Here is a 144,179-nt window from a genome sequence, read left to right as displayed (position 1 = left end):
GTGATTTTCTGATGCAAATCGGGAAGGATCAGATCAAAGCCGCATGACAGCCAATCAATCAACCGTCAAATCAGACATGGCAACTGTCGATTATGGCTCCTTCCAGCCCACGAAACCCCATTGTCTGCTCTCAAATTGTTTATCTTATCACAAGAAAAGAGAAAAGCTCACAGCTAGGGCTTTTTTTCACCCCGCTTGTGCAAAGAAGTTATGCGCTCAGATCAAATGCGCACAAAGCCCTAATGTCCCCCTTATGGCACGCCTCGGGCACTCACCATCAAGAAAGCACTGCTTATTTCAAGAGGGCTTACTCTTACAGATCTGATTTTAGATTTTTGGGATCGGTAAACTATCAGGGATTCAGGTTGAGAACAATAGGAAGCGAAAGTTTACAGCAGTCGACTCATCCGACGGGACCACAGTAGGTGCACAGCGTGGAGAGCGAAACCGCAGAATCACAGATTGTAGTCTACAAACTGTACATCCGTTTTAAAGAGGTAACAGTTTCTATGAGGTCTCACAAGAGTAGCCAAGTGTGACAAAACGCAGCAGAAAACACACAAAGTGGAAACGGAAATGCAGTGACTGTAAAGTGAGCTTTACAAAACAAAGGTAACATCCGCAGTTGTGTGATAGTAAACCCTATGTTACGCACATTATAGTTGGATACACGTACCTGCTGCGCGCTTGGGCGCTTCTTGTTTCCTCCGTGGCATTTTTTATTTGTGGGGATTTCCGTGAAACTCTTCTTTTTAATTTAATATACCCCCTCGCCGTATCCGGGAAGATCCACCTCTACTCAAAAAAAAAAAAAAGATTCACGCCTTCGTGTAGTAGACTGCACAACATCGGGGAGTCCGATGGAAGGAAAAACTAAAAATCATCGTTACGGAATAGCAGCCTGCGGGGAAAGTCAGCGGAAAAAATAAATAAACGAGGCGGGGATGGGGGGTGGGGGTGGGAATCAAATGTTTTTGGTGTGATCGCGTTGAGAATGTCAGCGGTGATAGCCAGCGTCCACCTCGGCTGCCTGGTCTGGCAACAGGCAAAGTTGAGGGATAAGAGAGATGATCGCGTCACTCACAGCAGGAGAATGGGCAAACCCACCGCTCCGTTAACTCTTTACGTCTCAAAGAGGGGCGGACACCACGCGCGAGTGTCCTCCTACCTCTGCTTTTCATATGAATCACGGGTCATGAGCTATTAGTTGATTGTTACACACAGTAGGACGATAATTGCCGGCCACAAAACCACAAACAGTCCGAGTAATATTCCAGGAATGTCACCAGATATGTGTCAGCTGGAGTTTAACATTCCTCACGTTTTAGTTTTCATATGTCACTGTAATAGGCTATTTCTAAATGTATGACTTTGCTGTGTTTATTTGAAATAATAATCATTGGCCTCTTAAAGTTATTTTTTTTTTAATTGATTTTAATTGTCATTCTAGTGACAAAACACATTTGTTACAGGCTTTGTCTTAGTATGCTAAACACACTCAGCCACTAATAATATTTTATTAAATCCTACTTCGTGATAATAATTAGATTTGACTTGTTTTGTACAATGAAAACCCCGAAAATGTCAACATAGAAAATTATTTATTAGAGGTTTTTATGTAGTAGGATGTTACAAATGTATAACATTTTTGATCATCAAAAGCACTTCATATTTGATTTCTACACTAGATTACAACATTGTTGTCATTGCACATTGTTGTCATTGCACAATGACTGCAGTTTAGCATCTAATCAGGCCATGCAAACTGTAGCAAATACTTTTTTTTTAAGATAAACAAATGCACTGAATGAAAAATAAACCAGTGGGGTTTGATATACAAAATCAAAATATATCCAAAATGTGATATGCCAAGCCATGATATGTCAGTTATGTAACTATTAAAGTATGGACAGGAACCAGTAAATGGTATGGTATACAGTAGAATGAGTCTGGTTATGTTATTATGAACAGCAAACATGTGCAGAGTTAAATTAAATTGTGTTAAATTAAAATGTTAAATATACTGCATAACGGGAAGTGCTTAAACAGGAGGAATGGCCTTTATATATGTTGCTTAAGTAATTTTCATAATTGTATTTATTGGGAAAAAAATATGCTTACATCGTATAACTGTTGCAAAAATGTGTTAAGCAACCTCTCCACCACTGTCCCAAAATGCAAACATGCCTGAGGCCTTCTCTTTGCTAATTTAATGTGAGAAGTTAAATGTTAGCTTTCATCACAGTAAAAGCATCAGTTCTCCCATATATCCACATTAGGTAGAGATCAAAGCCAGTTCAAGAAGGGAACGTTAAGTCTTAGTGCCAAGGTAATGAGTTTTTTTTTTTCTCCGCTTGTCTCGCTCTTTTCTCGAGCCAGCAGTATCTCTGCGGAATGGGATGGTCCCGGGTATCCCCGCCGTGCCTCTGATGTGTGCTGACCCCTGCCAGCAAAAACATACAAATACCAAAACATGCTGCTCAGTGCTGCATGCATGTTATAGTCAGGGATCTGCTACTTCTCTCAAACATTATGTAGACACAAATGGCAACATACACACCTTCTTTCCCATCCTGTCTCTCACATACACACACACACACACACACACACACACACACACACACACACACACACACACACACACACATACTTGCACACACTCATGCATCCTCACTCAGAGAACAAGAATTAAAGGCCTCTCAGATCAAGACTCACCCTTGCCTCCACGTCTCTAAGAGCAGAGAGGCTGGGTCCATGTCAGTTTAACAACATGAAATTACAACCCAAATGGGATGTCAGGGGTTAGCAGTGTCTCTAAGAGAACTATGTGAATATATTTCCTCCTATGGGCTTGCCCCCCTCATGACCTCCCCCAGGAACAAGAAGTAACCCAGTGATTGGCGTTTTTACAGCCAAATTAAACCGTCTTGCAGGCTGCTGAAGGCAGGAGGAGAAAGCAGCCGGTCCAAAATTAGTGAGCCATCATCGTGACAGAAAGTAGCAGGGACATGGTGTCATCCAGCTACTGTATTGATTAACCCATAAATAGTATATGGCCTCTACACTGTGGCTCTCCCAGGCTTACACTGTAAATGGAAGTTATCTCAGCTGTGCATCTGTCTTGCTTTGCTCTGTGCATTAAAACCCTTATATCTACAGACTGCAACCTGGTTGGTTTTCTCATGAAAAAGAGGACATTATGCATATAATTAGTGAAATGCAAATTGTGTCTTGGATGCTTTTAGTGTTTTAACATTAAAATACTAATGAAAGTCTGAAACAGAAAGTTTTTTAATTATATTATATTATAGAAAAAATTAAAGCACAGACCTACAGTTCCTTCAGAGTGGAGTACTCCAGTGTTTTAGGAAATCCAATTTGATACAGGAAGTGTGCATATTTATAGAAAAAAAATCTGATTCTTTTTATTTTAAATGATTATGTGTGATTCTCTCTTATGTCAGGTAGACCTGCTGCATTATTCCTGTCTTCTTGTTCCTGACACCAGGATTATCATTAAAGAGGAAAGTCTGTCAAGCCTGCATTGATTTGCACAGAAGTTCGCCCGATCAATCTCAAAGTTGTGATTAAAAAGCACGAGCTGCTTCTATTTTTCTATTGAAATCTTTTGGCAAAAAAATGGGAGGCCTTTCAATTTCATAGCCTCCAGAACACTCAAGTATTCATTGCGCTCTACTTTTCGCTTTCAAACGCTCTGCGGGAGGCAGGACTCATGACATCTATGTATGCTGCTCCTATTCAGATGCTATTCAGCCTTCAGATGTGTGCTGCAAGCGATCTCTCAATACCATCAGATCATCAGATTATTGGCGTGCACTCAGGTAAGGGCCTGTCCAGAAAGGCAGCGCAGTTCAATGTCAGAGTGCAAAATGACAGTTCTGATCTCATGAGGAGTCCCATTTGGCACCACTTTGTCCGAACTTGGACCAATCCTCTATAATGTGGCAAAGCTATTCTTGAAAATGCTTTTGAATAAAACTGAAAAGGCAGCAAAATGACATTGAATAGGGTTTCCATTTATTTCCTGCAAACATATAAACATCTGTCTGTGTGTATGCTTTTGTTGGCTTATCTGTGTATTCATGTGGGTAAGTTCATGTGTGGGTGTGGGTGCGTAATGCATGGCCCTGTTGAGAAGAGTGATTGCTTTATTCCTGCCTTGTAGGTGCATTGGGGGCCACAGCCGTGTCTTTGGGCAGCTGTATGGATGGCTTGAGGAGGTCTCCATCATTCATAAAGTGCACTCCTACATGTAGAATTGATCTTACAAAGAAACAGGGTGGCAATAGCAGTTCATCAGTCTTCCCCGACCACAAATCACTCGGAGGTGTCCCCCCGGGGGAGAGGTGACACCATTGTCAACGCAACGGTCCCCTCGGACAACAGAAGGGGCAGGGCAGTAACCCTCGCTCATACAGTGGCTCCAAGTGTCCAGTGAAATGTGAACAGTATTTGTGTAAACATGCTGTATCCATAGTAGAGCTCAAAGAATATCTGCACTATAAATAATATGAAGGAAAGACTATTACAAGTACTTTGGCTGACAATGCAGCTAAATCAAGTCATAAAAATAAGTAACTGTCTGACTCTTTTTCTATTATCTGTTTGAATACACATTTTCTTAATTTATTGTCAGTGTTTAAAGTACATTGAATAGATATATTAGAAGTGACATATGATTCAAAAGGAGAAGGAGGCACAATTACTATATTAACTCTCCTTTTTCAAGAATCTGATTAATTTTGAAAACGCACTGACACGCCAGGTGCTGAAGTCAAACAGGTTTTATAAAGGATGCATAATTAAAGCTACCTTTACTCATAGTGTTTAATATATGCATCTCTGCCTATTAATAACCCAGGTCATTAATTTGTATAAATCAGCTATGTATGGCATCGAGTAATTTCCACTCCTGTAAAGAGAATTGGTGAGATGAAGCTCTTGCCTTTGGCCTTGGGTTGCGTGTTACACTCATCTTACATTAGGGCACATGCTTCTCCTGTTCCTCCTCCTCCTGCTGCTCCTCCTCATACCGTTTGGACTTTGTCATTGATCTTCATTCTAAAATAATCTCTTATCATTTCTCATAGTAAGCCTGCAGAGAAACCTTTTCCAGATTCTAATTCATTAGCTTCACACTGAAAATAGAAAAGCTCAGGGAAAGGTGGACATGTGATGAAGGCTCAGAGTAAGCACCTTTAAAATATGTCCACCAATCCACCTTGAACACTCATGATCTTTCTTTAAGCATCTGACATGCTACATATTTCTCTTTTGGGCCAATTGGGCTCTAAAGCACGATTTACGCACCATAAAAAAATACATATCAGCTATAACGTTGTCACTCTCCTCTTGGTTTCAATCCTTTCCCCTGTTATCAAGCTGTTTAGTTCAGTTTTCTGCTCATGTCTTCATTAAAAAACATTAACATTCACGGACTGAATGGGTCAGACAATGAAAAGGTCTCCTTAACATTTCTCACTGCTTCTCCCCAGACAGCCAAACAAGCAACCCTTTCTCAATCATTGTCCAGGCAGGAGAGGAGAGGCATGTGTGAGACTAAAGAGGATTTTATAATTCCGTGGTAAATTATTATGAAAAATCTGATGAGGTTCATCCTTTAGGGCTGGTAGATGACTCCACACCGTTTCAATTAGCGCACTTCTGATTGTAGAGGCAGAACTCAGACAATTGATCAAGTCTCTCTCTCGTCTTCTCTTTCCCTGCCTCATTGCCCAAAAGACCCTTTTAAAATATTCAGGTAGATTATGAATGGTTACACCCCTATCTATTTATATCTCCTTTATTGACAGTATTACATTTATATGGAGTCAAGGTGAGGGATTTAATTTAAGACTCTTGCAGAACTGCTCAGAATATTTAGAAAAAGACTGATGATGGAACAATGATTTATATGATTAACACTTTTCTAAGAAAAAAACGAGTTCAACTCAGGATCAGCTGTAACTATTATGGATTTGCAAGGTTTTGCTGGTATTCACAGTTCTCAGCAAATTCAGGAATATTTCAATACATTTTAGGAACTATGGTCTCACTGAGTGACTAATAATTGTGGTGTTACCTTGTTATGGAAATTCAAAGCTACGTCTGGCACATCGCTCCTCTGATGTCACGTCAGTCTGCTTAGTGCTGTCAGCTTGTGTTTGAGAGAGGGCTGATTCCTCTCTTTCCCCTTCCTTCTCAGGCGGAGAACATAAAAGGGAGGATGTTTATGATGGACGGGCAGCTTTTTAAAGAGAAGCATCACAGGGTGTTGGATGGGAGGGATCCGAATCAGGACGGCTGTGATGTGACGAGACAGACAGGAACATCCTTCTCCTCGTGTCGAGATGTCAAGCAGGGGGAGTCTTAGCAGAGTAGACAGTATCATCACTCTCCTGAGTAAAGCAAGAATTCGCAGGGGAGGAGAGAAGTGGAGGGACAGTGGTGCAGAGCGGGTGTCGTCTTAGCTGTGTTGGCCTGACTTTTGCATCAGGTTGGGCTTCTTTCTTTGTTATCTTGCACTTTTGCTTGTTCTTCGTTACCTTGCTCATTTGTAGTTCTGGAACTATGTGTGTTTGCATGGGAATATTAGTGCTCATTTGTAATGGCAATTCCACATGTAATCTCACAAGTAAAATAGATACTGATGCACATGTAGGAAGTAGTTGCTCTTGAAGGAATAGTTAAGCATTTTGGAAAGAAAAGGTTTAACCGCTTTCTTGCCGGGAAACAACTAGCATTGCTCCATCCAAAGGTAACAAAATTTGTCTACAAGCACATCTTAAAGCCCCCCTCCAGTGTATTTTGACATTTCTATGATATTTCATATTTTTCTGAGTCATTTCCTTACAATGTTGACAAATAGCTTAATTTTGTGCTCAAAGTTGCAAAAGATGCTTAGTTGTTAAAACGGGGCGGTGACGTATGTCTATAGTAATTCCATAAGTTATACGTCATTCTCCAAGTTTGCACAGGCGCACTGTCATGCCTCGTTAAGTCAGAGCATCAAACCGATAAACATCGTTGTGAGCTAGCTAACCAATTTATCATGTAATGTACTTAGAACTTACAGTAGGTATGTCTCTCTGTGTCTGATTGTTGGTTTGTCTTTCTAGTTTGTAGTTAGCCAGGTGTAGTTAGCTAGCATAGTTATTGCAGAAAGTAGGCTAACAGAGGGTCTTCATTTTATTTTTTGTTTTCCTCCTCTTGGTTTAGTATGCTGTTCATTTTCATTATGGCATTTGTGCGTGCGGTGTTGGGTAACAGATGACAGAAAACGCCTAGCACTTTCACCTGCCAGCGTCTTATATAAAGTCTGCAACACGCATTTTACTGACGGCTGTTTTACCAATGCATCGGCGGGGGCACACCCCCAAGGTAAAGTAAGTGCACCATAAAACGTAGTGGGAGTTATCGTGTGCAGTGCGTGACAAGACCATCGACTGTATGATTGATAACAGCTGATACTCGCACATTAGTTTCTATCATGGGTAAGTAATAGCTACTCCTGCCAGACAGTAAAGTGTACTAAACTTTACAGTGTAGTGATGTTAACACAGCATATCGTTAGTGAACACTCCAGCCGGCCAGTGTTTGGTTGTCATGGTAATGTATTACGTCCGACTATTAACCACACCCCCATTCTCTGTTTGAGAAAGAACGTTAAAACTGGCTGGAGGGGGGCTTTAAGCCCTTTCATTTTATATTTCATTTTGTTCAACCTATACAAAGAAAGAAGAAATAGTCTGACACATTACTCATTCCAATCATTATGCTAGCAAAGCTAACGACTGTAGCCTTACATTTAACGTGCAAACATGGTAATGGTATCAGTCTTCTCATACAACTCTCGGCAAGAAACTGAACGAGCGTGTTTCCCAAATGTTTAAACTATTGCTTTAAGAATATATTATAACATCAGGTCAGGTGGTATGAAACAGTAATACTTTGCATATAATATGTCCCTTACACAAGATAAACCAAAGGTAAGCTCAGAAACAGACACATTGTTAAACTTTACATGTCTTATGTCTATGGGCGCATCTTCCTGTTGAATTACAGCTGAAAAGCATTCCCGTCTTAAAAATAATTTGCATAAATTTACACCTTTTAAAAATGTGAATGTTCTGTCTTTCTCCCCTTCCAGCTCTTATCCTGTTTGGTAATTAGCCTTTGACCCCCCTGGGCTCACGCCGGCGTAAAGACTGAAGGACAGAGATAGTTTAAGCGATGGATTTGTCATAGAAATTACTCATCAGTCTGAAATCTTGAGGGCAGAGCTCCCAATTTATTACATTATAGAGCACATCTTGTAGCACTATCACTTAGGAGGGAAGTGTCAAGCAGAATCTGGCTTTGACTGTCGTGCCAACTCCATTTACCTGGGTTTTATAGCGTGCCCCCTGACTTTGCCATGTGTGGAGAATCACTAGACACTGGTGATGGGCAGTAATTCTCTTGCCTATATGAGTGAGTGATCAGAATTCATATTAGCATCTTTACACACTGATGGCAGCCTGTCACTCCAGGTGCCAAGTGGTCTCCTTGGACTGCAGTCAGTCACTCACAAGGAGGAAGCAGCATCCCATTTTTATCCTGCTGGACAGAGAAACGTAGTAACTTCCATTAGTTCCACCGGCAACACAGAAAATGATATTTAGTTAAGTTGTACAAGATTTTAGCACAGAAGAAAACGTTCTGCTTTGATGTAAGAATGATTATTTTATGGTCGTATGTCTCCATTCATGTGATGCACATGTTGGCAGCATGGGCATCCTTTTGTATTAATTTTCAAAGGATTTCAATACAGCAAAAAGCAGGTCTTTCTATGTACATTTTCTGTTAGCAGCCTCTGATTCTGTTATATTGGTTTCTCTGTCTGTAATTTCACGAGATTAATGACACTGTCACACACTTGTGAAGCGTCCTTAACTAAGATTCAGCGGCATAATGTCCACTCCATCTTTGTTTCATTTTTCCCATTCAAAAGGCATTCCAATCAGCATTAGGCCATCTTGAATCCCTCCTCGTTCTGGCTACTGCGCAGCGATGGTGCCAGTGTTGGAGGGGGAATGTTTTTGCCAAACAGATGGAAAAGCAGCACTGTGTTGCACACACACAGACACACATACTTCCCTCTTGGTGATTTCACGGCCTGCGCTGACATTCAGTCATTCATTACAAAGTGAATTAATGTGCCAGAGTTGCAGTTTCCCCTTAAAAACAGATGTCGCCGGAACATCTAATTAAGCAACACACCAAATCATTGCCTCTCGGTCATCTCCAGCCATTTTGCTTCTGTATGAGAAAGTCCCCCTCAGAAGCATCTCAACATACAGTAAGGCTGTATCTCCTCCGGATCAGGCTAGGTAGGTGTTGTGGCTGTGACCTCAGTGCCCAATAACCTAAATCACTATTTAAATTATTCACACAATAACGACACCAGAGCACTCCATTATGAACATTATTGCAGAGAAATGGGCTCGGCTGAGGTGAAGGATGAGTCTTATCTTTCGCTGTCAGTCGGAGCATTAGTCATGGTAACGGGTCCCTCAGACCTGTGTTCAGGGTTTTCATTGAGCTTTACATAGCAGATTTATCACAGATCACTAGCTGATGTCAGCATCCTAACAATGAGATGAGATGACCATCTAAAGCTGCTTGACTTCAGTGTTGTAATTTAAGGTCTAAATGACGCAGTATGTGGATATAAGCAGGTGAAATGTGAGATGGTGTCAGATTAATGTAAACTATAGGGTGTTAAAATGGTGTCAAAATTGCATGTCATGGGTTTTACCGATCGCAACCATAGCGAATTCACCACTCCACTACTTTGACATTAACATCTACATTTACTGTGGCACAGGAGTAAATGAAACTTCACAGACAGAAAAAACTTTCCATTTGAACCAAACAAGACAGAAGAACGGAAAGTGTTTTCTCTGTCATTGCTCTTTTTCCCCCGTCAAGAAGCCAAACTCAATTTATGTCAAACAAGGTTTAAAGGACCTTGGGATTAAAGCCATAAACTGGCTCCTGTCAGACCTGAAGCCCTGCTAACAATTTAGTGCCAAACCGGCGTTGTTCAATATCATTTCATATTATATCATGTCACGACACAGTGACAGCTACACATCAGCCCAGTCACAGCTGGTTTGCCCTGAAGAACTCCTCCGATGTCGGCTCCAATCGAAGCTGACTCCACTTTGCTCTGATCTAAAATGGGAAATCTATCTGAAGTAGTCTGTGGGGAGCGTCTAGAGCTTTTGGTAACGAATGCTAACAGGTCGATCAGGTAATGAGAAGAGATATTTGGGTGGGTGGGTGAGTGGTTGTGGAGTTGGGGGGACTGGTGCTATAATGGGCCTGCCAAAAGCCTTCACTGGCTCCATTATAACGGCTAGAGACAGCGCTAATGGAGTACTCACCTATACAGAGATACAAAACAGCTACAGTGAAATCAACAGCATACGACTGGAATGTTTCTCCTTTTTTGCTGCAAATATGTTTTCATTGCCAGTTAAGTGTAGTCCTGTCTAAAGGCATCGAAGGCCACATCCATGCTGATGAGTATGCATTTCAATATTGGTCAAAAGGTTTCTGTACACACCTGCATATCATATTGCTATCTAGAATTCAGCTATCCACATTGAAATACCAACACATCAGACAAATGTTTAGATCTCTTCTGTTGGGCACACACTGGGGGGTTTCTGCCAAGCAGCTTTTGTAACATGTTGTGTAACAAGCATGGGGAAGAGTGTGCCAGCAAGATATTCAACAACAGATCATATGACAGTTTTAGATCACGTGACAACCATACCTAAGCCCTTTGAAAACCACAGGTTTCCTCATCCACAAGACCGTTTTAAAATGATCCATATGAGACTAAAAAGAAAGAATGACCACATTCACAGCAGAATACTACATGTGGGTTTACATATGTTATTAAAATAATCTTATCTTAATAGATTGTTCACAATTCACATAAAAAACGTGTATATACTGTATATGCCAACACAAGGGTAACATACAGTGATTGTGAATTCAGCTTTGTGACAATGCATTTCTCAGCCAATCAGTGGTGGATTATTATTATTATGAAGTAATTGTTTAAATACTAGTTCTGCATTCAAGTAAAAGTATATAAGTAATATATATATAAGTAATGTCAATATTTTATTATATACTATTAGATATATATTATGTATTATATATTTTTATATTATTGGATATAACAGATGCATGGTCACTGTTCATGTTGTAGTTTCTGGAGGTAAAACTACAATTTCCTATATAAATTTTGGGTAGTTTATTCTGTAACAGTTCCTCAATTCACAGTGTGATGGACTGGCAACCTGTCCAGGGTGTACCAGCTCTTGCCAGTGTCAGCTGTGATAGGCTCCAGGACAGTTTGTGAGCAAATGTACTTAGTTACAGTCCACTGCAGCCAAACCACTTGGTCTTATCTGAAAAATCCCAGATGAGATGCATGGTTTTCTTTGGACAGCGTCAATATGCTTTAAATATGAATGCATTGAATTATCATATTTTAAAATCTTTCTTATTACTTACATTATGAGTCATGTAGAGTATGTGCTTGAACCTAGGCAATCGTAAATGTAGTTTATATGAAGTAACGTAATTTCTCTGTTGCTGTATATCTTTATATGATGAACATTAATATAACAGGAAAACATTTATTCATAAGTATAATAATATCCATCCATCCATCCATCGTCAACTGCTTATCCTGCGTACAGGGTCGCGGGGGTATTGTAATATATGTACACATAATGACTTTATAAAGGTTTTGCATATGTCAGCACATTTGAACTCATAATGCAACACATGTACAGTTATTATTATTACAATATGTATACATGTATCTATAAGAGGTTACTGTACTTTATGTACTTGTTTTCAAAAGAGGTGAACGTAAATAGGATGATATTCTGCAGCTATGTTGACCCTGCGGGTCAGTGGTTAGTCTGTGTCTCCTCCTCATAATAAAGAGGCCCTGGTTTGAATATGATCATTTCTGTGTGAAATGTGTTCACCTGGGTTTCAAGTCCAAAGACCTGTGAATTCGACTGTACAAATGATTATGCCTGTATCACATAGTGCATATGTTCAGCCATCGTGGTCTAAATAGTCTCATTATACTTCTTTCAAGTCATATCCTCACGTTTCCCATATCCACAGGCCTCTCAATACAGGCATCTTAGATGTACAGTGGTCAATGGGCCCAGAACTCATTTTAAACTCATTCCTCACACTGTTCGTCACTGTTTCTGTGTGTCTGTTGCTATCTATGAGTCCCTTTAAGTCCTCTTGAGCAGACAGCGACAGAAGAGATGCGAGAGTGCAGGAGCAGAAGGACGATGGGACAATTTGTTCAATCGGAGGAGAAAGCAGAGAAGGAGAGTGACAGAGGGAGGGTGAAACCTCCACGTGTTTGATGGTGATTGGAGACATCACTTACACAAACAATGAGGCGGAGGATGACAACATCTTCTGCATGACGAGTGTGTTTGTGAAGGCTGTCCTCACACAACGAAATGGCACTTTGAATCATCCTCACGCCACAGACGTGTACGCACAATGACACGCACAAACACATCTAAACACATGCACGCCCAAAGAGATTTCACTTCACATTTTCCGGCCCGATATCATATAAAGTATGCAATTACAAGAGGTGAGGAGGAGACACAGGGTCACTTTGTAAGAGGGTGCAATACCTTGTTTGTCAATCAATTTACAAGAACTCTAAAGAGTGACACAAATGCAGGTGTTATAGTGTTAGAATTAAAAGATGAGCAGAGAAAAACACTACATTGTTTGAAAGTACTCCTCTCTCCATCTTCGCTTACCCCCTCTGTCTTTCTCGTCCAAACATAAATGGCTTTGACAACTCACTGGTCTATGGCCATTCCCCAGCACTATCCTTTGATTCGCCTTCCCCTTTAGGGTAATGTGATTTTACACAGTGGAAGTGGAGGCTCTCACACATCCAGGACTGGGGGGGATCAGTGAGCTGAGCAGACAGGCCAGCATGCTCCAGCGGTGGGGTCTAACCAGCTTCCTAAGATGTGGCTTGCACTTTGAAAGATGTTTAAAAAAAAAAAAGTGGTCCTCAAACAAAATTCACTGAGCCATTTTAGTCTAGGAAGAAGTTGAGAAAGTAATTAAGAAACTAACATTTCCAAATATTTTCTTGAAATTTCTTTGAAATTTTACCAAAGCTCACCTGTTTTAATTTACAATGTCCAAAGCAAAGGAGATACAAATACTTATTTTCAGTGATCTGAATGTGCTGTGTTGTTACAAGTAGTTTCAAGTCCTACAAATGTCTCAGACATTGCTGCAGCCTGAAAGCCCCTGAAAATGTTGGTTCATCAATTCCTCTTCAGTATTTCTCTGTAAAATGAAATATTTACACCTAGACAAGCAACAAGTGTTGGTGTAGTTTGATCAGATTTGTTTGACGGTGTCTGTGCAACATCAGCAAACAACCCACCAACAGTTAAATTGATATCGTTTCATATGTAACCCACTTTAAACCAGTGAAAAGAGCAGAAAGATAAAAACACAAATACAGAAATCTCTCCAAAACTGTGTTCATGTAGGACCCCATTGCTCATTAAAAGAGGCTGATTGAGAATAAACTTTTATATAATGCGTGTCACATAAAAAGTGGTACACAAATGGTGGTACAAGTTATAACAATACAGGAAGTAATCTATACATATTTTCAAATACAGTATCTAGTTAGTTGTTTCAAATGTTATAAATAATAACTTGGTGGGTTATTTCTTTTCATATCTTTTTATATTTCAATATAAAGATTTTGATGAAAAACATTTAGAGTAAGTAAATAAAATATGATGTGATCAGGACAAATTTAATTAATCTTAATCAAGTGGCATTTGCTCAGGCTTTAGGAAGCTCCATATGTGGACTTCAGGTGGAATTATTAAGTGTCACTAATTAAAACATTATTTCTTTCATACTTCTAATGAAACCCATTATAACTACTTGCTTGTTGAATGCTTGTTTCTGAGTACTGACTTTTATTTTACTTGTAAAGTTATTGTTATTTGTAATCATTTCTTTCTCCACATCTTTCACACATGACAAAAGAGCATCCAAATGTGTGTAATCCCTGGAGAAAAAAGTCTGCTGCTTTTTCTTGCCCTTTCCACAGGGAGGTCAAAGTGCAGAGTCACGCACACAATAGCACCACTGGAGGTGATAATCCTTCAGTGCTCAGTGGAGCAGATGATACAAACATGGGGCTTGAACACACTCCTTTATGTCAGGCTACAGTGCATTGTGATGACTGGTTATATGGATTATGTTGTAGATCTAAAATGGTATGTTATTAAATGTCACATGCAGTGTTGTTATTACAGTATACTGCACACTTTTAGTCATTACCACACAGTCCAGTGCTACCACACACGCTGTTCGCTACTAAACGCGTCTCCTCCTCAGGTGTAGCTCTCCCAGATACAGACCATCAGCTGTGCAATCCACCATATTCTGCTGCCAGGCTAATAAATGGCTTGTGTCAGAGGCAGTGTCAGTCTATTGGTTGCTCATTTTGAGTTTGTCTAGGGGTTGAAGAGGAGCTTTGCATTCTCCGCCGCTCTGCTCAGTGACTGGCAAAGTCCTGACTTTATTGATTTCTTTCTTCACTGCTCTTTGTCAAAATATCCAACTGCAGACCTTAAAGACCTCCGCCATTGCTCGACATCTGCAGCCACACACAGCTCCTCTTATAATGGTCGACTCCTGCACTTTGTTTTTTGAAGGGGGAGGAAGGGATGATAGGCTGTGTGAGTGGAAGATGATTGGAGAACACAATCTAAAGCCTCAGCAGCTCTCTCTCTCTCTCTCTCTCTGTGCTTTTCTCTCTATCTCACTCTCTCTCTTTCCATTCTGACACAGAGAAAATATTGTACACTGACTGGCTCCCATTGAATCCACGTTGTGATTCATCGCCCAATTTCAAACTGCCAAGCAGCTAAATTGCACCAGGTCTGCCAAAATTCATCCCAGGAACACGCAGGAGATGTGAAAAATTAAATGTCATCGTGGCACAGTGGAAAACTTTCACCTCTCATCGAGCAGAATATGCTCGCTTCATTCTGTACTGATGGATGATGGCTTGGGGCTATACTTAACCTACTTAGTAATGTCATGTACCGCAGAATGTGTTTACTTTTGAAAAATAGTGAGAAAACATAAACTCTATCAGAGCTTGACATCTACGCATTCTTCCTCCAAATAAAGTGGCTTTTTATGTTGATGCAGGAATGAATTTTCCCCCTCATCAGACTTGTTTGCTGTATATCATGTACTAACGCTGGGGGTGTAAAATAATGTAGGCGAGATGAAAAGACAGATGCTGTTTCAAAATATTACTGTAAGGGATATCTGTTAGACTTCACTGCTTAAATATCTGGACACACTGGGAGTGATTAACATTTTTTCACATGGCTACACTTTAGGTGCCAATTTGAAGTTTTATCAGGGGAAGTTATGCCATCCAGACATTTTGAAGGGATAAAGGTACATTATTGAGCGTCAATGGGAGAGGGTGAGAGACAATGGGCTGAAAAGCCGAGAAAGGATGAGGTTGGGAGGCAGGGAGAGGGTAGGAGGGCTGAGCGATGACTGGCTACTTTAGCAATTAAAATGTGGGGCAAAGACACAGAGGCTTGGTTTGACCGAGAGACTGCACCATTCATCATCCCAGCTGCCATAAAGCAGCAGTAGATGGAATCTTTGATTTGAGCTTCACAGGAACATAAATCAAAATCCAAACCATGGCCTGTCAGGGCCATCGCCAGAATAACCCATTTGAGAGAGGGAGAAAGAGGAAGAGAGGGGAGGTAAGGTTGGAGAGAGTAAAGGTAGTTACTTTTCTGGCTTTGCACTCTATCCCACGCCTACACACACACACACACACACACACACACACACACACAAACACACACTTACAGTTTAAAGACACACACCTTTGTCCCTCCATATGTATTTGAAGTTCAGACGCAGCTGCCTCACACCCAGGCACAATATCGAATCCAGGGATCATTGATCAAGTGGCTGGGTCCTGTCAGTGGCCAGTGGTGTGCCTGACCTGCCCCGCCCTGCCAACATTGCCCTGTCCACCCCCCTCTTCTCTTAATACCCTCGAATACAAGGCAGAGAACAAGGAAGTGAGGTCATGCCGCGTGTACACCCATCCATCTAAATAGCATGACAACGACAGCTAATAAATCATTCATTCATTGTTTAATCTATTGTCTGCCCGGGCAAAAGTCATGTGGCTGATATGAAGACAGATTTACCCCATGCAGGTGGGGCCCATTTGAGAGTTTTTTTTTTATTACTGTTACTGGTTTCCTTATCAATTAGTAATGTGTTCATTATACCTTGGAGCAATTAAAACCACTAATGATTGAAATAACATGGAGGGTCTTCTATCAAGTCAGTGCCAAAGTAATTTAAGCCAATTTAGTCATACATTTTATTTTCGCTGGAGGCTTCAGGATTTCAAACATTGTGATTTACTGGTGCATAGTGGAAGATGACTGAAAGATGAATGATTGCTCATCTGCAAGTTATTTCAACATCACATTCACCTGCACATATGCAGGAGTGACTCTGATAATATATTCATTTGGGAAAGAAGGGACGGTTGGGGGACGGTGGTGAGGCTCTTGGCTCACTAGCAAGGTCAGGAAAGGTTCACTTTAAATGCAACACACAATCCCTGAAGGATGAATATTTAGGTTAATTTTCTCCACTGTGAGCCATGTTTAATTTATTATAATTACAGAATGTCTGAGTGAAGGCAGCACGTTATGAGCAGAGGTAACAACCCTAACATAACCCTATTACAGAGGGGTTACGTTTCCCAGTGTTGAATCAATGTAAAACACGTGACCTGAAACAGCTCAGGACAGGTTAATGAGGCTACATTTGGGATATGCATCTCATTATGACAGCCAGAGGGAAGGTCACCAAACACCACTGTTTTCCTCAGCCTGCCGCTTAACAGACTCATCTTTGAAAAGCAGGGCGAAATATACCAAAACACCAGCCGATCATCACATTGTTATGGTATGACTCGGCTACAAAAAGCACAAAAGCTCACGTTGCATTTCGGGAAAGTTCATGTGCGTAGGTCCCATGGTCAACACCGGCTGCCATGTATGACCTGTTGTTAAAGCGACGATAGCAATTGTTTTACGCCAGATGAGTCTGATACACAATATGATTTAGAAGCCATAAAAAGCGATGAGGTAGTGTTGATCTCTCAGACAGCTATCACCGCTGATGAATGATTGAGCTCGGGATGGGCTTGAAGCCGACGATGGGAGGCCATGGGATGGTGCGTGTTCATTTATGTGGCGGCGTATAGCAGCCAAAAGTGGTGTGTGGCACTCCTGTCTGTGCCCGCATGCGGAGCGTGGCATTAGTCAGAGTGTGTAAAGCCCTACCAGTCAGACGGGAGATGGGTTGAGGGAGATGAATGGGAGGCAGGTTCACTTTATTACTGTCACTCTGCTCTCTCCCAGTCTGCCTCAACCTCCCCACTACCACCCATCCATTAATCACATGTTACTGCCTCCTCCCTCCCTCTCTCACTGTCTATTTCTCCTCCCTCCACCTTTCTACTCCACCTCCGTTGCTTCAACTATCCATCTATCCCTCTATCGTCCACAATTGCATCACTTTTTTCCCTAAACCCTCACTTACTTTCTCTTCTTCACACACCCTTTCTGTCATCCCATTAAGTCCTGTCTGTCTTTAGATTGCCACCCTCTTCCTAATCCTGAGGCCAACACATTCTTTAACATCAAATTGCAGCATTATGTAAGAAAAAATTACATCTAACATATATCAACATAAATAAGAGAATCATTGTCTGTTGGATAAAGTTGCATCAGCTTTTTGTAAATTCATTACTAAGTTTACTTTCAAACTAGTGATTTAATAAAAAGTAAATCAAAATCTTTATAAATTGGTTGCTATGAAATGTGTTTAGTAGCTACCATCAAATCAAAACATACCAGACATGTAAATAGAAAGCACTATATTAAACTTATTAGTCATGGTATTGCTTTGTTTTCTTATATTTCTTATATATGCATATATGGAGTAATGTGTTAATAGTTAATAGTATGCAGTTTGGAATGAGCGGAAAGTACATGATTATGCTAATCTAATCTACCCTGACGTTACTAGCTTGAAGTTTGTAGGTATATTGTGTTAATTTTAATATCTTTTGACCTGACACTATATTTCATATTTCTGCTTTACTCTTCTATCCAAACAGGTCAGATATTAGCTAAGGCTAGCTTTGTCAGGTAGCTAGTTCAGTTAGCTACAGAACAGTTACCCCTGGCAGTTACCCCTGGCAGTTACTGAGAGTAAATATTTACTAACAACTAATCTCTAAGAATTACTTTGTGTGGTGCAACCAATTTTAAAGCATGCTTGCATGTTAAAGATGTATCGCCCAGTCTCTTTATGTCTACAGCTGCTTTTATCTGGATCAAACAGACATAACATGCAAATAAACATCACTTCATGTCTGTGGTAATAGCAAAGGTATGTCTTTGTGATACTTTAATGTTTCTTTTAACAGAATAATCACAAATGTGGCCAAATAAGTGTTTGCAGTTTATAGCGTAACCAGGCATGACATTTACATGATTATAGGCAATAATAGAAGCCTGTTGTTGGATTATGTGTTTGGTAGGCCTATGTCTAATATCCTTGTATATTTGGAAAATGGTATGTAGCATATAATTAACACGACTTACTGCTGAGTTATATATAAAATAAAGATATTATCTCTTTTGCAATTATCCTTATGACTCTGCATTATAACTTGCTTTTTACCAACCAATCCAGTCCTTTTTTTCCTGTTGAAATACAACCAATACAACCCATGTAATGCAGTATTCCACTTGCCAGAAAGTGATTGAAGCCTCTACAGATTGACTGAAAGGTTATTTCTGCCCTGAAATGACTTGATTATATTCATGAGGGTTATATTTCACCGATTATAACTCACCTAGTACGTTTTACCTCTTAAAATACCGTTAAATGGCCAATACAACCCATAACATACAGTATTTCACTGCCAGAAAGTGATTGCAGCTTCTACTTATTGACTGAAAGGTAGATTTTGCCTCAAAATGACTTGATTTCTTTCAGAGGGAGTTATATTTGACAGATTATAAAACTGAAATTGTCCCCCTTTTTTTATTACTTATATAATAACATTATATTTTTTAATGACACTGACCACCAAACCAAAAATGTCCCCAGTTATCATTTCAGAAATCTGGTCACCTTATAATGGACTCCATTTTGTTAGCTGCGTTGTTGTCGCTGTAGTAGGCAGGAGGCTCAGGAGCGTGCATGCAGAGAACCCGACCCGATTCCTTCAGATAAGAAGCAGAATAGTGGCTGTTCCTAGCAACAGAGAAAACAGGTGTGTGGTTCATTTAAGTGAGGTTACAGCCTGTTGACAAATAGGTAGTAAAAAAGGTATTTATTGATAAGTTATTTCATTTAAAATCTACATATAGACCCTTTAATGTAGTGACGCATCCCCCCTGACTAAACACAACTAGGCTAAGTTTAAACTGAAGATTAGCTGGTGCAACTGGCTTCTGGTCCATAAACATACAGACTGATGGAGTTGAGAGACTACAGATCAGTGCGGAGCAGCAGCATTACCCCTGCAGTGATGCCACCAGCTCTCCCTCTGTCCCAGCAGCTATCAGGCTCTCTGCAGCTCCCAAGGGCCACACGTCAGACAGTAGTGCTGTGTTGATGCTTTTGCAACATACTGTATATATATATATATATATATATAGCAAGCTAGCTCTGCCTCTCTGGGGTACCTGGATGAGCTGTGTGCTACATGGATACCAGGGCTGAGGGGAGGGAGGGAGGGAGGGAGGCCCCCATAGGATAGCCATGCCGCCGCTCCCCCGGATCCTATCGGCTAATGGGTCGGCAGGGATTTGGGGAGAGGGGTGGAGGTGGACAGAGACGGATGGCTCCTGACAAACTCACACTGACAGCCAGTGAATACAGGGCAGCCTAGCAGAAAGGTCAGAGCAGGGATGGATAAAGGACCGCTTGACTTTCAAAGTTTCACCCTGCTTGGTGCCACCACACTGTCAGAGTGGAGAGAAAAGTGTTTACGGCTCGTCAGTTGGTTTTTCTGTCAAGTTAGCCAGGCGTCTTTGTTAAATGCCTCTTCTTTACACACTTTGAGATTCCTCCAAACATTTACATCCTATGCAGCACACAAACAGATCTATAGCTGAAAAAAAAAATGACAGTGGTTTTCAGGATGATGATGCCTTTAAAAAGTCCAGTTCCAGGTGCAGCACATATATGCAATAGCACTGACATTCTCATTAAGTCCTTGGTACACTGTGTACCTTCAAGGAGAAAGAATCAAACCCTCTCTAAATGAACTAATCTGGTGTTCACCCTAGAGGCTCAGTTACTGTGTGTATGTGTTTGTGCGTAGGTGATGTGTTTATTGACTCCAGTAGAGGAGTGGATAAGAGGAGAGCCTCTGACTGAAGAACACTGATCCAGTCAGATGTCACAGGCCCTCAGAACTGCCTCTAATGGGGCCCCAGGGACTCTCTATCTCTCTTTCACCCTCTTTCTCTTTCTCTCCCTGCCTTACTAGCTCTGTATAGCCAGTCTCTCTGTGTCTTTCTGCCCATGGCATTCTGCTCCTATTACACTTTGTAAATCTACTGTTACATGTGTAAATTGAAAAACTGATAAATCTGCTATGCATTTCAACATCCACCATCAAAGGTGCCACTGAGATAAGGCTGTTTTTTACCACACGTTTAAAGACACGCTGAAACGTAATGCAAAAACCAATACTACTTTTAAGTCTGTACGGTAAATAAATATTAGCTAGAGCCAGGAGACTGTTAGCTAAGCTTAGAAACAGGGGGAAACAGTAGGGTGACCATATATCGCTGTTTTTAACTGTGTATTATAAACAGACCATTAAGTGGAATGATATTTTATGTGGTCAGAAAGACCAGGCAGCAGAGTCTACCTGCTGACGTCTCTATCATGTTGTGCTTGTTTTGGCAAACAGAGGGAGCTGCTCGTTATAGCAGCTTCACATTACTCTTTTATTCTAACTGCTTGCTCCTGCTAGTTTTAGTGAAAACTGCTGTGGAAAACTTGGCCCGAAGCAACCAACACTCAAATGAATCCATAACATCACTACAAACATCTTTTTAAGCTATGTAGCGTGGAAGGGAAAGGAGGGAGACTGGATAGGAAGAAGAGTGAAGGAGATAGATGAGGAAAGGTAAAGAGTGAGGTGGAAAAGTAAAGAGAAGGAAAGGAAGAAAGAGAAGGAAAACAAACGAAGAAAAGAGCATGAGAAGAAAAGGTTAGGTGCGTAAAAAAGTGACACAAGACAAACGTGATTTAGCTGTGCAGAAGAGTGACTTTGCATACCACACTATGCAACATAATCACAGACGTATCCACTACAATGCACAGCAGCAGGCAAATACTGTGGTAACATAGGACCTAGACCAAGTTGAAAAGGTGTCCCTGTTTATTGATGTGTTCATTCATGGACATGTAAAACTTTACAGCAGCTTAAGCCCAGCATAAGTGGTCAGATATTGATGACAGCACATACAACACTTCTTGATTTTGCTGAATTGAAAGGAGGAACAGCAGAGAAATTTCAAGCTGAGGTTATAGTAGTCATTGAAATATTTTACCTTGAATATAAAGTCACGGTATTCTCTGCCGACAACACAAACTCTGGAGGACTGAATTGGCTGCTAGTACCCAATTTTATTATTTGGCCTGCACCATAGTTTACTACAGTACAACAGTTACCATGGTCACAATACATGAAGCCGGAATTGTTCCCATTTTAGATTTCATAAATAATAACATTTAATATTTTAATGACATATTGACCACCAAACTGGAAATGTCGTTTAGGAAATCTGGTCACCTAAGGAAACAGCTAGCCTTGCTCTGCCAGTATGTTAACAAAATTACCTGTAACATTTCAACGTGATGTTTTTACCCTTCAGTTTTTGTGTTAGTGCCCTTGAGAGTGGTTCATAGGCTGATTTTGCTACCTTTGGACAGAGCCAGGCATGCTGTTTCAACTTTCAAGTGTTTGTGCTAAGCTAAACTAACCAGCTGCTGACTTCATATTTAGCAGGCAGATATGAGAGTGGTATCAATCTTCTCTTCTCACTCTCAGCAAGAAAGCAGATAACCATAATTTTCAAAATGTCAAACTACATCTAATACAACATCAATTTTATTCTTTCTTTTGCTGGATATATATATATATATATGTATGATATATTTAGTAATAACTCTTCAAACTTTCACATTTCATATAATTATTTGTCTTCTTATTGCCTTCTTCTTCTTTCTAACCAGGATAAGATTCTCTTTTTCAACTGAGAAGACAACATAGAACATGAACTACAATACAGACATCCATCGTCAACCGCTCATCCTGCGTACAGGGTCGCGGGGGGCTGGAGCCAATCCCAGCTGGCATCGGGCGAAAGGCGGGTACACCCTGGACAGGTACAATACAGACAACATAAACAAATTAAGAGAAATGCACAAACAGTATCAATTTTGCATAGGAACATACAGGTGTACAGATATTTGTATGGTATTTAAGCTAAGTTGCTAAAGTCCTGCATGTCACCAGGAAAATCTTTTATTTCATACAAACTTCTGCAATGTAATGTATGTACCAATGAATGGAACTTTATCACTTCATGGTTTAAACATTATCTTTCATTTTAAAGATAATTCAATCACAAAGATTTTAAGCAATGTTTGGTAAGGTTAATTAGCAAGTATATGAATATCTACTAAACTTTTGCAAGCACTGACAGCAGTCATGCCTGCTCTGATTACTTGTGAAACTGTCCACATTTAACCACATTTGATTTGCCTACTTAGCGTGAGCCTCATCATGTGAAATCAGCGAGGACACCGCTCGTCAGCGGGCCGGAGGAACCGGAAGGGACAGTTCCCGGCAGGACGTCCACTCCTCCCACCGCTCCCAGAAGGCCATGCTTCAGCCATGTGTCCATCATCACCGTCGGGAGGCGTCCATTTTTGAGTCCTTGCGTCCTCTGTCTGAGGCACCCCTGTCTCTTTGACGAGTCGTGTGACCTTTTCCCCACGTCAGGTGTCGTGCTTTGTTACGTCAGGGTGGCGGCTGAGTGTCAAAATGTGGCCCCGTTTGTGTCTGTTGACTCTGTTAATGGTAAAACCCAAAGAGCACCGCTTTGGAGTGAAACAGGATCTGATGTGAGATGGCAGGGGTGACACAGACGGGGCTGGCCTGGCTGTGTTCGACGAGGAGGCCCTGGCTTGGTGGGAAGCGTCCTGTTAAGACGGGACACACACTGTTCATTATCAACATGGTAGAGAGCATTTTCCAGGATGAATGCCAAAGAAATAGTGTATTTGTAGGTGTGCATATGTGTTTCTGACACCTCAAGATTAGAAGAAGGAACTGAGGATGCGTCAAGGAAGCAGTGATTTAGATACATAGATACATCACACAGATCACACACAAGATCACTCTTTAAATGGAAAGTCACAGATTGTTGTGAGAGTTAGCATGCATATGTTTTGTGATCAGCTCTTTTGGAAAACGGATTTTAATCTAAAACAAGATTTAAAAGGCTTTTAAAAAATGCATGTGCATGTTTATGTGAGCATTTCTAAAGGCACAGTAGTCTACATGCTGACCTCAACACCCCTCCCAAGAGGCTTCATCTAATTCCACACAGACAGTGTATGTCTCTCCACTGTGTCATAACCCCTTTTCTTCTCCCTCATTACATTTCTTAGGGTGGACAACACACATTGTGCTCACACACCATTGCCTGATCATGTTAGAGTTGACTGGGACTCCAGAGCTGGCGTCCACTGCCCTCCCCTGAGGCTCCTTTCTTACCCCCCTCTGCTACTGTACAATCACTGGAACAGGGGTCAACCAACCAACCCCTTTGATTCAGTCAAAACGTTCACATTTTCTTATATATTAGCAACACACTGCAGCATTAATGTCCAAATACCTCTGCTGCAGACCTTTTTGAGTGCTATTTATTGTTATCAATGTGTCATTATTTCCTTGGAAGTACATTTAAAAGGGACTTAACAAATCGGCATTTGATTCAGCACACAGCCTCTCTTCTGTATAGTTCATTTGGACACATAGTTTTTCCAGAAAAACGTGTACTAACTGATGGTTTCGTTCCAGCATTTAAACCTGTTTGAAAGACCTGTTTGAAGCTTCGAACATTTGGTGTTAATAGGGCAGAACGGCGGGGTGTATTTGATAACCACAGCAGCTACAGTATGACATCCACAGCCAAACGATGGCTACCAGCTCTGCAAACAACCACCACACCCTCGATCCATTTTTATTGTATTTGAGCAGCAGTGTTATATTTCCTGGCCTCCCCTTAGCACCACACACACAGGGCACTCCAAACAAAAAATCCATACTATCGACCCGCCAATGTCACCACAATTACTCTTCCCAAACAGCCATTGAGGACAAATTACATCTGCACTGCCTTTTCACCCGGTCACTATGGCTGAGCAGTAGACCCCTCACACCGCTGCCTCCTCCCCCTCCTCCTCCTCTCAGCCTCCAGTCTCCGTCCCTCTATTTGCCCCCTAACTGAAGTCTGGAAGGAGATGTGGAGAGAGGGGTCACAACAGGGGACGGGACAGCAAAAGAGCCAACAGCTTAGACTAAGCATAACAGAGACACTTCATAAAATATTGCTTTAGCTTATCACTGATCACACAATTTCAAGCCTTCAAGGCAGCTGCTACTATGTAACTGTGCAACAGTTATTCTGCTTGAACACTCACTTATCAAAGCAGAGCCCCCCCCCCACACACACACACACATTGACATGTCGCGTGGGCGACCAGAAAAAAAAATTGCCTGTTATTTGTATACATCGTATTGAAATAGGCGATGTTCGAATATCATCTTCCTGTCTGGTGGCAGACTCAAGCTGAGAGCTGCATCTTCCTCTGCACCCGGGCAGGCCTCCAGTGGTGAGAGGTAATCTTGCTCTGAGGTGTGAAGAAAACCACTTCCCATGTTTACATGAATACAGAAGCCCAACGCCACAGAAAACCCTCTGGTATTGATTTCCCTGTCTGTATACACTGCCAAAATCATTTATTCACTATTGGCAGCAGTGCTAGCAACAACCAGCATTTAATGCTCTTAGCTATTAAGTTTCTTTGCAAGTAATCTCAGAGAACGTTGTCCCCCCTCCAACAGCAGACAGGGTGATTGAATTTCCCCGATGTTACGATGGCCCAGGAGGACATTTAAATGACTTCTGGTGCAGGTGGTGTATACCTGGGTCGGTGTTTGATTCTGTTTTAGACGGTGTGTAGGTCCCCTTTCTAAATCAGGATCATCAGTCACCGCCCACAAACACACACACACACACACACACACACACGCACACACACGCACATACTGCCTTTCACCTTCATCTTAAACAATGAAAGGGTCTACACTCGTTTAACTGTAATAGCTCCAATGCCATGTACTCAGTATTTCTTCTCATAGGAGCGCTCGTGTAGAACTATTTCTCTCTAAGGCACATCAGTGGCTTTGGTGATATTTTCTGCAACTGCAAGGCTGGAATCAGAGCAGGGGATTTCTTCTTGTTCTCATATCTAGAACAACATGCAGATTCATGGGTGTTTCTGTAGCAGCAAAACCAGATGGAGTATAATCACTTTTCTTTTAACATGTAGGTGTATATGAAAAGAAGGATAATGAATACTTTGCCTCAACTTATTGGGGTGCATTTCTAAAAACTCTATCAGGAACTGAATATACATTAATATTTTCATCCTTACAGATATAAATGATAGTCATAACCCCCCCCCCCGAAAAAGAACGAAGAAAGAAAGAAATCTTTGGTTTAGTGGAAAACGTGGCAGTGTCAAGTCATCAACAAAATCTCATATTCTTGAACTTGGAGGATTTGACTGACAGAGGATATTTGACTGAGTCAGTTTCAGAGGATCATATATATAGTAGTCACTAGGAGAATCTCATATTTCAGTGGAAAAGATGAAACTTAAAGTTGCATTTTCACAGGCACTTCTGCAGTCTTTCAGGCTTGAGATGACAGAAGCAAAGCAGACATTTTAAACAATTCTGTGACACAAAATGGCAACATAGATTTTTCCAAAATAAATCAAACCGCCTCCAACTCACATGGCAACCTATTACGCTCGCTCTCTAGATCCTGCATTAATGCACAAATCTGCATTACAACACTAAAGCTCCACCTATCAAGAGCCTGAGTGTGTGTGTGTGTGTGTGTGTGTGTGTGTGTGTGTGTGCGCACGCGTGAGGGAATCATTCATGCATCTGTAAGTGTGTATGTGTATGATATATGGTGATCAGTCACAGGAGGGGTTTTTACTGCGTGATTATTTCTGCTGTGACACTAACGAGCTTCGGCTGCAGATCCACTGCAGACCAATTACACTGGAGAAGAGGCTGCTTGCTTATTACACTCAGATAATCAGCGGGTTTTACCCTCCGTGTTACAGCTCCTGCTACACACATGAAGATTTGATTTTAGCAGGACGCGCATGACTGATTGCTGCTTCTATATGTGTGTATGTGTGTGTGTGTGTGTGTGTGTGTGTGTGTGTGTTACCGCCCTGCTATTCAGATGGACGGCAGGCTATTGTCTGTGATGCTGCGCTGTCTATATTGGGGAGCTCCAGCTTGTTGATTTATCACTCCTGCATTGTGTTGCCAGAGTTCTCATTCGATTGTGTCTTTGGTGCACCAATATGCCACCTCTGCATGTGTCAGATTGTGGCCGAGCCCGGTATGAGGGATTTGTGACTGGAGGGGTACCTTGCAAACAGGAGGCCTGCAAGGAAGGAGAAGATGAGGGGAGAAAGAGGGCTCAAAATCTCTCTATATTCAGTGATTGGGTTATTCTAGACAGCAATGTCAGCACTTTCCGCAAAGAGTTGCAGAAAACCAGGGAGGGCGGTAGGGGAGATCTTTTGATTATACTGTACCAGTGTTTGATTGTGAATGTGTGTGTGTGTGTACGTGTATGTGACGCACTCTAATCACCTTAATTATTTCCTCTAATTACCTGCAAACAGCTAATGAATTCCTCAGGAATCCTATCATGTTGTGTATGTGCTCACATCATCATCCGTTTTGCACGGCTGCCATTAATTTGCTCATAAACAAATACAATTAGCATAAAATGTTTCATTACAGGCTCATATATCTGGTTTAGTCTCTGGTAAGGGTATAAAAAAATGCTGAACAACACACACACACACACACACACAAAAAGCACAATTTTGTTGCATTCCCTCTCTTGCTTTATAAACGGTGTGATGAAATGAACGTGGCTTAGGGAAATATTTCATGGTGTGTATGTTTGCTCTCCTTGGGGATGTTGATGTGTGCACTAGTATGCATGTTTGCGGGCGTCTCTGTTTGTATTTGTGCGTGTTTGTTATTTTTTTTTCCCTTTATAAATTTTCCATTCAAGGTCGTCCGGAGAAGAGGGACAATGGACTTGGTCCTGGGTGGACTGATGATGAATGTGTACATTTCATGACAACAAAAGCATAATGACCTTATTCTATAATGAATGGATTCATCATTAAAAAGCTCTGGCCTGCGGCAAAGTCTTTTTTGCATATTCTGATGTCACCTCCTCTCTGAACATCACATGCATTTGTAGTCTACGCCTCTGGTGTACTGTGTGTGTGTGTGTCTCTCGGTGTGTACATGTCCAAGTACGTTGCAGGTCTACATGTGTGTATCCTCTTTGCCTCTGTGGTGCACCAACAGTCCAGACATTGCTAACTGCACAACACATTAACACAGTCAGACATGCGAGCTTGAACAGACTGGTGTTCAATCACTCTTGTCAAAGACATGTTTATGGAAATACTCTTGTTTATGTAACTAATGCCTTCATGATTGCAGAGAGTATATCCAGCATCTTTCCTCAGATAATTAGATGAAAACCCCCGACTGAGGTTCTGTCCTACACAGTGTCACCAAACCCAACAGTGAGAAACCATGTTTATCAAATCATGGAACAATGTTGTAACTGGATTGTGAAATACCTAGTGCAAGTTATGTATGATCTGAAGTGTTAAAAATGTAAGGTTGAACCGTACTAATGATATTTCTGGGCAACTATTTTACAACCTGTGTCTCTGAGGGAACATTTTCTTGATAGCAACAAAACATAAAAATTATCTGGCAAATTTTAAGTCACAGACAAGTAATGTAGCACATTTACCTGTAGTACTGTACTTAACTATACTTTTGAGGTGTACTAAGTGTTGGTGTTTTGAGGTGGGTTTTTTTTTTTTGAGGTGAAGTTATTTTACAGATTCAGAGATGTTATAATTACATTTGATCAGTTTATAAAACATGATCTTATGAACAGGAGTAATTTTACTTTATTACTATGTGCAGCGGTGGAAGAAGTACTCACATATAGTAGAGTAGTAACAGTAGCAATACCACAATGAAGAAATGCTCTTACAAGTAAAATTCTAGCATGAACCATTTAACTTGAGCAAAAGTACAAATGTATTAGCATCAAAATATACTTAAAGTATCAAAAGTACTCATTATGCAGTACTCATTACTGGGTGATAATTACTAATGCGTCAATGTTTAATTGTCACTTTAATGTAGCTGGTAAAGGTGGGAATTATTTTAACTACTTTATACACTGCTGGCTAGTTTTATCTATAATAACATATCATCATTGATTTATTAATAATATTTTGTATTAATTACATAAATCTGTCATCAATCAAAGTAACTATTTAGTAAAGCTTAAAAACAAATATAGTGGAGTAGAAGTATAAAGTAGCATAAAACGGAGTTACTTAAGTAAAGTAAAGTGAAGTTAAGTGCCTCAAAATTGAACTTAGGTACAGTTTTTGAGTAAATGTACATAGTTTGTTTCCACCACTGCATATGTGATCTTTTCAGTGTAGGACTTTATCTTGTAATGGTGTGATCTTATATTGCAGTATTGCTACTTTTACTTAAAGGTTCAGTGGGTAAATTCTAGTGGCATCTAGTGGTGAGGGTTGCAAATTGCAACCTGATTGCAACTAATTGCTCACTACTCATCCCTCTCTTTCCAAGAGAGTAGGAGAAGCTACGGTGGCCGACACACTCTGTCAACTCTTGTGCTAAATAATACGCATGGTCCTCCATTTGTCCAAATTTCACATCTATTCCTACTTCTAATAAATCAGACAACAACTATTACTACTACTACCACTACTACTTCCTCTTCTTGTACATATTAAGCGCAGTGTTGAAATGCGCTCTGTAGGGCAGTTTGTACGTTTGGGCTACTGTAGAAACATGGTGCCGCAACATGGGGACTTCCATGTAAGGGGACCCGCATGTATTTAGATAGTAGTGGCTCATTCTAAGGTAATAAAAACATAACGGTCCATCATGTAAGGTCTTTATATACCACTGAAAACATACTTATGTATATTATATTGCATTTCTGTCAGTAGATCCTCAGATAGAATACACACTGGACTTTAAAGTAAAGGATCTGAATAATTCTTCCTCCACTGCAGATTTTAACATAAATGCAGAATGCAGAAAATCCCACTCTTTTATTTTTCAGGGTTTTCCTCTATCTCAGCCTACCTACAGTACTCCCTCCTCCCACAAAGAGATGTTTTAGGGCTGCACAAACACAGCGCTGATTGATTGACAGCGGCCAATTATCAGTGCCTCTCTGTGCCGTATTGATCCCTGGGCGAGATTAGTATCTTTTCTCTAGCTCGCTGTCCTGCAGGTCATGTAACATGCTCTGACCCTGCCATGGATACAAATGGCACATACATCTCCTGAACCGCTCCAAATGTCACCTGTCAGACAGGGACATAGTGAATGGGGGGCAGAGAGTGGTTTGGGGTAAACACACACTCAAGCAAACGCTCCCATCAGGGTAAAGGATCACAAGAGCTGTAGAAATGTCTCTTGTTATAAAATGGCAATTATGTAATTTGACAGGCTTGCATCTCTTCTTCTTGTATGACTTGTCTGCTTCACTATGTCTGCCCTGCAGGTACACATTTTTGAGAGTGAAGTAGGTAAAAGCACTTGGACTGAATCACCCTTTCAGAGCATTCAAATGGAATATCTAATACAGAGCAACACTATTACTGAGCCAGCTACCACACCAATGCATTTCACAGATAAAGAAGCCGGCTGACTTTGGAAGCCACAATGGATGTACTGTGGAGAGGCGGGGGTGGAAGCAGCGGAGTCCGTGTGCCAAGTTGAGAATTCAGAGCTTCCCCTCTGTCTGTAGTCAGGTGGGATGACAGGGGGCGAGTGCTGGTTGGTGGCTCTCCGGTGGCTCTGACAGCCTGTCACAGGGAGATCACTGCCACATGCCTGTCTGTCTGCAACGCTGACGGCTGACCCCTCCAACACGGCCCGGCCCGCTGGTCATGCCATCCCTGTCTGCTGTCGGACGTCTCTGACAGCTGACAAGACACCTGGGACACGGCAGGCAAGGGCCAGAGCACTGCTACCTGTATAGACATCAGGATTTACTGCTGCCAAGGAGAAGAAAAGAAAGAAGTGTGGAGGAGGGGGAGAGACAGCATATTTCAAAAGGATCACATACTGTAGTTACTGAAATCTATTATTATAAACAATGGGGATTTGCCTCCAATTAGTGAGCCTTTGTTATCAATTCTCATCTAAACATAGATACACAGTACAGTTAATATACAGCGAAAATGTGTGTGTGTGTGTGTGTGTGTCTATGAGTGCTTTGTTTGCGTGTGTGTGCGCATTAAATTTTTCACAGCATAACTCCCTTTAGATCTAGAGACAAAGGAGGCTGGCGGCTAGAGTCTAGGCTGCTGAAACATATGGGCCATGTCATTTATCACGTCTGCTGGTGAAGGAATGAGAGCCCATCAGTGGCCTGGCATTGATCCCTGTATGGGCCAGCCATTGTTTCCAGCAGCACCTGGTGGAGTTCTGTCTGCAGTAATGGTAAGGAGGAGACACAGGGATAGAAATGGGGGGGGTAAGTTTGGAAAAGGGAGGTGTTAACATCTTCTAGGCTACTCAGTTTGAGTAGCAGAAAGTTTGAAAGAAAGGTTTGTGTTTTTATATTAGTTGTCTGCTATTTTATATTTCAGACTTTTTTTCTGTCAAAGTGACAAGCCTTAAAAACGTCAGTCCTAGTTGATTTGGCAAAAGCTGATGGCGAGCATGCTTTAATAGGTCTGAGGACAGCAAACACTACTTGAGCAGCTTCTTGTCAGAAATACAACAGAAAAGCAACTAGTGAATCCATTTACAGCGCAACCGAACAAACTCACATTGTAGGTATGCATAGGCAATTGGAATCCAGAGTGGGAACGGCATACTCCGCCACTAATGATGAAAAATACTACATAGAAAGGTAATTACAATAAAGTAAATACATTGGATGACTTGCTGATAAAAGGCCAAGCATAAACGGTATCAAAATCTTAAGTATTGTTAATATTATTATCTGTAATGTTGCTGTAAATGAAAAAAGTAGGTCAATTACAACCTTTCTGTGTGCATGAATATAGGTATCTGATTTTAATGCGTTTACCCCTTAAAGACCATACCTGCTTGTTATGCTTTTACCTTATATTTTTAGAAATATTAAGAATAAAAATTCCAAGATTACAATAGAAATGTGTGGTATAAGTTATAAAATGCTATGATTCATCTTTGCCTTTGCATTGCCATGTGCCCCTCCAAAATGAAGCGCACACAAATACAGCTTATATTTTGATGTCTGAAGCCTGAAAAGAAGATGTAATATTTTCACCTGGCTTTGTTAAAAGCACATTTGCTTACTCAGCATTGTTTTTCTGCAGTAATTCATCACACAGGCTTTGAGATATTGATGCAACCAGCATCAGTTAGCAGGCCCCTGTCAATGATTCACTCACTAAGCCCATCTGTCAAGCGCCCTCTGCTTCTCCCCTCTTCCTCTCCACCACTGCTGTTCTGCTCAACCCTCCTCTTCCTCAGTGATGGATGCATAAAGTCCATGACAGCCTCAAACGGCAACATCCAACACGAAGAACACCTTACAGGTTCAGTTGTCATTATGTAACCCCCCACACAAATATTCAATCAATTATTATTATTAAGTCCACCGTGGTGCAGGACCTAAACCATTTACAACTTTCAAAAAGAAAGGCTGTGTGGGAAGGTAATTTCTGGAAGTGATTGGTAACTATTTCAGTATTCACAGCTTAGCTGAGGACAGTGATGTAAAAATCAACTGCTCAAATAATCCATCACAATTGTGCCATTAAATGCTCCCAATATAGTCACCAATAAACTGCAGCCTGCGCATTGCTGGGAGGTGGTGTGGTGCATTCTTGCAGAGCGGAGAGAACCACACAGGGAAAGGATGAAGTATCTAACTGTCAGAGTTTGAAAAGAAACCTGAGGATCTTGATGTGAGCACAGATCAGTGGCTTGAGTCAAAGCCCAGGTGTGGCAAAGAGTGCCATCTGTGGGCGGACAACAAGAACTACATGAAGGGATGGCGTGAAAGAAATCAGACTCCTGATAGTTTGCACACCCAAAAACTACATCTATCACTGAGGATCAAACTTAATTCTTGACCTTGGTAACAGCAGTTTAGAGGTCTATTTAGTAGCTTTTCTGGAGCAGCTACTGGAGTTTGTCCAGTTGGCATGGAACTGTAGATGTTAAAATTTCCATTTTTTACAGCAGTTTTTTCACCCACATTGGCTGAAAAGCTGAGGTTCATATTCCAATCTTGACCTTAGAAACTGCAGAAGAGAAAGAAATCTTACCACAAGGTCCATTTAGTAGCTGATGAAGCAGATTTAGGGGACTGCACAAAAATTACTGGCATGGGGAACTCTATTTCCAGCATTATTAAGATTTATTTAGACTCCACCTTTGAGTGAGAAAAACAACTGCAACCCACTCACATCTACAAAATATAATGCTGCACAACTTTGTACAACTTGGTCCACCAATAATGACTAAAAAGGCTAAAGCATAAAGAATATAACATGGAGTCATCTTATTCAAATCTTAGCCATCAAAAAGCACGTAAGCATGTAAAAAGCACATGTTTTCACAATAGGCAGCAATGTGGAAATTCAAAGTGAAATTCACAATTTTCTAATTTTAGCAAACATAACAAATGGCTGAATTTGAATATATTATATTGTCATATATAGGCCAACTTTAGATGTCACGTTTAAATTTTTGTTAATGTTTCATTAATGTTAATGTTTCAATTGAAATGGGCCCCGGCCTCCAAGGGGACTCTGTCTGACATGCAAGAATTTAATAATTCACCCAATTAAAAATAAACTACTTATTTGACTCTACATGTAGAGACGTGGACACTGTCTGGAAGTACCCCTAAGCACCCCTAAAATCAGGCATTATAAAAACAACTGATTTAAAAAAAAGAGAGAGAGAGAGAGAGAGAGCTCATGTGGGTCAGCGAGAGAGAGAGAGAGAGAGGGATGGTGAATATAGACAGAAGTGTGGATGTGATATAAAAATGTTACTCTACAGTTCTGTGGTTTTTTAGTGTATGAACTACACTGCAGATTGGAGTCTCTGTTAACACAGACAGACAGACAGATACATCAGTGTTTTATACACTTGTCTCCTCTATGAATTGTCCGTATCCTCATTGCAGTACATTATTATAAACTATGCTGAACAGTTGTGGGTCACATCTGTCTCTCATCCAGGCGCTCTCTCCCTCCCCATCTCCCTGCTGTTCTCATGCATTAGTTCCTGTTGTTGACTGTCTAGTGTGGCTGCTTTGACATACAATATGTTGGTATTCAAGTTTGCTGTCTGCTGAGGTGTAAAACATTCTCAAATTGTTGAAATTAGTTCTTAATTGGATATAAGTTATCTTGACCATTCAAATTAACACAAAAATTGCATAGTAATAGTACACAATAGTATATTGTGGGGGAGACCAGGGTTGGTTGGCACACTTCAATTCTGCTGCATTTCTCTGGCATAATTTATGTTAGAATATCTAACAGCAAATGAAAGGTTAAGGTCTCAGCTATAAATAGATATGTTTATGTACATAAATGTTTTCTAAAATTAGGTGATTCGTGATTAAAGTCAAGCACAGTATTTTCTGGTCCTTTAAAGGTCACAGAAATTAAAATGTAACAACACAAAGGTTTGCTTTGTTCAGGAAAAATTTAAATTGAGATTGAGTTGAGTTGAGTCAGAGATGCTGAAAGTTCAAAAAATGTACGCACATTTGCCGCCTGATACAAAGGCCGCCACTGACAGGACTGGAGCTTAATGAATATGTCAGCACCTTTATGACCCACTGTTCACACTTGAACAATCAAATATTTGATTCCTTTTTTAATCCAGCAAGGTAATGCTGAAATCTAAATATGGAGTATTAAAAAACATTATCTTTAATCTAAGATTCATCCACATTGAGATTTGCTTGACACTTCCCCTTCTGCTTTCCTATGTCAGGATCTATCCTCTATCCATAACCTGTGAGTGTTATCCAAATGTGTCTGCTTCCTGTGGCAAAGACGTGATGTCCTGAGAAAGACAGATATGTTTGAATATATTTTTTATTTTCCATTTCCCTCCATCTGCCATCTGCCCTGGTGAGAAGCTGTGTGAAGAATTTGAATTTCCATTGCATGTAAGATTTGTGGTGTGGTAAACCTTATACTACAAAGCCATTCAGCATGCAATTCAATTCTATTCATTTCAGTTTTATTATGTAGCACCAATTCATAACAGAAGTTATGAGGAACTCATTGCACTTTTCACATAGAGCAGGTCTAGACTGTAATATTGTATTATTATTATTATACAGCAATTCCCACTGTGAGCAAGCACAGGGCAACAGTGGCAAAGAAAACTCCCTATTAACAGGTAGAAACCTTGAGCAGAACCTAGACTCAGGGTGGGTGGCTTCGACCGGTTTGGGGGAGAGAGAGAGAGAGAGAGAGAGAGAGAGAGCAGGAGGAAAGAACACACAGCAGCACAATGCAAGTTACACATAGAGATGTAAAAACAACAGTAATGGTGGTAGTGTTACTGTTCTGATTTTAACTTTAAACGGAGGAAAGTACAGCTGTGGCTCAGGTGGTACAGCAGGTTGCCATCTAGTGAGAAGATTGGTGGTTTGACCCCCCCCAGCTCCTTCAGTTGAGGTGGGTAAATGTGACGTAGTTTAAAAGTGCTTTGAGTGGTCAAAATACTAGAAAGGATGTATACAAGTACTGACTGACAATCTTTTCAGTGATTGTCTTGTTTAGCAATGTCCCAAAATTAATTTGGTTTTAATTTGGTAATGACTTATTGATGTTAACATGCTACACATGGAACACATTTAAGAACCACGTCAGCCCGTCTCTGACAAAAACAGGTTTCTCTTTAGGCATTTAGGAATAAAAGAAGTGTAAGTGAGGTGTAGCATAGTTGCTGCGTCTCCAGCTGTGAAGAGATCACTGCGGCTTTCACTCACCCTCCGAGAGCCCGGGCCCTCAGCGGTGACCCCCTCACATCAAACTTGACTGCTCGTGTCCTGTCTGCACGCCGAGTTGTCGTGTAGGCTGTGTCGCTCTGTCACAAGACATGTCCCACATTTGCAGCCGCCATCGTTGGCCAGCAGGATGAGAGCGTCTGTCAGGAGAACTGACACACATGCCACTTTACTGGGCGACTGACAGAGGGCCACGCCACACTGTCACTTCTCCCAGATCTATTGCCTGAGGATAAACACGCACACATGGACGCACACACGCAAACACACAGATACACACTCTCACACGTGTTAATAACACAAGAGTAAACAGATCTGGAATCTCAGAGAGAGACTGACAGTCTGACTGGATGACCGACTGGGGCTGAGGATGCTGGAGCTCTGTGTCACCCCTCATTCTTACAATCTCCAGCTGTCACATCAAACACTCTGCTTCTGTGTTGCTCCGCCTCCAGACCCCCCCCCACCACCACCACCACCACCTTCCCCTGCCCCTGCCTTTTGTACTGAGATCTCATCAGCAATGTCTGCTGTAACGCAGGAGGACACAAACACAGTGTATTATCCATCCTGATAGTACCTGAGTAAATATTGCCTCATTCTGCTGAATCCATTGGGTTTTAAAGAGGTGGTATTATGCTCATTTTCAGGTTCAAAATCTTAATTAGGGGTTGTAACACAACAAGTTTACACGGTTTAATTTTCAAAAAACACCATATTTTTCTCATACTGCACATTGCTACAGCTCCTCTTTTCAGCCTATGTGTTGTACGCTCCGAAAAATGCTACCATAGCACAAATCGATAGACTCGACTCTTCTCGGCCCTGCTCCATTTTCCATTGCAGATAGCACTCAGAGATAGTACGTAGCACACACCAGCAATCCACACAGCTTTCTCTTTTTTAACTTACACGCTCATCCCGCAGGTTGGCGCAGGCTTTCCCCGCAGCCTTGCGGAGCTCAACTCCGAAAATATTCAAGCATTATTTTTGTTCCATCACTTCTGGTAAAACAGTCAATATTCTAAATCTACACAGCTGGTTTCTCACCTCAAAACTTCTCAGAAGTGGATTTAGTGATGAAATTACATACAAAAATTGTAAAATATAAAACTTTCTGTTGCTGGCCTCTTGTCTGGTGCAGCAATGATGATGCAGTAAATAGTGAATATTCTCTCTGACCTATCAGCAGTCTGTCCTGTTTTCACGTTCCATTTTAGTATCCCTCAGCTGGAAGCAGGTACAGGTACAACATTTCTACAATGGAAAACCAAACAAAGGCGAATCGAGCCAAAGAGCCTCCGCTCAGACTAGCTTGGTTTGAGAGCTTTATGACACGTTTTCATTGTGACGTCACAAGTAAAGGAAGTGAAGGGCTGGACTACAAATGAGCTGTTTTCAAGTGGTTCAGAGCAGTGCTTTCTGTGGGATATGGGAACTTCCTTTGGACCGGACTTTGGGCTTTTTCACTTTGCAAACCTGTTACATGCACAAAAAAGATATATAACTCAATAAAGGAGAGGGGAAAAGCCAAAAAGCATAATACCACCTCTTTAATATTGTTATCTAATGATCACAGACATGATAATAATGTAAAGGCTTTGCTCATTTTAGGGTTTTGAGCTTCTGGGAACAGCAGTAAGCACTATAAAATCGGATGTACGTGATTACCTACAGATCAGTGACAAAAAACTTTGGTGAGGTGGTGGGTCACCATGAGAACAGCTTCAATGCTTTAAGTTTCTGAACTAGTAAGTAAAAATTAACAACAGATGCCCTCGTGTTGTTCAGCAGTGGTTGCAAGAACTTTTACTTGTACTGTTTTTGAGAAAGAGACATTTCCCCTCTAAATGTCTCAGATATTTCATTTTAATAGCTGTTGCGAAAGGTAAAAATATCAAAAATGTTTTACAACAAAAGCAAAGAGTTGGGAAAAATCCAATAACAAATACTTTCTAAAGCAGAACTTCGTTTGTTCTTCTTTTCTCCCCCACTAATCATGTCATGACCCCTTAGATCCATCTTGTGACACTTTGGAGGATCTCGACCCGTAGGGTGGGAACCACTGAACAATACTACCTATCTGTACTGTATATAAATTAGTTAAAACTAACTCCCCCTCAACCAGCAACAACTGTTAAATGCTACTTATCCATCAATGCATCAGTATTAACAGCCAATTAATGTTAATAATAATAATCACAATGACCATTTGCTTGCAATGAATACTTTAAAGGATAGTTTTGGTATTTTTAAACCTGGGCTACTAGATAGAAAAATATTTGGAATCCATGCAGTAGATGACTTCAGCTGCAAACCAGCTGCAGTGGCTACAACGCATTCCTTCGGGGCAATTGAGCCCGTCAAAATTACATCCACAAAAAGTGCTTCTTTTTGCTACTGACAGGCTCCGACTGTTATACCAGGTGCATGACAACATCATGGAAAGGATCCCTACAAGACACTGCTGGTGACACCCTTTGTTTTTAACAGGAAACTGAAGTTTTGCTTAAGGACAATTTTAGCTCTGAAATCTCGTGAGAGGCGAGTTGTTGCACGAAACGCCTGTGAAAATGAGGGAGAGGAGTTTGTAAACTCTTTTCTCCGACTCTGGCTCCAAAGGTTTTTGTACCTACTAGTCATTTCTATACCAACATATGTGAAAATAGGGCCCAGGTTTAAAAATAAAAGAAATTATCCTTTCACTTTTTAAACTTGAAGTACATTTTGCTCACCACACTTATGGGGTTGAACGCCTTATGTTTACATATACTGAGATATCTGTACCTTTGCTTCAGTAAAGGATCTGGGGCCTCATTTATAAACTGTGCATACACACAAAACGGGGCTGGAAATGTGCGTATGCCACCTTCAACACAAAACACAAACAAACAAAGTTGTGATCTATAAAAAACAAACTTCATCTATAAAAAACAAGCTTTATGTGAGAATGTGCGGTCCTCCACACAAACTCCATGCGTAAGCACATTAACTGGAGAAATACATGGCACAAGGATGAAATGTTTGAAATGGATACTATTGGGTAAAATCAATCAAAAAATTACCTCTGAGTAATATAGGCCAATAAAACTTAATATAGTTTTATATTATTAGTTCAAACAGATGAAAGCTTTCCTGACTAAAAAATCTGATTGTGCGCAGTAAAAAACATCATTTAAGATCATTTGCAGCACACACAGAAAGAATCATGATATAGGATAATTAACACAAACTGAGATATCTGTTTAAACAAAAGAATGCAGAGCAATTTATTCTCATAAATAAGGTGAACAGTCGGACAAAGTAGTGTGTAAGATTTAGTGGCATCTAGCGGTGAGGCAGCAAATTTCAACCAACTTCAAAGAGCGTAGGTGGCTGACACAGGACAAAAGGTGTCTCTTCTGAGACAGCAGAGAGTAGCCAGTCAAGCAAAGAGGTTTCTTTAGGTAAATATATTAAGAAATTATATTTACTTAATTTTTCTGTAATTACTGAAAAATAACATAAACCATATGTTATTGTGACTTGGATCCTGAAAGATAACATGGAAAATGTGTAAACCAAGAGTGTGAAACACTGTCACTGTTTCTGCACCACAGTCCATTATAAACCACATAATAGATGAAGTTTATACAAACATTGACAAGGGAAACACATTCATTCTCTCTGTGATTATGGACCCTCACCAAAACTGCCTGCCACCAATAATATCCGGCCTGCTGTCAGACTATGTTGCTTTGATAGCGGCAAAAAATAAATAAATAAATAAATAAAAATCCTTTGATAGCGGTGCTGAAATAGATCTCAGTGATGACAGCAACAGTTATTTCCTCTTTAGTGGTTTTGCCTGCAACATTAAAAGCGCAAGAACATTTGTTGGAGCAATGCTTTATTTCGAGTTTAATTGAGAGCTTTTACTTTGAAAAATTCTGAACGACATTATAAAGAATCTTTAGTCTGCTTGAAACACCTCTGAAAGAGCGTCAAAAAAACATGATTCCCCTAAATGTCCTCTGAGATACTGGGGAAATGAATAAGCATCCTTGGGTTATGAATGCGGATCAAACACGGGAAAACACACGCTGCAGCATGTTTTATTGTGAGCATGTGAAACAGTCGCTTCATGATCAATTTGTTGAAGAAAGAAAAAGTAAGCCAATGGATAAATAAATTGCTCCGATGTACTTATTTGCCGAACCCTGCTGGATATTATTACTTCTTCTTCTTTGAACGTATGTATTCAACATAGTGATAAGTGTCTATGCTACCAGAATTCTACAATAAGAAGAACATACTGACAAAATGTGTTCTGTAGTGCTGTTTGTCTGTTTTCAGCTACTGTAGAAACATGGTGGCGCAACATGGTAACGTCCAAGTAAGGTGACCCGTGGTTATATAATATAGATAGAAATGGCTCATTCTAAGGTAATAAAAATGCGACACCAATGAGAACATAGTTATGGATCTTATATTTAATTTCTGTCACTAGATCTGCAGAAGTATTACACACGGGACCTTTAAAATTATGCTGTTTTCAATGCCTCAGTCAAGCAAATACCAGTGCTTAGTTTCATACATTGTTATCACAGTTTGTTGCCTTGTGGTATTTGAGCCAAACGCTGTGGATGTGATGCATTGCTTGTAATAGCGGTGGAGAAGCACTGTGTGTGTGGGCAAACAACTTAATTTTTCTTGCTTCAACCTCCTCAAAAAGATCGTCAGTGTCAAAGTGGGTCTTTTTTTAGTAATCCTGTCAGAATTTGCCGTCCTTATGTTCATGCAGTCCACACATATTAATGGTAATGAGGGACACTTCACTGACCATTTATAGGCATCTATGGGCGTTTAAAGGGTTGGACACAGAGCTCGTTCACATGCGGCAAATTTCAAGTTGATTGTGATTTATCAAGGGAAATTGTCGTAGGACTTGCATGCGCACTGTTTTGTAAATCATAATATTTTTGTGCTCACGTACTTCCTGTGTTTTGTACATATGCAACCTTTAGGAGTCTTTCCTACGCAGTTTTATAAATGAGACCCCTGAACACTTCTTCTGGTGTTTTGATGATGGTGTACATGTTTTCTGCTTTGAGATTTGGTGAATGTGAATCAAAACATGCAGTGATGTTTCTCCACTCATCTATTTAGGTTTTGTCTTTGCCCCTCAGGTGCTGTAGCAGTTTGTGTACTATGGTGCTGCTGCTTATGGGCTTACAGTGTCCTCTAATGGCTGAAAGGTAAATAACATCTTCATTTATTTAAATAAATAAATAGTGGTGGGATGTTTCTCATCTTGTTTTATTTAGGATGGTTTTGCTGAGAGAAATGCTCTACTTTTTAAGAGCAGCATGCTCACAGTCACACCTCGAAGCTGCCTAGTATAATCACAGTTTGATCTGTTTGAGCAGCTCCACTGGAGCAGTTGGGGGTCAGGGTTTTGCTTAGGGTATTGAATCCTGGATTTTCAAACTGTAGACTCTCATCTTAAATGAAGCCAAAGACCTGGAAACATTTCAATGCAGAACCCGAGCCCCATTTACAATTTTATTTTTGTTTGTCCAAATTTAGACTGTTATGTAACAGTTTACACTATAAATAAGTAGAAAATAATGCAGCATGTGATATTTGCATTTTAGATGTACACTCATCATGCATACGGTACTACACCTTTAAATAAATGTAATTAATGTTGGAGGCTAATAACTAAGCTCTAACAACAACAATTATTGTAATGCTTGACGCCAGAAACAGCCGTGAACCCGTTCAAGGATCCTTCTCCCACTGTGGGAAATCCCACTTGTGTTAACTGCGGAGATCAACTGTAAATCATAAGTAATGAGCTGTTAGAAAAAATGTGATGCCAATAGCTCCCCAATAGGTGGCAGTGTGCATTCATACAACAGTTTATCTCAGAGCTTATGCTTGAGCAAGGCTAAATCAAACATTGATAATTTAGTAATAACATTAATAAACATACAGAGAAGCAGATGTACTGTAGCATGAATGCAGTGATGAGCTCACAGAGATCTGGCTTTTCATGTCTATCATACACCAAGACTCATGAATACAAATGGATAAATGTGAAGCTCCTTAAAGACCTACAGGGAGTTGAAACCATCCTCTTTGCCTCTTGTAAGTGTGTAGATCGACCCGATACAGACATCAAGACCATCAGTTGCATTATACAAGCAGCTCTGCATGCTTCCCCCAGCGGCTCGCTCCAGTGTCACAGCTGCTTAATTCCTAATTAAACATGGTGTAGGGCGACCTGCTGGGACACCCACGCTTATGAGTTTATACTGGAGACTGCGAGAAGCTCAGGTCAGAAGGCTATAGGCTCCTGACGTGAATGATTAATCCCAAAAATGACTGCTTTTCTCATCAGAGGCTCTTGTTGCTGTTAATTTTTAGCAGAGTAGGACAAGAAAAGCTGTTCCAGTTTATTTCTTAGTCATACTAATCACAAAGAATAGCCTTAAGGAAGATAAACTGAAAAATACACGGAAGGATTATTCAGGTGTGGGAGATAATAAAGACATCTTGCTTTACTTTGCTGAGCATGTCGCCCCACGAAGAACCAGCCTGACCAGCATTTGATGATGAAAGTTGGCTTGAAGTTCAAAAACGAGAGATTTGACGATCGCTGCTGTGAACTGGTGTTTGAACAAGATCAAGCTCAAAATATTATCAAAGATAATCATTTATTTAAAAGGAAATAGATAATACAAATGAAACAAAATCATTTTGTCACGTAAACGATTTCATGAGTCATTAAAAGCGAAAAGGATCCGGTTCTCTCACAGGAAACTCATTTGCCATCTTACTAGACATTACTCTTATGAGTTTTATGACATGAATAGTTTGACACAGGGTGCTTCCGAAAAGTGCTTTCTGTGGAGTAAATACTGTACAGCGCAATGCCAAGTAAACAATACATCACATCTGATCATTCATTGGTAAACATCTTTTATATCAAAGAACTTAAATGTTCAAAGTTTCAATCAATACAGTACATTTATAGCAGACTTCACATAGACCCTGGGCAACCTCCCAGTCTCAGAGTATTTCACATTTAATTATCTCCCTTTGGAATTCCACCAACACTCTGATTAGTGTTGCTTTTCTGCAACCTTCAGTTCTGTTTCTCCGAGTGCAGCCTCACCCGCTCTTCTCACAGTTCAGCTGCCCTCTGCTCTCCTTCAGTTTGTCTCTCTGGCCCTCCGGAGTCTTGGAGTCTCCTCTCAAATCGCTAACCACAGCTTGGAGGGTTTTGAACCTGTCTAGCCGGGTGCTCTGGGCTGCCTGAAGCCTGACTTCTGAACCCTGAGATGCACTGAGGGAGCTGAGGGAGCGCACTGCCGCCAGGCCGCGCTCCTTTCCGGAGGGACGGCGCGGTGTGGTCATGGTGCCGAGCTCCCCCGGATGTTCCATGTCCCTGATGACCTCACACAGGTAGCGAGCCAAGTCCTGGCTGGAGAAGGAGAGGGTTTTCTGGGAGCGGCGGAAGGTCAGAGGGGACGGCAGGGTTTCTGTCTCTGACGGGGGAATGGCCAGACGCAGGGCAATAGCTGCGCTGCCATTACCATTAGACATCCCCTTCTTGTTGTTGTCCTGGGGAAGCTTAGTCTGCGGGTAGGAGATGATACTTTGTGGATAGCTGTACCGGAGTGACTGTGCTGGGCTGGGCTGGAGGGAGCGCTGCAGCTCCACCATATTAAAGGCATTCTGAGTGACCAACAGAGGGAAAGGCAGGGAAAGAGAGAAGGACAGAAGAGAGATAAAGAGACATTTTCTTTCTCCTGTGTAATCTTCTTTTGGAATTTAAGAGACACTGAAAAACAACATTGCCACATGACACCAATCTGTGGTCAGAGGAGTGTAGCTTAGCTAATGCCTGTGCTGGCAAATAAACCCGTTCCTCAGACTAAGAAGAAGATCCACTATGTAGGAAGAGATGTTGGCAACTAGAGCATCATTGATTAGCCAAGTAATTAATTATCTGATTGCTTGTTGGTAGGGTTGGGGTGGGGGTGGGGTGGGGGGGGACTACTATTACCTGCACTATTAAAACAGAGGCTATTGGTGCCTAATTTCAGCTAACTAACTCACATTCCTCGACCTCCAGTAAACTAAGAGGCCTATTTGGTTTTCATTTCAAGGCACCAACAAACACTGCTCTCTATCAAATGTTGCTTTTTACTTGTTTTGCTTCTGTCCTACCTTATTTTTATGCTTTTATTCTTTTAAAATGTCTTGAAATATAGTATGATGACATTTAGAATACATAAAAGCTGAAATGAGAACTTCATAAAGGGCAATAGAGTTCTGTCATCTACTTCTGTTCCCTTCCTGTCTAAATACCAGTGTACAAATGTGTTTACCTGGTCCTGCTCCCCTCCACCTTCCTCGTCGTAGTTGAGCACATTTTCTCGGATGTCCTCCCACTCGCCGTGATGCGCAGACACATGGTACACACCCTCCTTCAGGCCCTTGTGCCTCCTCCAGCACGAGTAGAGAAACAGGCCCAGCATCAACACTGAGGGGTGCCAGAGACCAGGTCAGCACAGCGGGAGCACTCACATCATTTAAATGAGATTCTGAGCATGAAAACATATCTTTGGGTGTAAATGAAATTGACAACGTGAGCGGAAAGTGGCGATTTAAATCATATAAACACTGAAATACTAGTTAACACGACACTGGCTGTACAATGTATGTATTATGTATTTTCATCTTACATTTTCATCAAATGTAAAAGAGTGCACAACAGCCTTCTAAATAAATGGGTAATGCAGACTGGATTTTCCATCACATTGATTTGTCCTGTAAGACACTCAAGACATACTAATGGAACACGCATGGAAACAGAGGCACCACCTTTTCACCTATTCCGGTTGATGTTGCCTCTCTGTTTCCTGTCTTATCAAAGACCGCAGCTCCTTAGAAAACCTATTAACTGAATTTGTACTCCTCCCAGCTTAAACTCAAAGCCTCAGTGACTCGGCTGAACGTGGAGAGGACTGCTGCAGGAGTCGAGCAGGAAAGGTCCTAAAGCATACACATCAATCACAGCTATTGTGTGCTGAATTATACAACATGCTGGACTGACCTTTAAAGTCCATTAATCTCAACCAATATTTTTCTCCAATCTGCCATCCTTCTTTTTCCTTTCTCCCTTCCTCGCTATCTGTTTTTACCGAGTTCACTCTCTTTCTTTTTTATCTCTGTAATTCTTTTTTTTTTTAGTCTCTCCATATTGGAACCTCCCTCTGTCTTTCTTCTTCTCTTCCTCACTCATTAAGTTCCTCACTGTTGCTATTTTCCAGTCCCTCTCTGGCCTCTGTCTGGCCTCGGCTTTTATCTCTCATGCTAGATGGGATCCATTTCAACTAGAATTGTTTATATTGTGCGTGCTAAGTATCACTTTAATTGGAAATCTTCTGAGAAATGTAAGGTAATCACATTAGTCTGGATTCTTAAAGTAATTGCTTCGAGAGAGTATAACGCACCGAAGGCTCTTTGGGGGTCACACTAACAGGCAGGTATTCATAAACAAGGACAGAAAAACAACTCCCAGAGAGCTAATCTCTGCTGAAAAATGTTATCTCAATTAAAAAATCATCATCTCTATTTATTCACTGCCTGGAACATCTTTAGCACCTCGGCTGCTACACCTTTCTATTTCTATGCTGCTCTCATATCAGAGAGAAAAAGAGAGATTGTAAGCTTCCCTCTTCTCGCACCTCAGCCGGCCCACGGAGAGCGGTATTGATCAGCTGCCCTGGCTTCTTCACCGCTGCGCCGGAGCGCCCTCACAGAAAACACCAGAATCTCGATGAGGGTCGGCGCCAACCAGACACTGCCCCTCCCTCTCACCTCCAGAATTACCTGCTCCAAGGTGCTGCCTGCAGGCCTGCGCTCACCTCGACCCTCAAGATCACCTGAGCTGATGAGCTGATATTCAGCACATCGCTACGGGGGAGGAGTTCGATACACAGCGCAGAGGGGCTGAAGCACAACCCCTCCAATACACACACACACGCGCGCACACACGCACGCACACACACGCACGCACACACACACACACACACACACACAGTTCCCTGTTGAAAAACTTGCCCCTACACCTGCAGCCACTACTATCCAGAGTTGTGTGTGTGTGTGTGTGTGTGTGTGTGTGTGTGTGCGCGCAGCTACAATCCAGTGAGTGATCAATATCACTCAATATCACTCAACTACAAAACAGCTTGATCAAAACACTTAAACCTTTTACTGCAGCTGCGGTCTGAGGATAATGAAAAAAAATTTGCTGTGATAGATGACACATCAACTGAGGGTTAGGGGGAAAAGCAGAAGAAGAAAACGGAGGAATGAGCAAAAGGAAATGAGACAGGTGAGAGATGGGGAAGATTTGAAAATAATCATTTATTTATAAATCTTTGGGGGATTAAAAAGAATAGGCACTTCACATGATCGCTTGGCATCCAGAGCCCATGGAAGCTATGGGAAGCTAATTTCTTCCATTCTTCAAAAACAGAATGTCAGATTTGATGCTGGACTAATGGGTCTTGGTCAGACCTTCAGCTCTTAGGGCTCCGCCAGTAGCACAAACTCAACTCACATTCTGGTCGGTCTGTGATGGCTTATGTAAAACTTAATAATGGATGATCGTTTTAACTTTTAATGCACGTTGAGGCAGAGCAGTAGTCCCCCTTTAATTTAGCACCCAGCTAGCAGTCTCGCTTAGTGCAGCGAGTGTGAGTGTGTATTTATGGTGGTGGTTCCTGTGGTGATGAGGGTCATCATTCAACAACTACATACTGTATAACTACATACATTAAACTTGACCACTGGTTTAATTTTATTTTCATCTCTGAGGCCCGGTGATCATGAGGTAAACTGGTTCTTCCTTTTGCTTTAATTTTGGGAGAAAAAGTGGTTTAGCTTATTTTATTATTATTTTTTTTAAGGCTTGAAAATGTAATCACATTCATCTTTAAATCTGAATTATATTGACAAAGAGGCTGTGATTCTTGTTGAGAGGAAAGTTTGAGCCTTGATGTCTCATCAGCAGCGGCATACAAACTATGGAATGCACCTTCTTTTAAGTTGCATGCAAGCAACACTTGAATTTTCATGAATGATGCCAAGGCCACACTTTATCATCTTTGAATTCATTATCAAATATTGAAGACTGCTTTATACGTTTCATTCTCAAGTGTCAGAATAACTGATGTCCCAATACTAGCCACATGCCCTGGAGGGAATGTTGAGTCAGTTATAGAGGCAGGGACAGTGTATTGGATTGCCCACGCGTTTTATAAGCCTGTCTCTGACAGAAAGACTCATAAACAGCGATGTGGCCCTACAGAGGGTTGTGAGTGCAACATACAAGCCACTCACAAACAATCTTCTATCATTGGGAGACCAGATTTCCTCATCTGCAATGCCTAAAACTAACAATTAACTCATCATGTTCATCTTTTGGTGTGGTGTTTTATGTAGAGATTTCAATGCATATATTTAAAAAGGTGCGCCTGGCAGCAGATATAGGTGGATATTGAATCTTGATCCTGTTAGTTTTTAACACGGCTTATGAGCATGCAATTTTATTAGATTTATTAGAAGGTGTCATTAGTACTTGACCGGTTTGACTCTAGAGCTGATGCATTCCCAGATTAATCAATGAGTCGGTCAACAGAGATTTTTGTGTTGTCAAAAAGTCCCTGGTTCATTTCAACTTTTCTCAGTTTTTCTTCAAAACATTGTCTGATAAAACAAACATTCAGATCTGGAACACTTTGATTGGCATTTTCACTGTTTTCTGACATTCATTCATCAAAGAATAAATGGAAAAATAGTTCAATAACAGATTGTTTTCTCAGTTAAAACCGACAATTGTATTTCTTTATCTGAAAACGTAACTTGAGGTGTCAATTTTAGGCATTTTTAAGTTTGTGTATGCTTCCACTTTGCATAATTACACAATGGTTAAAAATAACATTTCATTACATTTTACACAGATACACAACTATACCTTCCAAAGAAAGTAAACGTTTTTGAACCTCTGTCTGGCTGACTTTAAATACTGAATGAAAAATGACACAAAACCAAGGCAGATGTATACCCCTGAATCAAATTAAATTTTGACGCAGAGAGAAAGAAAGTGATTTCACAAACATTTTTAAAGTACTCCATACATAAAAAAAGGTCATCCATGTAATAATTTCTTCTTGCTTAAAAAACACTATGCACTCAGTCATAAAACTCAAAGCATCAAAATTCAGCAGCTCATGTCTCAACAGGCACTACAAAGAGACCACATAACCCTCATCTTATACTTATTGATTTTAAGATTCTACTCCTTACATACAAAGCTGTCAATGGTCGAGCTCTGGTATACATTTCTGAACTTATGACCCCTTGTATGTCAGAGTGCACCCTTAGATCATCCAGTTAGTCAAAGTCTTCAAAGGGAGATTTTTTCAGTGAAGGACCTCATACTCCCACACCCAAGACTAGTAAATTCAGATTTTACTTACTTATATATAAGTTATTTCCTTTTAACATGCTCTCACTTGATTATTTTCTCACTATCATATGATTTTGTGACTTGAACTTATACTTACTTAACTATATTTTTTATTGCTGCTCTGGTGTTCTGGTTTTTGACTTATTTATCAATGTGAATTGTTTAATGCCATCTTTTTTCAAATATCTCAGCAAACATTAAACATCTGTAGAACTTCTGACCAGCAGGCTCACACAAATGTATTGCCCAGATGTAATGTAAATGGTCAGTCATTAAAGAGGCAATTAAAATATTAGCTAAAACACTCATTGTGGGATAAAGATTGTGTTACCTTACTGGATTTTCATCACATTATAGCCATTCATAGGAAATTGTTTTTCCATATAATCATGGTTATTTAACTTTTTTAAATAAATAGTAAATAGTTACATTACAAAGGAACTTATGATATAAAAATAGGTTATTAGATGAATTTAAAATTTCCAAATACACTGAAGGATTACATGCTCAATTATGTTTACTACTGGGTACTGAACTTGAACTTGAACTTGGTAAGATACGAGATAAAAAAAGTCCTTACTATGGAGTTTCTTCTTGACGTAGGTGAGCCCTGATTACAGTGTCAAACAGTGTACATAGCACTAAAGTGCACAATATGGGCACATTTACAGTGACTTGGGAAAAAAGAAATATACACAGGAATGTGCAGTGAAAGGCAAAAGAAAAAAACATCAAGGGAGTAAAATGAGTGGATGGCGGGATATAAAATAACTTGGACAGATAAAAAGTACGGCAGAGAGTGAAATTGACTTCTGAAGTCAGAGCGTAACATTGGAAGAGACAGGGGACAAAGAAGTGATGAGAAATATAGAAAAACACATAAAGAAACTCCCCGATTCTCCGGGGACTTAACAGCTTCCCTGTGAATCACAAATTAAGATATACAATGTTTCCCTCCCTGCTTGTCTCACTGCAAATATTTGTTTCATGTTTCAACCACCAACCTCCTTTGGAGAAATCATATCCTGGTGGAAAACAAATCGTATTGCAAGTCAGTACGGCTACAAGATATGTGTATGCAGATTTCACAGAACCAAACAAGCGTGGAAAACAAATAAAGCAGTGGATGTTAAAGATAAAACAAACAAAATGCAAGAATCATACCACGGAGATGTGAAAAACAGACTCCACAAAGATGAAAATCAATATACAACAGATGAAAAAGAGAAAAAATGGCAGACAAAAACATATCAAATATATTAAAATATATGAAGGGAGATGATGACAGTGTTAGTGGGTTACCACAGGTAGAAGAGGACATAGTCGACATAGCTACCTAGAAAGGCCATAACACAGATGCTGATGGCAAACATGGAGCTAAGGCTGAGGCTGTTGCTGTCATCGTTGTGGAACATGGTGAGTGTGACCTCACAGTGGCGTCCCCGGTAACCCTCGCTGCAGTGGCATGAGTAGCGGGACGGAGAGTGAGGCACACACGTGCCGTGGCGGCACGGCCGGCTGGCGCACAGAGTGTAGACACACACTTTGCCCAAGGAGCTCTCTTTGGTCATGTGGCCTGGAGGGCACCTGTGCAGAGAGGAGACAGTAGTGAAAAGCAAAAAACAAGACACTTGGGAAGCTGTCAGATAAAAGGAGAACTGAATTCTACAGAGCTATGAAACCTAAGTTGACAGTGTAAAAATAAATCCCTCAGGAGTTACACCTCTTATATTAGATTCAAAGATAAGTTCTTTGATGTTTACAGTGTCGACTGTACTTTAACTGAAAGAAAAGAGAAAAAGAAACTGCTAAGCTTGGCTTTGCAGTAGTAGTCCCTCAGTATATTTGCACAAAATTTCCCTTGAATATCATTCACCCCTGCCACCTGCTTCTCTCAGTGCTTTGTATCCTGAGGCTGTGCTGCAATCTCGGTATATGGATATCCAACCGCAGTAAAAAAAGACCCACACTGGTTCAGAGTCCTGAAATCACAGCCAGGATACTCAGTGGTCCTGCAGAGTTTAAAGGGGGAGATGAGACTCTGACAGTCCCTGCTATTCACTCAGGTTGACGCACTATTAGACACACAGTGTGACATCACTGAACTCAGCCTACCTGCCGTCTGGTGGACACTTTGATTGTGACTGATGTGTGTCGCAGGAAAACTGATCAGACGATGATACTCAAACTCAGTCTACACAGGTAATATATCATATGTATTAATTACTGTATGTTTGATTTCCATCTTTACTGTATGTTTATTTGAATGTATAAATTGTAAACAATGACTATTATTAATAAATTGTTTACTAATGTTTAATAGCTCATTACTAGGCCATTACTATGAACAACTTTAGGGTTGCCAATTTTGAATATTGGTAAATTATCATTAATAAATACTCATGGGGGTCTCTCTTCCTAATAAGCCATCAGCAAATGTTATTAAGTCACATGCAATAAAACATTAATAATGACTTTATACAACAATACAGTGAGTATACACTTATAGGTCTGGGTGCTCTGGTGCTCTTTTTGAGTGGTCTACCTGATGGACTTGACAAGTTTATGAGGGAGGAGGCTGAAGTATCTAAAAGGATTTTTCTCAACCTGGCAACCCAAGAGTTGTATTTATTTTCAGAGCAATAATAATATACTGTGCTTGTAAAAAAATATATTAGCTGACAAACGATATAAATAGCCTTCAAATTAATGTGCCAAACCTCTGTAGCAGTTTTTCATGTCATGAATAAGTTACTTACAGGTTAATTATTCTAGCTTCCTACTGTAGGAAACCCATAGCAATCCTTGTCTCTGAAAGTATGTGTAGCCCACAAGATGTACAGAAAGGAGCTGCATACTGTAATTAACATGCTAGGTTGGTTTTTCTGTATATTTATAGCACCTGCACTCGTGGTGTCTCCAGAGGTCCACGCAGACCAAGGGAGGGGAGCAGTGATGTTTCCTGCAGGCTTCTGAAGAGCAGCCGATAGAAACGCCCTGCGAAGTGACCACCTGAAGCCCCTCAGAAGGCTGCTCCTGATCCAGAGGGATGGAGCGCCTGTTAAACCTCAAATCTCGCAAACAGCCTGGTGGAGAGAGAGAAAAAAAGAAAAAACAAACCTTTTACAATGCCAAAAGACACACTAAGACACCAGTCCTCGGGCAAAATCTTTTATGGACACACATTAACACCATGGCAAAGGTGTAAATTCAAATACGCAGACACACACACAGTGACACACATAAACAGACTCGCTGATACACCTGCGGACACGTACACACGCTCTCATGCATGCAAACACCCAAACAGCCTGAGGCTAAGCTGTCAGCATGGACTTCTTTTTTGCAGGATATTTTCTCTGCTGGTTAGTTTGCTCACTCTGTGGGAAGCATGAGGTCTAACACATCAATTAAACACAGATCAGGCCCACTGACTCACTTTCTCTCATCTGCTTGAAACTAAGGGATCAAAACACCTTTGGGCCAGGTTGTGAAATGGACAAGCACAAGTAAGTGGTAAAGATAAGCAATGAATCATTTATATGTCCATTAATTTTATAAAAGTATACAAGTTAACTGTGAAGTCCACTCTTTTGAGTATGTGTTTGCCAATTAATCTATTTATTTATTTTTAATATATTAAATTGTTTTCACGAAAACCGGCACGATGTACAATGTTAAACGTAATGTAAATGATTTTTCAACAATTAAATGATCCTTTCACTCATTTATCTTAATCTCCACTCATTCAGTCTCACTAAAATCCTGTAATCAGACAACTACCCAGGAAACTCCGGTTGTGTCCTGAGGGAAAAGAGTTTCCAAGCATCACCACGGAGGGGTCAATAATGATCTCCTGACTCTGCCCAGGCGAGGCCGTAAGTTCTCGTCGTCCTCCACCTCCGTCCAGTCGCAAGGTGAACTCTCTGCCGTACCGATCCAGCTCCACCTCATGCCACTCTCCATCATCGAGGCGATGGTAGGGCAGTGTCAGGTTGTAGTCTCCATCTCCAAGGTTGTATAAAACAGCCAGCAGACCCTGAATAACCTGAGATGCAGAGTAGAGTCTTGCTCATTTGAAATTCACAGCATTCATACATTCATAGAGAACCTAAGAAGCAAGAAATAATAATGATGTTTCCATATTTTAAATGGGCCCCAGATATGAGGGGTCAAAACTCTACTACAGGACTGTAAATGGAAGACTTTTGCATTGCTAAATCAACATAAGCTCGTCTGTTCTGTCAGCTGCAGTAACACTGTGTTAGTGTGGATTTCAAGGCTCGGAATGGTTGTGTGAATAAAACTGCAAAATGGGGTGACACAAATTCTACACTGACAGACCTGGACTCCTTCCATATTGTGCTGTGTTGAAGGGCAAAAACAGATGTAGTTCATAACAACTTTGTAAGAAGTGGGCCAGCTCCCGTGGTGGAGAAAAGGCTGCAAAGGTTGGGCCAGGCAAGAATTGTGATATTTAACTACCCAGTAAAAAGACTCTCTGTGGTGAACCTGCCAGAAAAAATGCCAATGAAAATTTCAGTGGTAAAATTTAATTCAGCAATTTTGTTGCCACGACGCTTTGCAGAGCTGCCGTACACATCACTGCATGGCAGAAGACGGAGTCATCCCGAAGGGAAGGTATACAAGAAACAACAATTATCTTCAGCAGTTAAGGATGAGCGAACACAATGGACTCAACCAATGAGGGGCTCCCATAACTGCAGCTCGTACATGTCCAAAGCTTAATTGGAAACAGTGGGGCAAGATAATTTACATTCAGCCCAGCCTGCATTAACTATTGCTCCCTCAGCATGGGCATCTCAAATGCATCTCCCCCACTGGACACACACAAACACACACACACACACACACACACACACACACACACACACACACACACACACACACACACACACTGTAAAAGCTGACTGTGCTCTCCCCACTGCTTCATCCTGCCCTGAAGACCACAACAAAAATGAGCAAAGGACAAAGGACTCAATCAATACTCAGGAAGAAATCTGATTATATAAACTTTCTGCAGTGCCCCCAGAGATCTAACCAATCACCATTAAGCACAAAATGTTCAAGTGAATTTCTAAAGTCTGAATTTCTATAGAACTTTTTAAACTCAAATCACATATGAAGCAAAAATAAATAAATGAAAAGCTATGATTTTTACTGTTCTTAAGGGTCACTGGTCTTTGACAAAGTAGTGCATGCCAGTCGCTCACAAAAAACTCCTTTACAGACTGCATTGGATAAATGTTTTCTTTACAGAGACACCGTACTCCTTGGAGAGCTGCATGCTGTTTATATCCAGCTAGCCCCTGGTAACCTTTGTGTGAAAGTGTGGTTATTTATTCAGTGTGCACTCCATCCCATATCTACCCTTAAGAAAAAAAGGGGGAGAGAGACAGCCCTTTAAATTAGGGCTTGTTGTTGGCAAACACACCAGACTTGTGCTCAAGTGTTTCTAAGAGCTTTGAGACAACCAGGCTGAAAATGCTTCAGCATGCTGCCACAGACAGACATCAGATGTTTTATACAGCTCACCAATTCAGCTCCAGAGAGGCTTTTACAGAGAGGCTTTACAGCCCACATACAGTAAAGGCTACAGCCTTTTCCTTTTCCTGTCACTGTGGGACTGCAACAAGGGAAGAGGACCACACTGTTATTCCTCATGTAGTGTAAATACCGAAAGAAAATCAAGAGACAAGGCCAATGCTTTAAACAGTGCTGTCTAACAAAGAAAGCACACAAGCACAAAAACAAGATGTTTTCAAAGACAGAGCAGTAGTGTGGAGTATACCATAACTGGAGACAGGTTCACTGCAAACAGGTGACCTGTGAGTAAGCCAAAAGTGACAGTCTTAACAGAGCCATTTACTTCCAGGTGCAGTTCACACTCGGCATGTCAGTCCATGAGACAAAAGGCTTTGACAAGAAAAACTGGCTTCATATCCACTTAGGAAAGTGTCAGGAAGGAGAAGCATGATATTATTGGACTGTGTGAAGTAGACTCCTCTCCTGAAGAAACGTTCTGTGAGAGCAACACTCCACTTTACCAGCTCCATCAGTTGAGTGAGCAGCATGCATGCAGACATGCCTTTGAACTCGCCACTTGAAGCTAGCTGTGTCAAAACCCTCAAGTACAGAGCAGGGAATCTGACCTTCACTTAAGCACAATCTTCCCCTGAGTTCCAGTGCCCACACTTTCTTGTCATACTAATTTGAGATTGAAACATTAACCAGACATAGAAATAACCTTAAATAAAGGAGGCCTAATTTTTTTAATAGCAGCCTCTCAATAGTAACATTCTGCAAACTTATTGAAAGACCTTGTGGAGAACATACATACAGTATGTCAATCACCAGCCCCCTCAGTATCCACCCATATGTCTCTAACCCTGGTATTACTCACTCTTAGCCTGACAAGCATTTGCAACAATCATTAATTATAATTTTATGCCCCACAAACAAGACAATCAGAGCTGTCAAGGTGGAGGGGAGTGACCAGCCATGACTCACCTCTAAACGTAGGTATTCATTCTGCTCCTGGGAAAGCATGCCGAGGATAACACCAGCAGCGGCACGTGTCCGAACCCCAGCCTGGACCTTTGTCTGTCGCGCAGGTAGCGACCACAAGAGCTGAAACTGAATGTGGCTCCGGCCGTCGAAGGAGAACTCTGGAGCCACTTGTCAATCAAAAACACACAAGGCTAGTTCAATTAATTCAGCTGTCATATGGGAAATACCAAGGATACCAAAAGCGAGGGAGTGCTGTTCCGCAAAAGCACTTTGTGTAAGGCGAGGTTATCTTCCTACAGCAGCAAACTCCACAGAGATCTCACTGTGCTTTCCCTGAAAACCTCACGGTCAATTAAGAGCAATTTGTTAGGGTTACCTTGATCGCACTGAGGCCCTGTAAACCCTGGTTCACAGAGGCAGCTGAAGGAGCCCCGCTCGCTGTGACAGCTACCCCTCTTGCCACAAGAGGGAAGATTCTCCATGTTGGTGCACTGGTCATCAATAAGAGAGCAGCCAGGCACAGTGTTGAAGGATTCAGCAGGGGAACCAAGGTCATACAGCTGAATGGAAAGAGAAGAAGAAGAAGACCAGGAAAAAAATATGAAGAGGAGAAAAACTAGCTTCCTACTGTAGGAAATTGAAAGGTGGATATCTCTGGCATAGTAATAATAGTGGATGGAGTGAAAGGAAATGTGATTGCAGATTGAGCATCTTATAATTTAATTAAGATAATATAAATTAAATATGTTGATGCTGGTTGTTTAATGATATATGGCATTCTGATTTATCTTTTCTAAAAACAAAAGATGTTTTTTACTATTAAGGTAAAGACAAAATAGTTTTTATTGATCACACGCAGGGAAATGCCATGCACAAATTAAGATGTAACCTAAAAAAACACTAGAAAAACTATAATACTATACATATTATCATCATCAAATTCATCATCATCATTTGTAATAAATCAATAAAAAATTGCACTTCATAAACGGAACTGGTGGGTTGGTAAGGTGTTTCATGTCTGCAGACAAAATGAGGTTGTTGCACTTGTAGCAGCATAACAAAAGTGTGTGAAACCCTTTAGGGCAAAGATAAGTAGTGCCACCGACTTAGAGTCAAATATGCCATGTGTTGCTAATACACATATTATTTTACAGCGGCAGAAACAGCTCAGTACATTTACTCAAGCTCTGCACCATTTTGAGGTACTTTATCTGAGTGTTTACATTTTATGCTGTATTGATAATCCACCACATATTGCAAAATATTGTACTTTTAAGTCCACCACATTTATTAACACCAATAGTTATTTCTTAAGATTTTACACACAAAAATACGATCAGTTTATATTGTATTGTAGATTAAACTATCTGGCAGTTTATAAAGTAAATACATTTTGTGCCACCTAAAACAACCACTGAACTATATTAAAAATAATGAACCAAGCATGCCCGCTACCCTGTACGCAGGATGAGAGGTTGATGATGGATGGATGGATGGAACCAGGCATGTGCTCGTACGCATGCTTGCTTGAACTCATGAGCGAGCATAATCCAAAACACAACTGCTTTCATACAGAAATCCTGGAATAAACGCAGAAACACCGGCATGCTGGCTGTGGCTTTTCACTCAGACTTGTTCAGGCTCTGTTACTTCAACGTTCCCGGCTCAGAGGCAGCTCAACACTGGCTTCGTACCTTTAATTCAGCGCAGCAAGCATATTATTGACACAATAACACTCCCGGAAAAAAGGCAGAGTGACAGCGGCTATAAACAGACAGGGAGGCCGCTTCAGACAACATGCTTTTCAGTAACTAGTTTACTATCTGCGTATCTTTCACTGGAGGCTCATTAATATAACAGCTAATTTACATGTATTGGATGATAAGGAAACAGTTAGTGAGCTGGACTGAATTTTATTACGAGATTGTGTCACACTTTATAACATTTAGACCGCAGTAAGTAATAGTGATGTGCGATACCACTTTATTCCTTTACGATCCAATAGAAATAAAGTATGTAAAAAGTATTGGTATCGGTATCAGCAATACCAGCCTGGGTATTACTTGGTAGTTTAATGTGACCTCCCCGCTCTCGTTTCTGTATTTATGAGAAAAATAAGGAGTAGGCTGTAGCCTTACCAATTCAAAATAATAGCTACATAATGACAAAACATCAAAAAATAAAAATATCCTGCTCAGAACTGCCGCTTCATAAGATCATCCTATTATTGTGACGACTTAATCTCAGATGTTTGCGGTGTTGCCAAAGTATTTCACTGTCTTTGCACACACATCACACACAGCATCATTATTGCCTTCACAGCTAAAATACAGCCAGACGTGACTGCCATAGTCAGTATTCAATTGCGGGAAATGTAAAGGGCTGCAGCGGCTCACTTCAAAGAAGCTCCGTCACAGAGCCCTAGTGCAAGGATGACTTTGACAGGCGGAAGGAAAAGTAGTTCCCATACTTATGATAAAACACACACTCACTCCAGATGACTGAGTTTAGATATCGATCCTTTTATATGAGTATCGATCCTAGAGCACGAAATGTTGGTATCAGAAATATCGATACTTTAAGATCGATCCACACATCACTATAAAGTAACTTTACTGTAGTGATAGTGGATGGCTCTTCCTCTGTGTTGTTGTCGCCTTTTTGATGTAGTGTTGTATATTATGTGGGTCACGTTAGTTACAGCGACTGAGAGGTGGAGAAGCTGTGTACCTGAGTATTGGTAAAACCACAATAAATCTGAATTGAACGTTATGAAGCAAACAGCGGCAGGTCCGATGTAACTGTTAGCGTTAGATGGCTGCATCACTATAGGCTTGTAAACAAATCGCTCCACATTTGCTTTTACAGTTACATCATTTCTCGAAGGCTAATGTTAAGTCAACACTTTGACATAATACCGGTGGTACACAGGATAGTATGGGTCGCATTAGTTGGTGTGGAAAGCGATACAACTTTGCACCGGATAACATTAGCAACTTCTCGGCATTAGCCGTCGAGCTAACCTGACTCTCTCCGTGTTTCTCCAGCTTTTCTGATGATCACTGTGTTTTTACCAGAGATGGGGACTCGAGTTAGAGACTCGGACTCGAGTGCGACTTAAGTCGCACACACAGTGACTTGAGACTTGACTTGAGACTTGTCCTCGAAAGACTTCATACTCAACTCGGACTCGAGGTGCGGGACTCGTGAACAATGTTTATTTTTTAGGAAACTTCTGATGAAGTCAGTTTAGGGGATTATTTTTCTTCTGTTACCCCTCTTGTGTTTATTTTCCCTTTATATGCTCCCTCTAGGTTCGATTTTTGAGAAATTTGGGATTCAGTATCATTTGTATGCGGATGATTCTCAAATTTACTTACCACTGAAACATGGGCATAAATGTTCAGTCTCTTCATGCATGTTTGGCCGAAGTTAAGTGTTGGCTTGCGAATAACTTTCTCCAGTTAAATGAGGATAAGACTGAGATGATTTTATTTGGAAATAAGGGGTGTGTGGATGATGACTGCCTGGGGTTGTTTTCTGGGAAAAAACTGTCTAGCGTGAGGAACCTTGGTGTCATTTTTGACTCTGAGCTTAAATTTGACCGGGAAATCGATGCTGTCTTCCATCAATTTCTTCCATCTTAGATCAATATCTAAATTGAAATCTATCCTCTCTTTTGACGATATGGAGAAGGTTGTTCATGACTTTGTGTCATCCCGTTTGGATTATTGTAATGTGCTGCAGCTCGTTCAGAACTCAGCTGCCAGACTTTAAACGGGTACTAAGAAGAGAGAGCACATTACTCCGGTGTTAATTAAATTACATTGGTTACCCATACGATACAGAATTCAATACAAAGCGTTGTTGTATGTTTTTAAGTCTATGCATGGCCTAGCACCGGAGTATGTTACTGATTTAATCAGCCGCTGTCAATCCAGTAGATCTCTGCGCTCAAATGATCAATTGCTTCTCATGGTTCCGCGATCCCGTTTAAAATGTAAAGGTGATCGGGCTTTCTCTGTTGCTGCTCCTAGGCTCTGGAATGACCTTCCTCTGTCTGTAAAAACTTGTCCTTCATTGAGTACTTTTCAGAGTGTGCTTAAAACTTATTTGTTTTCTTTAGCATTTGATAATGCTCTGTAACTTGTGTATGTTATAATTTTGCTGTGTTTTTTGTCTCTGTTCTTATTTTCTCTTTTATACCTTCTGTACAGCACTCTGGTTCCACTTGTGGTGTTGAAAATGCTCTATAAATAAAGTTGAGCTGAGTTGAGTTGAGTTGAGTTGATGAGCGTGCTGTTATTCCCGCACGTGAGAGATGACAAACAGCGGCAGCTGCTGAGCCATTCATCATAAACTTTGGCTTTAAAACTTCATACAGCAAGACCCAAACATAGAAGTGCTGAACGCAAATAGGTTAGTAACCTGTGGTGAGTAAACATGTTTAGCTCAGCATTGGCCATCTAATGTTAGCTTGCTTCTTGCTTTAGCTACGACCTACGGGAGGTTTACTCTGAATGTTGTTCATTATGAAAAGATGAATGAGCGTTTGTTTACTTTCCAAACTTGTGGTGGTCGATTAATGTAATTATTTACGTCCCGCTGGCTGCCATCACCCATACAGTCTATGCCATCATCTTAATTAATTATTGCCGTTGGCTGGAAAGAGGTTACAGGTTTATTGTTGATCATGTAGCCTTACAGTTTTATTTAGTTATAACATTACACTGGCTTGAGAGTCTGCAGGGTGTGTTGACTTACAGATGTTTAAGCTGTCATTGATTGCATTGCACATTGTGCTCTGTAAGTTAAAAACAGGTTACAGCTTTATTGTTGACCATTTGACTGTAGACTGGGTTTGAAAATCAACAGGGTTTGTTGACTTATAGTAGTTTATAAGTTGTCATTAATTGTAGACGCGTTGTACATTAGGCTGCATTGTTGTGCTCTGTTAAGTTAAAAATAGACAGGTTTATTGTTTTTTATTATTAAGCAACGTCACAGTTTTATTTAGTTAACGTTACACTGGGTTTAAGAGTCTGGGGAGTGTGTTGACTTACAGTATTTAATTAACAGTCAATAATTGCATTGTACATTACATGGTTGTGCTCTAAGTTAAAAACAGGTTACAGCTTTATTGTTGACCATGTAACTTTATAGTTTTATTTAGTTAACGTTACACTGGGTTTAAGAGTCTGGGGAGTGTTTTGACTTACAGTATTTCATAAACCATCAATAATTGCATTGTACATTACATGGTTGTGCTCTGCAAATGAAAAGCGGGTTACAGTTACAGAATTCCTTATAGCTATGCAGTTTTATTAGCAACCTGGATTGGACGCAGCAGGTGATTCGTAATAACCACGAGAGACTTGAGACTTGACTTGGACTCTTGCTCAAAGACTTGAGACCTGACTTGGACTCTAGCTCAGAGACTTGTGACTTGACTTGGACTCTAGCTCAAAGACTTGAGACTTGACTTGGACTCTTGCTCAAAAACTTGAGACTTGACTTGGACTCAAAGACTTGTGAGAATCTTTGGTTTTTACTCAACATCATCTGAACCTGTTTGGTCTGATGGGCTTCAGCACGTAAACCTTTATTGTTGTTTTGTATCCTTACGTGGAGTCTGTGTTTTGCTGGGACCCGGTTGTTTTATGGTGTTAGTGGACTGAATGTCGTTAGCTGTGGTGTTGTCGCTGTGGTCTGAGAGACGCTCGGGAGCGCGCACAGAGCTGCATCCGACCAGGTGTCCACACATTAAAAGCAGAATAGAGGCTGATGCAAGCAACAGAGAAAATAGGCGTGTGCTTCATTTCTAAGAAAGATTTGAGCCCATTGACAATAAGGCAGTGTAAATTTGATTTATTAATAAGTAATTTCATTAAAAAACACTACATATAGCCCCTTTAAAATAATCCAATAATGTAATATAATACTATTATAATTATATATGTCATTCTGCTTCTTAACGAACACTTTTGTTTTTTGAGACTAAAGTATATTTTGGTGATGTTACTTTATGTTTTATGTTACTTTACTATTTGTTCTTAAGGTACCCTGTAGAATTTCTGACCACTAGCAGCGCTATAGAGCAGTGCTGTTATGAGTGCAACCAGTAATATGCACAAATACACATTCCTGCAAATGGTTTTATGTTAATCCACTGATACAGGTGGCAATCATACCCCAAGAAATAAATCAATGCCCAAATAAAATGCAAAGAAGAAGACTGTGAGCAAGTAAACATAGACATAAAATGCAGGTTTAATGTTTAAAACATTTGCTTTATAAATATTTTATGAGGAAGGAAATACCCTCAACATATTTGTGTTTGACCTCATGAAAACAAACAAGTTTTAGTCAGAAACCCTGAATGTAGACAATGTTTATAGGAGAAGTCCACAAAGCACCTTTAAGTACAATTCTGGATGCAGGTCAATCACGTGTAAGGAAGTATTTTTACATTATAGTATTACTGCTTAAATTTTAACATACTACAAGGAGTTTTTAACTGGTTATGAAACAGTCTCAATGTCATACCAGCAAAAAACAGTGTAGGTTGAATGTGCAGCAGCTAATTACAACCCTTTTTCCTTTTAGGCTCCCCTTGTGGACCTGAGAAGGGTGGCTATTTCCTTAGTAATTTTTACTATCTGTCACCTGGTCCGATTCCCAGTGAAATCAGACAAAATAATTTATGGCATGTTTTGTGGTTATGGCTTATACTAGGGCAAAGAAAAAAAGCGACAGTGAAAGGACATGGCCAAAAGCACTAGTCTACCTTGGTTGGTCATTCAACAGATGGAGAGAATGTGGGATTTGATAGGATTCAAAGCCTGTCCAGAAGTGGCCCTCTTTGTCCTTGACATGTATGTAACACGTCTAATCTTTTGGCTGAGTACAGCCCCAGGGAAGTATAGGTCATGGTGGACTTTAGTGTAATATAACATTTTATGTTGGCCTTGCTACCGAGCAATACCTTGCTGTTAGCTTAAGATTATGAGGACATAATATTACTAGGGAATGCAAAAAGCATTAGCTTTCTAAACAAAATTACTATTACAGAGCAACCATATCTGTTAATTGCAGGCTTAAATGTAATGTAATGTAAATGTAATTTTGTTACAAAGTTTACTTAGTTTTACCATTGTCATATTACAGTTTTTAATCTTACGTAACCAGAAATAAATACGTTAACTCATAACTATGCTTACAGCTGTGTTTAAAAAAGGAAAATAGTATTAAAAAATATTCACTCTGTTCCAAAACAGCTAGATCAAGATCTTTACGACATGAGGAGATGGAAACACAACTACTTTTGTCCATTGGGTCCGCCAGAATCAACACCAAATGAAAGTTCCTTGTAGTTGCTTTAAGTAAATAATTTAAATGCTTCTTTCACCACATTTTCTTTTTAAAACAGTTGTGCTGAAGTATATACTGTACATCTGCAATAAAAGATCAAATTTACATGAATCCTCATCATGCAAAATAAAAAATAAAGGGATACAATATAGAAATATATTCATCTAATCTATTCATCAGGCTTCATAAACAGGCCTGCTGGAAATGTACAGTATATTTAGTAAACTCTGCTTGTTCCACACAGTACCTTGCTGTCCACAAGCAGGTTCCTCATGCATCCAGTATAGTGTTTGTGCTGCAGCTGTGGGTATTCATACGATATATTCTTATTGACGCCTCCCAGCTGCAATACATGACTTCCATTCAGATACCTGGGAAACAAAAACCACTGTAAGTAAAAACCATGTAAGTTCTCAAGCCAACTCTATATACAGAAATGCAGAATGAAAGCAGAGGAAAAGGACCATAAGCACCATACGAACTGTCAAGGTTAAATTCATGGTTTCATTCTTTTCCCGCTGAGGTTGTCATCACTTGTACTGCTTCTTGACAACAAATATGACATCTTATTCTTGTTCCCTTAAATAAATGCATGATAAATTACTAAATCAATCAATTACTTTTGTCTGAAACGACCAAAACACAAGCTGATTCAGCACAGCAATGCGTTGCTATTTTCAAAACTGGCTGCACAAAGAAGATAAAACACAGGATGTTTTTCAGTGCAGCTATTTAACTAACAGTCCTTGTTTAAGGACATAATTATTTGTCTTACTTATTAAGTCAAAGCTCAAATACATCCATCACAGCAAATGGTTCTCAAAGGTTCCTAACATGTAGAAGTGAGTAAAATGGATGGCAATGGTAAAGCCCTTATGTACAGTACATTGTTTAACTTGATAAACTTATAGCTTAATTACACAACAAAACAATGAGCACAGTGGCAGGCTGAGCCCACGATGGGGGAAAATAAATTCAGTTGTGGCAAAGAAAAAGGGGCTATGTACAAACATAGATTAGTTGGCATTTTAACGATACTATCTGAGGATGTCGTCAACAGTTTCTTCCCTCCAGAGAGGGAAACTGAGAAATTGAATACTGAGCCTAAAACAGTCTGAGTCACTCTCTGATCTGATTTCAATAAATGATTCCATGCAGCTTGTACTCTTTTTACGTTGAACAAACACAACCTGTTTTCAGTTTTTTAAATATTACTTTGGGCATAAATAAGAAACCGATGAATCTCAAACTAGGTTTTGCTAATTGCTAATCACTTTGGAGCTGAAACAATTAATGAAGAATGTTCCACGTTCAAATTGAATAGTCTATTATGATAAGTGATTTAAGTCAATTATCAAGCAAAAATGGCAAACATTTTCCAGTTCAAGTGCCTTATTACTAGTGGACAGCCAAAACAAGTAATCTACAAAAACGCCACCTGGGCTCTAGGAACTTGTGAAAGGTCACTATTTTATGAACTAAACTATTAAACAGTTAAGCGCAGACTAATAGATGAATCTATAAGGAAAATAAGCATTACTTGCCACCCTAACTAACTCTAAAGGGCTTAATTTAAAATGGTTTTTCCCCCGTTTTATATTTTTGTTATACTCCCTCCTCAACTGTGAGGCTTCATCTAATCCTTCATGACCAAATCAGGACCCTACTGTGTGTGTGTGATACATTATGTACACCTTGTGTCGCAACACCAGAATTACAAACGTAATAAAATAAGTTCTGCATACCAGCATATAATAATAATCTTTTCTACCCTATCCACTGTACATGTCTGAACATTTTTAATACTTTATACAGTATATGCAATTTAATATAGACTTAATTTTTCACTTTTACCTCCTGCAAACTGCTGCCTTTGTAACTGCTACTGCTGCACTCTATAAAGGACTGTTTATCCCTGTGGGGACATGGGGCATTTAGACACTATCCCGATGGGCCTGCATCCTCTTAGTTTTAAAAACAGTGAAGAGAACAAAACCTCAGTAGATTAGTAATTTGCAAACCAAGGAAAACCCCAGAAGGATCTCTGGAGAATTTCTAAACCCTAACTGTTGGCTACTTCAACCATAAATACAAGGGTTCTTCAAAACAAACATGTAGCCACATGTATTTATATACATATATAATTAATGTATTTATAAACACAATATAATATTATTATACTATAATATAATATAAACACACTTTATTATTTATGATAATTTAGTACTGGGGGCCTAAGGTGCTTAATGGCCCCTTTCAGGATTCAGAAAAGCCGCTTTCTTGTACTATAGTGCTGGTCAGACTTGTTTCATTTAATTATTGATCTTACTTGTCCCTGTTGGGTGTGACCCCTCGGATTTCACAGGATGAGCGGTCCTCTGTCATTGCCCATGAGTCCACGCCTTCAGTCTCCATAATAATCGCACTGGAACATCGATCGAGAGTGAAGCGCACTTCCTTTAAATTAGGGGAGAGTGGAGAAAGGTCATCTCTGCTGCATATGTGGATGTGGTAGGCTACTGTAGGCAGACACTTTCTACAAAGTACAGCATATATTTTAATGTGACTTCTTTATACACTAGGAAAAAGAGAGAACTATATGTAAAGACGCTAGCATGAATGTACTTCTCTTACTTTACTGTTGCTCCTCACATCAAGTCGATGCCAGCGTCTGTCAGCCACCCCAACATTATTTGTTAACTGGAGGACCAGAGTCCCAGAACCATGGTTAACTTTCAGACTGGGTGTTCCGCCAATCAGTTCTGAGAAAAAGATAGTTGAGAATTACCACCAGCTACTCTAAGTAAATCATCATTATTATTATACCTGAATGAAAAGTTTTCAACTCAAAAAAGGCAACCCTTACAGATTTGTAGTACAGAAAAACAGCTTCACTTGCTTGAAAAAACAAAATGTACAGGGAAGGTCAAGAAGAACTGAGATGAAATGCAGTGCAAAAAACAGGCAAAATGCAAATTACCAGTTCCAACAGGAATGGAGAAAGAAAAACCCAAGGGACATATGAAAGCATCTCACCTCAAAACAAACAGACAGTATGAACCAAAAAAGAGAATGACAATACAATATACACAGATGTATTATAGTAGGGAATCTGAGTGGCACCATAAACAATGTGATGGAAAAAAGTTACACAGGGTTGTTCAATAACAAAATTAATTAAAGGGTCAGTTCACCCAAATCACTGTTCACCGCAAACTATGTGACTTATCTAGTAATAACGACCATGTTTCTGGAATCAGATGTTGCTGCACATCTCATTTTTAAATGATGCCCCACAAATTAAATTGAATTCACCTTTATTATAGCGGGGTGGAGGCAACTATTTGAAAGACAGATGCCTAAAAACCTGGGGGAAAAAACTAATCTATCTACATGGCTAAATACCAATTACCAGTGGTAAGTGAGAAAATATGTTGTTGTGTAATTGGGGGTGAATTAACCCTTTAAGTTAGCCACAGTGTAAAAGTACAATAACGGAGACAGAAAACATTAACTGGACACTGTATGTATGTATTTATTTATTTATAAGTTTGTGTGCAAGAGAGACTGGCCAAGTCAAGACAGCATGAGTATTTACTCACTGGTAGCGACAGTACAGCTAATTTAGAGGTGTTGCTATCACATTTTATAAATAATCATTTTTAATCTCCCCGATTTATAATATTTTCAACATCACTTTAACACTGATCTTTCTTTTTTAAATCTTTGTTGTCAAAATCAAATTTACTATTATCCTGTTCCAGTGACATCAGTAAGCAGCAGTGTTTTACAGCACTGTACAATGTATTACTTTAACTACATCTACTCAATCAAACAAGCAATAAATGTTTATTTAAAGGTGCAATGTGTAGGAATTGAGATTGCTCTCCACCTGTCGAATAGATACTAAAAATAGGGGACAGCATATCACATATCAGGTCATGTCTGCTGCTAAGTGCCATTAGCTAGCTAGCTCAGTTAGCCATGCAGCTAATTTAGCAGTCCTATAGAGAGCCAAAGGCCCATGGGAATTTATTTCGGGAAAAATATGTACGGTAGTCAACGGCGAGAGACAACTTATTTTTGATCCTGTTTGAACTGTGCCTTGAATTACACATATGATGTTTGTCAATTTAAAAGATAATTGTGTACGTCAAGAAAGTTACAGTAAAGTTACATGTTGTTTTGTGTGAAAACGGTTCAGTGAACTACATCTCTCATCTTGCAAAATATACGTCACGAACATGTTAACGTGGTAATGCTAGCTAACGTTCATTGCTTGGTTGCTGCTAGCTAGATAACTTAGCTATGTTCCACGCAGAAATATAGCTCACCTGATGTGTTTAATCTAACAACTCGTGGCCTTTTTATCACATCATATACAAGTTATTTGACGTTAGCTTCAGTAACGTTAGCTTCAGTCATCGAGAGAAAAAGTTACGGCGTCACATACGCGACTTTTGGGTTTGTGGCCTCTGTGGTCTTATACTTCAACAGTTTTACATCAAACTGCGACATTCTTGAGTTTTAAATGTATATTTTAAATTGACCATCTTCATATGTGTAATTCAGAGCACAGTTCAAACGGGATCAAAACATTAGTTGTCACTTGCCATTGACTACCGTACATATTTCTTCTGAAGTTAGGTACCATGGTGGTCCACCAGAAGGGGAGGGACTTATAGGCTCTCTATTAGCTGACGGCAGCCTGCCATTGAACATGGCCAACCAGTGCCTGGGATAGGGGTCACTATTGGACTATCGCCTCTTGAGGTACAAAGTGATACAACGAGACAGTACTTTATCAATGTCCTTCATCTGGAGGATTCATGTCAGCAAGAATAAACCCTGCTGACACATCCTTGAGTGAGACACTGAATGTCACACTCCAGCCACATAGTACTGTATGTCTAGAAGCTGAACCACTGCTCTGACGCTGAAGCAGGGGGTAAACAAAATGCACACAATGTATTATATATACATTAAACAGTAAAACTGGATTGCCTGTGTAGCACCGCATTAGGTACTTATTGTAAAACTTGGTAGAGTGAGTGCTCATATCCCTCAGCAGTATACTAATGAAGAAAATTTACCTCATATATCTGATTAGCTACCACCCAGTAATTAAACACAAAAATGAAGTTCCAAGTTTTAGTGCAATAACGGCCGCAGGGCCCTTGGCACACATCTAATTATCCAGACTCATTCTTTACCTATGGCCATGTAGTCCTCAACATCCCCAGGCAGCAGAGTCGCCAACGGGCCGGCATAAAGGAGCAATCCGTCGTCTTCCTCTGTCATAAACTCCAGTGAAAGATGGCTATCAAAGCATGGCCTTATGGGGGGAAACCAGGCATAGCCGTTGCCAAGGAAACTAAGTCTCGTCTGCTGACAGTCTGGCCCCTCAAGCTGTGGAGGGCAGTGGCACCTGTAGCACAGAGAAGGAAAAAACAGTGATGGAAATCAAGGCAAAACATGGGAAACGAAACAATCAGTGTCATTCGTGTTTTGTGCTCTGTGAAATCTTCACACTGTCCAATCTCTGGATCTGTGCGCAGTGACTTTTCTCATTCTGGCGGACGTGATAGTCTTGTTGATTCACACACGCAGGGGTTTGACTATGCTCCAACACACAGACTGTCAACAGCTAAGAAAGCACTTTCATCAATCAGTTGTTTGCATTAGCCACGAAGCCCCTAATATTCAATTCTACATTAAATCAATTAGCTATGAACACAATATTACTCCAGTCTATTCTTTATCTATCACAGCTGCCCGAGCTGAACCCTCTGGAGAGTGTTCCTGCTCGGCACATCACATCTCCTTTGTTAGGAGATAATTAATTCTATTTCTCTCACTTTTCTTTGCGCCGCACCATCACTAATTTCCTGGACTTTTTCTTACTTATCCTCACCCGTCCCCTTCTCATTCTTAAGGTATTACACACTTTAGTTGATAACTGTGCAATTGCTTCTTCTTGCACTTACCTACTTTGATTGGAACTTGAGTGTTAGGGATCACTGCTTTTGCAGAAACTGGAAATGAACTGTTTTCCGTTTCGCTCTTCAAAATGTTTGTGTATGAGATCGTAATGGTAAATACTAATAATCATACAAAAACACCACAAAGGAAGAGATACTTGCAGTGATAAAAAACCCATTCAATCACAGCGATGGCGAGGATGGGGGGGACCAGTTGATCTCATCCTGTCTCCTCCACTGCAGGCATGTGAGACAAGCTGGCTTTGCTGATAATGTCAAAGCCATCTATTTTCATACAGTGTCTGAGGAAGGCTGTGAGGCTGTTAGGGGCTGTTTCTCCCCATTGCTGTTTATTCTGCAGAGGGGCAACACATGTCAGGAATACTGATCCATACACAGCAAAAGGGACGGCTTAGGCAGAGTGTAGCCTTATGCATACATATGCACACGCACAGCACCTCACTCTTTCACTGCTCTTTCATGTGACTCATGAGAGCAATGCCAATCCAAATCAAGAAGTGGAGGGCATGTTTTTCTCTCTTCTGACTGACAATATCTGATCAGCTGCTGACTGAGGTTGCCTGTTAAGCTCCTTTGACAGAGGATAGAATAAAAAATTGGATTCTTTATGGTTGTACTGCATTCACTTGGGCGCACATACAGCACACATGGGGATATATTCTTCTCAAAGAACAGATGCTTCTTTCAGCAGTATGCAGATCAACTGCAGCAAAGATTACTTAAAAGATAAAAGTAATAAAAAAAAGTTCTGTACATCCTCTCTTTGAAGACAATGCTTGTGACAAGCTTGCATGTACACATAAATGCCATTAAATGAGATGTTGAAAAGTTGTGAGCATAGAGGGGGGTCAGAATTGTACTACACCCCCTGCCTCTTTAATCCCCTTGCCCTCTTATTTAATCTGGGCATTAGTGTGTGCATGGAATGGAAATTGTGCTGTTACATCCACAATTGACTCCCACAGAGACCTATACTACTATAATTTGAAGGCCTTTATATTTACTACAGACATTTGTCAATATTATGAATGAATATTTGTAGAGTAGTGGGCTAATGACCTTGATACAAAGGCTATGTTCATTATTCACTGATAAACTCCGCAAAGCACAGCGCGCCTGAATTTCAGAAATTCAATATAAGGCTATAAATCTAGAGATCTAATTCAATAATCTTGTCAAGATACACTCACACACATACATGTAGACTGGCAAATATACAAAAACCTGCTACTCTATATTCAGCTGACAACACAGCAGAGCAGCTCAAGCAAGTTAGGTCAAGTTGCAGGTGAAGGAGATTCTTCTCACAACGGGCACTATTAGTAATTCTGGGCTCATTTTTCAAGGTGTCACTCTTACAGTAAGTCTAACAAGAGAGAAGACAGCAAACTCATACAGTATTCCTGTTTCCTATCTTGAAGGAGCTTCTTCCATCTCCAAGTCTTCCCGAACAACTGCAGACATTGCCTCTCACCTGTATCCATTCTGGGTGTCAACGCAGGTTCCCCCATTAAGGCAGGGGTTACTGGGGTAGGAGGAGCAGGGTTGGTGGGTCATTTCCCTGGCAGCGCAGCCACATACAGCAGAGGACACCAATGTTACTGAGACCAGGGATATAGCACCTGCGTCTACTAGGGTGGGCGAGTCACTGATGCTTAACTGCGTGGAGCAGCCACCGGACGTCTTGCAGTCCATGCGCACACACTCATCTACCTGCACCTGGCTTACATTCACACCAAGCAGGGACTGCAACTGTGTAGAGACAGAAAAGGGAAGAAGGTGGAGATGAGAGAGACAAAAATGGGAATTACAATAATTGCCAGAGAAGATACGAGGATTTGTATCTCCAGTGTTGGTGGCGAGGGGTACACAGTGATAAACATCCGAAAAGGATACAAGACTTCACAAGCAATGTAAAAAAGGAAGATGAAGCCTAATCTACTTAAATGCTTTTAATATTCTATAACTGATTGTTTTTAAAGTAGCATTTAGTTAGGAGTAACAGAAGAATCAAAATGATGCACAGTCAAAATGTGGAAGAAAGACAAAAATATCGATTTTAAAAAAGAAAGGAGACTGAGAAGAAATGAATGGGAGAGACAAAGAGACATGACAGGGGCAGGCAGTAAACAGACAGAAAGTTTGTGTGAAAATAAAAGGGCAGATAAAAAGCTGTTATCTCCTCCCCTCAAGCTCCTAAGTGTATCACTTGATATATGAGCATTGATCTCTATCTATCAGACCCAATGGTTTATATACCTTCTTTTTATGTGCAGCGAGGATAGCGTGTAGTTTCTCTGGGCGCAGGTAGCCATTATCAGTTAGCACATAGAAATGGATGTCCACTGTTTTCTCCTTTCTGTCTGCTATGCTGAAAATGTTGATACTCCCCGGTCTGACGGACAGGGTTTCAGACAGGAAGTCCCAGAACGTCTCCAGCCGACTCTTCCCCTCGACGTGAGAGTCGATAAAATCTCTCGCTGTAATGCCTTCGGGAGACAAGGAGAGTGGGGGTGCATGCAATAAGAACTACTGACTCGTCAATGACAACTACAGAGTTGATCAAAGTCTAGTGAGTTCCCGATTCCATTAACACAAGAGGTAGCCTAACATCTCCCTCTATTGATCCACTTCCTCACTGAATCTTCCACATGGAGGATGACTTGTGATGCAGTCAAATCATTTATTTGGCTACTGAATTAAAGTTAGGGTCTTGAAGAACTAAAATAGAATGAAAATCAATTACATTTGTGGTGCCACCTTACAATAAGATCTGGAGAATGTGGGCAGTCATCTTTAATCTACAAAAATGATAATGACTTGGGAGTCAGAGACATCCATTAAAGCCTTCAACTATGTTCACCAAATGGCTTTTTAAATGTCAAGGACTTTCCCTGACACCTCCAAATTGACCTTTATAACTCTGATTTGCACTGAGAGACTGACAGAAAAATGAACATAAACTTCAGAGGGTTAAAACAGAAGGAAACTATTACCAAGCATCAAGCAGCGTGAATGGTTGCTTTACAATGCTTAGAAATGTTAAAGAATGCAAGTATAACAATTTCTTCTGACAGCCTATTATTTCAGCGTTAAATGGATTGACAACCTGATAATCATTCAATGAAAAGTGCCAATTTATTCATGCCTGTGGCAGATGCTGTCTCTTTCAACATCATCTTCAAATTTAACAACAACAGCGGCAACAAAGAGCAAGCTTTCCATTTTGTGGAGGATGACTGGGAGAGGGAATCCAATTGAAAAACTATTAGCCTCAATATTATCTTGACTTATGGTTTTGCAGTTGAATCACAGCAACACCCATCCACCCGCAGAGTGGCAGGCAGCCCATGATTCAAAATTAACAGTTATTATGTCACCAGGTGAGTCAGTGTTTCTGCAAACGTTACCGGTCAAATGCAGCGAGGCGGACGACCGGATGGCCTTTTCCTCCAGCTCCCTGACATGAACTCTGACCCCTGAGATCACATCGGGCCACACCCCATCAGAAACTCCGACCCTCAACCAGTAGCTGCCTGCGGGAGTGTTGTGTCGGATGTTCAGCACTCCTGAGCTTTGGTTCAGACTGAAGTACCTGAGAAAAGCAGAGGAGCTGTTAAGTAGGCGATGACGGCTTCAGCAGAGGATGAGAGAGAGAAAAAAAGAAAGACAATTGCCTTCTTTTGTTTCAGAGCTCTTGTTCAAAGGAAAAATACCTGACAGATGGCAGACAGACAAGTAGAGAATTGGTCAGCAGTACCTGGGTTTACTCCAGCAGGAAGTGAATGCAAATTCATAAAAAAAAAACCTCCATAGAAACAGAAAAAAAACCGCCAAGAAGAAGACAAAAAAGGCAAATACTTTGGCTCTAAAAGAGCTTGATAGTTGTCATGGTAACTGTCAGAATTTGTTATATGAATAAAACAAATATGCAATTGGTATTTCTAATCTGATCTTGAGGGTGTGAATACTACATAATTGTACAAGGTCTCTGATGGAGTCACACTGCTTGTATGGGCTGTTTCATCTTGGGAACATCTTACAGGTGGATCGAAATTGCTTAGTTTGTTTGAATCTGATTGCATTTTCCAGAATGGCAATCACTGTTGACGGCTATGATTAAAGTCCCTTTGGAAAGTGTTGCTTATATTAGAGGCCGGGGAATTGGATCTAAGATTAGGAGAAGTACCTGTTAGGCATGTTTCAGGCTGAGTGATATCACTGAAAGAGACCTTGTTTGAGAAATACAGCATCAACGCTGAGTCCACATCCTCTTTATTTTTCAAATTCTACACTGTTGGCAGTTCTTCTGGTACTATATTGCTTTAGCATTTGTACTTGTGCTGCACATTTGGAGATCAGCATGTTTTCATAAAAAAATTATATGCATTTAACAGAGAGCTCTTACTTGGCTGCGCTTGTCTCCAGAGTGTAGGTCTTGTTGTCCCAGTCATCGGGATCTGGGGCATACACCTTCCCCAGTGCCGCATTTGCCATCCTTCCTGTTCAAAGTACACACACACACACACACACACACACACACACACACACATTGATTCCGTCTGGACAAAATCTGCTGATGCCAACACTTATCTTTTCGTCCCTCTCTTCTCCTTATCTTGCATTCTTGTGTTCTGTTCTACTTATTATGCTCATAACTGTGGAGCCCCACTGCTGGCAATGAATAGGAGCTCAGTGCTCCACTTCAGAGAGCGTGGAGCTTAAGGAAGCAGGGCTATCTCAGTATGGATTATGTTATTATCGACCTGCAGTGCCAGAGTACTGCAGCTGGGTAAACAATGGCAGCCTGTATGAGTCACGGCATTCCTGTTTTCCACAATTACCAAAACTGCCATGTAGCTGAGTGTGTGATCAAAACACTAACAAGCCAAGATACCTAACTAATTTACCCATAGGGTAAAAACCTACCAAAAAGAATAAGAAAATGATTCTTATCAGAATGTGATGTTCAGATGAGCTTTAGGCATAGGGTTGGCAAGGGAAAAATGTGCTGAGGGCTTGAGAAAGGATTTGACAACGATATTAACATAACAAAACACTGTTAGAATGTAAAAGGAAGAGTGCAATTATGAATTCCAGACTACACCGAGCAGGTATGGGAGTGGAAACTTTTCCCTTCAGCTGTAGCCTAAGATTCCTCTCTTCACTCAAGCTCTGCCTGCAGTGAAAAGCTCTGTAGCAAAAGCAAGGGCCAAAGTGAATGAAATGAAGGGAAGCGAGCAACTCACCCTTGCGGCTATGCACATAGACATCTTTCTCTCCTGCCTGATGGGCGTTATCATTCTGGTCGCCAATGGTGATGGTGAGCGTGTTTGTGGCTGTCATTGGTGGATCGCCACTGTCAATCATAATCACCGGCAGGCGGAACTCGCTCTGCCTTTCCCTGTCGAATCTCCGCAGGGCAGTGAGTGTTGCAGTGCCGTTCCCGTGATCCTGTAAGTGGAAGTCCATAGAGTAAAATGATGGTAAGGAGAGAAAGAAAGGAGGCCCATGCTCTGGGGAGTCTCTGTCCACAACATGAAGCAGAGTTGAGCTGCGGTTGAGCCAGACCACTTGAGGTGCTGGACTGTTCTCCCACAGCACAGGAGCATAGACTGCCTCCAGATCTGGCCCGTTGTCATTTATGTCTAGCAGCGGCAAGTGGACCGTGACACTGCCAGTCAGCGTCGGGGTACCCCGGTCTGTCGCCATGACAACCAGCTCATAACCTGCCACTGTCTCCCTATCCAGCGGCCTTGCGACTGTAACCACACCAGCACGGCTGACTGTAAAATGTCCATATGGGTCAGACTGAGGGAGAACACTGTACAAAATGTCCCCATTCAGGCCTGAGTCAGAGTCAGTGGCCGTAACCTGAATGATGCTGGTTCCCACAGTTATGTCCTCAGGCAAAGGGGAGAGCAGGTGGGAGCTCGGGGCAAACACAGGGGCATTGTCATTCTCATCCTCCACTAGAACCAGACAGTGGATGAAGCTGGAGAAGTCAGAATCCTCCACCTTGACAGTAAGGTTAAACCGCTGCTCCCCTGGCTTTTCGAAGTCCAACTTCTTCTTCAGTTTCAGAGTGCCCATCTGCCCCAGTCTGTGGCTGACCACGTAGAATCTTTGCTCCGGGTCTCCTGCCACCACAGTGAAGGCAAGCTGTCCATACGTGCCAGCGTCAGGGTCCACAGCGCTCAACTCCAGAATAGGAGTATCTTCATTAGTGCTCTCAGGCAGACGAGCGCCACACCAGTCCTCTCTAAACTTTGGCACGTGGTCGTTGATGTCTGTTACCACTATAGTGATGGCAGCTGTACCTGTCATACCCCCACCGTCCCGGGCCTCTACTACCAGCCGATGGCTGTCAGCAAACTCCCGATCCAGACCCTCTGCTGCCACAGATATGGTGCCGGTGCTGGAATCAATAGCAAAAAGGTCTGCATTGTTTACGTTGTGCACATTCTCAGTAATCCGGTAGGTGAGGATTGAGTTCTGACCTACAGCTGCATCGTCAAGGTCTACCGCTGTCATTTCCATAACAAACGTTCCAGGAGGGGAGTTCTCTGCCACGCTACTGTGGCAATTATCAGGCGCACACGAGAAGGTGGGGGCATTGTCATTGATGTCCCACACGTTGATAATAACATCCGTAAAGCCAGTAAGGCCCTCGCCCTCTTCGTCTGTTGCCATGACAACAAAGCGCCAGACGGCACGCTCCTCTCGGTCCATGGTGCGCTGGGCATACATCTCCCCTGTGATGTCGTTGATCATGAAGTGTGACTCTGCCCCTTGGCCATGAATAGAATAGCGTATGGCTCCCTGGTCTGCATCTTTGTCTGGGTCAGTAGCAGTCACCTGCAGAGATAAAGACAAACTTCTGAAGAAAATGGATATTCATTCATCCAGTCAAACCCAAATTACAGCTTCCTCTTATCTCTTTTCAGCCGTCACCTGGGTCTTCTTTGCTTTTGGATTTTTCAGACAGCCCATTTAAATGTTTGCTCTTTTCCCTGACCACCTAAATTAAAGCAATGAGCTCTGATCAGGCATGTTTTTTGCATCTGGCCTCAGAGTGGGTCTGACAGCCTTCCGCTGAATTTCCCCACTCAAGATCCAACACTACTGTCTCTCTAAATTAGTGGAATGATAATTCTATAATGTTTCAAACTATGGTAGAATACGATCAATAAAAGACGTATAGTGGATGGTAACATATTGTTAGCAATACTGTGTGCTGCGGCACACTGTATTGGAGATGTTGATTGCAGAACAAGTGCCCTAAAGATAATTACCGGTCTAGGGAATACAGTTAGTACTGAAAAACACAGTGTAAAATCTATTATCAGCAATCATCTCAGCCTCTCACCTGTAGCACAAACACAGGTGACCCGTCAAGCTCCTCTGTGACTGATCCATAGTACTCATTCATTGAGAACACGGGAGCCTCGTCATTCTTATTAACCACGGTAACCACCAAGGCAGCGTAGTCTTCCCACTTCCCATCGGAGGCGAGGACCAGTAGCTTGTATCTCTTCTGCTGCTCATAGTCCAGTGGCTGTGCAATAAAGATCGTCCCCACCTCTGGCTCAATGTCAAAAACACCGCCTTTGTTGCCAGATGTAATCTGGTAGCGCAGCTTGGCATTGGCTCCTGCAATTACAAAATGCATGATTGGGAAAGTGAAATCACTGTCCTGATTCTGCAAATTACAATAAGGTTACTGAAATCTAAAGGTAAAGCATACATGTAGAATTTTAAGAAGGAACTAGACTTTACAGCAGGTTGCTGCAAGGATCATTATTCCCAAAATCTCTAATATTTCAGTGTTGTTCCTTGTCTTGCTTTAAGCGGAAGCACTATCATTCTAGCAACAACAGAACGGCGTAACCACAAGGGTAATACACCTCATTTCCTCCGAAACCTGAGTATTAGTAGGTTTTCATGTATCCCTTTCTTGTTTTGATTACTTAATTAAATGGAAACGTTGTACCTCATCTCCTCTGCTTTAATCAGATACTAATTAAAAAAGGAAGCAGAAAAAAGGGAACATGAGAGTGAAAAGCAGCATACAGTAAAGCACTTTGATAGGGAACGATTTTGAGGCCCGAGAAAGGGTGTGTGTGTGTGTGTGTGTGTGTGTCTGTGTGAATGGCGGGGTGGGGGGGTGGGGGGTTCTGAACTTCTCCACTGTGTCTCCATGGAGACCATCCAGTTGGTTTAACATTGGAATAGATTAGATAATCTCCTGGAATGAACAGTCTTCGCTTTCAATCATCCTGTTGGTTTAAAGTAGCTACAATCCCATGTAAATACATTAATCTGTACTATTAACACAAACCTAGCTTACAAAGTGCTCCGTGCCTCCCGCAGGGATCTGGCAGGCTTACAGCAGTCAAGCCCAGGGTGGGGTTTTTAAACAAGACAGATTGAACTTAGAGTCTCAGACGCAAGTGCAACAGTGTTGCAACATTAATGTTGGGGGTTGGTGTTATTCCATAGCTATTCATCATTAGTGCTGCAGTCCGGCCTAAGCTGCACCCCCGCTCACCATAAATACTTGATTAACAGACCTAAACATGCCTGATAAAGGGATCTTAGGCTACTGCTGTACAGAGGATGAGCAACTGCTTTATTGGTTAAATCCCGCCCACCTACTGTGTGGGAGCGTGTCACTCTTTTTGGAACATATGTGCTACAGTGCATTACCAAACACTCAAATGACTACTGCTAAATCTAGAACATCACATGATTTCAGCAGCATGATTTCCGCAGAGCTCAGGCCAGATTGGGATGGACTGCCTGCAGACTTTTTTGCAAGATGACCTGCAATGGGTCACTTATGCATACTGCTACCAATGCAGGTCATCTTGCAAAAAGGTGCCTACTTGGTGTACAACTCACTGACAGAAGGCCAAAATATTTCTGTTATTTAAAAAAAGAGAATCTGGGGAAAAATAAAGAAAGTGCAATCAGTAAACTTCTGTGAAGTTTCCAAGTGCCTCACAAAAACTTTTTTATTGGTTCTGCTTGGCTAGCTTCTTTAACCTTTATTTTGTGGGAAGTGGCATCAGTAAAATCTCCTTGGGACCTTCTCAGTCTGCTGCCTCATCAAGCATACCTTCATCCTCGTCATTAGCACTAACAGTGACAACAGCCAGGCCCACATCTGCATTCTCGTCAACACCGACTTCATACAGGCGCTGAGCAAAGACTGGTTTGTTGTCGTTGACGTCGCTGATGAAAACCCTCACATATGCTGTGTCTGCAAAAATGACAGAATGGCAGGAGATTAAACGACATAGCACACAAACACAGAGACACGCTGTCTGGGTGTATTCTCCCTCCATCTGTTTATTGATTCAACTATTTATTGTCACTGTTTAGTGGGGAAGAGGCACTTAACCCGACTCAATGTGCCTCATTGACATGGAAATAAGAAAAAAACATAATTTACAAAGATGTGCTGTAAATTACATAAATTATTCATTTTTATTTAAGAGTTTATTGTCTAAACAGAGGTAACTGTTTTCAACAGAAAGAATAACTGTAATGGGGCTAAACCTCTTCAACAAGCTGCTTTATTGCAGAGAGTAGATAAAGAACCTCTCAACTGGGAAGGTTAAATATTTATAAGATGACAAGCGTTTGTGTCTTATCGGTGCCCTCCTCATTTTGTTTATTTCTTTACTTAGAAAGAGTAAATTATCTGTTCACAGAACATATGGGCGACGTGTTAATTTGGAGCTGCTGCAGCAAGAGATGATATTGGTGAAAGGTGGTTCTATTTTCACGGCTTGTTTTTACATTTCCCTCCTCCCCTTGGTGTATCCCAGTGGTGACGCAGCGAGACAGGTAATGTTTGCAGAGGAGTTGAGCCCTTCAGGATGAGGGAGATTTGTAGCACAAGACACGGCTAACGCTCATTGTAAATGCTAAGCAACCCTGGCAACTCCAGAGAGAAGGCGTTCCTGCTCCAAAACATCACCCTTTACCACTAATTCCTCCTTCACAAACATTTGCAAAAGACCCACTTCGGAATAAAAATGTCATATTACATCACTCTAGACTGAGGTTTTTATGTGTCAAAATGTCACGATGAGAACATGGTAAACAAGACAGGCCGTTGTGGTTAAATATTGAACATCCAAAATTAAAGAGAGGAAAAAGAAACGGGGTAGTAACAAAAAAAAGACAGTTTCAAGAAATCTCTGAGCTATTTTAACATGGAAGAAAGTGAGGCTGTCTGGTCATGGCAGTGGAATAAATCAAATTCAGATTAATTTTTCAAAGTCAATCCCAACGTGTAAATGAATGTATTGTCATGCAAGTGCAGTCGTTTAAAACACAGCACACAGACACAACACACTCCTCGTAGATGAGTTTTCCGTATTACCCTGTGGGCTTATAGGGAAAGAACGGTGCTGCTTTCTATGAATAGGACGTTGCACCAGGCCAGAGGTCACTTCAAAGTCAACTCTGCTAACTCATATAGTTTCTTAGAATGTAACAACAACGAAAAAATACAATGTGTATGACTAAAAAGGATAGGCATGCACTAAATGTGAATGAACTGTCACTAAGTTTTTGGGAAATATGCTTATTTACTTTCTTGATTGGGATTGATAACCCTCTCATATCTGTAAGGTAAATACTGTATGAAGCTATTGCCAGCAGGCCGTTAGCTTAGCTAGCATAGAAACTGAAAAAAGGGGTAATGTTAAGCAGCTGGCTGGCACTGTCCAAATGTTACACAATCTGCCTACAATCACCTCTAAAGCTCACTGATCAAAACAAACATCTTGTTTGTCAAATTGGTCTTTGTGCTAAAGTTACCATTCATACTTACCGTTAACATGAGTGGTCTCAATCTTCTCATATATCTTGGCAATGAAAACAAATGAGCATATTTCCTAAAATGTCTATCTAGTCTTTTAACGACATAGAGCAAAGTATAAATTCAGTTCAATTCAGAGTCTTATGCTAGATGAAAAATGTCTGATGTCATATTAAAATCCTCATAATTTCTAACCTGAGTTGGGCTGCTTGTTCTTGCCAGGTCGCGCTGACTCCTGGCCATCTTCTGACTGAACTTCCAGCAAATAGGAGCTGCGAGCCTCACGATCAAACACAGCCTCGGTGTAGATGATCCCGAGTTTTGGATCTATGCGGAACAGATGGTGGTCGCCACTGCTGTCACTCAGCAGAGAGTAAGTGATCTGTGGAGCAGAGGGAATTTGAAAATTAAGTTACCGTATTCTTTTGAGCACTAACCTGCAGAAAAAGCAAAAATTAAAAGCTTTGTAGCTGAAAATGTCAGGAGGTCTCTATCATATTTCCAGAGTCTGTCTTCTCATTATGGGAAAAATCAGGTTGTTACACCACCCTACTGTCACAGCCAGTCACACAGCTGCGATATCACAGTTCCCAACATCACCTTGACAACACCTGTACAAAAGCTTCACACGAGAGGGATTGTGGCGTGATGTTTAAAATGCTTCTTCTAGCATAACACAGATGGTTGGACAAGGGGAAAAAAAGTTTATTGATGTTAATGAAAGTCTCTTCTTTTTTTTTGTTTTTGTACAAATAGATAACCACAAACCTCTCCATTAAGGCCCAGGTCTTTGTCATGTGCAGATACTTGGAGAACCAAAGTCCCTATCTGGGCTCCTTCTGTTACTGAGGCCTCGTAGATGGAGGACGTGAAAAACGGCACGTTGTCATTGACATCTTAGGAGAGAAGAGAGATTTAGTAGCAAATTGACCATATGTTCATTTCTAGATAGTAATTAGGTAATACATTCTGCCTCACAAAAGCTTTAGCCTCTGTAACTGTGCACATGAAAGACTTTCTGAAGAAAAACACTTGAGTACAGCACTGTTTACTGTAACTGCTCACTTGAACTTTCTGGATGTTGTATTTCTCTACCTGAACAATCAACATTATACTTAAAGGCTAAGGGACAATCAAATGATCAACTGATCCTTTAGCCGAGGGCAATATGTTTGTCAAACCCCAGATAAATAAGTTGATTTTGTGTTTGACATATATTGCAAAAACAAAATGTCAGGTATAAACATCAAATAAATACACCTGACAATAAAGTAAGATATGTGTATAATTTGACATCTTGCAAATGATACTTGTTTTATCTTCTGAACTAATTATACTGACATTATATGACATGACATAATATGACAATTCATTTTATTACCCGGCAGTTAATTATCACCCACTAGAGTTAATTATATGCTTTATGTAAATATAATAGAACAGAAAATGACATCTTAACAGTTGACATTAATAAGAATTCATACATTTAAAGTGTGAATAGTACAATCACACCTGTAATATTAATATATACTGTAGTGAAAGCTGCAAGAGGCACAGCAGCCACGTTCTGTGCTCGAACCCGGAGAGAGAAAAATGGTGTGGTCTCATAGTCCAGCGGCTCGGACACCAGAATGGATGCAGAGCCATCCTCGCGGTTAGGGGAGAGGTAGAAACGAACTGGCATGTTGGTTTCGGGAACCATCCCATCTTCCAAGTTATAAGTCACCCTTGGGTCACCCAGTTGAGAGGTCGCCTTGATTGTCTGAATAGGATGAGAAGTTGGATCACGATTTTGCTTGGATGAAAGCTGTAGGTCTCAGATTATGTTAAAGTTAGGGGGGAAAAGCAGAAATCTGCTCTGCAGTTTCAGCCCATGTGGCTGAGTCACATCCCAGTCACCTCTCTTGCTTTAAAGGAGAAGTTCAACATTTTGGGAAGCTTATTCACTTTCTAGTGAAGAGAAGATCGATACCTCTTCTTCAGATGACACGAAATGGTTAGCTTAGCTTAGCATAAAGCCATGTTTCCCAAACTTATGGTTGGGACCCAAAATGGGTTGTAAGGCCATTTTTATTGGGTTGCCAATTGGCAAAGTTTTCCATTTTTATGCTAGCTTTGCTAATCACCTCTTCATCTCTTCAGCTCTAGCTTCATACTTAATACTACAACTAAAACTACTACTCAAACTACTTTGATCTGCTAACCCACCAAAAAGAAAGTTATTATACGGAGCATAAAGGAATAGTTTTACATTTTGGGAAATGTGCTTATTCACTTTCTTGCCCAGAGTTTCATGATACCACACTTAAGGTCTGTGTGACTAAGTATGGAGCTACAGCTGGGAGGTGACAAGCTTAGCTAAGTATAAAGACTGGAAACAGGGGGGCAGTCTGGAAAAACAAACAAGATACACTGTGTTAACCAATGAGGTCTAGAACTGCTGGTTGGCATATTTTTAAACCTTGTACAGAGTCAGGATAGCTGTTTTTGCCCGATTCCAGTCTTTATGTTGGGCTAAGCTAAATGGCTGCTGGCTGTAACTCCATAATTAGCGATCAGATTTAGAGTGGTATGTATCAATCTTCTCATCTAAGTCTTGCCAAGACAGCAAGTGGATTTCCTAAAATGTCTAACAATTAAAGTGGTCGTATTATGCTCATTTTCCGGTTCATAATTTTATTTAGGGGTTGTACCAGACTAGGTTTACATGGTTTAATTCAATCAAAATAGTGCACATTGCTGTAGAACTTTTTTTCACCCTGTGTGTTGAACACTTTTAGATACAGAGCGAAGCATCCACTTGTATTTCATCTTTGTTGGGAGTTGCACATGCTCATTGTTTTCTGTGGGAGATGATAACTTCTTTTGGGGTGGACTTTGGGCTTTTTCACATTGCAAAGCTATTAAATGCACCAAAAACATATATAACACAATAAAGGAAGGGTTCTCTTTAAGGTAGGTCAGGTAATATTTGTTCACATGTGACAGGCTACATTAGGTTAGTTGAAGCACAGGTTATGTCAAATTTTGATTACATTTATTGTGATGATTGATTATCTGTGTAAGAGTTGGAGGAGAGTCAAACCTGTTGTCGGAGTCCTGAAATAAACGCTTATCTCAAAGTGAAATCCCTTGTGAAGACCTTGGGAAAAAAGGGATTTTTTGTGCTATCCAGATTGACAGCTATATACTTTTCACTTCAAAGGAGACATTTTCAATGGATTTAATTAGACTGGAGTCATGAAACCTGCTTAGCACATGCGATCCAAAGTCAGCTTTCTCCTACAGCATCAAACTAAAACACGTTTACAGATTTTCCAGCGCACTGACAAGCTTTCAAAGGTGTATTTTGAGCACAAAGAGAACAACGCTCAGACAGTGCACTAATCCAGGGGAGTAAGCAAACAAACACTCAATTACAGCAACTCAAAATGGCAAGAGAAACCAGCTTAACAACATATGTCCTAATATACACAGTGTACCTGCAATCAAAGTTACATGCACACATACCACTATGGGTGTGTCTCTGGCTGTGTTTTCAGGGATGACAACATTGTAGCTGTCCTTCTCCCACTGTGGAGGCTGGTTCTTCACATTGGTGATGGTGACTGCCAGCTCCACAGAAGTGCTTTGGTTTCCCCCATCAGTCGCTATGATATCCCGCGTGATATAGGTTCTCTGCAGTCAACAGTAACAGTTCAGTCAGTGAAATTATCACCACGGTCTTTAGAGCTGAAACAATTAGTTGATTAACACATAGTCTAATATAATAACTGATAATGAAAAAGCAACTATTTGACGATAGATTGATTGTTTAATTAATTCATAAAACATTAAAAACAACATGTGACAACATACTAGATTTGTAAAATATACAGTATATTTAAACAACTGATGTGTTATAGAAATGGTAATAAAGTGAACCAGTAGCTCTTAAATCATCTCGCTATAATCTGAGTAACATGGCTGTGTCACCAGCTTGCTCTGCGGCAGTGGGCCGGTGGAAACTGGCCATTAACAGCAGACAGCAGCACAAACCAATAATGTGTCGAGCTGTGTGTTTAAATAGACCTCTCTGTTATGTGAATAGGTGTGTAGCTCGTGATCAGCTGATTGGCAGTAATGACTCCAAGTTCCTGCCTGAACCTAAACTAGTTGTTCAGGCAGGAAATGATTTAATTAGGTTAAGAACAACAGAGGCAGCAGTATGAGCCTTACAAACCTTTATTGAGCTATAATTCAGGTTGCAAAAAAGCTCTTCTTTTTATTGTGCTATAATTGAACTGCTAGGAAATAAGAGGGTACATTTGACGGAGAAACTTCATTTATGTTGACACTGCAGCGAAAGCTGAAATTTGGTCATTACAGCATTTGATCCTGTTTATCTAAATTAGACAATGTGTAACATCAACATTACATTCACACCAGAGTGGAAAAAGTGCCTCTTTTTGCCCACACATGGTACTTTTATTTAATTCTAACCACTCACAGTAAAAGATAATGCAAGTCACAGTTATACCACTTTGTTAATGAAAAATGGCTCAAATAAGAATTCAATTGTTAACGTTTCAACCATCAGCTGCATTATTCTATCAATGCAAATCATGCCCTAGCGACTCTATTATTGTGCTGCAGTAGCCAGATAAAAAAAGAAATCTCACTTAACTTCAGAATTACATTTTCTCTTCCTGGGACAATCCAATTAATATTTGTGAAGAAGCACAACTCTTCCAAAGCTTGACACCAAAGAACAAAGATTGCAATCTGTGATGTCCACTGTGGACCCAGCAGCTGCTGCTTTTACAAAAAATGAATGACTGACTGACTTTGTGGTAATGTCCAACCAAGGCTTAAAATTAAATCTGCAGTAATCCAGTAATCAGAAAATATCCATTAAATATTCTGTGATATAGTCACAGCAACCATCTTGTCCACCTTATGTTTCTGCAGAGCTGGACTGTACAATATGTTGAGACTGCATGAGGCCGATTCTGGCTGTATCTCATCTTTGGACATACGAATAACGGCTGTTGTTCAATGGCCTATCTCCTTCAGATTCCACCGAAAGGCTGCTAATCAATAGGGAACTGAGCTGCACACTTTACTGTGAAATGTGGTGTCAAAATTTAGCACCTGTTCACTGTAGTCAGAAACTGTGATGAGAAAATCAAAATGGAACATGGAATGGAATATCTAAGACCAGCTGAGACATTCAACATTTAATGGAGTGCTTTTATAATCTTAGTTACAGCACAGAGATTGTGAGATGATTCAAATAGTTTCTAAAACCACTCTGAAATATGCAACAGCTTTGTTCAGAGAGGCTTTGGGCTCGACACTTTTCAATGCATGAAGTCAGTGGCAAAAATTGCCAGAGACTTCTAACACCGGTGTGGTAAAAAGTGTGCTAAATAATAAATGTCTCTATAGTGCTATAGCAAGTTTCTAGCCAAAGAACAACTCTTACTTTTCAATAAATTAAAGAAGGAAGAAGAGCACTGATAGGCTACAGAAATGGACAGAGTCTACAACACCTCTATTCAGAAACATTTTAAAAAATCGTTACATCACTGACAGTAAATCACTTAAAGTACATACATTAGTTTTAGGTCAATCTTTATGGCTAATTTTCAACATCATCGTGGATATAACTGAAATAATTCACATTGTGAAAAGAACAGGTTAATTTATCTTAAAGAAAGTCATCTTTGTGGAAATTTTCCCAAGCAAATGGCTTGTCGTTTTAGTTTTTGAGAAGGTGCCCTGAACTGATTTAACCATGCCTTGCAAATTAAATCACATGCATAGTCTTCCAGCCTCCAAATTGTTTCTGTTAATAGCCTCAAAATGCTGTCAGCCTCCTTATCAAAGTCTCAGATGATGAATCAAAACTAGAAAGCCTTGAATCCATTACATCAAAGCCGGAGTATTTAAGACAGACAAAGAGTCTTGGTTTGTGATAATTAGCTTGGTAAAAACCTGTGCCATTCATGTACAAACAGTCAGTCTTTTTTTTTGACAGATACTGCGGGTTAGAGGATTTTAATGTACGTTTAAAATGATAGTCCTTAGTAACCGTGCAATAAACCAAACTGTAATCAAATATAACCACAGGAATCCCAAGCTGTTAAAATCTATTTTTAATAATTTGTTTAGCCTGAATTAGTCTCCCGCCATCGTCTTTCTCTGTGGTCTTTCCACATACAGCACCTCTGGGAGTGCACATACCCCAGATTGGGAGTAGCAGAAAGAAGCACTTTGAGGTGGCTTATTCATTAACTTTGTTGACACAGACCCACAGGCCACCGTGTGATACAGACTGTGTGTGTGTGTGTGTGTGTGTGTGTGGGGTGTGTGTGTGTGTGTGTGTGTGTGTGTGTGTGTGTGTGTGTGTGTGTTTCTTTTTATATACAGTCTATGGTGTGTGTGTGTGCTGAAAGACAGATAGGCTGCTAAAAACTGCTGACTGACCTGTGATATTGGCTGGTTGACGTAGACCCATCCAGTGACAGGGTTGACCCGCAGGTACTCTGGCTGCTCCAGGGACATGGAGTAAGTGATAGCTGCATTAGTGCCAAAGTCATCATCATGAGCTGCCACGCGAAGGAAACTGGTACCGACCAAAGTGTCTTCTCTGAGGAAGTCTGCAGAGGACAGAAATGATGTATGTGCATCAAAGAGCAGGCATTTATGAGACTGAGGGCAAAGCATGGTAAAGCTCAAGCATGAGGGACACTGGTTATTATGCAAAAATTATTTAGGCTATTAAAATGGTATTTTTTGTCTATTTCTAATATTCACACAGATAACCACTTCATTAAGCAGGGTATGAATAAATACATTTATTTATTTATAAATAACAACATAAAACCCAATCTAGGGGCATATTTATTGCATTCACGCTCTAAAACATCCTCAATTATATTAAATTACTAAATTAAAGTAAAAAAGAAGCTTGTACCAGTCACCCTCTTTACCTGTGTGTGTGTTAAATGGTCCTCGTTATGCTCCTGATTTAACAATACTAATTGTTGTATTACAGTTGTACCAGCATGTATAATGTTATCCAACACTCACATTCATAGCGCAGATTCTCAAACTTGGGGCTATTATCATTCTGGTCCAGTATTTGGATGGTGAGTTGACAGATGCCAATGAGCGGCTCCTCCGCCCAATCAGTGGCCGTTACTGTAATTGAATACTCTCTCTGCCGTTCCCTGTCAAACCGCCTGGCTGTTGCAATGACTCCTGCAGATACAGAACAAAAAACCGCCCCCCGCCAAACATACACACATGAATGCACATATATCCATCCATTCAGCTATTCCCCAATTTATCCAAGTATGCACGTATTCATGCACCCATCAATCCATCTAACCATCCACCCATTAATCAAGAAAACAAGTAAACAATTATACTTTTTTTAGGGGTAAGTCGAGCATTCCTTTCAAGTGTAGTGACTTTGTTATTAAATCTTAAGATGAAGAAAATTGAACAGAAGCCTTAAAGAAAATGACTGACAGAATAACATGTTGACTCCACGTGTTAGGACTTCAGAGCAGCTTCTCTATTTGTCTCTCCCTTCATTACCTAGAATCTTTTTTATATACTGAAGAGTCCAAGCTTGACCTTATCAAATTAAATCGTGATTCACAGACTGGTTTTGGCATTTTACGTGTATTCTTGAGAGTAGTAATTTGAATTATGTGAACATTTCCTCTCCTCTCAGATCACAGTTGAATTTGAATGACCATTAGAGATGTCAATTACCATTAAATTTTAGCACTGTCTATCTACTATAAACTCTCTGTCTAATTGAGACCTATTTTAGCCCAAACAGTCCGTGACTGCTCTACCTGTGTCTGGATGAATTCTGAAGGCAGGCATGGCGCTGTCTCTGTGCATTAGGCCATATTTGACTTTTCCATTTGCTCCCTCATCTGCATCCACAGCATGCACTTGCAACACAAAAGTCCCTGTTGGCTGGTTCTCCAGCACTGAAGCCTGCTCACGATATTGCTGGCACTGAGATAGAGATAGGGAGGGGGAGAGAAAGACGGAGAGAAAGACAACAAACAATAAACAATTCTCATATATGAGACTATGCTGTCAGAAAATGTTACATTATTGAGGATACACTGATCAAAGAAAATGTATAAGGTCACTACGAACACGCAAGGAGGTACTGTACTTTATAGAAGTTACAGATACAGCAGCCCACGTCTATGAAATGAGCTGATTTCTTTTGAAGAGCAGTGAACAGCTTTGTGTTAGCCAGGAATTCAATCCATTCCCCCTAATGAACATATGCCCCACATAAAGTGCTGCTCTCTGGAGTCTTTCTTTTATGTAATCAGATACAAATGCTAACTACTCTTTAAACAGAATGACCATGAGAAAAGAAAAACAATAGGCAATGAGGAGCAAGAGCGAAAACAGTGGGAGGGAGATGGATCAAAGGATGTGAGCCAGCGATAGAAGGAACAATAATGTAAGGGTTTGTTGGACATGATGACACAGACAGTGTGGCCTGCAGGTAGCTGTTCATAAAAAATCACATAATATCAAACATAAGGTCATGCCAGCCCAGATGGGTCTGAGGCGTAACTTGATATTTAAACACATCAAGTTGCCAAGACTTCCAGCCTACCCCAAAGACCTCAGGAGCTCCAACTCCACATGAGTATGTCTTCTGCTGAAGTTCAAGTCATTCCTAATTAAGGAGGAAGTTAATTAAACAGGTATAGTATATTGTGATGATATTGCACTTTTTTTCACAAATTAATTGAAATCCCAATGGAGCGCCTAAAGATAGAGTGGGTGTGCAGGCTAATCAGAACTCCTGGGAAAACAGAGCGGAGAGAGACGGAGGCCAGGGAAATGAGAATGCCAGGGCAAGAAATGAGAGCTGAAGAGAGGGATGAGGAGAGGGAGGAAGGAGTGATAGACAGAGGAATAACTGAGTGAACTGAGAGGATCGACAGGCAGATGAGAGAAAAAATTCAACAATACTGTATAAGCACAGTCTTTGAAGGGTTCAGGTTGGCAGCGACAACAACAAACAAAACAATACTTCAAAGGAATAGTTAGACATTTCAGCAAATGCAATTATTTGCTTTCATGCTGAGAGTTAGATGGAAGGATTGATACCGCTCCCATATCTGTATAGTAAATATGAAGGTGGGGCCAGCAGCTGGTTAGCTTAGCTTAGCATATTGAGCCTGGCTCTTGTCTATAGGTAACTTATCCACTAGCAAGCTGTTTCCTCCTTTTTCCAGTCTTTATGCTAAGCTAAGCTTCCCATAAAACCCACTGAAATTGCATTAAAAGGAAATTCTGGCTTTTTTCAACCTGGTTCCCATTCTCATTACTGTGGCCATTCTGATTAATGGCTCTTGCTAACTTTGCACTCACCAGTTGTGTCTTAGAATAAGGGAAATGATCCTCACCGCCTCAAATATAGGTTTGTTGTTGTTTACATCATCGACTCCAACGATGACACGTGCAGTAGAGAAGAGAGGGTGCGGCCCGCCGGATGCATTGTCATCTGTGGCCGTTACATTCAGGACATATTCCAGGCCTTGAAGCTTGGGCAGGGGAGTGGAGCGGAGTCGAATCAACCCTACAAAGACCACAGACCCCTTCTATTACACGTTGTAAAACATGGTCTCTCCTAACACACTTACAACATCCATTCCATTAGTCATTAAGCAGGATGTTATTGCCACTGTGGCCTTACATGGTAAGGGAAGTGCTATCAATAAAATTACACCAGAAAATGCATACTGCGTGTTGTTGTTCTTGAAATCTTGAGTGAGATAGCCAGCGGTAGAAATTCACTTCAGAAACCCACAGAAAGGTAAAAATGTGATATGCAGACTAAATCCAAAAAACAATTTCACAGTGGTGATTTTGTCACATTTCTAATCTAATAACTGAATGCTCTCCTCTAAAGAAGCCCATCCAGCTCAAGCACTTGAGCAAAAACATAAAGTAGTAAGTGACTCGGGTTAGAAGTTAACCATGCTCAGCATATGCCTATTAGCTGTTCCTTTCTCCCCCTTTGTCTGATTTCATGTAACAGTCAAGATAAAAGGTGGGATAAAAGGATGCAGCATCTGAGTCAACATCTTTCTCGTCAACAGTAATATAAAAACATCAGAGGTTGCAGGACGAACAAGCAGCCTCTGATGTGGGGGAATCTCATTGAAGTGAGAGCATCGGGAGGTTTTTTATTCTCTTGTTGTGTTTCTATTCATCTCTTTCAATGCTCTTGATTAAAGACAACACGGCGTGCTGATACAGACAGATGTGAATGCCTGCCTTTCCTCTCTCCCAATTTACTTGTGATCCTGGCTGCCCACAGAGCAGAGAAGCGCCCTGGCTCCTAATGACAATGCGTGACGTTGACAGCACTGCACCACTACATTAAAATAAGTGAACTGTGGGATGTACACGGTAATTCTCCAGGCTTAAATGTCAACCTTGTTTACAAATGCGACCTGAGCTCTAGCAGCTATTCAATGAGCCGGCACTCTTCGTATATACAGTAAGTGGGACGAATAGTGGCTTTCCTGCACCCAAAGGATATCAGCCTTAGCATTTTCTTGCTATGGGGATACACAGAAAGGGTGGAAAGGAATATAAAAAGATGACACAAAGGAAAGAGGAGCCGGCAGAGCACAGCCTGAAGATTGTGAGCTATGATAGAGCAGTTGTTGTGAAATTGAATTGAAAGGGTTGGGTGACAAATGTCACAGCGATTGCCACTGGTTTCGGATCAAAGGGTAAATAAAAAAAAGATAAACTTTGCAGTCACCAATGCTAGAAAGCTCCGACACATTGAGAACATTGCTCTCCGTACGTGCAAAAAAAAGAAAAAGTAAAACCAAGTGTGGACATTTCTTAAATAATGACATCGTTTATTTTTATGACCCCAATAACAGAAAGAGTGGCACTCGTTTTGAAATTATAGCTTTTAATATCAACTTTCAATATCTTTCCACATTGACTTTGAAAGTAGAGGGCGTTCATTGCACACCACTGTCACAGGAATGTATTAGAGAAAATTGAATGTGTGATTTGACGGAAAGCCTGTCAATTAAAAGTGAGGGCTGCAAATGTGAAGCCTGGTCGGAAAAATTAAGAAGAATCACCTTTCTGGCTGTCAATGATGAAGTTTCCTTCCCCGTTGCCTGCTGTAATGGAGTAGATTATACCATCGCCATCTGGGTCTTTGGCCAAAACTGTGGCGACGAGGGTGTTGGGGCCCGCGTCCTCAGAAACAAACGTTCGGTATCTGCAAAGAAGAACTCAAGTTTAACAAGCGCAAGAAACTGAGAATACAAACACATTAAGTCACAAGTCATTGATTGAAACAAATACAGACAGGAGATACAAATGATTTACACAGTCCAAAGTATCAGCAAGCTGATTAGACTTATGGTTGTGCCTTTTGCCTGTCACCATGATTTAACCTATCCTCTTAGATGGCCAGACCAGAGACAAATGATAATGTCTACTGGGATGTTGAAGTCATTGAACAAATGGTGCTTCCACATACCCAGCCTACTGTGGGCCATTTGATCCAGTGCCTTTTAAAATGTCAACAGTGATTTGCTTTCTCTGTGGTGCTGGGCAGCGAGATGCCCAGCGAGACACAGGAGACTGATATACCACTGTGGTACAAAGCACAACGGGGTGGAGATGAACTGCGTGACTTGGAGGACGCGGAGATGAAGAGAAATGGAAAACAGAGCAAGAAAGGCGAGAGAGAAGAGAGGAGCAGGTGACGAAGAAGGCTGGCACTGAAATGACAGGTGAAGTGATATGTGGGAGTGAGAGAGGGGAGGGGGAGGTAAAGAGGAAGGCTGATAGACAGAGAGGAGCAGGATATAAGACGGGGCGGCGTTCTCACGGAGTTTGGGCTGATTCCTCAGCAGAAGTCATCCCCTGTGAGATTTTGTGCTGTATCCTCTTCTAATGTGTGTGTATAACTATGTCCGTGTGTGTGTAGGGAGGGGGGGGAGTCAGAGGTGATTGATGGTTTACAGAAGAACGCTGATGGGTGATTCATCTCCGCCAGCCGCGGCAGTCTCCGTGGCAACATGAGTGACCTGTAATCTGTCACCCGGCTCAGAGGCCACCTCTCCGCAGCTCTGTGGGATGAGACATATACACTCCCTCTGCTTTTCTTCCTGAAGCATCTCCCCACATCTCACTGAACTGTGAAGTTGTACTCAAACAGAGTAAGCCTGCCTGTCCGTCTGCTGGCCTGCATGTCTATGGGCTATTTGCTTTCTGCCTGTCCATCCCTCACTTCAATCACTTTTACCCTCTCTACATCTCATTCAGCCGTGAACTGAGAGGACATGCCAGGACACATTAGCCTGGCCGCTCACATGTCGGAGTATCTCAATTAGGCTGAGTTGGAGATTAATTTCATAAACATTATATGTAGTATCAGTCTACCTCTACATGCCTGTCTTTGTTTTGTTTGTTGCCACTCTGTCCTCTTCTGCCCTCACAGCACTTATCAACATCTCAGTAAGCCACATTATGACGAAGCGCCCAACACACCCTACCTGGCAAAATGCCTGCATTTCCCACTATCTGTCTGCTGGTCTGGCAACAGCATTTGTCTGACCGCCGACAGGCTTCTCTGTTTATCTGCATATCTGACTGGCTGTCTCCTGTCTACTCGCCGTGTATGTTTTGGTATTCTCTTCTTGCTTGCCCTGCAGTCATGTTTCAGTGTGTTTTTCTCCTCAGTTTTATGTTTGTCTGACTACATCTCCACCTCTCTGCCCACCTGTTTGTTTGGCTCTGTGTCTAGCCACCCACTGAGACTGACACCTGACAATGCAACAAGAGCGGGTAACAGAGGTCTGCAACAGTCTTGTCGGTCATTGAAACATGACTGACAGGACAAGCTGCTTACTCGTTTGGGGGAATAAATGCAGCGGAGCCACAGTGACAGTTGCTGCCCACCCACTCACACAGCTTTGCCAAAAAAGCGGTCAAGGACACACTGGATTGCATCCGAATGTCAGTTTACTGCATACCTTTGGAGCAAACCTAAAATAAGCCCCAGTGAATGGCGAGTGAATACTCAATTTACCCTGGATATTAAACAAGAGACATTTTTAGCAAAGAACATACTATGAAAGTAACAATGTCAGATTGTGTATGTGGGTAATGTGTGAGAAGTGAGTAATAGATTGTTGATGCCAGATGGCTGTGATTAACACCAAATAAAATATAGTTTTTCTTACTCATAGTGGTTTTACTACAGAACTGTTGATGCAAGTTGGCCAGTATTCATGGCAGGATTCCCAGTATCAAATATTATTGTGACAAACAGCCTGAAGGAAGGCAGCTCTGTTATGTGTAACGTAACAACCTATACATCTGTGATGCAACTACTTTGTGTTGCTCAAAGAGCAAAGCTTCAATATAAAGGATCAGAGCAAGCAGTAGGAACATTACTTAAACTTGACATCTTGGTGACAATTGTTGGTCTTTGCAGCTGAGCTCTGCCCATTGTTAAGTGCACCTTGAGCATGTTGCATTTGGTGTATAAAGGTGTCTTGCAAATGAACGTATTATTGTGTCATCTGACATTTACATGCACAAGGACACACTGAATACTTTTTGTAATAGCTTATTGATTTACTCATAGCACCTTTGTGTCTTGGCCTTGCACTTTTTTATTCCAATATATAATCTTCCAGATGCTATATTTTGAGTCCTCATAAGTAGGAATTCTCAATAACTACATCAATATCAGCTTTCTCTTAAAGTTCACATCTTGGTCATGCTTTTATTGTTGTTTGGTCTTAGGTAAAAGGCAGAAAGACGAAATCTGCAAAAATTACTACGGCCAAAGTTAACAGGAAAAATGATGGAGGAAATGGGAGTTCATAGAAAGAATGGACAGGTATTTTGTATACGGATGCAAGTATAAGCGATAAAGCTCCTCACACAGGCTGGGAGAATTCAGGGGCCTCATCGTTGATGTTTGCCATCCTCACGCGGACCGTTGCAGTGCCAGAGTGAGGATCATCCCCTCTGTCCATCGCCATCACCACAAATTCGTACAGATGGTTAGGCCTCTCATAGTCCAGCCGACCAGCAGGGAAAATGGTCCCATGGGGTGAAATGCTGAAGTCTGGGCTCAGCGTGTAATAAGTGAGCTCAGCGTTTAACCCCGAGTCACAGTCCGTGGCCAACACTGGCGGGAGGGAAGACATCACACAAGGACCATCAATTTACAATTAATCGAAATGAGCTGATGAGATGGCTTCAGCTGATGAATATGTTGACATCTGTGTAGATCATTATCTCTTTATAGCTTTGCTAAACATGTAATAGATCATAAGCTCTGACAGCTACAATTACCCCAAAATGCACAGTGCCCCTCCGGGATTATCATTTGCAAAAATGAGTATGAAGACAGCAAAAAGAACCCAACGACAAGAAAGATGGGTATTTTCTGTAGAGAGTGTTTGGAAATGATTTCATTCTGAGGTAATTACACAGAAAACTATAGATTTGTTTTCTAAGACTACAGCCACAGATATTGACACCCTTGGTTGCAAAGCTAATTTAGGTTTGTTGTTTGGTGAATTTCACTTAAACTCACTGTTTCATACATAGCCCCTCCAGCTCTTGCATATTGCATATCCTTTTGATGTGTTTATTTCCTCAGTGTCAGGCATCAGCACTAGCAGTCTGCGCATCTCAGTGCTTCATTCGCCTTCCATCTCAATGTCTCGTAATATAGTGGCAAGACTGGCAATTTACTATGCATTCTTTGTATAGCCTGTACAATGTGACGGACTCATTAAATGTTAAAGAATTGAAGTAGTAAATTTCCCTTAAACCTCACTGTCACTAGTGTTTCACAGCTTTAATACAAGACTATTTATTTCTTCTTTACCATCAACCTTTGTGGGTAAAGTTGAAGTGACGGCTTAATTGTAATCTATTCATCTGTGTCTTTACCCCAGTAGAATGCAAGCTGATGGGGTAGTGGGGGTTTCATTCCCTTGGTGCCTCAAAACACTGATATATCATTAGTTAGCTGTGCAGTTCACCAGATTAAGAAATTAACAAATGCTTTTTCTTTTCAGATTTTACCCCCCTTGATCTTAATTGTTGGAACATTCTGGGCTTCTGTAAGGGGGCAGTTTTTTTTAACTATGAAGTCAAACATTTTCATGGTGTATTGGCGACAGTCTATTTGTAGTGTAAAGATCTAACTTTCCCATTGGCAGCTCTGTCAGAAAACTCCCTGTCTCCTACCTTTGATGCCTCCACTGCTGAGTTATTCCTACCGTACTGGTTGTTTTATTTTTTATTGATGCATTAGTTTGTGTTGGGTGCCATTTTCTCCTACTGCTGGCTCTGCAGTGCCAACAATTTCTACCGCTCCAGGCTGTGTATTCGAATGTTTTCAGATTCAATTTGTTCAATTTTTCTCACCCAGAATCCACTAGAAACAATCGCCCAGCCAGAGATTCCCACGAATCACCTATGGTAGCCCACGGGGGACAGAAGTCCCACAGATGCAGAAACATTTGAATAGAAAAAGGTGAAATCAAAAAGGAATAGTCCTGAATAATGGGGCATCTTATTTATTTAATGTGCTTTTTCTGAACTTAGGGTATTTTTTGCCACGAGCCCCTGTTAATTTGTGAGTAAAGTATAAGAGACTGTGGAATATTTGCAAATCCTGTTGAGGTATTTTTCTATCTAAGGCTGCAGCTAAATGGATCTCAAAGGTATCTCATGAGTGCAATCCGAGGTGTTGTTTTTTTCAAGCAGCAAACAAGTGCTAGTGAATGTGGTTTCAAGGAACATAGGTTATCACCTATTATCAAACAACCAATTAATCCAATTCAAAGACATATTACAGTGAATTTCTACACTTCACTTTGCACAGTATGTTTCTTCATTGGTGTGTATTTTTTAAATTATTAATTAACTAATTAAAATGTATTATTTTTACGAACATTTCTACTCAAGTTAATATGTGGTAATTGCAATTCATAGGCCTTTAGCCTCATAATTGATAATTATAAGGTAGAGTGATGCAGTAACAGATAAATTGACATGCCATTATTCATACAGTACATAATAAATCAAAACAAATGTACGGTGTCTTTGTAGCAGCTAGTTCAGTTATGATTATGATCGCAGATCAGAAAGATCTATTAGTTCCTGTCAGTATGCAAAAATAGATGCATTATGGGTCTGTATGCTGAAACAATGACCTAAAGTCTCAAATGCAGCTTTGGATTTCTCCCAAAATACATCTCTTGATAGTTCTTTTGTAGAAAAAGTTACTTTTCGAATAGTTTCTCTGCCAGATGGATGTGAAATTTGGGGTCAGAGGAGTCTCACCCTGCAGTAGGGATGTTGCCGTGGTTACAGTCTCAGGGACTCCATCCACACTGTAGATGGATTGGAGGAACTCTGGGATACAATCGTTCTCATCCGTTATCAACACCTGAACCTGATTAGTGCCAGTGTGATGGGATAAGAAGAGACGAGAGGAGATGGGAGAGGAGAGGAGAGAAAACAGACAAAATCAGAGTAGAAGAATACAAAATTAGCCTCTCTTTTATAACCCTCGAATCCAGGAGACAGCCGTACGAAATTCTCTGTACAGAAAGCTGACCCCAAAAAATAATCTAAATTGCATTTTATAGTTTCTCAAGTTGCCAGTTCAACACATCTTTTATCTTCCACTTCATGATTTTCCTGAGTCGAAAATAGAAATGTTCTGAGCATGTGTGTGCCCTCCGCCCTACAAGCTCCCTGTCACCACTGTGTGTAAAGTGTGAAGTGACAGCTGAGTAATAGTCCTGAAATAGCTGGGATAGGTTTTCCTAGTCTCCCATCTCCTACTCACCAACATGCAGCTGAGCAGAAGCGGATTTTGCTTGCTAAATCTGTGGTTCGAAGTGAGTGCCTGACATGATAATTGGGTAACAAAATCTTTGAATAAATAATTTAGATTACACTGAATTCATGAATAGTTTAGCAAGAAATAGTCGTTTGTAAATGAAGTGTTTGGATTTTGAGTTCTCATGCCAAGCGCATCAGTGTGTTCTATATTTTACACAGTTCACCTCTTGATCACACTCTCAACAAAAAGCACTTACTGAAAACAAAAGACAAAAACAAAAGGGTGAAACAAATCGCAGGAAAAAATTCACTTGGGCCCCCAGTCCACTTGTTAACATTTGAAAACCATTCACCCATGCCATTCCTGTAGACAGCCACAAACACTGCTGCTTCTCCCCTGTGGTTATCGCCAAGTAGTGCGATGTCAAAAGGTCAGCGCTGAGATCAGATCATTGCCATTAATGCAGCCTGGTCAGCCGATACCAGCCACATATCATTTAGGTGAAAACTGGTCTGTCTGAGCGCTTTGTGACAGTCCAGTGGGAGAGCACAACACAACAACTGCCAGTGACATAGCAGATTTTTTATTTCAGTTTAATTCAGCAGTAAGAATAAATACCTGTGTGACAGATGCAATAATAAAACATCACAGTGGACCTCAGCTTTGGGCTTAGCTGACCTGAGTGCATGGACTCTTAAACTAACCTCAGTGGCAGTGCTGAGGCTGCCGGGCTCCTCGCTGGCTCGCACCATCAGCAGATAGCGTCGCTGGTCACTCTCATAATCTAGCGTCCTGGTCAGACTGATCTCCCCCGACTCCTGCCGGATGCTGAAAAGGCTACTGGGATTGATCAGCAGGCTGTAGCTGATTGGCTGCTTTTGGAAGGAAATGGCAAACACCACCAGGAAGCTGCAGGACAAAGAGAAAGTGATTAAAAGAAAAGGAAAAACAGACTTTACTATTTGATTTCAGATGCACACATGTTGACTTAAAATCGAAATCCTCTTTTCCTACATCAGCACTGCACTGTATTGAAATCAATTACGGTTTGGCTCATTGACTATGTGCTATAAACAGAGTCTATCAGTACTTGTCAGTCCATTGTAATAATGTGATACTATTATGCAGATATCAATGTTTGTTTTCACGGTTAAGAGTGTTTGCATTCTCTAATGGTGTGTGAAGATGATATGTTGTTCATGGTTGAGTGCCCTGGTGTGACCAAATATAGAATAGTCATCAACACAGGTCTTAACAGGTAGAGTTTGGAAATCGACACAGAAGACAAGTGTGTGTCTTTAAGCATGTCTGCATTAGTTATTGTAGGACTTGTTTTTGCAGAGATGTACAGGCATGCGTTTCAGTTTTAATTATTACAAATGTAGGGTATTAACGTTGGTGATGTGCATGTTAAACAGTCCTTGTGTAAGTTAATCACGATGCTTTCATGCATGCATTCACCCTAGTGTTTAAAGAGGTATACTGACGATACAATTTTTAATATTGTTCTTCCTTTGTATTCTTCAGGAGCAGGCAATTACACCTATTGAGGCAACAATAAAGGATCTGACAGAAGACTGTTAGATGATAACCACATGGGAATAGACCACATTTGAATAAAAGCCCCAGCATCACTGTTATAAAAAAATATATATCACAATACTGTAATGTCTACAGAAAAGGCGAAATATCAGCACACAATATTTGATATTACAAAAGGAAAAATATCATGACGTTTTGCCTGTATCACACAGCCCTAATTCATGCCTGCTTATGTATGCGCGAGTGAATCTTGACACACGCCACGTGCAGTACTCACGGCTGTCCTTCAGGCGTGTTCTCTGGTATGGAAATGGCATAGCTGGTATTGGTGAACTGTGGCGCTCTGGCTCCTGCCACCACAGAGAGCATGGCAGGGGCACTGCGGCTACCTAGGCCATCAAGGGCCACCACGCTTAACAAGTACTCTCTGTCCCTCTGAAGCACCAGCCCCGTGGTCACCACCTGGCCTGTCTTCTTGTCCACTGCAAAGCAGCCATCACCGCCTACAGGGAAATACAATGGAATTATTTTCTAGCACTGGATCCAAACCAATCCAATTCTGATGGCTTGAATACTAACGTAGAAATGTTACCCAAATGGCAGTTTGAAAGAGGTGATTCTGTTACGCTTGGTTTACTGAGTTAACACATGCAGAGTTTGTTTTTCTTATAATATGATTCATGTTCAAATTACCATTTGTATTACTAATTAAATCTTTCTGTGCAATTAATTTATTTCTGTTTCAAAACATCTTACTGTAATAGTGTAGTCATATGAATAAACCAACTCACAAACATACTTGGTACATTTTAACAAAATGTTCTTTTTTTGTACCACAAGGCCACATTTTTGCTTTTATTAAAGCCTCTTGATAGTTTTATCAATGTCCACCATGCTCTTATCATTCTAACACGGGCTCTACTATGATATAACACCCAATGGATTAAGTTATTTAAAGCATCTTTATTAAAATTACTCTTAAATTTATTCAGAGCAGATGCTTCTGTCCAAAGCAATGTACAAATTAGGTACGATCCAGCCACAATAGATCAAGGAAAAGCCTTTGAACACGTTCCACCTGACACAAGTGACAGTAGGACTAGTTGTTCATTTGCAGATTGTGGTGAATGAGAAGGCCCATAAACTTGAATGAGGGAGTTCAGGTAGGTGGGTGCTATTTTAGTGGCACGTCTATAGATGAGCATTTGCATTGTTTTAGAGACAAAACTCATTAACTCATTAACTTAACATGGAAATACCTTGTTGCTAGGGCTGCACGATTTGAAGAAAAAGTCACATTGCAATTACTGTGGACAATATTGCGATACGCAATTGTGATTGGCCAGTCCGACTATGTTTTGAATGATTAGCGTTGCAGTGCGGTGCGGAGGGGTCTTTACTTGCACACTGTGCTCGTGAATCACTTTTCCGGTTCGCAAGTATCTATTTTTAGGGCCATATTCTAGTGAAATGGTTGCACTGTAGAGCGCGGTGAGGGCGTGGATAATGAGCAGACTGCAGTGCATACATAGAGGAGAGTGTCTGACACACACACCTTTTTGTTTACACACAGGGAGACATTGCGATTAGATTAACCGTGCAGCCCTACTTTTTGCCCCAACTTATTACTATTGAATGATGATTCTTGTCATTATCAACCCAACAACAATGTATCTTACTTGCTGGTTTGACTGCTGCAAAACAATATTAGCTGTGTGATGGAGACCACCTCATTCTCCCGCTTGTATCCAGACACGGAAGAGGATTAGGGCAACATGTGAAATGTTTTTTATGAGTTCTGAATTTAAACTCAGAATTTTAATGTAAAAAACAACAACAACCTCTGAGTACAAAAACATGGTCCTCCTGTACTTTATGTGCTGTAAATACCAATGGTAATAATAACTAAGTACATTTACTCAAGTACTTGAAAGTACCATATGGAGTTGCATGTAGCATGTTTACATTCTCATAAAACATTTGCAATTTTCTTAATATTTCACATTATTCTTAAATATCACTCAGAAGTTGTTTCCTGCATGCAATCTAACTAAATAATATTATTACTCCAACTGAGACATATAATCTCTTTTTATTGATAAGCAGATGACACAATCTTGTATGTATGTATATGGCTCTGTTACTTGCGGCATGTCCATTACATTCTGCCATTAACGTACTTCACAAATCTCTGCATAACCTCAAACTTATATTGAATGCTGAGACGTTAACGCAGCTGCCCGGGTTTGATTTGGTGCCTTTTGCTGCATGTCATCCCCTCTCTCTATCTCCCCACTTTCCTGAATTCATAGCAGCACTACTCTCTTGTCAAAAGTAGTGCTATGAAGCAATGTTTTAATTAATGGATCCCTATTTTGTTTTTGTTTGTGTCACGCGCGCAAATAACAGCCTGCCTTCGGTTTCACACTATTCCACGAAGCCACAGTTGGTGGCAGCAAAGCACCAACCAATGTATCAATGCACCAAAACCAGTGAGGAAGACGACAGCTAGCAAGCAAACATGGAAAATAACAATGTATTTAAATTAAATATTTAAGAAATGGGATTTGCAAATGTTTTATGAGGAAGGAAATGCATTCAACAAATGTGACCTCAAGGATACATTGTGGTTTGGTGAGAAACACGAAAACTGTTTGTTTATAGGAAAACTCCAGGGCCCCTTTAAATAAAATATCTATATCTATCTATAATATCTATACTTTTCCTACCACTGTTGAAAACAAACAAAAAAAGGGGGACAGACTGACCCCGCTCATCAAAAAGCCTGCTACTCTCATCCTCTTGAGGTCTTAAAAGTTAAGCAGAGGATAAGAGAGTCATATAAATACATATGAAATTTTGGGTCTAGATTAATTGGAAACTATTTATTTCACACAAGCTTTTAGAGGTAAACCTCACTGCTTACAAGATTTCTTTGCATAGTCAGACCATGGGTACCTTGTGGTAATTGTGGTTGAACTCAGCAGACTAATGTGAGTCAGAGGGAAGTCAGCAGTGTTTTGTAAAACCCCATTGGCAAGATTAGCACATCCCCCCCATCTCTGACATGCCAACAGACCTTTATCCCCTAACCCACCAGGGGTCTCCTACTCTGGTAGACGTCCAACAGCACACTGTGTGCGCCTGTTTGTGTGAGTGCATGCTTGTGTGATTCTGTGTGTGTGTGAAACAGAGAGAAGCAGACAGATAGACAAGAGTGCATGATAAGTGCATAAACAAATGTGTGAAGGCCTCTAGCTGTGTGTGTGTGCATGTGTGTGAGTGTACGTGTGTGTATGGGAAAGGGAGGGGGGATACAGAGGCAGATATAGACAGGGTGACAGAGAGACAGAGAAGCTAATGGACACCTAAAGAGTGTATGAGTGCATGAATGAATGTGTGAATGCCTGTGGCTGTCGATCTGAGCGTTTGTGCTGGTGTCTGACTAGTTGTATTTATTTCCAAGGCTTTACAGCCTGTCAACCTATTTTAACAACAACACAACCTATTTTAATACCACTTCTGTCCTATACTTCTTGTGTGTGTGTGTGTGTGTGTGTGTGTGTGTGCGAAAAAGCAACTTACCATCCGACAAAAAGTATTCCACCTCTCCGCTTTTTCCCTCATCCCCATCATGAGCCTGGAGCTGGTAGACAAACGTTCCTGCAGGGGCCTCAGGGGACACTACAGCCAGGTAAGGGTACGGCTTCATATTCCACTCAGGGACGTTGTCATTGACATCGGTGATCTTCAGCTTCACTTTGTTCAGGTACCAGTCTGGGCCTGGGGGATAGTGCAGAGATAGTGATGGAGCCGTGGTTACTGAAAGTGACAGCTGTCATGTAACTGTGTGTGGAGGGGAGACAAGCAGCCAAGGGAATGCGAAGCACTGACAAGCAGCGAGTCAACTGAGGGTACAGGTATGTGAGATATATATCCTCACTGGTAGATGGCAAAACATAATGCTGCAGGATTAGAATACATCTCAGTGTTTCCTGTATCTGCAATGTGGAAATGATCCCAATACAGTTCAGCTCAGAGTTTTGGTCAAAATCAATTCACTATCTTTACCACAGCAATTTGCCTGCTATCTCTCCACTCCCTTTTACTTCGCCATAGCTGCTGGGTTTGGGAGATTGTTGTAAGTGGATGTCAGGAGGGCTGTTTGGGCCCACAGTGGAGGTTGGTGGACATGACGTCATCCATCCATTCTCCATCAGGGCTCCAATCCAGGCATCCAGACACCCAGGTTCCCATGGGAGAGAGACTCAGCCACAGTCCCATCTACCAAGTCCGTGTAAAGCTACTGTGATCTTCCCACAGGGGCCTAGGGATGATGCCTCATGGCTGCAGGCATTTTGTCGCCTGCACACTGCCTCACTGGAGTGAATAAGAAGATTTCAGGAATCCAATTACCATCTCGCTCACCCTGAGCCAGGGCAGACAGCAAAAGTGCACAGCAGCGCCTGAAGAAAAGTGGTGTACAACTGCGTTGCAGTCTCTATGACAGGAGCATAGTGTGCTTTTCGCTGGAACTGATAGTAGGAGATAGTTATCCACATTAAATACAGTGACACAATTTGGAAACAATGTGCACAAAAAACTCCTGACACTGTCACGGGCTCGATCTAGGGCACTTTTTGTGTAGAATCTATTCCTGCAAAGTGGAGCAAGCCACAGAATTGTGAGCTAAGACACTATTTCCGCAAATATTGGCTGTGATCTTGTGTCAACGTGGCGTGAAGGAATGTCAGAAGAGCTGCCAACCAGTTCAGTAGGCTGCGATCCACAGAGGCCATCTACCTCACCCCAGAGAAAAAGAACCCCTGCCAGGACAGATACACACACACGCACACGCACAAATACACACGCTCACACAGATATGGACACAATCACAAAGATTTGACATACAGGCAAGTCGTCCCGTCACACCCAAACACATGCTTGCACATTTGACCTAGCTGACATTAGCATGTCTCTTTCTCTCTTTCTTTCTCCCTCTCACAAACAAACACACACCAGTGCACCATTATGCACAGAGGTGAGTTACCTAAGGGCTAAAAGTTACTATGGATTTCAAATCCCATTATGTAAAAGCTCTCCTGTTTGTGACCACAGGCTATATATGTACTTTTAATCCAAGACAAAAACAGGAGTTTGTGATGCATCCTTTCTCTAGCTGAGGGCTGACTCAACAGATGCGCTGTCGCTGTACCAAACACTTCTACTTTGCTGGTTTCCCAAATATTCTTTAACATAACGTCTCTCCAAGGTTGATTATAGCTGATAATAGAAAACTATACATTGGCAATGAGCGCTACGTGCATACAGTAAAAGGTATAAAGTCTTCAAACTGTGCGAATTGCTACAATAAATCTCTTACAGCACCTCGTGTTCGCTCAAATGAGTTGGAAAGCGGAAAACAGATGCTGAGATCACAATTCCTATTTCTTTTAACTGGCTTACAGTTAAGATGCATTTTGATGGGAAATACAATGTGTTGCACTCCAGACTAGCTCTGGAGTGTTCACAACTGAAACACAATAGCTATAAAGTGTGTGACAGCTCCTAAAAGGATTGTTAGAGGGATAATAACAGAGGGAGGAAGAAGCTAGAGGAGAGAATTAATCTAGCTTTCTGCTCAGGCTTTAAAGTTGCTCTGCGGAGAGAAAAGTTCTGACTCGGATCTGACGATAGTTCGTTTTGGATAAATAGCCACAGTATCATGGGGGCAGAGAAACTAATCAATGTTCAGATGCTATCTCCTAAAATGTCGACTGCGGCAGTTTATGCCGTTTAAGCCAGATCATCCTGCCCTGTAAGACGAAACAATCCTTTCGTGATGAATAATAAGAAGGGAGAAAGCTCCTTTTGCTATGTAGAGGGCTTTAAAAGCCACCTAATCAAAACGAAATCAGAGCTCCAGCACTTAACATTTAGTTGACTATTAAATCTTTGCGGGGAGCAGTGCAAGACATGTTCCTTGCCTCTTGCTTGCTTGCTGTCTTTTCCAACCATGTCTCTGTGGTAATGGTGGTGATGATTTTACAAGGCTCCATCTAATTAGCTTGTTACATAGAGACTAATCAGAGCCAAGGCAGATAATTAGAGCCTATCAGCTCTGGAATGATAATGAAGAATGTACTAGTGTGGCGAGTGTGCGTGTGTGTTTGCGAGGTGAGAGACTGTTGGTGTGCATGCTACATGTTCTGGAGCTGCAAACTTCTGCGATTTCTCTGTGATCTGGTGAGTTAAGTACAGAGCGGCAGTGAGCGATGCCCCATGAGCACCAAACCAACACAACCTGCTTCACCTGACCGAGACAAAAGATCCGATCAAATAACCGGGCAAGGCAGAGGCTCACAGGCTCCACTGGATTTTATCAAATATGCTTTCGGCTCGCTCAGTGTGATGAAAAGCCGGTCTATAGTATACCCTACAATCCCATATGGATAAGAGCATCTGCTGGATGACTAACGTAACAAAAAAATGGATGATGGGTGCACTGTATGGTTGGCCAAGGCTCAGTGAGTACAATGAGTGTGGTGGGTTTGTGTGTGTGTGTGTGCGCGCGTGCATGAGTCGTGCATGAGTGTGTGTTCTATATCACTGCAAGCCATTCTGTTGATGTTTCCTGCTGTTAATCCTCTCCTTGGGTAGTTGCTATATAAAGCTGCTAAGTGGCTTGCTGGTATGGAGGGGGAAAAAGTTGTCTCAAGTGCTTCTGTGCACATGTACACTGCCCACAGTACAAGGACACTGAGTGTGTGTGGGAAGGGGATGAGAGGAAACAGAGTGAAGGAGTGAGGCACAGATACAGAAACACAAATATCTACAGAGGGAGTGGAAGAGACAGAGAGGGGGAAGGAGGCAGGCAGCGTGGAGGAAGGAGTATTGTGTGATGCTTAGCACAGAAAGTAAAATAACATTAGAGAGACAAGAGCACAAGGGAAGCACAACAAACAGCGCAGCACAACAATAGATACTAGGAGCATCCATGTTTGGAAAGAAAACATACAGTAGTAGAGCACAGACCACAAGAAGAGAAAAGTAGGATATAACATACAGTATTAATTTATATCAGATGGTCTTCTTATGGTTCCCCTGTTCCTCCTACATCCAGTGAGGGAGGAAATTAAGCTACAAATATTTCTGTGTGGAATTAAATAAATTGCGTCTGCAAGCATAAATATCAATGGCCCGTGCGAGACATGGAATTTCAGTGGTGCTTTTTTAGCAGCGAGTGAATGGAAAGTGAAAATCAGCTCAATGTAATAAGGTACATTAACCAAATGTTTGCAGTGTTAAGGAGGCTCTATTCTAAGCTGCCCCCCTCGCCGTCTCTGTGCTCAAAGCAGAGTGTGAAGCCGTCAGCAGGAGATCAACAACCTAAAAGCACTGGAGACAGAAATCTATTAACTCAGGGATCCCAGCACTACACACCCCGGACTCTGCGGCTCAGAATGGCTGACACACTAACCATGTAAACACGCATGCAGGGATTTTCACCTCTGGACAATTATGTCTTCGAGTTCTGCACATTCAAATCTACATTTCTGCAGAAAATGTGTGTCTTTTAGCAGCTACATCTGCAAACAGTTTGCCAGGGTTGTGACACAACTTTCAGGTGATTGAAATAAAAAAACAAGTCACATATGCAACATGACATAGTATCTGTGTCATCAGCATCAGTTTACAAAGGGGACGTTTAGAGATTTATCTTGACTGGCATGCAAACGTACATGTTTGACAGCGTCGTATCTTTAAAAGGAACAATAACTTTCAGAATCAATGGCGAAACACATGTGCAGTTGCAAAGTGGATGTTAAGGCTCCTGACGTGTGTGGAAGGCAAATTTGTGCCTTTGTATTTTGCGAGAGAGTAACCCATTCACTTCAGCACAACTGGAGCCAACAGCAAGTGGCCTTCAGGGTGACAAGAGCTCAATCTGATATATCTTTTAAATGAACACATCACAATAAGTAAATAGTAATTTGCAGCACTATTCTGTACAGGTCTGATTCCACAAGGGGGCAGATCCAATTTTTTTTCTTTCCTCCATTTAAATCCAGCTATTCTACACACAAAAAAGTCTCTCTATTTCTGCAGCAGTGAGATATAAAAAAGATGTAGATAACTGCATGTCTAGATAAATGTGTACCTCACCAATCCAATATTAAAAACTACAAATGGCTATGGGGAGTAGTAACAAAAAACATCCTACAGCAGTAATTACTGTTGTAGGATGTCTTTTCCCTGAACTCTATTATTTACTTTAAACATTATTAGTATTAATTGTTCTTTCAGTGAAGATGTTCAGTGTCACCAATGTACGCTGGGGTCGCCTGTAACCTGCATGACCCTGAACAGGATAAGTCTTCATTTGGAAAATGTATGGCTGGATGGCTCTCTCCCATCAGACACAGCTATAGTCTTTTTTCTGGTAAGCTCGTTTTTTCTTGTAGTCCAGCCAAAAGAATTAGAAAACTCATTCAATCCCTTTTGTTCTATTGCCTTGAGCAGAGAAAGATGTGCCCTGTTCACTTCTATTTGGGCACATAAAAGAGGAGGATTTAGAGAGGAGCAAGTGTTGAATGCAGATACAGTAGTACTGTATAGCCTGTAGGGAAAGTAAATATAACTGAATATGTTAAAATCTGGCCTATGACTTATTTGTATGGCATATGTGATTGTCTTTATATGTTAAAATAACTTTACAATATTTTAAAAGCTTACTTTCAAATATTTTCATTTCTGCAACTCGCTTTCATATCCACAAGACGTTTTCCATCAAATGTTTTTACACACAATAATACAAGAGGTGGGGGGATCGATGCTTAGATTGCGATGTGGACGATTCTGAATCAATACACAAATGTCAAAAATCGATTTTTCAAAAATTATTATTGATAACGTAATGTTGACGGAACAAAAAAGGCAGAACTTAAAAATGCGGAATTGCAGCACGGGACCGTCTGTGGTGTGCACATAACAGAGACGCGTTCTCCTTGTTTGTCACACCGCAGCTGCTCAATGAATGACTGACTCCACAAAAATTTCACATGATCATTAATATCAATGCGCAACTAATGATTTTCACTCACACACTGTGCAAGAATGGTAAGGCTAACCATACACGGATTCGACATCCACATTCCGAGTGCACAAATGAACGAAATTCCGTGTCTCACGGTCCTTGATGCTCAAAACAAGATCACAATGTAATGTAACTACAGAAAAAGAGCAGCTCTATTAAGGCGAAGTGAACATGGTGTGGTTGGAGCATTGTAAAGTGCATAGTGCAACTCATATCTGAATCTATACAAAAAATAGCAGCAACAGAGGTCAGTAATAAGGCTGTAATAATAATAATATTGTCATGTAATATTAGCTACATTTACAGGAAGTAATGTTAAATAGCTGCATGTCATTACTACCTACTTAGTTGGACCATCACAAATACTTTGCTTTAAAAGTACCAAGTAGTCACACAGTGAGAAAAATAAATCTTTATCCTAATTGTTTTACAGTCGCATTGTAGCCCTCATAATCGTAATAGAATCATGAGTTGCTTAGAGATTCTGATCACTAGAGGTGACACATCGTGATGCATCGTGATATCAAATTGAATCATGAAACCAATAATTCACACCCATGAAATAACGGGACCAGAAAAGAATTTGTAGGGCTGAACAATAAATCAAAATTTCATCCAAATTGTAGAAGCTTCAATTTTTGATGAAGGTCAAAAATGTCACAAAACAACACATGTAGCACAGTAGTGCTGCAGATCTTGTTCTCCAGATGTAAGAAAACATGTTTGTTTGGTACAGACCCCAACAAATATAACATCATCATAATTTTAATTTTTTTCAGTGAAAATTAAAACCGTAGTACAAAAATGATCATTCCCACAAATTGTGAATCATATCGCAAATAATAATATCTGTCAAAATCATTGCAAAATTATATTTTTTCCCCATACCGTGTAGCCCTACACATATGCATTTCGCTTGGTCTCTCTTTGGGATCCTCCGTGCAACTCCAGTAAGACTGCTGGCACTGCCCAAACACAAACACACACACACACACACACACACACACACACACACACACACACACACACACACAAACAAAAACTCAGGCATCCCCAAGGTATGGGTCTCCCTTTCTTCCCAAATTTTGTGTATGTCTCTAGTGTCAACTATTGACTAAATGCAAAGTGCCAAATAAAAATCTTTAAAAAGGATTAGTCCAGGGATGTCACGATACCAGAATTTCGATACCAATAGCAGTGAAATTCCACAATTCTCGATACCCAATTCTACACAACAGTAAAAATTTAAATCAAACAATAGATCGAAATTAAAACATTGCAGTGTGCATAATTAATTAATTAAATAATTTTCTTAAATTTTTTTTTACAAACTCACAGGTGTGAAATGTTTAAGGGTGGTCACTATCTATATTGGCAGTGGTATGAGATTTCGATGTTGAAAAAAAAAAGTAATTGACGATTGAAGTGGATCGTATTACTGTACTTTTAAGACGGCCTCTAACTCCGCCTATAGTGTCAGGTGCTTTCCAACATATCCCATAACTGGGAGAAATTGAGGCTTTGAGACTGAGCTATTGAAGGTAACAGTCGCAAAAACCAACAAATGTTAAATGTTAAACTAACTTCAGCCTGGTTTCCAACATATACAACAGTGCAGCTGTCGCTGCAACTGCACTTGTCACCATCTTCCACGTGTTGGATGAAAAAAATGACATGGCATCGACTTGGTACACAAGTATCAGTTCTCATGACATCCCTAGAATAGTCTATATAAAACAGTAAAATAGTCTGTGCAGACTTGAAAGGTGGATTTAAAAAGTTGGCATCATCCAGCTGTAGACGGGAACTTGCACAATGAGCATAGCATACCCAAATTCCAGTCGAGCATGATCTAAATGTTTAGCCATCAAGCATATTATGGAGAAAGCATGATTTTTATATATTTTACTGTGTACTGTTGTTGATGAATATGAAGATAAACGTGTCCTCTCAATAACTTGTGATGCCCTCTAGGTTCATTTTTCTGAAGCTTGGAGCACCGTCCTATATCTCTGAGAAGGGCTGCTCAGTCAATAGACCCTTTTCACGGCAAACATTTTGACATTAACAATGGCTCCATTCCAAGTGGGCCTGTCAGTGAGTGAGCATGCACAACACGAGAGCCCTGTCTGTCGTGAAAAGGGTCTTTTGTGTTAAAATTGTGATTCTTGTCTGAAAGAGATTGAATAATAGATTGCATTTGCATTTAACACACATGCGTGATGACAAGTGTCACTTCTGTCATTGCCGAAACAACGTGCTGACTGGACATCATTTGAACGTGATCGGACAGAAGAGAGGAGATGCAAAAATACATCCATGACAGGACAGATCGTTAGTCACTTTCAAAATGACTCATCAAACCCCTGCTAGCCATAAAGATGAGGATACAAATGTGCCAGACTGATGTGATCAAACTGTCATGTGTGTCCTGGAAAACAGGCCTTCTTCTGTTCCATTCTGTGGCAGTGGTTTGAGATTTCAATGTTGAAAAAAATGCAAACAGGCTCAACAGGCTCAAGCTCCAAACCTCCTGCCACGAGAGGTGCAAATGAATAATGAAGTTTGCACAGCTGACTGTACTTGACTTGAAACGTTTTGAGGAATTGTATATTGCATATTGCAATACTGGATTGCAATATTGGATTAAGGTGACTTCCTTTTGCCAGCAATCTTTCTGGACAGCCTGTGTGTCTCATGTCGTTTTTAAAACGAATGCTTGATGTAAAGTCTATATACTTTACTGCTGAGTAGATATTTTACTTTTTTTCAGTGTAGAACTCCTCCTTAATACAGATTAATGGTGCCCTAGGGTATGTCTGATCAGTTATCGGGTAGGGTTTTTTCTGGAAGTAATAACTGAGTTCTAGTAATTGATTAGGAACCCTCTTAACTACTTTCAGATGATTTAAGGGTATTTTGTGCTGCGAGGCAGGAGAAAGCTCATATTTTGCAAAGATTTTGCTAAAAGTTTTATAAAATCTGTTTAGTTTTCTGATGTACAATCTTCACATGCTTTATTCAAACACCAGTGAGAGGGAGATTACTTTCAAGTCAATAGCTGTGAATGGAGCCTGTTCCGTTTTCCCATCCCACCAAAATGTTTGGCTTGCTCTTAAAAGGAATGTGAGTCATGCTGTCATGGATCTTTTTAGTCATGTTGTTATATTTGTCATGCGGAAAAGTCCAACACACATGAGAGGATCCACGGTTTGTTGTTACGGTGGATTATTTGTTGACAGAATTCAAATTGCGTTCTTGGTGACAAAATGTTGGGAAAATACTGCTGAAAGCTTTATAACCTGACCTGGGACACATACTGCATTCTTACTCCGTCATAGAAGAAACTATTTCTGTCCCGCCCTCCTCATGTCCTTCATAGACAAAAGACACTTTATTGACTACATAATCAATATGAAGCTGAAAAAAAAGCCTGATTGTGTCTGAAAGCCTAAAGAGAGAATAGCAGTTTTCCACGTATGCATTGAAATGCCTTTATGAAAAACACACTTCAGATTAGCTACTGAACAAAGGCCTGTTGATGAAACCATATAAGCAACCTTTGCTTTCACACAAGTGATCACACTGACTGTGAAACACACAACTCAAGGTACAAACACTAAGCTTAATTTATGCTTGGTCACTTAAGTCGTTTGACATTTGTCTTTTGACAAAGGCAAAGGCAAGGTCTTTCTTGCACCTCGTCACACATTTACCTTGGCTACAGTATTTTGCAATAAAGAGAGATGATTAATCACACAGTTAACAGCCTCCTCCATACCGCAGGCTCAAAACGGTAATTTTTACTTATGGATGAGCAAAGAAATTGGCTGAAATAAAATGTTCAAAATAAAATCTAATTCTTTATTTGACTGAGTCATATTACTGGGGATATTAACAGAGCTCAACACTGCCCTGCAACATTACAAAATCCTGCATATATGTGCCAGAAGCTCTTTTACCGTCCTGCTATGCAACTTTCTGTTAAAAAAAAAGATATTGTTTGAGTCAGTGGAGAAATGTCAAGAGTGTTAATCGAGCATATTATTGAGCTTTACATCTAAAACTAATCAGAATATGTGGATGAAAATAGATGGAGGGACAAAGCTTTGCCCTTCCAGCAATGGCAATAGATCAGAAATGTCTTTTCTAACTTGACTTGATAAATACACATCAGTATAAAATTCTATGCTGCCTATACTTTCAAGAACATCAGCTTTCTTTCCTTCTTTCCTTTCTTTCTTTTTCCTGCAAAGTAAACTCAATTTTGGAGGCCTAAACGTGCTCGAAAACACGCCAAACTTTACACATAATTCAGGTGCAGTGAAAATTATCGTATTTTATGGGTTTCGTGCATGGGCGTGGCAAATGGCTCACTAGCGCCCCCTACAGAGCAGCCCCCGGGCAAAGTTTCACGTACATGTACGACATTTCTGTGGTACGTGTGTCATGTCCAGACATACAAAAAAGCCAGACATACAAAAAAGCCTCTTCCTGCCCAACAGGAAGTCAGCCATTTTGGATTTAATGGTCATTTTGGCGATTTACACACTCCGTACTTTAACAAACTCCTCCCAGGGAATTAGTCCGATCAACTTCAAATTTTCGCTGTGCAGTCTAAACCCATTGACGATTAAAAGTTATGCAACGGTTATTACCAGTCGATCACTTTGCCCGTGACGATCCGTCAAAAATCGATGATTCGCCATTAAACAGGAAGTTGTTATAACTTCAGTATACATGCTCACATCTGCACCAAATTTGATATGTATATAATGAGTTGCACCCTGAACACATCCATATGCCAATTTTCACTCAAAGTCTTGGCGACACCTGCTGGCAAGAGAAAATGACATGTTTTACGCTGTAATGAACTACTCCTAGCAGGTTGGACATATCAACTTCAAAACTGTCCAAGGACACACTTAACACATTGATAATGCCATGTTGTAAAACTTGTGAATTTGCAATTAACGGCATGGTGGTGGCGTGGCGGCAAAGTTAAACTCTTAATCAAACTCTAAGTTGTTGTAACTTGACTGTACATGATCAGATCTGCACCAAATTTTACACATCTAATAAGAGTCCCTCCCTGAACACGTCTACATGCCAACATTCCCCCATGGAACAGGAAGTGACCTTCAAAGAAGCAGCGCCAGCAGCACGTGTCACCTACATATACGAAATTTCTGTCACACATGTACAAAAGCCAAATGTACAAAAAAGCCTCTTGGAGCGATGCCCTAAAACCAACAGGAAGTCAGTCATTTAGAATTTTATGGTAATTTTTGGATGATTTACACACTCTGTACTTTAACAAACTCCTCCTAGAGAATAAGTATATCTCTATATAACTATATATAGAGAATAATATCCCACTAATGATAAAATGTTATACAAACTGTTTTTGTGAAACGGCATGGCCGAGGCATCCAGAATCGATGATTCGCCATGAAAGAGGAAGTTGTTGTAACTTCAGTGTGCATACTCACATCTGCACCACACTTTATGTGCTTCATAACAGTCACACCCCGAACACATCTACATGCCAATATTTAGTTATAGTCATAGTGCCAAGTGCTATGTAGTGCCACAAAGTGGGCACAGGAAGTGATGATTAACACCTTTGTACAGCGTCCGAAGTGCATGGCAAATTCACAGCCACACCAGCAGAGCCCCAGAATCTGCAACACAGCCACCTCACACCTCGACTCGCTATACGTGCGAGGGCCTGCCCAACGCTGCTTGCAGCTTTAATTGTAAATTGTAGCTTTTGGGGAAATATGTAATATATATAAAAGTTCTGAGTCGTAGATACACTAAGATCATTGCTTGCTTTCATTATTGCTTGATGAAAGAAGTACTCACACATTTTACTGTATAAAAGAAGCAATGTCTCAATGTAAAAATACCCCATTACAAAAAAAAATGTCCTCACAGGAAGAATGGCCCTGTCGAACAACATAATTGGATTATCATTACTAATGCATGTGTGGGCAGAATTTAATGTTGTAGCGGGTCGAGGTGAAGCTAATATTAAAGGCCCAGCACTACAATGCAGGTTTTTGCATCATCACTGACAAGCGTAGTATCACATAACAGTGATATTTGCTTCTATTAAATGTAGCTCAGTGCATTGTGGTATTGTTGTACTGTTGTAGTGTAAATACAATAGCCACTACGTTATGGTTCCATTGTTGGACTCCGAGAGCACTACATAGAGCAGTGGTTCTCAAAGCTTTTCACATCAAATTAGACCACAGACCCCCATTTGATGGAGTTTTTACTTTTTTTATGTTTTATCACAGAAAGTTTATGAAACCAATGACAAAAATAGTCTACCTCATGGACTTCCCAGTGTAACCACCTCAAAGACCCCTGGGGGTCCCCGGACCTCACTTTGAAAAACACTGATATACAGCATAAATTTCACACTGATTCAGACATTTAAATAAAATGGCGAAGGATGGATATAGAGCACTATATAGTGAAAAGTGATTTGAGGCACACCTGAAAGGGCTAGCAACCACTGGCTTCATCTAAAACAACGCAAACAAGTAAAATGCAAAGTATCTCAGTAAATTACTTACTTTTTGCCAGGCTACAATGCAGTCATCCAATTTATTTCAGGCATCCAGGTCTCCCAAATTAACACTGAATAAAAGTCTCCCTGCTGAATCATCAGTACAAACAGTACAAACATGCGAACTGAAGTCAAATGTGTCTCTTGGGGCACAAGTTTAAAAAAGGAGCATTGTCATACACCATCATAATGTAGCCACAGAGTTTAGTCCACAAAACAAGGAAATCCTAAAAGTAAAGAGTTAACTTGTCAATATTTCCAAGAACCACCTGAGTTTTGTTTGGTGGACAGTGGGATAGGTAGGACAGCTATAAGCTAACAGTTCCTTAAACCACAGTAAGTCATATTTTAGTTCTACTTCTACTACTACTAAATAAACTAGGCACAGCTTTACAGTTTTTCAATTAATTGTTTGACTTTTGACAGAGCTACCCTAACTGTTTCCCTATACCTAGTCTAGGCTAGGTAGACTAATGTTTTTCACAGCCTTTGCGCTAAGGTTACGTGGTGCTAAACACATCCCTGACCTTCAGCATATCTGTACTAGATGCACAGATATTATATTGATATCAGTATTCTTATCATCCTCTGCCTCTAGGCAACAATGCATACAAAATGTTCCCCAAGTGTTGCAGTATTCATTGAATTGTTTGGACAATATAACTGTGGCCAAACTATCAGCAATACCAATAGTAAAGCCTACACTTTCCCATCAAGACCCACAAAGCAGAGGGGTACCACCAACACACATAAAAACAGGCTTAATAGTCCACTCACCATTTCAGCAAATGCTAAATACACCATCAAAGCCAACGGGGCCCAGTGCTCTATAAAAAAATCAATATTAGTCCTACAGCATAATGAGGGCAGTAACAGGTTGAGTATTGAATTGAAGATAATTAGGTTTTCAGATGTGTCTTAAAAGAAGATACACTAGTACTGTTTACATTTTTTTAGGCAAGTGGCGTCAAAGTTTTGAGGCCCTGATTGTAAATACCTGATTGCCTTGTGTCTCTCATCTAAACTTTGAAAGCCTAAACAAAGCAGCTTTTTTAGCTGTACATACTCTGTGAGATTACTATAGATTGGGAGTTAAAAGCTTCCTAACAGAGGCTGTAGACAGCCCATTTGTTGTGTAGGAATAAGATCTTAAGGCTAAAAATTGATTGGAATGCTACATAATAAGATGGAATGGGCTACAGCTCTTTTCTCAGTTCTCTAAAAGCCATACGGCGCTGTGTTCTCTGGGCTTTTTGATGGACAGGTGAACATAAATACACAAATGGAGCTTTCTGGTGGATATTTTTAAATGAAATGAAATTGAGTACGAGTGATCGACGGTGTGTGGAATTCCTTGCTTCTCAAATTAAACTGGTGGAGAAACAGACAGACAGGTATTAGGTCACATTTACATAAGCACTACATTAGCAGTCAAGTATGGCATTTTCACAACTATCTGTGATATCATACATAATTAAATCTGACTATGAAGTATGCTTTCTGTTCTCAAATTTGTGATGGAACAATGCTGCGGCTATCCAAACAGACACTTAGTGGAGAAATAATATGTACTCAAGCATACACATAGCACAGTGCACTCATTCCCCTTCCACCCACAAACCCACTGCAATGACATGGATGTGCAGCGGCACACATGCACTTCACAGCAGAGACCAGTCTTTTGGAAAAGGTGGCAAGGAGAGTTAAGTTAAATGACAAGGCAAGATGGAAGGTTCCAGTGCAATCTCTTAAGAGCACCCAAGGTATACGGATATAAATAGTTGTTTAGCCTCTCCATGCCATGCTTTTCAACTCGTTCTGGGCTTTAATTTTGGAAATTTGGTGAGCATGTTTTCCCAACTTGTTTATGCCATGTGTATGCACTTGTGTGTCACGTTCCGTCTGCACGAGTGTTTGTGTTGCGATATCAGAGCACTGAAGGTTCACTGAATTGTGTCTTGTTTGCATGTTCATGTGTGTTGCTGGGCTTTCCCGTGTGTGCGCACTTTTGTATTGTGTTGTTTGCGTACTGATGTTTAACAGTAGCTGTGTACACCAGTATGAAAGCAGATGAGTGTTTCCAGTAGAAAGCAGATGAGTGACATGCTCCTATGCGCACGCTCAGTTCACTCTTGCCTGGGGTTAAGTGGAAAGTGAAAGGAGTTCCAAGAAATCCAGTACAGCTCCGAAACAAAAAGCTATATTCCTCAAGGAAGCTGGGTTGGGTTTGATGTTCATGAAGGTCGGGAGGAGAAGAGGAGAGGAGGGGAGAGGAGAGGAGAGGAGAGGAAAGGAGAGGAGAGGAAATAGCGATTGATACCATGTTGCTCTCTTCCATTCCAGCCAGAAAGGTACATGGTTCATACCAGAGGCTTTCATTTGGTCATTAGTCTCTATCAGCACCCGTCTGTTAGTGTTAGTGTGTGTCAGAGAGCTATCTTTCTCTCTCTCCCTGGTTTGATGATGGAGAGGTCATTTCAGCTTTATGACGCTATAACTCTAATGATAAAGATGGGAGAGCTGAGAGCATGTGAGGCTGCGAAAACAGTGTGTTTCTGAGCGTGTCCATGCAAAAGCACACATCTGTGCGAGTGTGTGTACACGCGTATGAGCGTGCGAGTTTGTGTGGACACAAGTGGGATAGGGTCCAACTCCTACCGCTGTCCCCATCACTGAATGGGCGGTTAATGGAGAGTAATGAGGGAGTATTTTCATGGCAGATGTGCCCTCTCTGCAACTGTTTTACCACGAGACTGTAAAACTGACCCAAGCAAGACATCAGCGGGCAAGAAGCCTCTCCCTGCTCTGATTAAGCTCTGCATGTGTTGCGGGAATTTGAATTGCTTGTTCGCTAAGTTTGCCTCACGCTGATGTACCCCAGGAAGTAAGAGTAAGTATCATTTTGACATAGCACCTAGAGTCACATTAAATGACAAAAGCCCTAGCAGTGTCAGCCAGGCCCAAAATCTGTTAGAGGGCCATCTTCTTCACTGGAGTGTGAAATTATTTTAGCTCTTTGCTCATTATAGGATTTTAAAATGCATTATAGTTAGGGCTTTTATGGTGTGCCGCTGTATTAATTCAATTTGCCCCATTCACGCTTTCCTATTATCACGCTCAGTTCAAGCTACAGGGGGAGGAAGCTGCTGAGCAGTGCTCCCCATCCTTATCTATAAAGGATATAAACTACACTACCCAGCTCAATCAGAGCCAGCCTGGACCGCTCCATCCATTCATTCACTTTTCTTCTGTCTCCCCTTCTCCTTTTCTCCAAATGCTGCTTCCTCCATCTCCCTGCCTCCCGTCCTCCATCCCTCTCGCCATTTCCTTCTGAGTTGGTGATTGATGGGGGTTGTCCACGGAGCCCTTTCGATATCTTTCCATAGAAACACGTATATAGGCAAACAAACACACATAGCCTGTGCACGGTCAGAGACTCCAGCACACACAAACAAGACAAGGGCCAGGCAGAAGCAACAGAGGGAGCCGTGCAGGCTTAATGGGAAAACAAGCCACAGTGTGAGGGTGAGACAGCATTAATCTATCACAGAAACCAGAAACTGGGTCTTTGTTTGTTTAGCACACCAGAGAGGGAGGCATTCTGGGAACACCCTATCACTGTCTGTTATTGTGCAAAGGTACAATAATGTGATTGCAAATGTATTCCTGTAGCGGTGCAGCAGACTGGTATGGAGCAGCAGTGTGAGCGTGGAGCTCTGACAGTGTTCCTCCAATGTAAACCCTGCACACTTGCATGAGCGCACACTGACAAAACACACACGGATGTGGTTTGTCCATTGTCATACACACACATGTGCACAAAACATTCTACACACCACACTAGTCACATGCATTAAAGTGTAACTCAGCATGTGACTGCGGTCTGGCTTATTGGTAATGGGGGAAGAGGAGAAGAGGATGAGGATAAAGTCCTCATTTAGATATCTAATCCAGTGAGCAGTCTGTCCTGTGTGGACCATCATCTCCCGTCATTAACAGTAGGCCAGCAAGATTAAACAAGATCAATGTTTATCACCCACTGTGTGTGAGAGAAACCAAGTGTTAAACTCCCCCACCTCATCACGATTTATCACAATATCTGCTATCAGATATAACTACGTGAACAACGGAAATCTATGATTATATCTAACATATGTGGTAAAGAGCAACATTAATCAACATTAATCTGTGATAATGTTCACACATTCACATTGGATGAACATGATCTCATATTAATATTTTCAAAAAGTAATGCTCCATCAGAAGGATTTACTGTAAATATCTGGTGATCTCGCACTCAATCTAAATATTAAGACAAGCTGAGCACATGATTATTCATGGGGCTAACCAAACATTTGGGGACAGATCCTCAATTTAGTGTTTGACAGACACACTCATTTCTCAGTCAGAGATATCCATCAAAGCCAAGTTAGCGTACATTCAAACAATAAATTATTGTAAATTCCTCGATTAAATAACAGCTGTGGTGTCGTGGCAGAAAGGGCAGCAGTAATTATGAATTGATAACTTGTGAAAAATGACATGCAAAACCGTGGACAGAGTCTTAATGGCAGATATCCACAATCCCATTTTGTAAAATATTTTTCTTGGTTTCATTTTGAGTAAAAGGGGCTACATGGGCTGCTGCAAACTCTGTGCACTCAGTTCCGGGTCTTGATCCTTAATGTGTGGCAGTGGTGCGTGTCTATGTGTTTCCACGGCAAGGCTGGCACTACTAACGACACAGCAGCTTCCCCATCCCATCCTTCTCAGCACATCATAAGACTGTAGAGACCATATGGTCTGATTAGTCCACAGAATTAAGCCCTACACTGTCGAGGCAGAGAGAAAGAAAGCCATGCACGATCACTGGCTCCAGTGAAAACAGACACAAATTGGAAGCTGGAACACAGAGAAGAGAACAAAAAACCCTCACACACACGATCCACACGCACAGGCACAATGAGCCAAGTCTGGAACAGACACAGACAGAAATGTCGATATATGGGAAAAACATAACAAAAGCATACAATAGACAGTCCAAGTCAGATCACATAACAAGCAGGAACAAAAATGGTCTCTTGTATGTCCTCATTTGTGGTCTTAAGATCATCCGCACACACACACACATTTATGTGTCAGTCACATTTGAAAATATCCATGTAACAGCCGGTGTGGCCCATGCTCTCACCTGGATGCTCATCAGCCCTGAGAGCCACTACATTTTCTCTGCATCAAAGGCACCTGCTACTGTAATCAGCCATAGTTTGGCTGTGATGGAGATGCAGACTGTCTCTCTGTTTCCTGGACTTGATTAAATAACCAAACCATGAGATGGACATCATCTTCAAACACATTTTCTAATCTGGGCCACAATTCCCTTGCCTTCTACATGGTCTTTTTGATTGCCAGTCACACTAAAATTTTGAAAAATTCTTGTTTTTTTTCATTCTACCATCTCTTTTTGCATGGCAGTCATTTTCATCTTTTCAACAAAAACCACACTTACACTGTGCAAATTGGTGTCGCACAATTACTGCAATTTGTGCGTTTTACTCCAAAGCAAAGTTCATGGCATGTCAAAACATCTCACTAGGCAACTTGGCCAGCCATGTGATCTTTTTTTTCCTGCATTAAAAATCTTCTTGTTCACAGTTCATCCAGCAAAGCTTTCAGAGTTGTCTGTGTCCTGTGTGTTTATTCAGCGCCTCCTTGGGCCACCGAGAGCAGAGCTGCAAACCATGGTTATGCTCAGTTAATTGGACCTTTGGGTACAAAAGGTTGAGAAATTCAAGACCAAATAGATAAATAAGCACAAGCATTGAATTCCCACGACATATCCCAGTGCTAGCTCCAATTCTCCCTTGCTCATTGTAGCCTATAGGCGGACTTGTCTCAAAAGCTGATTCATTAGAGTGCTTCAGGACAGTTCTATCAGCCCTTCGACTCAATCACACACCTACCTCGCTGCGAGTTTGGAAAGTATCAGCAACAGTCTGTCACAGCCTATTCTGCGACATATAAATTGTTGTTTAAAGTGATGTTTTGTGACTTGGAGCAAAACAGCTCCTGGTTAATCAATAGCACAAAATCAATTCAGCTCTCTGAGGAAACGCCACACAGAGGCGACCCAGCATGCAAAGGTGGAGCCAAAACAAAAGTTTTAAATGAACGGGGGAAATGGCAGGTGTGGAGGGAACACTCAGCCAGTGAAATAAACTGTTACTGTGTTCATTACAAATCGTTACAAATTTAGGCAATCACCGCACAATGGCAGAAAGAATAGCAGGAAAAATTAATTACATCAACCAAACCCTCAAATTCAAACCTTTGTCTCTGTTAAAACAAAACCTTCTCAGTTGGTGATAAGCTTCTCGTACAATGTGCAAGTCAGGCTCATTTATCACACCGGATGACACCAGGTTGCACGGAGGCATTCTGGGAATCTATGCTGTTGGAGGTCAGCAAGACATTTACCTGACAGCGACTGCCTCTGTGCAGTGTCTGGAGATGACAATGTCTGTGGTAATGGGCATCAATAATGCAGACCCTTGGCCAGATAAAAACTCCCTGTCGCCATGACTGTCCTCATAGTGTTGAGCCCTGTGCAGCACTCACATCTCCCACTAAACCTCACACAACAAACTTTTGGTTTGTGTTTTCTTTTTTTAATTTAGGTGTGTCGAGTGTTGAGGTTTCTGCTGTGATGAGATATACATTGCTTGTGTAAATTTAGCAACTAAAGCCAACTTACCCTGCTCTGACATCTGCACACACACACACACACACACACACACACACACATGGCAGGCCACAGACTACTAGGTTTTTAGTGCCACGGCAATCCCTGGAAAGTGTCCTCCAAAGAAAAAAAGACAGCATCTGTCATTTCAACAAATCCTCAATAACAATATACGCTTACCTTGAAGTGACAGAGACCTCTAGCTGCTGTAGGAACTATGACTCTTGTCAGTCAGTTTGACTTTGTTATGGAGCCACAAAGTCCACAAAGGTAGGAGGTTGGGGTGGCGGAGGAGTCATCAAAACATCGGACTTTGACATGTGGTTTGCTTCCCCTTACCTTAACAAAGTTTTTTAACTCAAACCTTGATCTTTCCCTAATCAACTTGTTTCTTTGCCTAAACCTAACCAACCTTCAGCAGGTTTTAGATGGCACAGACAAATTATTTTGTCCATTATTTTGTCCTGCTGATGGGTGCGTCAGGTCAGAAAAGCCAACAAGCCTCGTGTCACCTTACATAAAAATTATCCCTATCAGTTTGAAGTTTAAATTTAGATCATTACTCAGTGTAGCCTGAAAAAGAAGCATCCTATCAGGAGAGAACATAACAATATTCTGTCTTTCTACCTTTTGCCTCCTCTCTTCATGCCATTCCAAAGGGCAGGTCATACTTTTCTTCTCATCTTCCCTCCGTTTGCCCCCCAACAATCTTCAGACAAATACGAGCACACATTGCCCTTTTCGCAGCTTTACAGTACTTTATTTTTTCCCCACCCATCTGTGCCCTGTAGCTATTCACTCTATACTACAGGCTAGAGTACATGCACACCTCATTCCCCTCCTGCCACCCCAATAGTTTCTCACTCCTGCCCTCTAACCATCTGACAATTATGTTTCACCAAGCTGACCTCTCGTCAGCAGTATACAACTCCCTGCCTCTGATCTGGCTGCCCTTTACTTATCTTCAGTAAAGCTTATAGGCACGCAGGAAAAAGCAATCTCACACAGGCATGCATTTACACACTTCTTCCATCCTTCTGTGCCTCTATCCTTCCCTGTCTTTCTCATTCCTCCTCGGGTTTTTCACCTTTGTCTCACTTAACCTTCCTGATCTTAAAGCCACGCTGTGACCATGCAGCATTACAGCGTGTCCTGACCTTTCTGTGCCCCTGATAGTAGTGTCCTGTATCCCCTTTAAATATCTCATCTACATGTACAGGAGAGCAACTTCCATTTCCCTCAGTGCTCGTATTCTCTCGGTTTAATCCCATCTTTAAAAAACGGTGGCAAACACAATCCCCTTCCCTCCTACATGGCATCAGACACATGCTAGGACTGTAGAGAAGAGAGGACGGCAGGGGTGTTGCTTAGACGCATCCATCTGATATCTGAGAGACCACGGAGCAGAAATCAAATGCTGCAGGCATGTTACAGCTTCACAGTGTGTCGTCAGGAACAACAAATCTGAGAATCTCTGCTGCGGGGAATCTGGAGACTGAAAGGACAATCCTAGCGTTTAACACACGCACAGACTGCTACACTAACAAACGTTTACAATTAGACATGCGCATGAATAAAAAATCCTCATGTATATGAACATGCAACAACACACATGCTCACAATCACACACAAAACAAAGCATAATCACCACAGGCAATTTTTTTTTTTTTTAACTAAATAAATGCAGACAGCCTTTTGTGAAATTGTTTTCTATTTAAACAAACAGCCCCACAGTCACAAATTACAAACAAAACTGAGATCGGGTCTCTTCTCAATTCATTTCACATCACAAGGGGAATATGCAAATATAGCGATAGGGGTGGGGTGGGGGGGTATGAAAGGGGAAATTGGATTAAAGACAGCATGAGGCGAGATGCTGACTATGAGACAGAGACAGGAAGAAGAGAGGAGGGGAGAGAGAGAGAGAGAGAGAGAGAGAGAGAGAGAGAGAGAGAGAGAGAGAGAGAGAGAGAGAGAGAGAACAGAAGGTTCCCCGACGAAACAGGCTGAGAAGAGGTGATTACCACAAGCTGAATGCCACCCTGCCCACAGATACCTAAAGGAGAGAGAGAAACCACTCCAATATCCCCTACTCGAACTCACAAAGGACTGCACCGCTTGTTCAATACTCCTCCTAACCCGTCAAATACCATTAACAGATTCCTACTCAGGTGCAAAGAAAACGATTCTTCGGGTGGGACAACTGAAAGCAAAAATTCCCCACCAATACAAATCTAAACTGACGTTCTCTGTGGGGCGGCAAAAACCCTTTACATGAAAAGCTGTAGAGGTCCCTCACTCCCTCTCCTCAAAACAACACCACATAACCAGTTTCTGTGAGTCATGAGTCATGGCCTACTTCCATTGCTTTTACCTTTTTTTCTTGTACTGCTGGTTTGATACACACACTATGACAGAAAAATATCACTTCACTGTTTTCTCTGGGGATTTTTGGTGTACCGAATATAATTTAGAAGGTAAATATTTCTCCTACATTAGCAGGGGATCCAGTTGAGGAGAAGGGAGGAATACTTTCATGGGGCCCTGAGGATGAATAGACCCCTGAGGCAAACACAGCGATACTACCGTAAACTAAATCGGATGCATCAGAGTGGGAGGAACAGGGTCAAAGCTTGTCAGGGGGTCGTGCAATTCTGTCTTATATCTGCAGGAAAATCTTAATTACATTCCAACCCCCAAAAATGCCAAAAACAATGCACCACACTCCGATGTAGAGTCATACAATGTAATATTCTTATTACATTAAAGAAAGTTTTGAGCAAAGTATAATTTGAAGGAAAGAAATTAAGTAAAAATGTTTGTTTTTGTTTTTGCAAAAGAGTATTCCTAACTTTGGGGGTGTAATTAAAAAGTAAGTGGCGTAATGAATCACAGCGCTGTGATGGTAATGTGTAATATAAAAATATTACTTCTGAAATGAACAAGAGTAAAGAATAATCCCAAACTGGTTAAACAATCTGTGCGTTGTTCACACAGAGCAGTCACATGTGACAATATGTTGCATGATTACATTAAATGATCTGCAGAAATTGCCAATCACAACGATGACTAATTATGTCAGATCTGGATAGCGGCAGCATCAGATAGGAGAGTTACAGTGAATTACTTTGATTATATTCATGACTATGAGATGCAACCACATTTTGGTGTACGTAGGCCTCAACATCGTTTTAGAAATGGATGACAAACTGTGCATTTCACTCTCTGTCCTGATGCTAAAACATTTTGATGGCACACTAAATTAAAAAATAAAAAAAATAACCTTATTATTCAATATGTATTCAAATAAAACCTTTCAGTGTTCAAACATGTGTCATGTCTTAGAGTCGGGGGGGGGGGGGGGGCAGTGAGGATGGACCCCATACTGAAAGTAGTCCAGTGCAACTGTTCCATCTTCCTCCTCTCTGCAGTGTGCCAGAATATTTTATCTGAGATATCTAAGTGTCAAACTAGACTTTTTAATCTCCATTTGAACAACACAAATAAACAGCTCTTCTGATGGCTCTAATCATAACACTGCACCCACAGCAAACGTATTAACATAAGAAAGCCTCGCACCAGTGCGTTTAGCATTTCATGCCCAAATTAACCAGTTAATGAACACATTCAATACATAATTAAATCTGCATTCACCAGTTGCACTCTTTTTATTCCCCTATACAGGCTATAAAGAACATGTGTGTATTCTTGGAATTATCCAGGAGAGCAAACATCAAGCAGTGATGCCTGTTAACAGAAAATCAATCAGTAAGGTACACATTTACATATACACTAGAAGAAATGGTTTTATGGTAATCATGCTAATTAGTAATAAAAGTGTAGAAGAAGAGGATCAGAAGCGAGACTTTTCATCAGTGTTGGCACATCTTCGCTTGAATGAAAGTGACAGGCTCAGAATGCACAACGCGTGGACAAGATGAAAAGAGAATCCCTACAATGGTGCTGCAATAACAACTACCTGTACTATTACAAAGGTACAGGTAGTACTGTACCTTTGTATATGTCTCTGAGACGCCTTATTTCAGCTCTGCTACTGGTTTTTGAGGTCATGGTCTGTCATGCTGTGGCACTGGCTTGTGTTAAGAGTGTACAGTACCTACGTTTTTATCCACTCTTTGTATGTGAATAATGTAGTAAATATTTTTAAGGCTAAAGCACTGAATGCTGCTGACTTGAGTATTCTTTGAACTGCTACCTGACAGTGCTTTCTGTTTGACATTCAGCAGGTGACTGTCAGCACCGCAGACAGCTCTGTGCTACACAGAGTTCACGGTGGTGAAGTAAGTTTAGACGATGCAACACATGGGGCCTTATTAAAACTTTTGTTGTTGTACCTGGGGTCAATTTTAGTAGGCTCATACTTGCATGCAAAGACACCTACCAAGACAAGTGCAGACATATCAAGCATCTCACCGCCCCCCTCTCTGTTTGTGTCTATGAGCTTGCTCTTTTATCTATGAGCCTGTGAGACAGACCACAAATTTATTGCAACACCCAAGCAAACCCACATGCAAGGATAAGGAAGCACATTCACGTGAGAGATTAGGGTAAATCTCTAAAAAATAAAAGAAGAGCTAAAATGGACTCCTTCACTCAGAGAGACGTGTATGCAAGCACTGGGAATGAGACGAGCAGAAGAAAGGCCTGTCCTCCCAGACTCCCGTCAGGAATCTGCAGAGAAAGCTGTAGTCACAGGATAAAGGACATGTCATGCCTTTGATCAGGAGAGGAGAATTTCACAGGTGAGAGAGATAAAATGAGGGAAAGTATCTGAATATCTGTCAGGCTAGACCGGCTTTTTTTTGTTACGCATCTATGAAAGCAAAAAAAAACTTCTGAAATTCTGACTATTTTTGCTCTCTCTTAAAAAAAAAACTCCAGACACCCCTTTGCAAGAACATGTCCCAATCAGGCATGCAATTACAATCTAGAACATGCTGTGCACGGTAACAGCAGCAGGCAATTCAAATGAAAACGGAGCCCACTGTTTCCTGCACACTGTGTAGCTCAATTACAAAGCAAATCATTTTGATTCCTTGTTTTTGTTGCACTTGTTTTCTTGTTTTTTAAGCTTGCAGTCTAACTTTTGGAAGAGCACAACAGAACTCGAACAACTGATGCACACGATTTTTCACCTTTCCTCCAAGAATTTGAGAGGCTGACTGACTGTGGCAGTGCTACTTCAAATCCCTAGGACTAGAGAGTGAATGAGAGGGGGATTAGAGGGGTAATGCCAGTAGATGAGACAGAGAGGGTCGAAGTGGTTTGCCACTCTGCAAGGATTAGCTCAGAAAACAACTTCACAGTGGCAAACTGTGTCAATCAAGGACATAATTCAACCAGACCCTTAAAAAATAAACTGCAAAACTCATTGTCTCCCTGCTATGAGTACGCTTGTAATGCTCATAACTGAAATATTTAATAAATATAATAATAAATTGGACAAATATTGAAATACATTTTCAAAAAAGCCTCCACTGAATGTTGCACTGTTTGAGCTGATGTTTAAGGTGTGTGGATGGATAGATGATAATGAGGCACACCTGTAGAATGATCCTATGATGCAGCTACAGGGACAGCCCTGTATGGATATATGATGGATATGACAGGGCTGTAGAGGGGAGTCCACTGATGAAGGGCGAGGAGTCCAGATGGCAGCAGCGTTTTTACCATGAGCAAGTAATGTGCAGCAATCCATTAAATAGGGCAACATCACCACAATGCACATAATTCCGGGGGGAGGGGGGGGGGTGGGGTGGGTTGCATGGCCTAACTTAAGTGCGGATTAATAGAGTAATATTCTACACACCTCGTTTATCCTGAATCTTAACAGTGAGCTCCACCAAAGGCTCCGTCTCCCTGTCCAGCCTCCTGATTATAGTGATATCTCCACTGTCGCGCCCCACGGTGACCGGAGGGCTCTCTGAGTCCGGGTAAATCAGCTCGTAGGCGGCTGCTTGAAACCTGGTGGGACTCAGGCTCGTTATGACCGACCCGATGCTGGCATCTTCAGACACGTTGAGGGAAATCACAGTGCCAGGGTCAAGTAACGCCCGCGGCGACCGTCCCGCCCTCCGTGACCCCGGTAATACAGCAGGACGCGTCGCCCACCGCTGTGGAGCAATAATAACCACTACACCTTTACTGGTTAGAGGGGGCCATCCGTGGTCTCTGGCAAAAACATAGAATGTGACTTTAGAGGGGAGCCCCAGGATAGAGTCAACCAGCAAAACTTCACCTGTTTTCGGGACAACATAGAAACTGCCGTTTTTGGGGATGGAGATGTATGTCAACTCTGCGTTGTTGCCGCTGTCTGCGTCGACAGCCTCTAGCCTGTAAACCACACTACGGAGAGCAGTGGTGTCATCTAAAGTTATGTGAACGGCGTCTGCACTGCGAAAAGTCGGCTCGTGGTCGTTGGTGTCCAAAACGTCCACTTTTACCGACGCAACCTCGAAGACCACAGACTCCGAGACGCAGGTCCGGCAACACAGACCCACGCTCAGCAGGTATTCTGAGCGAGCCTCTCTGTCTAAAACCCTCGAAGTTTTTAGCAATATGTGGCCCCGCTTGTGGTGGGCGAAGGCGCGGAAATCTTCGCTGCCATTTCCATACAGTTTGAAGTGCATCCCGGAGACTGGACACCATTTTTGCGCGTTGATGCGCCTCACCGGGATGCTCAGTCCGTTTACTTTAGAAGCCGCAGGGGAGTTCTCAAAAACATGCCCGTGAAAGAAAGGCAGTCGACCCTGTGTTTGATATCCAGCAGCCGGTGTCAAAAGGCAGCATAACAAAATACCCCAAATCATGTTGGTGGCAAGTTATATGTACCTCCAAGCGACTCAGGGTGGTTGGTAGAAAACCATTAATAAAGAACAGAGAAACACTTGAGAAACATTGCCTTCATAGTTATCCACAACATTGTCCTTCCAGGAGACCCCCGTGAACTTAAAGCTTTGTCATCCTGGGAGATCCGTTTCTTGGATCCATGCAGGCTGCGTGCAGGCAGTCCACGGTGCTGCAGGCAGTTGGCTGTATTCGTACGCAGCGTTCAGCACCAGACAACCGGACAGCGCCAAGCGCGGGGGCGTAGCGACGCACGGGGACGGAGCTCCTCCGTGAACCCCACCCTGCGTGATGGTCAGGAGGGTCCCCACCTCTCCACGCCGGCTGAGCCTGTGCACACACAGCAAGAGCCTTCCAAGCTGTGTGACACCGTCTGCCACAAATCCGCTCTCAGCGTAATGGAGTGTGGATAGCGAGAAAATCACTCATCCTTGGTGTCCAGAGAAAGTCGAGCAACCACATATGCCCCCTTTCCCACCGACGCTGTGTATGGAAATCAACCGATCCGATACACTCCCAAAAGGCTCCTGGCTCCAGTGTAGCACTTTGTGCTGCCTTGCTCAACAACACTTGTACAGTTGTTGGTGAAGGAGAAATGTATCTTGCATTGCACTCATCTTCTCCATGCGTGACTGAGGAACGGAACCCACGTCCTCTCTAAAGTTCCTAAAATGCACGGAAAATACATGTTCCTACAATCACAGTTCATTTATAGCTTAAGACGCTACAAAAAAGTGGGTAATGCATCAAAATGCAAATGCGATGATCTGGGCTGTTAAACTCTGCAAACATGACAGCCTATGCTACGTCGCTCCATACGTCTTTGCAGCGGGCGCTATATGAATAACCAGAGTTCAAATTAATATGGTAGCCCTGATTGCCTTCCTATCCCCTCCCACTCTGCTAGTGTGACAAGCACCCAGAGCACTCTAAACCCAAGCTGTAGGAGGCTACCGTTAATTCCCACAGACTGCACACTTCCAGTTTCCCTCACCTCTCCCTAAGTCAGAAGCCTAATTACTACATGGACTGTAGGGCTCTGATTTGTCAAAAACATAAGGGGATAATGGGCTAGAGAGCACAACTGCACGCTCTAGATTTTGTCAACCTTTAGTTTAGACATGCAAAGATCAATATTCATATGCATTGGAGGTGTGATATTATGCTGGACATGTAATTCAATGCTATGCAGTGTTCGTCTGTTCATACATAGGCTATCGGTATTCAGTTTGGAAATTCATCAAAGCTCCCGCTGAAAGATTCTTATCAATTTGAAACCACAATCCATCACTGCCATTTTAACCGAATCCACTCTCTGCAGTAAACTGTTCTTTTCAGGCAATAACTCTGGTAACTGGCAGTGAGCCCCCAGACAATTTTGAATCACAGTCTGCAGCTGGAGCACAACGCTCATATTGGTTGATCGCTGTATTTCTTACACGGCCTAAGCTGTGGGCTGTGTCACCAGGACACATGAGCCATGCCACGCTCACTGGTGTTTTTACAATCTCTGACCCGAGGAGGGAAAGGCCTTTTAAAATATTTGCACCAAAATAACCTCAGACCAAAATATGACAGGGAGCCAAAATTGATGGGAAATGGCTTCATGTGACATCACTGGTATTGTAATTTAAGGTGAAACTGTGATATCTAAAATAGACACTGCCTGAGACGACCCTGTGTTCTCTATTCAGCTCTGTAACTTCCCTTTGAACTTCCTAAGTGCTTCATGAATGCAAATCAAATCCTGTCTTTTATCATGTTGTCTCACATGGTGAAATTCACCATGACTGCCAGCATGGGAGATAGCTGTAGCAAAGGCTAATTCAATCACGGGGCCAGGCCAGAGTGTGAGGGGTAGTTTACTTGAGGGTTGCAGCAGTTATCAACCAAGATGAAACGCCAACATACACCGCATAAAAACAACAAAGCTGTAATGAAGTTTAAAAAAAAAATAAAAATCATGAAACGGTCTCATCATCCCTCTTCTCCAACAGATAACTGAGAGCTGCAGGGCATTAAAGAAAAAAATCCCACTGAAGCAAGCAGCAGACAAACATTAGAAAGCTTCATGCTTACTTAATGAATAATTGACTGAATCTATTCCCTGGCCTTCACTCAGAGGCCGACGTAGCTTCTGAAGGCAAAGGTTGTAGCCTTGTAGCATTAAAAATATTCTACCTTTGCTTTTGTGCTCTGAGACAAGCGATAATGGGATTGGAGGGGGGTGGAGGTCCCATAATGTAACTTGTATGTTCTGTAAATCGCAGGTTGTCTGTTATTCATCCTGGAAATGCGGGGTAAAACAAACACAAACAGGAAATGATGGAAGGTAGTGTTAAGAAGTCTTGGCACTGACATCAGTTAATACTCTGTTTATACCACAGAGTAAGTAGAGTGTTAAAAATGTCATAAAAATAGACTGTACAGCAGAAGTCAATATAATAATTGGCTGAAACAGGCAGGTTTATTAAAGAATGACAGGACAATTAAAATGGATGACTAAGCATCCAGTTCTCTGGTTGCTATCCATCTGTGAGCATTAACAGTGAACTTTTATGGAAATCCTGCCCCACATGTTCCCCTGGAAGAACTGCAAAGAGCCATTTCTGGAAGCACCAGCACACCTGACAGGAGCAGCAGCTCTGCAGTACTGTTCACTGTAGTGTTCCTGTGTATATGGGCCCCTCAGGACATTTCCCCTCATCACAACCTGACGGCAAAAAGCAGTTAGAGGAACTGGATAAATATAAAGACATTTCCCTCATGTATTAGGTACAGCTAATTAGATTTGATCTGTTATCCCCGTAAGGCCCCTACCACCTACGGTAGTGTTTAAGCTGTGCTGAAGAAGGAAACCATAACTGTTTATTAATAGAGGTATTAATTATGGAGGAACGTGTGCAACCAGGTTCAGAATTTCCCTTCACCAATAATAACGCAGTGGAGGTATCATCAGGTTTTGAAAATGTCAGTTGCGCAAAAAAACAACAATAAAACCAAACCATCTCATTACTGAGCGTCTCTTTAGCCTTTTTACTTACATCTCATAAAAACTGATGTTTGCTCATTGAAAGCCTCAGCAAGTAGTATGATAAAATGACAACAGCAGCAAGAAAAACGATTTAATGATTAATGCACGTTGTTTTGATAGAAACAAAACGCGCATCTTCGGGGCCACATCTTGTCTGAGGAGCGCTTTTATTACATCTACATTATAATTAGTAGAGCCTGGGGTGGCCGCAGTGATTAGCACACTTAGAAATGATCATTGATTTGAACAGTATCTCATTGACGCCCCGAACAATCATGACTATCTAGCACATTAAAAGATTTCTCACATCATCAAAAGACACAAAAGGGCCGTCATTGAAAAATAAAAGCGAATGAAAATTAGCACCGCTTAGTGTCCCTCTCACTCTGCCCAACTAAGAGGTGAGATTTGTTAAAAGAGGCAGTGATGATGTTCTCTTTGAAAGCGAGAACATTACCTCAGATGCACAATGAAACTCAACTCAGTTCTTTTCTCAGTTAATTATTCTAGCAAGCCCCAGCCATTAGGCAGATTCCCATTACTGGACCAGTTCAAGGCTATGCACTAATAGTGTAAATTCAATAATGTGCTATTTATGAGGCTGAGAGGATTATGAGGGACCCATTTGGGGAGAATATTAAAAAATACTGAAGGCTTCCAGAGCCAAGTAGACAAATTATTTCTTGGTGGTGGTCCTGCAGCATCTACTGTAGGATTTACACATTGGACCAGCACAAAAGACAGCTCCATGGCTCCTTATCAGTAGTTAGAATACTGGATCCACCTGTCTGATCTTCAATATCTGGATCTATTCAGACCTTCTAAGCCTCCATTTTTCATTGCAAATCAGTGAGAACTGTCAGTGACCGACTAGCTGTCAGAGATCAAAATAGATTAGTTATATTCTTCGTCTCAAAAACACTCTCAACCCAAACTCATTTTTCCAGTTCATCTAATTCTTTGGACTCTACTGTTAAGTGGGATCTTAAATAAGTGTGGTTCTAAATGGATATATATCATATATCATTCAATAGTGCCCTCCAGTAGAGGTCCCTTACATAGAGAAAAGGTCCTATCACTGGGCTGCTGGACTGGTCAGTCTAAGAGTACCAATAATTTAAACAATAATGGAAGAATAATTTATAGATTAATTTAAAGAATGTGTGCTTTGCAAAATAAAGGCTATATAAACATGACCTAAATGAACATGGACACTGAGTAAATTCTACTTATATGGTGGCCTATATTTTGTTGGAAGCATAATCTTACATCAGCTTATGTAAGCTACATTATTTGGCATATTTGAGTCGTTCAAGTGAACAGATACAGTTTTGGTAAAAAAAAATTCTTTGTAAACATGAGTATGCTAGCATCTGTTGGTTATTTTTACATTGTTTTGTTGGTGTAACATGAATGTTGTTTGTCCTGGCGGCTGTGAAACATTATTACCATCTTCCTCTTCTTCTTTATCCCCACATATCATTCATCTTCCAGCCTGCCAAATGTCTTCACTGAAGCAGTAATGTCGATGAATGTCCTCCATTACGGCTCCTTTTGGCGCCACTGTGTCAGCCTGGCCACAGTGAAGGTTCTCTGGCACCCTCATCTGTCTTTACAGAGGACTGCAAGGCACTGTTAAAGTAGACTCTCAGTTTTAGAAAATATGTAATGGAGAAAGTAGTGAAGAAATAAAACTTCAAAAGGCTGGGGAAAATATTAAAAAAACCTTTTAGATGTTATATACTGATCAATTTATAATAACTACAGCCATGTCAGCATCCAAATACTAATGGATTCCTGACAACATGAATGTATAATTTTCTATTTATTAATAAACGCATTACTTTTTCTGACAAAGACAATGAAGCCATTTAACAGCAAAACGCCTGTTTAATTGCAGAATATATTGACAGCACAGTACAGCAATAAAAACACTGCCATATTGCTTCTATTTTACATGACTTACACAGCTGCTGTTCAGCTTATGAAATAAAAACAGTAATACGGTATGTATACAGTAATGATGTGAAACACAACATACAGACAGGCTCACAGAGCACTTCACCTATCACTTCCCACTGACGGGTGGCTGTGTTAATTAAGAAATGCACAATATCATAATAATCATAAGAGCAAGAACAAAGACACAGAGCATTCGATCCCTACGGTAGTGACATCTTCATCACTGGATCTAAAGGGACAAACTGGGCTGAAAAAACTGGTCACACAGGGAGCAGAGATGCACAGCCACAAAGCCCAAAGACGAAAACAGAACAAAAAAAGAAGAATAAAAAACAAAAAAATATGGATTACTTTGTACGTACGCAATACATACATGACATGAATAGACTTGACACGGTTCATGGTCACTCACTGCTCTGTGAACTGGCCTTCATTCACCACACGTTACATCCTCTTTATTACTTGTACCTCAGTTCATGTATCACTTGAGTGCTGTTGTATTTCACCACAAAGCTTCAGTTTGTAAATAAACTTGTGCTTCTTCACAGCCTCCTTCTCCCTCAGCTACCGCAGAATCCTGGGACCTGACCTGTCGTCAGTCACTGTCTTGCGGAGCTTCACCCCCCGGCGTATAGACACCAGCATATCCATGTCCTCCTGGGGCGTGGAGGACAGCTCCTGGGGATTCGGATCCCCTGGCAGTGAGCTGCACAAGGGAAACTGACCCTCACCAAGGGCGTGGGCGCTGGCTGCCAGCTCCCCTATCTTCTCCACCAGGCTGTGGCGGTTGGCAGCGAACAGAGGGTCCTCCTCAGCACTGTGGGCGGTCATGCCGGGGGCCTGCTGGGCATAAACAGTCCTGTCCGCCCCTCCTCCCCCACATCCCCAAGCTGTGTCGGGGAGGCTCATCCTCTTTGGAGAAGCCCTCATGTAGTCACTAGCAGATGGGTCATCACCGTACAGAAACTCGCTGCCCTCACGATGCTGGGGTGGACTGGCATACCCTGGAGAATCTGGCACTGTTGGGGTCTTAACTGGCACAATGGGGGGCCGGATGGGAATGGGGCCAGATGTGGACGGCGTGCGTCTCACTCCAGTTTTGGAGGACGGTGTCCGGCGGATGGTGGCCGTCCCTGAGGTGATGGCTCCGGAGCTGCTTCCCCCTGCACCGTTTTGAGCTCCCTGCAGGGTCTTACCCGCAGGCAGGCCTGCAGTACTGGCCGGCCTCTTGGTTTGGATCATGCGGCGGTAGCTCTGAGCAATGTTACTGTGGCGTGGGATGGTGGAGGACTTGTCAAAGTCTGCCTGTCCTTCACTGTCAGCATCCCCATTTAGAGAGTAGCACTCATAATCAGAACCTAGAAGTGACAGTGAGTCATGAGCATCTATTTCTGAAGAGTTATTTTGCAGCCGTTGAGCTTTATTACAAAATAACTTACAGTAATCAGGCCAGCAATGAAGGCAAGTAATAATGCACTTTCCTATACTGCTGCATAAAACGCAAATATTCCAATCAAAACTACATGGGAAAAAAACAGGGGCATTCAGAAATTCTGTGCTACTGTGTGCTTTATCCTTAAGGACTGTGTGGCTGTTAAGGGTGAGTGTTACCTTGTGAGGGTATGGTGTCCTCAGAGCAAGACGGGGTGTTGGTCTGGGTGCTGTAGCCGCTGGAGTACTGCAGAGAGTCCCTGCTGCTCTTCTGCTGCTCCATACTCAAGCCCCTGGTCAAAACCATAGCTAGAGTACTGGCTGCTGGAGAGAGCGGCTCGCCATGCTGAAGCACACACACACACACACACACACACACACACACACACACACACGTAGGAAATACATAAAGATTAGCAAACATTTACACATGCAATTCAGCACACTACAATACTCAAGGCATGCAAATGTGCACATTGACTGTTTGCTCTTACCTTGGCTGCTGTGGATCCTGGGCCAATTCTTGCTCGATGGGGATCATCTGGTTGCATCCCAGAATACCCCAGTGGACTGGGCGGAGCTTCCAGGTCTCTCATCTTATCCATAGACTCCCTCCGACGATGCAGAGTGCTGGCCAATGATGGCTCGTAGGAACTCAGTTTGGCCCAATCCTGCGGCAGCAGACGGAACAATGAGAATGTCTTCCAACCGTGCATCTCCAGTGTTTGCCATCCAACAGTCGTGCAGTCAGTTAAACATGGAAGCTGCGGATTTGGCTCATGAACTGGTTAGATGCCGATGTAGATGTGGGCAGAATACATTCGACTATGATAGTGTTGTTAAATGACAGAGCCATATAAGTTTAGCACATCTTTGTGTGGAAAGCTGAAAACTGAGCTTGATGAGCAACAGCAAAATGGTGACTGTGAGGTTAATCCTTACGTCCATTAATGTGCATGAAGGCCAAAAAAACACAAGGAGCAAAAAAGCATAAGAGCTAAAAGTAAAATTGCAAACGAAAACAAACCTTCCAGCTAGGAACCTTTGATGTGGGTGAGGGGGTGTTGGATCCAGGGGAGTGGTTAAATGTGGGGGACGCAGGAAGTATGACAGAGAGAGGCCTGATGGTGCCAGTGTGAGAGAAAGCAGGGCGAAAGGTACCGAAGGATGAGCATGAGCCAAACTGCGGAACGGACAGACAAGTCTGAGTCAGAGTGCTCAACATTCATGAATAGTCCACGTCAAACCGTACTGCAGCTGTCGAAAAGAGCCCACAGGACTCTTTAAACTAAAGATAATAATGGTGAAATACACAACACATAGTGTGTGTGTGTGTGTGTGTGTGTGTGTGTGTGTGGGGTAGTGTGTGTGCCTAATAAATTAAGTAGATTGGTGAGATGCATGCAGTACTAACCGCTGTAGGAGAGTTGCACTCGCTGACAGACTGGCAGGTTTCTGAAGCCTCAGAGGAGGCTGAGCTGGTTGATTTCTGGGGAAGGGGAGATGGGGTAAAAACAGTGGAGGGGAAGACGAAATGGAGAGAGAGAGGTAGGTGTGAGAGATGCATAGGAGGAGGGTGAGGGTTGGAGAAGAGTGTTGATGAGCTTTAGGAGGAGGGAGGTGTTTTTGTCTCTGAGGGCTCTATAGACCACAGCCTAGATCAAAAATAAAGTAGCCTGTAAGATCATTTATTCAGAACAGAACATTGCATCAGTTGGTGTGCTGATGTGCTGCTGAGTGTATTCTGTATGTACACTGATATCTGTGCAGACCGTGAGAGTGTGAATAACTATCAGACCACAGGGATAAAAATTCAACATTCGCAGCTCTTTTGCAGTAAAAAAAATAAATAAATAAATTTAAAAAATCAGACAGCTCTGCCTGAGTTTGGTTATCGAGCTCTTATTGAAGTTATGGGTTTATGTCTGAAATGGAAACATGAGAAGATTGAACGTGCCAGATGGCAAAGGATTGCTGTTAAAAAGAGAGATTCGTTGTAGATCTACTGTGACAAGAAAGTGGCGTTGTGTCCGTATCCTCCTGCCCTGCAGCATTACTGCCTGAGGAATCTCCAGAGCCAACACGACTGCTTTGTTCCTGGTTATGCTGCGATACATGCCCTTCTTTCCTCCAGACCAAAGAATGAACTTTAGTATTATGGCTGAGACTGCTACCTGGCTAGCGATGTCAGAGGGCATGGGCGATGGAGGCTTAGAGTGGGTGTTGGCGTCCTGGGACACAAAGCCTGAGTCGTGAGAAGAGACGCTGCTGAGCCGATGGGCTCCTGCAGAGGGCATCTGAAGGAGACTGTTGACAGGAGATCAGGTCAGTATGTAACTCAATAAATATGGAAGTCTTAAAATGGAACAAGGAAAAAAGTGAAATACAATAAACATTAACACATTAAGTCGATTACTTTGCATGTATGCCTTTACTGTCATAATTGAATTAAAAACATGTTAAATGTAAATGATTCAGCCGTTTATCTTTAAAAACCAAATCCATTTATTATTATTTTTTAAATATTGTGACATGACTTTGTGACATAGAAATCAAATGATAACACAGAAAACACAGTGAAGAGGTGTATTGCATTCCCGTGTTGTCCAGCAGAGGGGAGCACAGATCTGCCAATACTAAGTCATTAGTTTTCATTAAGAGGAGATTAAGGGAGCTTGCTAGAAAAGAAATAAATCATCCATTCTTAAATTAAATACAATAAACTGACCAAACACAGGGGGTACGACCATGGGTGGACCTTATCATTGCTGACTCAAAAAGATGGCAGCCATGACTGACATCCTTTCACCTTAAAAGAGCCCCCTGTGGGGTAGCAGGTCCAGAGGGACAAAACTGTTATACCATATATTTTGTTACATTTGTGACTGACTGTCAGCTGTTTTGAGAATTCTCAATCATAAATGTTACAAGGCTAATTAAATTTCCTTTTAACATGTGTTTTTTCATTTAATAATGACACAGTAAATGCATACATGAAAAGGTATGTATTTTACTTCATTTTCTTCCCTTGCTTGATTCGTTTTCATTTAGGCATTGTAAATCTTCCAAAAAAAAACATACAGTATTCATGTAAAACAGGATTGTGATCAATATTCTAGTATTTCCCCCCCTTATTTTGTTCTGAAACTTGTTTTGGGCGGATTTATGTGTAGGCCGTGGCTAAATGAAAAATTTATCACAAAAGCTGAGAACATGAAGGCAGTGTTATGTGAAGATTCTAAATCATGCCTTTCTTCTAATTTTGCTGCATCAAAGAGCATTAAAAAGTTATCGCTTTGATTTTTCTTTCCTTCTGAACATCAACTGAACATCAACAGCTGTCTTCATGCTTTTTGTCTCATGCTCTGTCATCCTCACTCAGCGTTGCTTCTCTCTGTCATCCACGCATCTAAAAATGAGCAACTTAGTCTTCTCACCTTCCCTCTGTACTGCTCTCCCACACCTCCTCCTCCCCCTCTCCCTCTGGAATCAATCTAAAGTTATCATTTCTCCTTAATCTTCATCCTCTAGTGTGAGGCTTAAGGAGGAATACCAAATGAAATATGACAAATTAAATAACCTAACAAGATTCATAACTGCAATGTTTCCTCCTCTCTCGCTCTCCTCAGTAAACTTGTTTTTCTTCTATCATGCTGCCGAGTCCATTGCCTCTTTACTACTGTGTTTTACTTTTTAACTGAAAATCCTGTAACACCAGTCTCAGTGAATTTAATTTTTTACACACAACTGACATGCTTCTCTACTAGCAGAGAGATAGTCTATGACCTTCAGCTTATCAAAAACCTTTTACAGACTCATTGGATCAGCTGAAAAACCTACAGCCATTAAGCTGAAACTAGAATTGTTTCTCTAAGTTCCAGAAAAAGCTGACATTTACAAGATATAAGATTTATGGACTAGTCTTATTTTAAGCTGAATGATCACACTAACTGTAGTTTACAACCGTCACACAGATCACGTAACACACGTCATACACTGCATTGTGAATAAATATAAAAAGGCTGCAGTGTTAATTGGTACAGAAATCAGGGAGGTTTGGTTAGGAACTGTCACACTAAAGCAAAGTGATGACTTGTGATAACAAGGTTTGATGTTCTTTAAACTCAACTTACAACTGACCTAGACTGCACCTTTGACCCACATTTGAACTATCACCATTAGCCTTAAGAATATGTGCATTTTGGCACTCGTCTAGGCTCATGGCTGTCAGGATGTGATGTTTCACAGCTTTGGTCCTAATCTGGCTATAAGGAGCTCGGGAACTGCAAATCTGCTAGGAGCAAGAGCTGAGAAGCTGGCAAGATACGTCATGTACTGCATGTTGTCACTGTTAGTCTGGCTGTGTGGTGAAGGGGAGTGGGGGGATCTCCTGCTTGTGTATTCCTTTTATAGTTCAATCCTTTGCTGTTATGTTGTATAAGAGGGTTGAAATCAAGAATGTGCATATTTGCTCAAAACAGCCTGACGGCTCAGATCCAGCGAGACTAAAATAAGCCATGACAACGAAACATATCACTTCTTAATGTAGGATCAGCACATAGCATTGCATTGCCCAGAACCGAACTGAAGAGCAACTGTGTGTGTACATGAGTGTGTGTGTGTGTAGAATATACCTGCACATGCTGCTCTTCCTGGAGCCGGTGCTGCTCGGGGAAGAAGGAGGGGTCTGGTAGGACCAGCTATAGTCGGAGCCTTTCAGGTCCCGGATCACCTGGCAACACATAACCAAATGTTAACAACAATAGACCTGGGCTAAATCGCTTTTAGAGCCTGCACATTTAATGAAAAGACAATACTTTTGATAAGCTCGGCCCTAAGCCCATTTGTTCCTACTGAAGACATAAATCTTTAAAAATAAGTCACAGATATTGGTTTCATTTGTTAGACAATGCTATATAATGTCCTAAAACAAAATCGTGGTGAAGAAAGCTCAGAAGCGACTGTATTTCTTGAGGAAGCTTAAGAAGGCCAAATTCCCGTGTCAAGTTCTTGCCAGCTTTAACAGAGGAGCAGAAAAAAGCATCCTGACTGGAAACATCATAAACTGGCATGTGTGCATGGCCCAGGACCGGAGGGCTCTGCAGCGGGTGATTAAAACTACTCAGAGGATCATTGGTACCCATCTCCTGAGCCTCAGTGATATTGATAAGGATACTGAAGGACAGGACTCACCCAGCCACAGCCTGTTCACCCTGCTGCCTTCTGGGAAGAGATATAGAAGTTTCTGCTGCCACACCACCAGACTGCAGACCAGCTTTTTCCCCCAAGCTATCAAAGTCTTAAACTGTAATTCATCCTCAGCACTACTCCAGTGATGATAGTATATGTCTGTTTAACATTTTTAATAATTGATTCTTTATTAATGTATATTGTCTGCGAAGTAGCAGAGGGGAGTTACAAAACTCAATTTCACTCTATAACTTGTTATATTGTGACAATAAACCTACCTACCTACATAAAACAGCTGGGCACTGTAGTTTTAAGCGAATAGTACTCAAACAGGGGTAAATAATAAATAGTGTGATGTGTTGGGGACTATTTTTACTAGCGGACTGATACCCACATGGTGCACTAGGAAGTATTTACAGCAGATGGGCATGTACCTTAAGTGTGTTTCATCAACTCAAAATAAACTACAGTGCCCATTTTACACAGAAAATACCTGTTAGTGGAATTAATAAGATGTTGGTTTTGGTCTTTGTGTTGCTAATATGACAAATAAAAAATATCACTAGACTTATCATTTAACAGTTAACAACAGTGACCATCTCTGGGGGAGTCAGTGCAGCAGTAGTAGTAGTACACCTCTGTTACCTGCTCACTGGCGGGTGGCAGCTTGTGTGGGTCCTCAGTCAGCACAGTGAGGTCATCAACAATGGCCTGCAAATGTGTTATCTCTCCCAGCATGGCAATCTCTACATTCTGGAGGGGGAAACGGGATGGATAGGATTAAACAGCTACCACATCAACAGCAAGAGCAAGCAAAGTAAACCATCTTTTTACATCAGTGCTATTCAAAGTAATTTTTTACAACCCTTAATGCCTCTCACCACCACAGGCTGCAGCAGGTTAATGAATGTACAGTAACGGCCTCTCTCTTCCAGGAGGGCTCTGCGCACTGCCTGCTTCTCCGTTTCCTCCATCAGCAGGTATAAGTCACTGACATCCTGCATGGCACTGTCCAGCTGGGGGCGCAGGTTACCCCGGCCTGTGCAAGGCAAAGCAAGGGCGCAGACACACAGAAGTGACGATGAAAGGGAGGAGAGGAGGAGGAGGAGGAGTGAAAAGAGATTGGGAATTTGAGGGGCGGGTAATTATTATGGAAGGAAGAAAAGAGTACACAGCACAGGGAGGAGGGAGTAAAAAATGACAGATGATTAGAGCAAACAATGATAAACGTCTTGTGTACTAGAGGTCAACGCACTAACAAGCATTACACTCAAATGGTTCGTGTACATTGGAATGAGGGGAAACGGAAACATGTCATCAATAATGAGTTGATGCAAAGCAACTGGTGGGGACTTGTAGGTCGTGAGATGGATGTGATTAGACACATGAAAGTAAACAGAATGTCCAAGAGTCATTCAAGACCGCATACTACAATGACTAGATGATGATGAAAAAGGGCAAAAGGTTTAAAGGAGGATGCGATGAAGATGCCATTTGTGTTATCTGATTGCATGATTTACACAGACATATGCTGCCAGTTTCAAGTTTTTAAACACACCACAATGTCTTAGTATTTTTGGTTCAATCTCAAACAATGTGCACACGGCAACCACCTCACAACTTGAAAATAAACATTCAGACTTGTGTCTTGCTATGTTCTTAGCAGCTGCCTAGATCATAATCACTCTAACAGCACTCCACTTTAGCAGGCAGCACAGTGTATATTTGCCATACCACTGTCTATATGTTTAATACATATCAGCTTAATTCAGTGCACCTTCATTTAATAGAGGCACTGATTAAATCAAGGGTCCCATAATGTGCTTTTCCTGCTATGACCTGGGCCTATTCACTTACAGCCATGTATTACTTACATCATTTAATGTAAGGATGCTTACAATGAGTGCATCGCTTGAGATTTGGATTATAGAATAAAGCTACCACAGCAGCTACTTAGCACAAAGACTAGAAACAGGGGGAAACAGAGAGCTAGCTAGCTAATCTGTAACACAACAATGTGTAATCTTTACACTACTCACGAGAAGCTGGGGGTGGCTTTTGTTGCATTTGGACAAAGCTAAGCTAGCTGTTCCCCCCGTTTCAAGCCTTGGTGCTAAACTAAGCTAACTGGCTGCTGGTGGTAGCTTCATATCTAGCAACATGAGAGGGGTGTCAATCTTCTCATCTTACTCTCAGCAAGAAAAGGATTAAGCGTATTTCCCAACATGTCAAACTATTCCTTAAACCAAAAATGCTAACACAGCAAAGGGTTTTCTTTCATTGGCAGTTTGGTGTAAAAATGATTACAATGCCTTCTGAAAACTGTCTCATGAAGTTATCATACAGGGCAGATCTCAGCAGACATACCTAGAAGCTCTACAGCCAGGGTAAATAGCCAGAAAGAAATAGAGGAGGGGTTGCAGAACAGGCAGGGGGAGGAGAGACATAAGAAGAGGCAGTGTTAGCTGTATCATATCAGGGCACATTGCATGTATATGGCTAGCCCGTCCCACTGGTGTACAAGTCCTGCATGAAAATAGGAGTTTAATTACAACCAGCAGTAGGAGCTAATCCAAGCACAGCCAGGAAAGAAGGTCATTTCTTTGATTTATGGTTAGAAGCAAAATCATCCAAAGCTAGAAAGTGTGAAATTGTGAAATTGTGATTTTAAAGAGTTGTCATTTCTGATTCTATGCTGGAGATGGCGCCAGTTCAATCTGAACCATTGGTACCAAAGCAGGGAACAGCAGCCAAGCAGACTTCATTAATATTGCTCCTAAAATCTCAGTTTAGGTGTTTTATCACAGATTTTATTAATCAAAAGGGTTACTGGAGAAAGTTTTCTCACCTTTTCTTGCTTTTTTCTGAAGTTTTATGGTATCTAGCGACTTCCTTTTGATTTCCTGACGAGACCGCTTGTATTCTGTGGAGAGCAAGTCAAAACCAAAGATGTATCAATTTCTGTCCCATGTACAGTGCTCACAAACAGGTATTGTGTTTCCTGGTTGTTCACCTTTGGCATGGTCTTTGTCCAGCTGATTAGCTGTCTTCTTCCATTCCTCTATCCTGTCCTGGAGTGGCGTAACCAGGCCTTCCATAAGAGCACTACAGCAACGAGGAGACACAACATGAGAAGAGACAGCAAGAGAATGAGGGCCAAAACAAATTGTTGTTTTTTCCATGGCACAAAAGCACTCAGTGAAGAGAGGCAGAATGAGAAGAGGGTCAACAGAGATAGGCCAGGACCTGGGAACACAATAATCCCCACTCAAGGCAAGAGAAGAGTAAAGAAAGAAGAGAAAATTGAGGTGGGGAGTGTGTGAGTGGAAGACAGGTGACACTTACTTGGTAAAGTGGCGTAATTTTGTCTCAATGCTGCGGTGTCGCATACACATCCTTGTCAGAGCTGAGCCAACGTCCCTGGTGGCACCTTGGATCAAACAGGAAAAAGAAAAAGAAGAAATTGTCATCTACTGTCTAGACATTGGCATTACAAAATCAAAAACCTGCCTAGAAAAATATGGCTTTCTATAAGGAGACAATACATATCAGACAGAGGAGCATTTTCAAAGGTCTAATTCTCTGCTGTCAGATGGAGGGGTGTTTTTCCCCCTGCTGGAGAGGCGTTTCCATCTGCAGCCACTAGGTGGACAAGTGCTGATGGTAAAGCAGAGCCTATAAATGTCACATTTGTTTGTGGAAAGCCAATGTGACACAGGGCCTGAAAACTAAAACCCTACTACACCACCCTCTTGACAAAACATGCATTTTCCCCTTCTTTTTCTTTTCAAGATTGCATGCACGATTCTCACCACAGTGTAAATAAACAGCTTGTGTGACTTAGATACTGTACTTTTCCTCTTTGCTAGAGTGTAATTAAATGGGGGTTTCAGCCCCTTAAGCCAAGGCTGGCCCACTGTGTCACTGATGGTTCACAGGCTTGTGTAATATGTGGCAGCACTGATCCCGTTGTAATCTGGGCCACATAGGGCTAATCTGAGGGTCTCTTGCCGCGCGCCACACACACACACACACACACACACACACACACACACACACACACACGGGGAGAAAGAGAGAAGACAGGATTGTATTTGATTTTTGGAATGCATGCACACAGGTTCATGTTTGTGTGTGTGCGGACAGGTGGTGTGATTTACCAACCCCCACACCCTTTCCGAAGTTCTCAACCCCTCTATCCTGGAGGAAAAAGGAGGGAACCCTGTAAGGGGATATCCCTCTATTCTTCCCTGTCTGCTCTGCCTTTCCTGTTCACTCTGTTTCCTAAACACCATTCATGAAGGGCGGACAGACACAGAGAGACAGAGAGAGACAGAGAGAGAGAGAGACTAAGAGGGGACTCTCTGGGTCGCTACACTTACAGCTCAGCTTTTGGCAAAAAGGGCTCCAAGTCTGGAGCCCCTAGTGCCTGTGAACTGTTTAACAGCACATACTCATACAGATGGACCCCAGACAGCATGGGGGCGTACCAAAAGGCACTTGAAAATCAAAACATACATGATTTAACTAATTTATTTCTAACTGACACATTTACACCAGAATAATTCTGGTGTAAATTCTACTGTGTAAATCAATCTAATATTTCATCATTTGGCTTTATTGTCTAATTTGAAAGCCTCCAAACCAAAACCTCAACAAATGAACGGTAACAAATGGTTTGACACTGTCAATATGAGGCCACTCTGAAACAATACAAGTACACCCTAAAAACTAAGAAAGAACAACACAGCAAGAACCAGCTCTGTGAAACTGAGGAAACCTTAGAGTCCAACCAGTTCTGGGAGAAATGGAACAACCTAAATAAAACCCAGCAGGATGAATTGGCGATCCAAGATGGATTTGATTAAATCACTTGAATTATACAGTAATATTACAAAAATTGATGATCAGTACAATATATTCACAAAATGGAAAACTCTGGAGGCGGTGATAAAAAAAAAACAACCTAAACCCTCTAGATTACCCTGTAACAGAACAAGAATTAACAGAAGTCATTCAGTCCCTGAAAGGAAAAAAGGCTTGTGGTACTGATGGTATCGTCAACGAAATGATCAAATACTCAAACCATAAAATCAGATTGGCTATACTAAAACTATTCAATACTATTCTAGCAACTGGAACTTTTCCAGACATCTGGCACAAAGGTTTAATAACCCCAATTCATAAATCCGGAGATAAATATGACCCAAATAACTACAGAGGAATATGTGTATCCAGTAACCTGGGAAAAGTATTCTGCAACATCATTAATAAACGACTTGTCAACTTTCTTGATGACAACAATATTCTGCATAAATGCCAAATTGTTTTTTTGCCAAATTGCCGCACAACAGACCATATACTTACCCTCCAGACTTTAATTGATCAAGAATTAAACATTGTGAAAAGAAAGGTATATGCCTGTTTTGTTGACTTCCAAAAAGCCTTTGATTCCATCTGGCACGAGGGCCTTTTCTATAACAATACATAATACAGAAATCAGGTTACACACAATTTCTATTTAGACACAACTAAATTACAACATAAAAAAAACTACACTTACCTTGGCCTTAACATTACATACACAGGAAACCTCAACGTGGCTGTGAAAGATCTGAGGGACAAAGCAAGGAGAGCTTTCTATGCAATAAAACGAAACATTATATTCCAATTGAAATCTGGCTTAAAATTTTCCAGTTTGTACTAGAACCAATAATTTTACATGGTAGCAAAATTTGGGGGCCAAAACTAAATAATGAATTTGACAAA

The 144,179-nt window shown here is 41.2% G+C and overlaps 3 protein-coding genes across 6 annotated transcripts in view; all 3 read right to left on the bottom strand.

Moving 5' to 3' along the window:
- The window catches only part of tshz3a (teashirt zinc finger homeobox 3a), a 16,691-nt gene extending 15,640 nt beyond the window's left edge, over nt 1-1,051 (bottom strand). The window contains exon 1 of the mRNA XM_038706203.1: nt 677-1,051. Within this exon, the coding sequence (XP_038562131.1) occupies nt 677-716 (40 nt within the window). The 5' untranslated portion in view covers nt 717-1,051. The remainder of the gene's footprint in view (nt 1-676) is intronic.
- Nucleotides 1,052-42,499: 41,448 nt separating this feature from the next.
- On the bottom strand, nt 42,500-101,706 carry LOC119893830 (neural-cadherin-like). The gene is made up of 33 exons (XM_038706186.1): nt 101,589-101,706; nt 101,090-101,287; nt 97,782-98,007; nt 96,667-96,871; nt 95,455-95,566; nt 93,031-93,280; nt 90,204-90,346; nt 88,497-88,669; nt 86,904-87,072; nt 86,125-86,295; nt 85,519-85,691; nt 82,558-82,725; nt 80,560-80,809; nt 79,816-79,943; nt 79,243-79,429; nt 77,332-77,475; nt 75,580-75,863; nt 73,460-75,068; nt 72,619-72,712; nt 71,621-71,805; nt 70,470-70,699; nt 69,685-69,962; nt 67,422-67,636; nt 64,843-64,970; nt 64,538-64,665; nt 62,456-62,579; nt 55,211-55,394; nt 54,835-55,001; nt 52,087-52,351; nt 51,206-51,389; nt 49,640-49,890; nt 44,153-44,307; nt 42,500-43,496 (listed from the first exon to the last, which is right to left on the bottom strand). Exons 1-33 carry the CDS (start codon nt 101,704-101,706, stop codon nt 42,930-42,932), a joined length of 7,863 nt encoding a protein of 2,620 aa, XP_038562114.1. The 3' UTR covers nt 42,500-42,929.
- Nucleotides 101,707-131,697: 29,991 nt separating this feature from the next.
- On the bottom strand, nt 131,698-142,320 carry mtss1la (MTSS I-BAR domain containing 2a). Of its 4 annotated transcripts, XM_038706152.1 has the most exons (13): nt 141,756-142,320; nt 141,424-141,515; nt 141,259-141,333; nt 140,778-140,786; nt 139,292-139,449; nt 139,056-139,163; nt 137,855-137,952; nt 135,395-135,527; nt 134,635-134,709; nt 134,248-134,403; nt 133,715-133,891; nt 133,401-133,566; nt 131,698-133,147 (listed from the first exon to the last, which is right to left on the bottom strand). In XM_038706152.1, the coding sequence occupies exons 1-13, from the start codon at nt 141,878-141,880 to the stop codon at nt 132,354-132,356; spliced, it is 2,166 nt and encodes a 721-aa protein (XP_038562080.1). In that variant the 5' UTR covers nt 141,881-142,320; the 3' UTR covers nt 131,698-132,353. The 4 variants fall into 4 exon arrangements, with proteins under 4 accessions (XP_038562080.1, XP_038562082.1, XP_038562081.1 ...); XM_038706154.1 differs by lacking the exon at nt 134,248-134,403 and having other exon boundaries at nt 132,354-133,147; XM_038706153.1 differs by lacking the exon at nt 140,778-140,786 and having other exon boundaries at nt 132,354-133,147; nt 141,756-142,318.
- Nucleotides 142,321-144,179: the final 1,859 nt, after the last annotated feature.

This window comes from Micropterus salmoides, unplaced genomic scaffold (assembly GCF_014851395.1).
Source record: "Micropterus salmoides isolate LMB-PRFRI ecotype aquatic unplaced genomic scaffold, ASM1485139v1 Ms_hic_scaffold_8, whole genome shotgun sequence".
Classification (NCBI taxonomy): Eukaryota; Metazoa; Chordata; class Actinopteri; order Centrarchiformes; family Centrarchidae; genus Micropterus; species Micropterus salmoides.
The sequence above is the reverse complement of the archived record's forward strand: the minus strand, read 5'-3'. Positions and strand labels throughout refer to the sequence as shown.

Excerpts from the sequence above, each read along its gene's own strand:
- mtss1la (XM_038706152.1), bottom strand. The coding sequence starts at position 141,880 with ATGACAATTTCTTCTTTTTCTTTTTCCTGTTTGATCCAAGGTGCCACC. Across the intron at positions 141,516-141,755 it reads AAATTACGCCACTTTACCAA|TGCTCTTATGGAAGGCCTGG; the intron begins GTAAGTGTCACC and ends TCGTTGCTGTAG. Across the intron at positions 134,710-135,394 it reads CCTCTGACATCGCTAGCCAG|AAATCAACCAGCTCAGCCTC; the intron begins GTAGCAGTCTCA and ends CCCCTTCCCCAG.
- LOC119893830 (XM_038706186.1), bottom strand. The coding sequence starts at position 101,706 with ATGACGTCATGTCCACCAACCTCCACTGTGGGCCCAAACAGCCCTCCT. Across the intron at positions 70,700-71,620 it reads CGCCTCGCTGCATTTGACCG|GCATTACAGCGAGAGATTTT; the intron begins GTAACGTTTGCA and ends TGTCTCCCGAAG. Across the intron at positions 64,971-67,421 it reads TGAGGACTACATGGCCATAG|AACTGATTGGCGGAACACCC; the intron begins GTAAAGAATGAG and ends TCTTTTTCTCAG.